Source organism: Oncorhynchus nerka, linkage group LG27 (assembly GCF_034236695.1).
Source record: "Oncorhynchus nerka isolate Pitt River linkage group LG27, Oner_Uvic_2.0, whole genome shotgun sequence".
NCBI classification, from domain to species: Eukaryota; Metazoa; Chordata; class Actinopteri; order Salmoniformes; family Salmonidae; genus Oncorhynchus; species Oncorhynchus nerka.
Window position 1 is genome coordinate 55,704,647 of NC_088422.1, and position 144,179 is coordinate 55,848,825.

Below are 144,179 nucleotides of genomic sequence, written 5' to 3' on the forward strand. Positions count from 1 at the left end.
GTTGGACCCCATCCTTGACACATCCTGCTGAGCACCAGACTTTCTCCTCTGGCACACAGCGGCGAGCTGCAGATCCCCTCCTGTTCCTCATGTCCATCCTCATGAAGTTATGCAGGACACAAGTAGCCTTCACACGCCTGGATTCCTCCAGGAGGCAGTCCCAGATGGCCCTGGTCACCCAACCTTGCAGTGCCCTACACGGTAACTGTAGCCAATCGTTTTGAAAGAATCTCCAGTTGCAAGGTATCTGTAGGAATATGGAAGATAGTGTCATTATTAGACTTTTACATCACCAGGTAATTGTGGATTACTAAAGTATAATATCCCTTATAACAAATCATGATAACATTGGATTGATAGATGCAGGTGCACACACATGCATGTGTCAATAACAAAATCATATCAAGGATAGCATCACAAATGAATACATAAATACCACTTGAAGCTTGATGATGAGTTGATCATTTGAATGAGCTGTGCAGTGCTAAGGCAAAACCAAAAATGTGCACCCCTTTGAGTCCCCAGGACTGAGAACCACTGCTCTTCATTGGGACCTCTTCATCTGTAGACAGGCTTTCATATCTCTCTTTATCTAAGGACAGAAAACCTCACAAGAAACAGACTTCATTATACTCAAATTACACGGCACTGAATATTATGTTACTATTATCTCAGTCCTCACCTCTAGGGACTGGAACTACGCACAAGTTCCTGCCCTATCCAGAATAGCCTACTCTCTCACTTTGACAGTTGGAGCTGCTAACATTATCCTTTCCCCCTCCTCTATGGCTGTTAGCTAGCTACCTACAAATGCATTTGGAGTTTGTTTTTTTACAGTGATAAATATATCAATATAACTAGCTAATATGAAGTTAGTTAGCTGGTGATATTTAACTACTTAGCCAGCTATCTATACAGTAGCCAACTAGCTAGCTCATTTAGCAGCTCATTTGAGTTAGCCTGCACTGTAGCTAGTTAGCTAATATCACATAATTTCTTTACATTTTCAAAATGTATATACTTACTTGAATAGGTTCTTCCAGCCATGTGGACAATTGTGAACAGGGCAGCAAAGTTTGTTTGTCACCAGAGTGTTTTAGAGCATATTACTATTTACCAATTTAATAACCAGGCCTAACGTAAACTCACCCCATTCCGTACAAATGTGCGTAACCGCAACATTCAAACGAGGCTACAAAGAAAACTAATGGGACTGTAGCGACTGTGTTGACTTCAAAATCGGGGGTGTGAACTAGGTTTCTATTCAAGCGTTGATCGACATGGTAATGGCTCTATAGTATTGGAGAAAAGTTGAAAAAATGGACCCTCCGTTACATCTTGACGTGTCGTCGTAACGTACAGCACGCATAAAGTAACTATTTCTGTCTTACAATCTCTCTCCACCAGGTGTAGCACTTCTCTCATCGTTTAAAAACAAGAAATGGACAGTGACGGGGGTAAGGGGGGATACCTAATCATTTTTTCGTCATCGTTGCATGCGATCATCATTCTCAAAGCCGCTGTTTACTTCTAAGATTACCTTAGCACCGCCCTAAAAACTTTGACACAAACCTTCAAAAATTCGACACAAACCTTCAAATAGGTATGTAATGACACATTATATAAACTCTTTATAGAGTTTATTTTAGAGGTCGATAAGGTGATAAGTTGGACAGATCGAGTGAAAAAAGCAATTTTCCCACACTACATCTGTCCTTCTCACTATCACACATTAGTTTAGCTTCCCCACCCGCCATTTTTAAAAAGACCCGAAGGGGCTCATTGCCTGCTTGAATTATGCAGAAACGGGCAGTGTTTAGGTCATGTAATTGATTTTGTTGGAAAGGGGAGAAATTGTGCTTTACAATGGTATTGACATTGTTGATCTGGAAGTATTACGTTTTTGGGACGCTAAAATAAGGGCAATTGTACGGACCAAGGCGATGTACGAGTGTCACATAGAATAGTCCAGAAGGCTATACTGGAAAACCTAACCTTTATCAAAATAAAAAGATGGCGGAGCCGCAAAAGTTCTTCTGTGCAAAGGTGTTTATTTACAAAGTGATTCCGGAACAAAAACAACAGTACTGCCATCAAACGTGTACCTTATGGGACAGCTAAAAACAATGCTACCCCATCCACAGCTCAATCCAAAATGCTTCTCCATGAACTGAAAGAGAGGCTCCTTTTGTAGGGCTAGCCCCTCCCCTCAGAACAATTAACACCAATTAATTAAGCAATTACCTCGTCAAACCTACATTTTCCATTAAATACAGAGGCGAACCTGACACCTCACCAGCTGTTAACTTAGCTCTACACAACTGATTCAAATGTTCAACTCATCATCAAACTTCAAGTGTTATTTATGTATTAATTTGTGATCTGGTAATGTAAAAGTCTAGTAGTGACATTATCTTCTATTGTTTGTCCTCATGTGTCTGTTTTTCAGCATAAAGTACTCTGTGGCCACGAGGTGAGACTACACACACACAGATTCCTGTTGAACACAGTCTCTTTAACTCTTTTATTTTCTCAATAACAGTCTCTCTCTCCTTCACTTCATCCCTCTCCTCCTTCTCCCTAAATCCTCTAGGTTATATCAGCTGTGTTGGTGAACCCCTCCCGCATCTGAACTGGCTGACACAGAAGGCACAGCATGGTCATAGGTGAGAGTATTATTAAAGAGATGCTTTACATTGAAATACAGATAGAGATTGGCATGACTTCTGCCGAAGTTGGCTCCCCTGCCTGTTCTGGCGGTGCTCGGCAGTCGTCGTCGCCGCCCTACTAGCCGCTACCGATCCCTTTTTCGTTTGTCTGTTGGTTTTGTCTTATTAGTTTCACATGTGTGTATTTTGGTTTAATTAGCTTCCCTATATGTAGTAGGTTGACCCGCCCTTGTTTTGTGCGAGATTGTATTTTTGTTACGTGTCTGCATGTTAGGTCGTGGTGTATTTGCTTTTCTTTACTTGACACCCTGTGGTTTTGGGTTGTCTAGTATAGTGTCCTGCGCCCTGTATTGTGTTGGGCTTATCATTTTGGTAAAGCACTTTACTCCGTTACTCTCTCTCTCTGCGTCTGATTCCTGCACCCACCTAGTCCCGAGTGACAGAGATGTAGTAGTCCCATAGTTAATGATCCAAGGTCAGTTTTGCATTTCACCTCCTGATGATTATGATGACTGACAATGTTAGAATAAAAAAAAACAAATCTTAATCATGCTCTCTCTCTATCAATCTGTCTCTCATCTGCAGGTATGTATTGTTGTGAAAGAGGACGCCAGTCCCATCATCGCCACCTCAACTGCTCTTAAGATAACCTTCGGGCCAACTGGGAGCCCAAGGCTGGTTAGGAGACACTGCTAGAGACACTATTTAATTGTGATGAACTGAGCGATTATTAGGGTAGCACTGTAATTCATTAATCACATGTCGTCTTCCCTGCTCCTCTATTTATCTCTTTCCTTTTCTGTCTTCTACACCTCTCTCCCCACCTCTTTCTTCCTTTTTAAAAAAAAATGCACACCATATGTGCATTGAAGTAGAGCTTGAACTTGTATTTATAATATTACAATTATAATATATATAATGCATGTATTATGTATTTATAACACCTGGATAATGAACTTTAAATAAAGCATTTCACATTCTCCACTGGTTGAAATTAAGTATGTCATTGAAATACTACACCTAAACCTATTAGATATGCATAGGAAGTGTAGTGTTTTACAGTTATTTTCTGTATATATGAATTACTTAAATCATGTTTCTAGTATATTGCATAGTTACAATGTGCAATCATTGATGGAGCAGGAGTGGTAAACACTGAAGTGTATAATTGTAATGCAGACACAGCATCATTCAAATAATGGAGTTTGATACACCTGGTATTGGATATGTGAGACATTCTTTTTCAGTCAGAGATTCATACCTGATTCGCACCTTTATTTGCCAAGGAAGAGTACATGATCAGTGAATATATTCAATGTACAGGCTACAATGTGGGGATCTCATGCATGGTGTTAGGATCTAATTTTCGGAGTAAATGACTCAACGGACACTAGAAAAGCTTAACCAAGTTTAATTCTACCCAAAGGATTGATACAGCTGGATTCAGATAACACATGTTTCCACCACCACAAGTATATATACTCCAATTTAGACACTCCTCATCTCCAATCCTTACGTATTTTATGGTCTTACAGGAAGACAAAGTGAGAGTAATAAACTGTTCTGTCTTAAGGTGACCTGACCTCAACCACCCTTGATGTCTATTCCAAAGCTCTCCACCCATATCACCTTTTGCACTCCTGTGACTTCCTCCCGTCCACCCAGCACATTCCAAAGCCATCTGTATCCTACAGATAACTTCTGATGTAACAACCATTCTCTATCGCCCCTCAGATACTATAGTATTACTTCTGGTCTATCATGTCTCTAGTATAGCAATGTTCAAAGTTTAACCCAGAATCCAACAGTGGTAATAACTACAGTACATGTACAGTTGAAGTCTGAAGTTTACATACACCTTAGCCAAATACATTTAAACTCAGTTTTTCACAATTCATGACACTTAATCCTAGTAAAAATTCCCTTTCTTAGGTTAGTTAGGATCACCACTTTATTTTAAGAATGTGAAATGTCAGAATAATAGTAGAGAGTGATTTATTTCAGCTTTTATTTCTTTCATCACATTCCAAGTGGATCAGAGGTTTACATACACTCAATTAGTATTTGGCAACATTGTCTTTCAATTATTTAACTTGGGTCAAATGTTTCGGGTAGCCTTCCACAAGCTTCCCACAATAAGTTGGGTGAATTTTGGCCCATTCCCCCTGACAGAGCTGGTGTACCTGAGTCAGGTTTGTAGGCCTCCTTGCTCTCACACGCTTTTTCAGTTCTGCCCACACATCTTCCATGGGATTGAGGTCAGGTCTTTGTGATGGCCACTCTAATACCTTGACTTTGTTGTCCTTAAGCCATTTTTCCACAACTTTGGAAGTATGCTTGGGGTCATTGTCCATTTAGAAGACCTATTTGCAACCAAGCTTTAACTTGGTGACGCTGGGTACCTCTGTGTCCCGCGGTATAAGATCACAACTTTGAAAGGAGGAACCACTGTAGTATTGGGGAAAGTACTGGAATGTGTTGTAGGGGTGTCCATGGAGCTGGAGATCAGCAATGTCCTGTGCGAGAGAGGCAGGTTGAGGTTTCCAGGGTTAGAGTAGTGCATAAGTTGTCATATGCTGAGGCAGTGAAGAAAGTAGAGGAAGATGGGTTAAGGGGGAGGAGTGGTGAGAGTAATAGAGACATACCAGTATAGAGGGATAGGCCAAAAAGTTATATAAGTGTCAGTAAGATTGGATTTTTAGCATTTGTAGCAATGGTTATCAATTGTACTGCAGGGATGGATCGGAAGTCTCAGAAAATTAAGGTTGGGGTGGCAGCTGCAGAGAGGTATTTGGGTGTGCGAGACTTGACATCAGAAGAGTTACAAGGTGATGGCATGAGGTAGAGTAAATACATTTAATTAGTGGAGTAGGGTGATGTTCATTTTATTTTACATAATTTTGAAATGAGTGAGTGTAGTGTTAGATGGTAAGGTATTTATTTTGTACATTTTTATTTTTCAAGCAAAGTATACAGTGGGGAGAACAAGTATTTGATACACTGCTGATTTTGCAGGTTTTCCCACTTACAAAGCCTGTAGAGGTCTGTATTCTTTTAATCATAGGTACACTTCAACTGTGAGAGAGACGGAATCTAAAACAAAAATCCAGAAAATCCCATTGTATGATTTTTAATTAATTAATTTGCATTGTATTGCATGACATAAGTATTTGATCACCTACCAACCAGTAGGAATTCCGGCTCTCACAGACCTGTTAGTTTTTCTTTAAGAAGCCCTCCTGTTCTCCACTCATTACCTGTATTAACTGCACCTGTTTGAAATTGTTACCTGTATAAAAGACACCTGTCCACACACTCAATCAAACAGACTCCAACCTCTCCACAATGGCCAAGACCAGAGAGCTGTGTAAGGACATCAGGGATACAATTGTAGACCTGCACAAGGCTGTGATGGGCTACAAGACCATAGGCAAGCAGCTTGGTGAGAAGGCAACAACTGTTGGTGCAATTATTAGAAAATGTAAGAAGTTCAAGATGACGGTCAATCACCCTCGCTCTGGGGCTCCATGCAAGATCTCACCTAGTGGGGCATCAATGATCATGAGGAAGGTGAGGGATCAGCCCAGAACTACACGGCAGGACCTGGTCAATGACCTGAAGAGAGCTGGGACCACAGTCTCAAAGAAAACCATTAGTAACACACTACGCCGTCATGGATTGGTTCTGCTCACACTGCCCTACCCTGTGCTCTGACCTCTTTCTCCCCTCTCTCTCCAGATGAAATCTCGCGTCTTGTGACGGCCGGCCGCCCAACAACCTGCCCGCTTGACCCTATTCCCTCCTCTCTTCTCCAGACCATTTCCGGAGACCTTCTCCCTTACCTCACCTCGCTCATCAACTCATCCCTGACCGCTGGCTACGTCCCTTCTGTCTTCAAGAGAGCGAGAGTTGCACCCCTTCTGAAAAAAACCTACACTCGATCCCTCCGATGTCAACAACTACAGACCAGTATCCCTTCTTTCTTTTCTCTCCAAAACTCTTGAACGTGCCGTCCTTGGCCAGCTCTCCCGCTATCTCTCTCAGAATGACCTTCTTGATCCAAATCAGTCAGGTTTCAAGACTAGTCATTCAACTGAGACTGCTCTTCTCTGTAAGGCCCTCCGCACTGCTAAAGCTAACTCTCTCTCCTCTGCTCTCATCCTTCTAGACCTATCGGCTGCCTTCGATACTGTGAACCATCAGATCCTCCTCTCCACCCTCTCCGAGTTGGGCATCTCCGGCGCGGCCCACGCTAAACCTGACAGGTCGCTCCTACCAGGTGGCGTGGCGAGAATCTGTCTCCTCACCACGCGCTCTCACCACTGGCGTCCCCAGGGCTCTGTTCTAGGCCCTCTCCTATTCTCGCTATACACCAAGTCACTTGGCTCTGTCATAACCTCACATGGTCTCTCCTATCATTGCTATGCAGACGATACACAATTAATCTTCTCCTTTCCCCCTTCTGATGACCAGGTGGCGAATCGCATCTCTGCATGTCTGGCAGACATATCAGTGTGGATGACGGATCACCACCTCAAGCTGAACCTCGGCAAGACGGAGCTGCTCTTCCTCCCGGGAAGGACTGCCCGTCCATGATCTCGCCATCACTGTTGACAACTCCATTGTGTCCTCCTCCCAGAGTGCTAAGAACCTTGGCGTGATCCTGGACAACACCCTGTCGTTCTCAACTAACATCAAGGCGGTGGCCCGTTCTTGTAGGTTCATGCTCTACAACATCCGCAGAGTACGACCCTGCCTCACACAGGAAGCGGCGCAGGTCCTAATCCAGGCACTTGTCATCTCCCGTCTGGATTACTGCAACTCGCTGTTGGCTGGGCTCCCTGCCTGTGCCATTAAACCCCTACAACTCATCCAGAACGCCGCAGCCCGTCTGGTGTTCAACCTTCCCAAGTTCTCTCACGTCACCCCGCTCCTCCGCTCTCTCCACTGGCTTCCAGTTGAAGCTCGCATCCGCTACAAGACCATGGTGCTTGCCTACGGAGCTGTGAGGGGAACGGCACCTCAGTACCTCCAGGCTCTGATCAGGCCCTACACCCAAACAAGGGCTCTGATCCACCTCTGGCCTGCTCGCCTCCCTACCACTGAGGAAGTACAGTTCCCGCGCAGCCCAGTCAAAACTGTTCGCTGCTCTGGCCCCCAATGGTGGAACAAACTCCCTCACGACGCCAGGACAGCGGAGTCAATCACCACCTTCCGGAGACACCTGAAACCCCACCTCTTTCAGGAATACCTAGGATAGGATAAAGTAATCCTTCTCACCCCCTTAAAAGATTTAGATGCACTATTGTAAAGTGGCTGTTCCACTGGATGTCTTAAGGTGAACGCACCAATTTGTAAGTCGCTCTGGATAAGAGCGTCTGCTAAATGACTTAAATGTAAATGTAAATGTATTAAAATCCTGCAGCGCACGCAAGGTCCCCCTCCTCAAGCCAGCACATGTCCAGGCCCGTCTGAAGTTTGCCAATGACCATCTGGATGATCCAGAGGAGGAATGGGAGAAGGTCATGTGGTCTGATGAGACAAAAATATTGCTTTTTCGTCTAAACTCCACTCGCTGTGTTTGGAGGAAGAAAAAGGATGAGTACAACCCCAAGATCACCATCCCAACCATGAAGCATGGAGGTGGAAACATCATTCTTTGGGGATGCTTTTCTGCAAAGGGGACAGGACGACTGCACCATATTGAGGGGAGGATAGATGGGGCCATGTATCGTGAGGTCTTGGCCAACAAACTCCTTCCCTCAGTAAGAGCATTGAAGATGGGTCGTGGCTGGGTCTTCCAGCAAGACAACGACCTGAAACACACAGCCAGGGCAACTAAGGAGTGGCTCCGTAAAAAGCATCTCAAGGTCCTGGAGTGGCCTAGCCAGTCTACAGACCTGAACCCAATAGAAAATCTTTGGAGGGAGCTGAAAGTCCGTATTGCCCAGCGACGAGTGGGCCAAAATCCCTGCTGCAGTGTGCAAACCTGGTCAAGAACTACAGGAAACGTATGATCTCTGTAATTGCAAACAAAAGTTTCTGTACCAAATATTAAGTTCTGCTTTTCTGATGTATCAAATACTTATGTCATGCAATACAATGCAAATCAATTACTTAAAAATCATACAATGTGATTTTCTGGATTTTTGTTTTAGATTCCGCCTCTCACAGTTGAAGTGTACCTATGATAAAAATTACAGACCTCTACATGCTTTGTAAAGCTGGAAAACCTGCAAAATCGGCAGTGTTTCAAATACTTGTTCTCCCCACTGTAAGGGAGTTGTACTCCAGTCTTAGTAGGTGGCGGTAATGCAACAAATTGGATGCCAACCGCCGTTATATTTCATAGAAGAAGAAGTACACAGGGCAATAAATTACGTGAGCCAGTGGCACTGACCCGCATTATAAGCGCGTTTAAATCATCCAATAATCGAGCGCGTTTCACGTTTGCACTTTCACAACCAATCACGGGTAAGCTTTGTGAAACTGACATTTTCAAATGAGAATTTGTCTGCACTGTGGCGGGTGTTCAGGCAGGGTAGCTGTCGTGCAGAAAAATAATCATTTTTTTTCTCCCCCATTGCCTTTCATTTCTCAAACGATTAGCTACATATTGCAGAGACGAGTGAGGTAAGATTGGCATTGCTTGAATTAACGTCCCTAGTTTTAGGTTTGTGTTTCATTATGCATTTTACTAGCCTGGTAAAGTCGAGCGGATAGTTTACGTTAGCTAACATAAGCTAGGTTATAACAGTAGCTGTGAAGTGTCGCAATGTTACAATACACAACTTGCGAGCTAGCACTACTGCTGCCTAACGTTAGTAGGTTACCTAAGTTAATTAGTTACATATCTAACGTAAGGTTAGTTAACAGCAGCACAGTAACCGTTGACTAAAGTTCTTTACGCCGGTGTTGTGCCGAAAATCTCCCCCCACCCCGTCAAACCCCCCCACTCTTTCGCGTTCTTCATTGCTGGGACTTGCTTGTTAGTTGAGATTTCTGCTGTTCACTCCGTTGTCCGTTTAGCCTACATTTCACTGATCTTAGAAAGCGTTTTTATCGGTTTGGCCAATTTGTTTCAAGTGTCTGTTGCGGTTCTAGCTTGTCTGGACCCCTCCGCGCAATCGGGGGCGCCCGGTGCGGCTGCCCATGTCGCCCGTACCTAAATCCAACACTGATTTTTGTATTAATCTATAAATAAATAAATCTCTGCCAAAATTCGTCATCTCTCCCATTTCTTTATTCGACTAGTATTTTTGAAAGTGTAAGGATAAAAATTCAGCTATAGTAGTTCTGAAATGTGTATTGCATGCCAACATTTTACTCCCTCTGTTTTAATATAAAACACACACATTAATTATTAATTAAGGTTGCCTATCCTGACGAAGATTGTTCTATAGAAAGTGTTTGACTGTGTGCCAGGAAATTAGAGGGGATAATTCTGGCACGGGGGGATTTTCGGCACAACACCAAGGTCCTCTACTCTGACAATCATTCCATTGATGAATTACTAGATACGACCTCTGTTTACTCTTATCTAGTCAGCATTGTAAATTAGGCTATTTTTATTAAGCAGGGCAAACCCGTTGGCAGTTTTTAGCAGGGCAAACCGGTTTTGGTGTTTTTAGCTATCAAAATTAATCAATCGTGCTGCACGTCTTGTAATCTCTTTTTGCTTCATCAAGTACAATGCCATTGGAAATTACTCTGAACATGCATTGCATTTGGAAAGTTTACAGACTCCTTGACTTTTTCAAAATGTTTACTTTACAGTCTTATCCTAAAATTGATTAAATTGTTTCCGCACTTCAGTCTAAACACACTATCCCATAATGACAAAGCAAAAACAGGTTCAGAAAATTTTGCAAATGTACTAAACTATTTTAAATGTAAATATTTAGACCCTTTACTCAACTTTGTTTTTACATTTCACAGCAACTACAGCCTCAAGTCTTCTTGGGTATAACACTACATTCTTGGCACACCTGTATTTGGGCAGTTTCTCCCATTCTTCTCTGCAGATACTTTCAACCTCTGTCAGGTTGAATGTGGAGCTTCGCTGCAAAACTAGTTTTCAGATCTCTCCAGAGATGTTTGATCAGGTTCAAGTCCGGCCTCTGGCTGGGCCACTCAATAACATTCTGAGACTTATCCCGAAGCCAAGACAACGCAGGAGTGGCTGCGTTCTTAGGGTCATTGTCCTGTTAAAAGATGAACCTTTGCCCCAGTCTGAGGTCCTGAGTGCTCTGGCGCAGGTTTTCATAAGGATCTCTTTACTTCGCTCCATTAATCTTTGCCTCTATCCTGACTAGTCTCGCAGTCCCTGTCGCAGAAAAGGATGCATTACAATTTCTCTCATTCACTTTTGCTTGTAAATGTCCACACTCACCGAAAATGACTTTCGGTAGCTTATAACTATGCATGTATTATGAGCTAGGTTTGCCGGTCTTTACATTTATCTAAGCTTGTTAACATTTAGCTAAGTGTGTGATTTTGTTATTTTCAAATTTTTTTTTTTTTTTTTTGCATTATGGTAATAAAAGGCCCTGTGGGCTTTTCCTTAGTGCCCCCTTGTGTGATATGCTGGTAATACTGTAAATCCTGGGATGTGAGAAGGATGGTATGGCAATGTGAAAATCTGCATACCACCCAAGCCTACATTAAAATGTAATATACAATGGCATTGTACTTAATCAGGTTACTGCTGAATGTCTCCAAAAATGTGATTTGACTTTGATATACCACAAATCATCAAAACGGGTTTGCCCTGCCTACAACTGTTGGCCAGTGTTCGAATCTGGTTTGTTTTTGTCAAACAACAAAATGCATGCAAACTAGTCTGATACGTCTTCATATTAGCTATGTCAGAGAAATTCATATTTCTGACAAACTATTCTAGCTAAGACCGTGCAATGAATATGTGCAAGTGTTTTCTCCTTTCCAACAGTATCAACTAGGTTATCATTTTGAAGTGAATCCACACAAATCATCATGGGAGACGACAGTGACTGGATGAAGTTACCAGTCGATCAGAAATGTGAACACAAGGTGACTCATCAGTTATTCTTCGGCATCTTCTGCTCCTTTATGGTCCCTTTTGTGATACAAGTTGAAGGTTGGATTTCAGTTGGTTGTGGGTAATGCACCATAAAAGCAAATTCAAAACATTAGCTCGGCTTTATAGTTAACGTTACTGTAGCACCGTTCCACTTTTAACCCCTTATTGTCCCTCCTTGCTGTCCCAGGTATGGAAGGCCAGGCTGAATGGGTATGAAGAGGCCCTGAAGCTCTTCCAGAGGATTGATGATGATACAAGTCCAGAATGGGCAAAGTACCAGGGAATCATCAAGAAGTTTGTGACGGACTCAAACTCAGTGGCCCAGCTCAAAGGACTGGAGGCTGTTCTAGCTTATGTAGAGAACGCACACGTGGCTTCTAGGTAAGGGGATGAAAAAATACGAAATATTGTGTAGGACTAGATTATTATGAATTAATCATACAGAAATATCACTTTAAACATCTCCAAAGCAATGGTGTATGGTGTGGGAAGCGCTGACTCGCTGCCCTTTTCTATTATCAAGACATCTGCTGGTTACTAACTGGTTTATCTGTCGACTAGAACTCATGACAAAAGAGGCTTCATGCATAGCCTTTATTTTTACCCAAAAGTCTAAGAGTAAAATGCCCCTTCTTGGGACCAATATTCTACTCTGAGATGTTTTGTGGGTATGGCCCAGGGAGTTTTTCCTGACCAACTATGGCTATGTCCTGGATTATTTCCTTCTGGTCAGGTAGAACTCCTGGATCCTAGTTCTTGCAAAATAGATTGACTATATTTGTTTTAACCTATCTATTGTTGCTCTACAGGACGGTGGGTGAGGTGTTGTCAGGTGTGGTGTGTAAGGTATTCAACCAGCCTAAGGCGCGGGCCAAAGAGCTGGCCTCAGACATCTGCCTCATGTACATAGAGATTGAAAAAGCCGACATTGTACAGGAGGAGCTCATCAAAGGATTAGAGAACAAGAACCCTAAAGTAGTCGTCGCTTGTGTGGAGACCATACGCAGGGCACTCTGGTGAGACACAGCACTGGAGCAGTAGAGAAGGAATGTGTTCTTATCCTGGATAAGCAGTAAATACTGGTACTTTTAAATACTGGTGATTGAGGAGACTTGACATTTTGGATCTTTTACCAAAGACTACACACGCCCAATTTTGGGATTAAGTCATGCTCATATTTTGCATGTACCACCTGCTTTGATTAAATGTAACGCAAAACAACAATGAAACTTCATTAATGTGCTTGTCTTCTTCCTTAGTGAATTTGGATCAAAGACTGTGACCCTAAAGCCCATAATTAAAGTGTTGCCAAAGCTCTTTGAGTCCAGAGAAAAGGCAGTCCGACATGAGGCCAAACTGCTGGCTGTGGAGGTCTACAGGTGGATCAGGGACTCACTACGACCTCCTCTTCAAAACATCAACTCTGTACAGGTGAGGGTTAAGGGTTGATCCAAACATGGTATTTAATCATTACCTGAATGTGAAGAGCGGCTCAGCGTTGTTGCTGTGCATTGGAAAGTCTTCCACGAAGATGTCTTTGAACAGTGTTTTGGACAGAATCTCCCAGGACCATTTTGCTATAGGACAGGGATTCCCAAACTCAGCCCTGGGGCCCCTCCTTGGGTGCATGTAATGTTTTTTTGCCCTAGCACTACACAGCTAATTCAAATAATCAAAGCTTGTTTGAGAGTTGGTTATTTGAATCCACTGTGTAGTGCTAGGGCAAAAAACTAAATGTGCACTGGGGGGGGCAGGTTGTTAAAATGCTGCTGTGTGTATATGTATGTAACCTGACCAAATTCACATAGAAATGTAGTTATAGATCTGCCATTCTCATTGAAAGCAAGTCTAAGAAACGGTAGATCTGTTCTGTGCACTTTCTGTTTCCCGTTCTTAAGTATAGTTTTTGATTCATACTTTCGGTATTTTATACCAGCTGAAAATACAATATTTTTGATTATAGAAAAGAGATTTCACAGCGGTTTAGATGGTACAATGATTCTCTACACAATGACTGCTTGTTTTGTCACAAACTGAAATTAGGTGAACTTAGTATTTTAGCAACCAGGAAATAGCGGTGTGATTGATGCGCATTGCACTTTAAAAAAAATAAAATGTTTTTGTCTTGGTTACTCACTATGCTGGGGAATTGACTGTGCAAGGCCCTTTTGCTTTTGTCAAACTTGATAATTCTTGTGGGTGGTGTCTTTATATTATATAAGAGCCCTTTTTTTGTAAACAAGCATACACCACAATGCCTGTGTATATGTAAGCCTATGTCTCTCTCCCCGCATGTCCCCAGTTGAAGGAGCTGGAGGAGGAGTGGGTGAAGGTGCCGTCGTCGGCCCCCAGACAAAGTCGTTTCCTACGCTCCCAGCAGGACCTGAGGACCAAGTTCGAGGAACAGCAGGCCGTGGCAGGGTCCGACGGAGACTGTGAGGACGTTGCAGACTCTGCTCCTCAGGTGGACCCCTATGAGCTTCAGGACCCAGTGGAGATACTCTCCAAACTGCCCAAAGACTTCTACGTGAAGATTGTAAGCACACACCTTACTGAGCATGGCCGTTAGTTGTGCGGATTCCAGATTCTCATATCGTCATACCGTCCTTCTCATCCTGGCATTTACGGTATTTTTGGTTTAGTACACATGGGTGCACCAATGCACACTAGAATATACACAGCAAAGTAATTTGCTATACAACACCTTCAAGTAAGCATTTTACATCACATCCAGCAGGTAAGAGATTTGAGGCTGCTATTTTCCATCTTTCATGAGTGCTAGGACTGGCTTTATTCATACGGCAGTGGATAACTTGACATAATTACCTCCTGAAGGTATGCTAGCCATTTACTTATATGAAGGTCATGTGGTGGCAACCAGCGCTGAACACGTTTTTATTTATTCGTTTTATTGGCAGCAGTCAACCCAGCCAGCCAAACTTTTCGCTCTTTCTCATTCGGCTGCATACCTATATAATCGTTATGCAACAGCATAATTGGTTCTAGTGGTACAGTCATGTCAGAGAATATACAACACTTTCCTCCAATTCATAATCCTCAGGACAATCCCATAGCATATGTTTGTATATGTCAAGTGAATTGAGGATACATGGGTCACAGTATGGGCTTTATGCCTGTTTTGCATTAAATAATTTTGCTGATTAAAAAATAATGGAAAGATCTGTTTTAGGCTAAGGCTCTAACATAACAATGTGGAGAAAGTCAAGGGGTTTGAATACTTTCTGAAGGCTGAGTGTGTATATAACAGAATGTCATCTGCATATACAGTGGCTCTTACTTTAGAAGTTTAGACTTTATGCCACAACCATTTTTGGTAGATTGTGGCAGATTGTGGTAAATTCTGTCATTGCACCACACTATCACAAGGGGGAGTTAGAAGGCTGATCTATCGGTAGTCTAAACTGGCACAAATGAACTGTCTTGGGTTTTCAGTCAGAGTTCCTCTTCTCTGGCACTAATATCCTGAGAGTACAATGGGGGCGTTACACTTGACATGGAATGACAGTCCAGCGAGGATTTGTCAGCATAGAACTGTGACTCATTTATAGGGATATGATACGAGAGGAACATTTTAATCAGTATAGGAGAAGCAATTATATTCTGATGTTGTGTTAAAGGATTTAGCAACTAAATGAATAATGTTGGGGATACATAGGGAATGGACTTGAGTGTATGCCATTCGTAGAATCCATCGCAACAGGGATAGCATAACACACAAACCATATCGATAAAATTATTTCCCAAACCAAATTTCTCCAAGTCCACAAGTACTGCCTGTCAAAAGCCTTCTCGGCTTCTAGAGACGGCACACTGTGTCCTGCTGTTTTGTTTTAATGTATTACATGCATTAATCAACTGACATTGTCAACTGCAAGGTGGCGTTTCATACATCCTGACTGGTCCATTTGAATCAACTTATCCAAACACTTTTCCATCTGTAATGCCAATACAAGATATCGGATGATAATTTGCACAATCTTTGATCTTTCCCTTTCTTTGCCAGTAGAGGGCTCCCGAGTGGCGCAGCGGTGTAAGACTATGCCTGGTTAGAATCCAGGCTGTATCAGAGCCGTCTGGTTGGCAGTCCCATAGGGCGACGCACAATTGGCACAGCGTTAGCCGCGGTAGGCCGTCATTGTAAATAATTTTCTCTTAACTGACTTTAAATAAATGGAGATTAATGCAGAGTGTGTGTATGCTCATGAAAATAATAATTGTCAATGGCCGTCTCCAATAATATCGTTCCTAAAATGCCCCAAAAATGTAGTAACACTTCAGGTGGAATGCCATTCGTCCCAAGTGACTTAACCTTCTTTTTTTTTTTTTTGCACCTTTCAGTGCTGACTCCAATTCTACGAATGAGAGAGCTCGGCTCAGATCCGCAGATTGCTTCTCATACAATACAGACAAATCAAGATTATGTAAAAACTGCTTGCATTTGTCTAGCTCCAACTGGATAGAAGATTTTTATAACTCCTTGTAAAAACACGGAAATGTTGCATTAATTTCCTGTGGAACAGAAAGTAAGCCTTTTGACAGGGATTGAATAGTCTATAGAAGTACAAGATTCACTTTGTTTAAATTAAGGCTAGAAGCCTGCTTGGCTTGCTGCCATTTAAAGTAATAGTTCTACCTCTATGCATGAGCTCAGCTCTCCTCTTTTTAAATCATTCAGTTCGTTTAACCACCTTCAAATCATTGACATTATTTGCATAATTCCTAGTTAGCCACCCATATAAGCCTTGGGTACTCAACAGAGTCCTTGATTATGATTTTTTTAAAGAATTCAACTATTTTGGCTTGAAATTCAGCCACGAACGATTCGTTTTGAGGAAGGGTTGTAATTAAAACGCAAATGTTTTATTCACAAAGCTCACATCCACTTGGGTAACTAGGGGATTATGATCTGAAAGAGTCGCAGGAAATATTTCTATTGGCGTGACGCACATACTTAGAGTACGCTTGAATAGAAAACTATCAATTCAACAGTATGATTTTGTGATATACAGGAAAAACATGCCCGCATTCTAAACTCGCCACTCATCAGCAATATTGAGATGTTCCGTCATTGCGTTCAACGCTAATGATGCTGATTGTTGGGCATGTGAAAACGTTTGCGTGAATCTATCAAGCTTGAGATTGAAAACTGCATTCATATCTACCCTTATGACCAATTCGCACTCAGTGTTAACAATTCTTTGGTAAGCCCAGGGAAAAAGCTGTCCTCAAACAGCAGGTGCATAGATACACATGCTACTTTCTTGTCCTATATAGACATGCAAATGTAAGCTAAGCGACCTGAAGTGTCCTTGCCAGTCTTTGTGTTAACTAAAGTTAAATTCCTTTTATTAAAAATAACTGCGCCTTTGGACTTAGAGGCTCCATTAGTCGAAGCAGCAACTTATACACCTTATCCTGTAAGTGAGTGATATCTTCTGCTCGCAAATGACATTCCTGGGTAAAGGCATTAAGTCTAAACATTTAGTTCTCTTAATTTTCACATTCAAACCAGACATTCAGGCATAGGAGACAGCTTAACCATTGTCAAAAACAAACCTGTCAATTACAGGTTGAACTAAGTGGTTCAAATTTGCCTTCGATAAGCAGTGACATGTAATCGAGAAGTACCCACCCACCGCCAGACACCCTCTCTGTTCTGAGAAATGTAACATCCACAAAACTTAGGTCTCCAGAACTCGGGCCTAAATCAAAGGCCATATAACCAAGCGAAATTACACTGGCTAGTGGTTTAGGGAAATGGATACACAATGAGGTGATAAACACTAATCACCCCAAAAGCTAGCAACATCAACCCCCTACTAATCACGGTTTAACTTCAACATGCCTCCATTTCAGTGTCGTTGAAACATTAGGTTACCCGGTTTGCTACAAATCCATGAGTTCAAACAGTGAACCATATTTTTTTAAAATCCGGTACTAAATTATGAAATCCAATAATCAACCGATTGAACCAGCCGCCAGTGAGCTAATATTAAGCCTTATCTCCAACCGTGAAAGAAGGCGTCCTACATAATTTTTGGGGGTGCTGGTACTAGAAGTTCTTGTCCAAAACAAAAGTTGTCGTCAAATAAACGTTTGCTTCATCTTTACCTCCCAGTTGCTCCCGTTTCATGGGGGGTGTAGACCTGTCGCTGGGCAGACTTTTCTGAAATTCCTACCCTCTTGCCGAGATGGAGAGCTGCTCATTGTTGAAAGTAAGTCACAGGGTGGCGGGATAGATCAGAAAAGAGGGTTTGCCCTGCAACGTATGTTTCTCCTGGCATTTTGGATGGGGGCATTCTTTCTTGCTTCACTCGCTCCTTGTAGAATAGCCTTGGTGTCTGAGAACCTTGACGACCATGGTCTGGGGGTTGTCCTTTGCATTTTGGTTGCTGATCCTGTGGGCCATTTCCATTTGGATCGAAGTAGTACAAAATGATGGAATCCATTTGGGAAGGATTTCTTGCGGGAAGGCAATTGCATCACCTCCCTCCCGGTCTGTAGCAATCCCCGTTACCATCACGTTATTATGTCTGTCTTGATCCTCAAGCGATGTCATTTTGTACCGCATCTTCTCAAGTTCCAAAGTGCAGAGGTTCACATCCCTTTTTAAGCCCCTTGCCTCGGTCTGAATGTGTTTCACCTTTTCTATTAGCGCTCAAACTGATCCCATGTGGGTGTAGCAACTTGTTCCCTCACTCCTTGAATTGCTGCACATGTACCCACTGCCTCCGTCTGGTCTTGTTCAGCTAATGCTATCATCAGTGGGAACTTCAGTTTTCTGGCGTATAGTTGCCATTTTGGTGTGCAAACCCATGTTTCTTGACCCTAGACTTTTCCACTGACATTTAAACTAGAAAGTATAAGAAGCTCAAGTAACCCTGAATTAAACGAGTACTTGTCGGCAGGAGCCTCAGTCTTTTGACCTTTGCGTTGGTAGGTCATGTGAGCTGGTGTACACGCTGTTTGTGGAGTCTTGAGTTGCTAGGGCAACGGGCCTGCTTGCTCTGATCGTAGAAAATGGCGGAGGAGCAGATGGGCTGACAGGCATAAAAAACACAAGGACATCAAGATGCAGAACTCATCCAAAGGGCTTTGACCTCTCAAACATGGCAGAAAGCCAACGCAATATGATGCCCATCTTATTAATTCAGCCACTTCGATAACTACCAAGTCAAACTTAGGTTGTTATTCTGCTTACCGCGCAGGGACATTTTTAACTGTTCTTGTTGCGTTTTGTAAACTCATCTAAAATGCTTAATGTAATTTGTGCTTGGCATAAGAATAATTTTGTGCTTGTTGCACTTTTCCACTCGAATAAGTATTTTCGGTGTAGCCAGTCTACTTTTCTCTGGTAAATGTTAAATTAACTTTAAGAAAAACATTAGGAAATGTAGCTGACTACATTCTTTCTATGATAAACAGATATGATGGCGACGCATTGTTTTTGAAAAAAGACCTTGTGTGCTCATTTTACGTGTCTGCCGGCCAAATAGTTGTACTTCCGTTGTCATCTGATGAAAATTCAGCTATTTTTTTCTGCCTAATGTGTTGTGCTAATATATTTTCTGTGAAGGGGAAACTGTAGTTGCATGTCCCTGATCACTATTGATGCAAAAAAGCACTTGGCTTTCAATGTAAAATGCGACCCCCTGGTCTATACATAGCTGGACTCACCTGCTCCTGCTTTCTCCCATTGTGCTATTTACAAACACACGCGATTGTAAGCTTCGTAATGTGACTGGTGAAGTGAACGCAATCTGCTTCATTTAACATATTGCAACATTTAACTGCAGGTATTTAAAGTAGGTACACAATATTACTTTTTAGTTATTTTCAAATAGTTTTGACTGTTGGAAAAACCATCCCGTGGCTATTTGACCAAATATTCCCAAGCCTCAATGGTCGTGTCCGGATTCCCATACTTGTGGCCTAAATAGTAGGGCAAAATGTTTGCCAGGATGTTGTATGCATTTTGGCTTTTCATCTAATATGAATTCACTCCATGCTCTTGAGGAACCAAATCTTCTTTTGACATCCGCTGATAATCCGCTGAAAGGACGGACTGTATCAATATGAATGACTAGCGGGACACGCAATAGCGCATTTAGTTGACACATTTGCAGTATGGGTGAGCCTAGTATGTTATTTGTTGCATACTGCATAAATGTTTACTAAACAGTACATTGTAAATAATGTAGTAGTGAGACAGATTGGTCTTTTATAATCAAATCTTACCTGCGCAAAGCTTACAAACTAAAGCTGTGGAGCTGATACTCAATTTGTCATTGTGTATTGGGCCTGTGACTGAGTCTCCCTCTGTCACTGTAGGAGGCAAAGAAGTGGCAGGAGAGGAAAGAGGCCCTGGAGGCCTTGGCGATGCTGGCTAAACACCCCAAACTGGATAATGGCGACTATGGCGATGTGGTTCGAGCACTCAAAAGGGTAGGCAACTCTGAGTGAGTGAAGTTGCAGTATGTATACAGTGCACTGACTACCCACTTAAACTCTCAATTGTTTGTCTATTTGTAGGTCATTGGTAAAGACACCAATGTCATTCTGGTGTCGCTCGCTGCAAAATGCCTGGCTGGATTGGCCTTCGGACTCAGGAAGAACTTTGGGACTTATGCAGGCAATGTAAGTTTTCCCTTTTAGACAGTTACTGAGAAACTAGAGATGCTTAAGATATTGCTTTACTGTGTAAGACTCTTCACCGGAAACGGTTTGCTAATCTCCAATTTTGACTGATTTTGTTATTTTAAAATGTTTATTTTCCTCAAGGTGGTGCCAACAATTTTGGACAAATTTAAGGAGAAGAAACCTGCTGTGGTCCAGTCCCTGCAAGAGGCCATCGACGCAGTCTTCCTGACGGTGAGTAGGCAGATTATTCCAACTGATTATCCTTTTGGTTCATAGCTTACTATGCACTAAATCGGTCAATGCTGTGTGTGCCTGTGTTATTGAAGGATCTGCACCAGTATCTCTTGGGCCATAGATCTCAACACAAAGTATAGTTGACTGTTAATGTGAAATCTGTTTATGTAGCTGGTCTCTCCGGTCCTTTGTGTAGGCCTTGTGCTAATCAACAGTAATTGTTTTCTTTCTATAGTTGTCATTTGAGAAGCAGATGTATGCTTGTCTAGATGGTCAATGCATGTGATTCTCTGTGGGCATGCACACCTATTTCATCATTTCCTTCACTTAGAATTTACTCTAGCTTTTTAATGTGGATCGATGTTTAATTAGTCAAATGTAATTAAGACTCCATTAGAGGAGCAAATCCCACCTTGATCTATGTTAATTGGTAAGAGTTAAGCTATTTGCTTTTTGCATGGGTCTGAAGTTTCCAAGATAACAGACAAGCCAGCATATCTTTCATATCACTTTACCCACATTGTTGAAGGGTAAAACAAAAAAAAGTGAAATAGAAAAACAGGGTAATGGTCTGATTGTTCTCTTCAGACCACTCTCCAGAACCTGAGCGAGGACATGCTGGCTGTGATGGACAACAAGAACCCGTCCATCAAGCAGCAGGCCTCTCTCTTCCTGACCAGGAGTATCAGTCTTTCTACCTCTTCCACCCTGCCCAAGAGCCTGCTCAAACCCCTCTGTGCTGCCCTGCTTAAGGTTGGTCTCACCCATCCTGTAGGTCTCTAACTGTACATGTCCACTGGGGGAAAATATTGTGTGAACATACAATGTTCAGAGTTAAACTTCACAAATGTTCACAAAATTAAGGTTATTGGTTGGTCGGGTGAAGTATTATACACCCCCAACATAGGGCTGGGCAATATGGCCAAAATATAATATGTATTTGATGTTTTTGAATAATACAAGTTCTAAATTTGGTCTGAGCTCGTGACCCTAGGGTGGCAACACATGCATTCAATGGTCTTTCTCCATTCTGATTGATTTATACCGTTTAATTCTACTTCAACCCAAAATAATTGATCAATTCCTACACTCATTTGAGAATTTCCACACTGCTATGTAGGGCTGCATGATATGGGTGAACAATCTAGGCCTTATTTTTAGCCAAACACTTCGGTGAACTGTTGGAATCATGGAAATAGAATGATTATTCTATAGTTAGAACATAGTATTGGGGACTTTGAATACAGTGTTTTGACATGCCAATGAAAAATGCCAGGGAGAAGTTATTGTAACGGTACGAACCTGTGTTTCCTAGGGGACCCTGTAATCTTTGGCTACATTGAATGTTTTCTCTTAGCTATTTCATGTAGCTCACATATTCATGCTTTGCCAAGTCCTCTTTGATTTTAGAAGATACTCTTGCACAAACATGCAGATTTAGGTCTACAGCATCGCTTAAGTTTAAAGCCTGTATAGCTAATAACAATTGCTCTGACTCAGCTAGCTAATAAACATACTAACTAGCGATTAGCATTAGCGGCCAACACAATTTAGGTCAAACTTGCTAAGAAAAGACATACTAGCAGTTTGCAAATGTAAGAAACTCTAACTAATAGTGTAATTACTGACTGCTAGTGGATTTATATTAAGAAGAAATGTGAAAAGCATTGTCAACAATGTTGCATGTTCTGCATTGACCATGCACACTGAACGCAAGTGTCATGTTTGCGGAACAACAAATGCACTCCTTGAGGGGTGGGGCTAGGTCTGTGTGGAAAGCGGCATGTTTAGAGTGAGCGGAGCGAGATGACTCAAGGAGCGATGTAAACTATAAAAATGGACGTTACACACGGCGTATCCCATTAACTTCTTGCGTCGAGCAATCCCGTATCCGGGAGTGTAATCATAGCCTCAAGTTCATTACCATAACGCAACGTTAACTATTCATGAAAATCGCAAATGAAATGAAATAAATATATTGGCTCACAAGCTTAGCCTTTTGTTAACAACACTGTCATCTCAGATTTTCAAAATATGCTTTTCAACCATAGCTACACAAGCATTTGTGTAAGAGTATTGATAGCTAGCATAGCATTAAGCCTAGCATTCAGCAGGCAACATTTTCACAAAAACAAGAAAAGCATTCAAATAAAATCATTTACCTTTGAAGAACTTGGGATGTTTTCAATGAGGAGACTCTCAGTTAGATAGCAAATGTTCAGTTTTTCCAAACAGATTATTTGTGTAGGAGAAATCGCTCCGTTTTGTTCATCACGTTTGGCTAAGAAAAAAAACTGAAAATGCAGTCATTACAACGCCAAACTTTTTTCCAAATTAGCTCCATAATATCGACAGAAACATGGCAAACGTTTAGAATCAATCCTCAAGGTGTTTTTCACATATCTATTCGATGATAAATCATTCGTGGCAGTTGGGTTTCTCCTCTGAAGCAAATGGAAAAATACACGCAGCTGGAGATTACGCAATAATTGCAACGGAGGACACCAAGCGGGCACCTGGTAAATGTAGTCTCTTATGGTCAATCTTCCAATGATATGCCTACAAATACGTCACAATGCTGCAGACACCTTGGGGAAACGACAAAGTGTAGGCTCATTCCTTGCGCATTCACAGCCATATAAGGAGACATTGGAATAATGAAATCAATTTGGTTTAAATAATGCAAAATAGTGTTGGAGAAGAAAGTAAAGGTGCAATATGTGCCGCGTAAGAAAGTTAACATTTCAGTTCCTTGCTCAGAACATGAGAACATATGAAAGCTGGTGGTTTCTTTTAACATGAGTCTTCAATATTCCCTAAATATTATATTTAGGTTGTAGGAATTATAGGACTATTTCTCTCTATACCATTTGTATTTCATTAACCTTTGCCTATTGGATGTTCTTGTAGGCACTTAAGTATTGCCAGTGTAACAGTATAGCTTCCGTCCCTCTCCTCGCTCCCACCTCTGCTTGAACCAAGAACACATTGACAACAGCCACCCTCGAAGCAGCGTTACCCATGCAGAGCAAGGGAAACAACCACTCCAAGTCTCAGAGCGAGTGACGTCACCGATTGAAATGCTATTAGTGTGCACCCCGCTTACTAGCTAGCCATTTCACATTGGTTGCAGGAGCCTAATCTCGGGAGTTGATAGGCTTGAAGTCATTAACAGTGCAATGCTTGACGCACAACGAAGAGCTGCTAGCAAAACACACGAAAGTGCTGTTTGAATGAATGCTTACGAGCTTGCTCCTGCCTACCACCGCTCAGTCAGACTGCTCTATCAAATCATAGACTTAGTTATAGCATAATAACACACAGAAATACGAGCCTTGGGTCAAGAAATTCTGGGAAATTAAGTGGCCCAAACTGTTACATATACACTGACTCTGCGTGCAATGAACGCAAGAGAAGTGACACAATTTCACCTGGTTAATATTGCCTGCTAACCTGGATTTATTTTAGCTAAATATGCAGGTTTAAAAATATGTACTTGTGTATTGATTTTAAGAAAGGCATTGATGTTTATGGTTAGGTACACATTGGAGCAACGACGGCCCTTTTTCCAAATACGCACCGTAGTAAGAGCTAGTAATAGTAATATCATCAATGTGTAGTTAACTAGTGATTATGATTGTTTTTTTATAAGATAAGTTCAATGCTAGCTAGCAACTTACAGTGGCTTCTTACTGCATTCGCGTAACAGGCAGTCTCCTCATTGAGTGCAATGAGAGGCAGGTGATTAGAGCCTTGGACTAGTTAACTGTAAGGTTGCAAGATTGAATCCCTGAGCTGACAAGGTAAAAAACTGTCATTCTGCCCCTGAACGAGGCAGTTGAACCACCGTTCCTTTTATTATTTTTTATTTTTATTTCACCTTTATTTAACCAGGTAGGCTAGTTGAGAACAGGTTCTCATTTGCAACTGCGACCTGGCCAAGATAAAGCATAGCAGTGTGAACAGACAACAGAGTTACACATGGAGTAAACAATTAACAAGTCAATAACACAGTAGAGAAAAAAGGGGAGTCTATATACAATGTGTGCAAAAGGCATGAGGAGGTAGGCGAATAATTACAATATTGCAGATTAACACTGGAGTGATAAATGATCAGATGATCATGTACAGGTAGAGATATTGGTGTGCAAAAGAGCAGAAAAGTAAATAAATAAAAACTGTAGGGATGAGGTAGGTGAAAATGGGTGGACTATTTACCAATAGATTATGTACAGCTGCAGCGATCGGTTAGCTGCTCAGATAGCTGATGTTTGAAGTTGGTGAGGGAGATAAGTCTCCAATTTCAGCGATTTTTGCAATTCGTTCCAGTCACAGGCAGCAGAGTACTGGAACGAAAGGCGGCCGAATGAGGTGTTGGCTTTAGGGATGCTCAATGAGATACACCTGCTGGAGCGCGTGCTACGGATGGGTGTTGCCATCGTGACCAGTGAGCTGAGATAAGGCGGAGCTTTGCCTAGCATGGCCTTGTAGATGACCTGGAGCCAGTGGGTCTGGCGACGAATATGTAGCGAGGGCCAGCCGACTAGAGCATACAAGTCGCAGTGGTGGGTAGTATAAGGTGCTTTAGTGACAAAACGGATGGCACTGTGATAAACTGCATCCAGTTTGCTGAGAAGAGTGTTGGAAGCAATTTTGTAGATGACATCGCCGAAGTCGAGGATCAGTAGGATAGTCAGTTTTACTAGGGTAAGCTTGGCAGCGTGAGTGAAGGAGGCTTTGTTGCGGAATAGAAAGCCGACTCTTGATTTGATTTTCGATTGGAGATGTTTGATATGGGTCTGGAAGGAGAGTTTGCAGTCTAGCCAGACACCTAGGTACTTATAGGTGTCCGCATATTCAAGGTCGGAACCATCCAGTGTGGTGATGCTAGTCGGGCAAGCGCGTGCAGGCAGCGATCGATTGAAAAGCATGCATTTGGTTTTACTAGCGTTTAAGAGCAGTTGGAGGCCACGGAAGGAGTGTTGTATGTCATTGAAGCTCGATTGGAGGTTAGATAGCACAGTGTCCAATGACGGGCCGAAAGTGTATAGAATGGTGTCGTCTGCGTAGAGGTGGATCAGGGAATCGCCCGCAGCAAGAGCAACATCATTGATATACACAGAGAAAAGAGTCGGCCCGAGAATTGAACCCTGTGGCACCCCCATAGAGACTGCCAGAGGACCGGACAACATGCCCTCCGATTTGACACACTGAACTCTGTCTGCAAAGTAATTGGTGAACCAGGCAAGGCAGTCATCCGAAAAACCGAGGCTACTGAGTCTGCCGATAAGAATGTGGTGATTGACCGAGTCGAAAGCCTTGGCAAGGTCGATGAAGACGGCCGCACAGTACTGTCTTTTATCGATGGCGGTTATGATGTCGTTTATTACCTTGAGTGTGGCTGGGGTGCACCCGTTTCCGGCTCGGAAACCAGATTGCATAGCGGAGAAGGTACGGTGGGATTCGAGATGGTCAGTGACCTGTTTGTTGACTTGGCTTTCGAAGACCTTCGATAGGCAGGGCAGAATGGATATAGGTCTGTAACAGTTTGGGTCCAGGGTGTCTCCCCCTTTGAAGAGGGGGATGACTGCGGCAGCTTTCCAATCCTTGGGGATCTCAGACGATATGAAAGAGAGGTTGAACAGGCTGGTAATAGGGGTTGCGACAATGGCGGCGGATAGTTTCAGAAATAGATGGTCCAGATTGTCAAGCCCGGCTGATTTATACGGGTCCAGGTTTTGCAGCTCTTTCAGAACATCTGCTATCTGGATTTGGGTAAAGGAGAACCTGGAGAGGCTTGGGCGAGGAGCTGCGGGGGGGCTGGAGCTGTTGGCCGAGGTAGGAGTAGCCAGGCGGAAGGCATGGCCAGCCGTTGAGAAATGCTTGTTGAAGTTTTCGATAATCATGGATTTGTCGGTGGTGACAGTGTTCCCTAGCCTCAGTGCAGTGGGCAGCTGGGAGGAGGTGCTCTTGTTCTCCATGGACTTCAGTGTACCAGAACTTTTTGGAGTTGGAGCTACAGGATGCAAACTTCTGCCTGAAGAAGCTGGCCTTAGCTTTCCTGACTGACTGCGTGTATTGGTTCCTGACTTCCCTGAACAGTTGCATATCGTGAGGCCGTCATAGAAAATAAGAATGTGTTAACTGACTTGCCTAGTTCAATTATTTTTTTGTTTTTATTTGCCTAATCGGTGTCCAAAAATACAGATTTCTGATTGTTATAACTTGAAATCGGCCCTAATTAATCGACCTCTAGTTTAAACCCAATTCCGGTATATTGTAAAATACGGTGTACTGCCCAGCCCTAACCCCACACTTATTTCTATAAATCCCCATTTGAATATGGCTCTGTCTTGATGTTTGACATATTGTGGGTTGTTTCTTCATGGCAGCAAGTGAATGACCCTGCTCCAGAGGTGAGAGATGCTGCGATCATGGCTCTAGGCACAGCCATGAAGGTGGCGGGAGAGAAAGCGCTTAACCCCTTCCTTGCAGACCTCGACAAACTCAAGGTTGACAAGGTGAGGTGTGTGTGTGTGTACATGCGTACAGTTGAAGTCTGAAGTTTACGTACACCTTAGCCAAATACATTTATACTCCGTTTTTCACAATTCCTGACATTTAATCCATGTAAAAAATACACTGTTTTAGGCCAGTCAGGATCACCACTTTATTTTAAGAATGTGAAATGTCAGAATAATAGTAGAGAGAATTATTTATTTCAGCGTTTATTTCTCTTCATCACATTCTCAGTGGGTCAGAAGTTTACATACACTCAATTAGTATTTGTTAGCATTGCCTTTAAATTGTTTATCTTCGGTCAAACATTTTGGGTAGCCTTCCACAAGCTTCCCACAATAAGTTGGGTGAATTTTGGCCCATTCCTCCTGACAGACCTGGTGTACCTGAGTCAGGTTTGTAGGCCTCCTTTAACTTCCTGACTTAAACAAGCAGGAATGCATGATCAATATATTCTGATTTGCACCCCAAAAATATAAAGCTTTGAATTAAATGACAAACTAGAATTTGCAGCTCGCACTGACTCAATCAATTAAAAGAAATTGTGTCCCAAGTGAATGGATGCAAAATAATCACTTCGGAGCCCTGCTTTTGGTCAACTTCAAATAAAATAGCTGTTGCAGTGTTTTCAGAGCCAGTTTGTGAAAATGTGTGTATTGTTTACATAAATCAGAGTTCTTTGTTTTAGATATGTCATTGTTATTGACCTTGGGGCCATCCTGTTGCTCAGATTGGTAATATCCAAGTGTGTTCTCTTAATGCTATTTTCCTCTCAAAGATTAAAGCGATTGCGTCCAATGTGGAGCTGGCAGGAGGAAAGAAGGGAGGAGGAGCGGAGAAAGGGAAACCTGGCACCAAGGCACAGTCTGAGGTCCCAGCCAAACCCGCAGGGCCCCCCAAAAATGCCCCTTTGTATAAGGTGAGCCGGCATGACCTGGCTCTTATTGTATGTTTCATGTCTCCGTAGTGGGTTTGCATGTCACGGTGGTCCTTGTCAGGTTTGTTGCACAAAATATTTGAAGGTGGCGTTTAGAAGGGTTGAATTGAACCTTAATCATTTGGACAATATAAACTACAGTAGAGGAGCTTGTTTTTCACTCTAACCAATAGAGCTTGAAAACCAATCAAATCCATGGGAAAGATGGGGGAGGGATTTACATTGAAGCGTTCTTGTGTGATCCACTAAACCAGTGACTACTTAGTACCCAGAGCCCCAGGGACAGTTTCTTTTTTGCTAAGCACAGAGCTTCAATATAAGGCTGTGGTCAAAACCATGGAAGGTGGGGGGAGTTTAATGTTGAAGCTGGACTTATGGACAACCTTCTGGTAATAGTAGTACAATGAATACAGTGTCGGATAATGTCATCCCTGTTGACTGGTCATCTATGCTGTTCTATTCCACAGCAGTGGCTCCTAAATGGTGGGTTGCAGCCAGTGTTTGGTCATTGCTCAAGGATGGATTGGTTTTCCTCTTTAAATTGCTCTCCATGTACTTTTTAAATGTTTCGCTAATGTGTTATTTCCTGTTTGTAAAAATACAATTGTCTGTTTATTCTAAAATCTAATTTGATGTGTTGTCTAGGATGTTGGCGTTGCTAAGAAAGGGAAGCCTGGATCAGAAGGTGGAGCCAAGAGTAAGAAGCCTGCTGAAACAAAAGAGATCGTGGAGACTGAGCTCTCAGTGAGTACTCACATCTTACTGATTTTGAAGTATCAAATAGTCCTCAATAAATTACTCAATATTAAATAGATACAAGTTGCAAATGACAGCACCCCCCCCCCCCCTATGGTGCACTAATATTTAGCTCTGGAACAGGGTGCCATTTGAAACTGGGCTCTAGTCAAAAGTACATATTGACTGTTCTTAGGTGGAGGTGTGTGATGAGCTGGCTGCAGCGGTGCTGCCTGCCTCCTGTGTAAAGATGCTGGACAGCTCCAACTGGAAGGAGAGGCTGGCCAGCATGGAGGAATTTTACCAGGTCAGCAGCATTTATGTTTTCAAGTTCTCTTTGTTTCTCCCTGTACTCTATTACAACATTTGTTCTTGCAGTGTAAGTCTCTTGAGTAGCCTTGCCCAGCTTTGGCTTGTGTGAGTAGTAATGGCTCATAGGAGCATATCTCCTGTTTCTGTATCGTGAGGCAGCTAGACGTAAGAGTACACCTCCTTGACAGGACCCTAATCTATCACCCCCAATCCATCTCCTAAATGCTGAGTGCCATGCAGACTAATCAGATCTAGGGTTGAATATTTGACAAATATTCCTTCTTGAGAATAAATCTTTCTCCTAGGTAACCCGGTATTTCCCACCCAGACTAGAAGTGGCATTCTAAAGCATATAAATATACAGAACAAACAATTTATCCCAGAAACCCTAGACCATTCCAATTTGCATACCTCCCCAACAGATCCACAGATGATGCAATCTCTATTGATCTCCACTCTGCCCTTTCCCAGCTGGATAAAAGGAACACCTATGCGAGAATGCTATTCTTTGACTACAGCTCAGCATTCAATACCATAGTGCCCTTAGCTCATCACTAAACTAAGGACCGTGGGACTAAGCACCTCCCTCTGCAAATGGATCCTGGACTCCCTAACGGGCTGCCCCTAGGTGGTGAGGGTAGGTAGCAACACATCCGCCACGCTCATCCTCAACACGGGTGCATGCTCAGTCCCCTCCTGTACTCCCTGTTCACTCATGACTGCGAGACTCCAATACCAAGTTTGCCGATGACATAACAGTGGTAGGCCTGCTCACCGACAACGATGAGACAGCCTATAGGGAGGAGGTCTGAGACCTGGCCGTGTGGTGCCAGGACAACCTCTTCCTCAACGTGATCAAGACTAAGGAGATTGTGAACAAGAAAAAGAGGAGCGAGCACACCCCCATTCTCATCGACAGGGCTGCAGTGAAGCAGGTTGAGATCTTCAAGTTCCTTGGCGTACACAACACCAACAAACTAACATGGTCTAAGCACACAAGACAGTCGTGAAGAGGGCATGACAAAGCCTATCCCCCCCATGAGACTGAAAAGATTTGGCATGGGTCCTCAGATCCTCAAAAGGTTCTACAGCTGCGCTATCAAGTGCATCCTGACTGGTTGTTTCACTGTCTGGTTTGGCAACTGCTCGTCCTCCGACACCAAGGCACTACAGAGGGTAGTACGTACGACCCAGTACATCACTGGAACAAAGCTTCCTGCCACCCAGGACCTCTACACCAAGTGGTGTCAGAAGAAGGCCCTAATAGACTCCAGCCACCCTAGTCATAGACTGTTCTCTCTGCTACTGCAAGGCAAGCGGTACCGGAGCAGCACGTCTAGGTCCAAGAGGCTTCTAAACGGCTTCTACCCCCACGTCAAAAGACTCCTGAACATCTAATCAAATGGCTACCTAGACTATTTGTATTGCCCCCCACCCCCCTATTTTACACTGCTGCTACTGTTATCAATGCATATTCACTTTAACTCTACCTACATGTACACTACCGTTCAAAAGTTTGCCAACACTTCTCAAATGTCCTTGATTTTGAAAATCATTTTGTCCATTAAAATAACATCAAATTGATCAGAAATACAGCTTAGACATTGTTAATGTTCTAATTGACTATTGTAGCTGGAAACTGCAGGTTTTTAAATGATTTTTAACTGTCACTCCTGTGTTCTAATGGCATGTTGTTAGCTAATCCAAGTTTATCATTTTAAAAGGCTAATTGATCATTAGGAAACCCTTTTGTAATTTGCCTTTCACAGAACAGCGCAAACTGGCTCTAACTAGAATAGAAAGAGGAATGGGAGGCCCATATGCACAACTGAGTAAGAGGACAAGTACATTAGTGTAGTAGTAGTGTATATAATACCTCAACTAACCGGTACCCCCTGTACAGTGGTTGGTCCTTTAAAAGTTGCAGCGTACTTCGGCTAAGCTTGCATGTTGCCGCAGAATTGTATTGCATGTTTTTTAAGTGTGATCCACTGGTACCAGTAATGCTAGTTTGACCACCCATAGGGCATCTTTTGAGAAGTATCTGATAGCCTTCAATAATGGCTGTACTAGAGGATGCGGGCACGTTGGAGACCGGGGTTCAATTCCCCAATGGGGAGGAAGGAGTAGGCTGTCCTTGAAAATAAATAAGAATTTGCTCTTAACTGACCATCACCACTTAACAGCACATTACTCAACACTTGAGACTCATGTTGCCTACAGTATATCGAAATATGAAATGACTCTCTGCCAATAATTAGAGGATTGGAGCATAATTTATTCCCATAGTAATTAGTTATAAATCATAACTAAATAAACGTTGGAATTTTGAAAGATTATTTTATTAATGAACGCATAAAGATGCCATTATTAGTTACATTGTTTTAGATTCGGTATTGAACCAGCATCTGTAGCAACAGCTTGAACTGCTATGCAGTGTCTTGTACAGCGCCTGGGTGGCGCAATGGTCTAACATGACCGGTCAGGAGTGGCCTACAGTAAGAGCAAAATATTCCTAAAAGAAATAATAACCTTACTGTAACAACAGTTTTAGTAAGTAATACTGAAGTCGCGCATAATTCAGTTTCTATTTAGGCATGTCACCCATTCATTGTCAGACACAGTAGGACCCAAGAGCGTAATCGGTGCTTTAACTCCCCCTTGCGCTGGTCTGGAGCAATGAAGTGGTGACCCAGGGTACCGTACTAAACCACAAAGTACCTCTAAGTACTGCAGCATAAGCTCACAACTTTTAGAGGAATCACTGTATATAGCCTCGCTATTGTTATTTTACTGCTGCTCTTTAATTATTTGTTTATTTTTTCTTAACTGCATTGTTTGATAAGGGCTTATAAGTAAGCATTTCACTAAGGTCTACACGTTGTATTCGGCGCATGTGACAAATAAAATGAACTGGCTATGCCATATTGCTGTGGGCTACACTGGTTAATTTAGCAGGCAAGATTTGCTTAGAACTCCGTGGCATTAATTTATGGTATAAAGAATACAATTGAACAAAGCCGAATAAAATAGAAAACGTCCTTTCTCCAAACGATTTGAGGGAGTGTGCACATCCGGCAATTCTGTGAGCAGGTTCTCCTATATGCTTAATTTAGTTATTTATGCAACTTTAGTTGTGATACAAATGTTGGGCTATATGTTTGGATTTTGAATCAATTCTAAGGCTGCATGAAAGGCATGTGCTTTGTTTCTTGCACATACTTCATCACTCTTTCACAATTTGAAAACACCTGATAATGCTGTGAATTTCCCAGTGGCATCCCCCTAGTGTGGCTGTAATGCCCCCTAAAAAATCATGCTGTTTGCTGCCATTGGCCATTCTGCCCTATCACGTGACGGGCATTTGATAATAATAATAATTATTATTGAGATACCTGTGAGAGCAATGACAGTGAGGCACTTCGGTAACACGCAGCCGGATGAAGGGAATTCTAATTTTACTAAGAAATAACCTATTTTTTGGGCAAGTTGTTGATTCTAAATGGCTGCTGGGTAATTTGATATGCGTTGAAATCTGTTAAGTAGGCATCGAAATGAGCGAATGCTAGCAGGCTCATGGAGTTGCAAATGAAATGGATAGGTCTAGCTCCTTGATCAAGATCTGACACATTTGCTACCTGTCGCTGCATCATCGGACTGAGCTTGTTGTCATTGCAGGCAATCTCAACACTGCGTTACAGGGAAGACATCTCCTCCCTCGTGTGGTACCCTTCCTCCAGGCTCATCCTGACATGACCCTCCAGCATGACAATGCCACCATGCACAGAACGAGCAGTATGGCTGATTTCCTGCAAGGCAGGAATGACAGTGGTCTGCCATGGCCAGCGGTGAGCCCAGATCTCCCATTGAGCACATCTGGGACCTGTTAGATTGGAGGTTGAGGGCTAGGGCCCCCCCCACAGAAATGTCTGGGAACTTGCAGGTGCCTTGGTGTATGAGTGGGGTAATATCTCACAGCAAGAACTGGCAAACCTGGTGCTGTCCATGAGGAGATGCACTGCAGTATTTAATGCAGCTTTTGGCCACACGAGACACTGACAGCTCATTTTGATTTTGACCCCCCCCCCTTTACATTATTCCATTTCTGTTAGTCTCATGTCCTTTAAACTTGTTCTGCTTGTCTCAGTTGTTGAATCTTGTTATGTTCCTACATATGTACACATGTTAAGCTTGCAGAAAATAAAGCAGTTGACAGTGAGGTCGTTTCTTTTTTTGCATATACAGTGGGGCAAAAAAGTATTTAGTCAGCCAACAATTGTGCAAGTTCTCCCACTTAAAAAGATGAGTGGCCTGTCATTTTCATCATAGGTACACTTCAACTATGACAGACAAAATGAGAGAAAAAAAATGGGGGTGGAAGTTATACTGATAACAAGTTCAAACAGGTGCCATTAATACAGGTAACGAGTGGAGGACAGAGAAGTTACACGTCTGTGAGAGCCAGAAATCTTGCTGGTTTGTAGGTGACCAAATACTTATTTTCCACCATAATTTGCAAATAAATTCATAAAAAATCCTACAATGTGATTGTTCTGGACTTTTTTTCTTCTCATTTTGTCTGTCATAGTTGAAGTGTATATATAATGAAAATTACAGAACTTGCACAATTGGTGGCTGACTAAATACTTTTTTGCCCCACTGTACATACACACATACAGGTGAAGTTGGCAGTTTACATATATGTATCGTGTTATGCCGGTGTTTCTTTTGGGAGGGAATGCGCTAACCTCAACTCTAGTAATCATATAATATGTAATCATCTTAACTCGTATAACAGTAATAGAAAACAGACTGCCTCAACAGCCCACAAATAAATTACATCATGCAACCCTCGCAGTTAACTAATTTGCCTCCATGTGCCCTTCGTTTGCACGAGAAGGCATGGTGATTGCTGCCGCTGACAGCACAAGCTTTTGGCAGAGCTTGTGGAGCTGGCTACTTGTGCGAGAAGGCAGAGCGGCTAGATCATGGTTGATGAATTTGACAGTGAATGTAATAGGAAAATACGTTTCTCGTCCAGAGGTGACTGAATTAATGTTCAGGATTATTGATAGTAGTTGTTGGAATAGTAATAAAGTATCATTTCAAAACATGAAAATAATGATCTTGAATCATAGTAATTTGATCATCTGTTAATGATGTTTCGGTCCTTCTCTTGCATTAGCAGTGTGGAAAGGGACAGGAAAGTGTGCGTCGGGAGTTTTTCTGTGAGAGTTTGGGGAAGTTGTACATGCAGGGAGAACTGATCTTAAATTGCATTTGTGGTCTTATGCTCCTATCTATTGGGTTGATTTTAGTTACTGCAGTTCATTTGTTTAAAAATAAATTGGATCATACTATCAAACTTTATATCCCTACGGTCACTGAATAAAGTGTATATACTTACTGAAATGGTAATTCCTCAAATGCTTAATATAACATATTTGCTAGTTCATTTAATCAATTAAACAATTAAATTTCTAATTATGTAAGGCTGGGCAGTGTATCTCGTTGTCATCGATCTCTAGAAACAAAAATAGTCCTAACCTACTTCCTCCTTATGCAGACATAAGCACATTTGACACCATAGAGGTGCGTAATGTTTACTTTCTATACGAGTATTTTTTTTCAGTTTTGTCCTTAGAACAAATTGTAGCGATACTATAAAAAGGATACATTTTTTTTGTGCCTTTTGGGCAAAATTGATTTCTAAGCATAATTCTCGTCAAAATTGGCTCTGAGAACCATTCGATTGATTTGCTTTGGGCTCGCACTTGTGTTCCAGTTTAGCCAACGCTCTATTGCCGTTTTTTTTCAGCCTTTGGTGAATTTGGACTCGTTCTATTGTCCAGCCTATAGAGTTGAAAGAAACACCACACACTTTACCCCTTTCTCAGTTTTTCAATACAGTGGATAAAAAAAAGGGTATGCCAGGTGTACTCTGCCTGAATGAGATTATGTCAACAAAGGGTATCGTGTTCTGCTGACACATGGTAGAACATATGTCCACAGGCAGAAAATGTACAATGTAATAATGTGCAGTGTAGCCCAAATATTGTTTGTGTTAACTTGACAGTAACACGTGCGGGGGCATTATTAAATGTTTTACTCGGTGAACGTTTATTTTTGCACACGTATCCTTGTGCACTTGCTTGATGTCTACTATAAAAAAGCAAAAATAGAATGCCTGTTTCATTCCGTTTTTTCCCCCCAAGTGCAATATTTAGATTGTGTGGTCACAAGCATTCCATTATAAAGGCTGTCACGGCTAACTTTCTAGGGAGTTTTTCCTAGCCACCGTGCTTCTTCACCTGCATTGCTTGCTGTTTGGGGTTTTAGGCTGGGTTTATGTACAGCACTTTGAAATATCAGCTGATGTACGAAGGGCTATATAAATAAATTTTATTTGAACTGCAATATTAGTGTATTTTTTGTTGTCATTTACAGTAAAGTCTAGGTAACAAATGACATTGGATTGCATTCTTTACATTTTGTAGCTACGAGTTAGGTCCTAATTTGTCCTGTATGAGAAATAAATATTCCAAACATACTTTTGGGATGCTATAGATCCCAAGTGAATACAACCAATTATCAAAACCTTAAGAAATTACGCTGATGCAACAGATCAGACTGTTTTAGCTTAAAATGTTGATAAACTATTTGGCTATTTCTTCAAATAAAGTGCGGCAATGCGGGCAAACACCATTCTCAAGGGACCGCCAATGCGCTTATGCATGTAATGCTTTGTCGTTTTTTGCCTTAATGCATACAAGCTGGGCATCATTCTCAAGTGATAGGCTAATATTGTCACACATCAGACTATTCTTTATTTTAATCTTTACATATACTAAATGTGTGAAATCAGTTTTCATTTAGAATGGACCATTATCATGCCGCTGTCTCTGGGCAGGGGGAGAAATGCATGTCATCTATGGACTTAAATAGTGAATGAACGCTTTTCCCGTAGTTCATTTTCATGCCGGCCAGATACGCTTTCGTCCTGTTGTAAAGAGGAGCAATGTGCTTAATATTAGGCAAGTTCAGAAATAAATGTGGTAGGCCTAGCCTATAGAAATTTGATAAGATCCTCTTAAATAGAAGCCAACAAAAATATTTTCTCACTCAATTGCATAGCGTATAGAAATGTTGCCTAACATTAGCTCTTGGGCTCTCATGAAGTGTTTTGATTATCGATAACATGTGTGTTGTCTGATTAGAGGGACAATGGAGTGCTGACGACCAGGCAAGTTTGGTAGGCTACTAATGACCATGAGAGCTTGGAGAGCCTAGTTAACGTGACTAAACAGTCATGTGGAATTTGACTGTAGTCAGGAGTCTTGACTGCCGGTGTGGTAGTAATACAGTCACTTTAACAGCCCTAGGTGGTACCTCCATTTGACTCATGCAGCGCGACACATCTCCTTCGTATAGAGTTGATCAGGCTGATTGTGGCCTGTGGCAGGTTGTGTCCCACTCCTCTTCAATGGCTGTGCGACGTTGCTGAATATTGGGAGGAACTGGAACACTCTGTCGATCCAGAGCATCCCAAGCATTTTCATTGGGTGACATGTCTGGTGTGTATGCAGGCCATTAAAGAACTGGGCCACTTTCATCTTCCAGTAATTGGGTACGGAGCCTTGCGACATGGGGCCATGCATTATCATGCTGAAACATGAGGTGATGGCGGCGGATGAATGGCACGACAATGGGCCCCAGGATCTCGTCACAGTATCTCTGTGCACTCAAATTGCCATCGATGTAATGCTGTTGTGTTCGTTGTCTGTAGCTTGACTGCCCATACCATAACCCCACCGCCACCATGGAGCACTCTTCACAATGTTGACATCTGCGAAAGTGTACGCCATACACATTGTCTGTGGTTGTGAGGCCAGTTGGAAGTACTGCCAAGTTCTTAAAACAACATTCAATTCTCTGGCTATGGCTCTGGTGGACATTCCTGCAGTCAGCATACCAATTGCACGCTCCCTCAACCTGAGACATCTGTAGCATTGTGTTGTGACAAAACTGCATGTTTTAGTGTCCTTTTGTCCCCAGCACAAGGTGCACCTGTGTAATGATCATGCTGTTTAATCAGCCGATACTGCGGTGGAAAGTGGCAGGGTTACAGCTCTGTTTGTCAGACCAGGAGATTTTCCGAAAATTGTCTCCTCACAAAAACTTCTGTAGCTTCGACTGGTTTGGCCTACCACAATAGGGGAGATTCTCACAAACACGATCGTGTACTGCGTTTTGCTCTACGACCCCCCACAAGTGTCATGGGACTTGTATGAAGGTAGTTTTATGCCAACAAAAACAAGGGGTTAAATGTGTAAAATAAATAATACTTGGGCCTAGGACAGATGAATAAATGGCAAAAAAGACACTAAGGAATATGGTTTTGAAGTCTGTCCTAGGCTCAATAAGTATATATATTTCTTTCCCCATTTCACTTTTTTTTTGCCATTTTTGAATGTGCTATTCATTCTGTTTCTATGGGCTACAGTAGTAGAGGCCAAATTCAATATTTTATTCCAAAACATTTTTGTGATTTGTAGAGGGGTCCTAAAATACAAAATCAAATCGCTAAATCATCCATGGTATGACCTTAAAACAATTCCATATGTCAGCTTAACTGCATCTGCAGTTTAAAGATGCACAATGCAGAAATCGCTCTGCCATTTCCTGGTTGCAAAAATTCATAGTTCACCTAATTTAAGTTTGTACAATGACTACACTATACTTGCTTGTTTTGTCAATCTAAACCGATGTGAAATATTGTATTTTCAGCTGTTTTGAAGCTGGTGTACAAAACTGAAAGTAAGACACATTTGTACTGAAATAGCACACAGGACACATCTACCCCCTCTTAGACTTGTTTTAAATGAGTGACAGATCTATAACTCACATCTATGAATTTGGTAGCATAAGTAATGCTGCAGCAAATGTAGACCTACCTGCCACAATAGTACATTTTTTGTTTGTCATGAGATGCATTGTGAATAATCATGCAAATAGAGAGAAGGTTATAGAAGCCAGCATAACATTTTAAGTTCCATTTCATGTCATGATGTTCATAATTCCCCATTTTTCCTGGGAAATGAGTAGGTTTGGCTGGGAGATCTCAGTAACCTGGTTCCCGCTATTTAAACTATAATTGGGTCCCCTTTTTGTTTTTACAGTATTTGCTATGACTCTGGATTGAACTCCTAACCTTCTAATATCAGGGCGGACACTACCTAGAAGGCCACTGAGTTGGTACAAGAACAGCCCTTAGCCGTGGTCTTAATGCTTAATTGAGAGCCACACCAGGCGTTACACATTCAAAGACATCCTTTATAAGTGAATGCTAACCCCTCTGTTCTGACTTCTCCCCTCCAGGTTGCGCAGCAGATGGACATCAGTGCGATGCCATGTCAGGCTCTGGTCTGCATGCTGGCCAAGAAACCTGGCTGGAAGGAGACTAACTTCCAGGTACCTAACAAACCTACCACACTCAACTGGGGGTTGTCCATAGACAGTAGATTTTTGCCTAAAGGTTTTGGATCTCTATAATCGTTTACCGTGCCTCTTGCCAATGCAAGATGATATTTAATGGTATAGTAATTGGCTAGTGATAAGACCCACTGCAGGCGATCAAAACGATCTATTTTATAGTAGATTCACAATATCAACTGTCCAAACATTGCAACAGGACGATTTCACCTCCATACTGGATTTAAAATTAGTTTGTTAATGTATGCTAAAACAGGCTACAAAATGTTCAGTCTTGTGACATGCTTCCAGGTTTTGCAGCTAAAGCTCCAGGTGGTGGCAGTGGTGGCCCAGAGGGGCAGGTTCTCCAAGACGTCTGCCTCTGTGGTGCTTGATGCCCTGGTGGAGAAGGTGGGAGACGTCAAGTGTGGAGGGAAGGCCAAGGATGCCCTAACTGCCATAGGAGAGGCCTGCTCTCTCTCCTGGATTGCTGAACAGGTAATAGACTGGATATACTGAACATGGCCAGGGTCATGTTCATTAGGGAACACAACAAACGTTTTAACTATAAAGGAAAATGAATGTATTGTCCATGTCTGTGAATGCCAAGTAGTTTAACTGGAACCAATGGCTTGCTTCAATGGGCTTTTGTTTTGGTCAGTGATTATATCCAGAAAGGATTGAAGGATTCTGGTGAACAAACTGTTACCTACTGATGCAGTTTGTTGATTGTTTTTTCTCTCACTGATATTAACTGACACCATTGATTTATTTTGAACCAAACTGCAGACAAATCCACTAACCCCTCTGACCACTCCAGGTTAGAGTTCGACCGTTTATGATTTTTTTTAAACACTGACACAGATTATTGGAGGACCAAAAAAGACAAAACCGAGCAGTCAGGACAATAAAAAAAATGTAATTATTTTTTTGTTTAAATATGTAATGATAATTACAAAAATGCTGATTGAACAATGAACACTTATTTTAACTAAATAATATCTTTCTGGTCTAAATAATTAAACCTGTTCAATTTTGTTTAAATAATGCAAAAAGTGTTGGAGAAGAAAAAGTGCAATATGTGCCATGTAAAAAAAAAGCCAACTTAAGTTCCTTGCTCAGAACACGGGAACATATGAAAGCTGGTGGTTCAGTATTCCTAGTTAAGAAGTTTTAGGTTGTAGTTTTATAGGACTATTTCTCTATACATTTGTATTTCATATACTTTTGACTATTTGGTGTTATTATAGGCACTTTAGTATTGCCAGCCTAATCTTGGGAGTTGATGGGCTTGAACTCATAAACAGAGCTTTGCATCAAGCATTGCTTAGAGCTGCTGGAAAACGCAGCAAGTTGCTGTTTGAATGAATGCTTTCCAGCCTGCTGCTGCTTACCACCGCTCAGACTGCTCTATCAAATCAGACTTAATTATAATAAACACACAGAAATTACAAGCCTTTTAATATGGTCAAATCCGGAATATGGTCAAATTTCGAAAACAAAACCTTTATTCTTTCAGTGAGATATGGAACCTTTACGTATTTTATCAAACGGGTGGCATCCCTAAGTGTAAATATTGCTGATACATTGCACAACCTTCAATGTTATGTCATAATTATGTGAAATTCTGGGTAATTACGGTCTTTGTTAGGAAGAAATGGTCTTCACACAGTTCGCAATGAGCCAGGCGGCCCAAACTGCTGCATATACCCCGACTCTTCTTGCACAGAATGCAAGACACAATTTCCCAAGTTAATATTGCCTGCTAACATGCATTCCTTAACTAAATATGCAGGTAAAAAATATATATATACTTCGGTGTATTGCTTTTAAGAAAGGCATTGTTTATGGTTAGGTACGATTGTGCTTTTTTCGAATGTGCTTTTGTTAAATCCTCACCTGTTTGGTGACGTTGAAGTAGGCTGTGATTCAATGATAAATTATCAGGCACCGCATTGATTATATGCAACGCAGGACAAGCTAGGTAACCTAGTAATATCAACCATGTTTAGTTAACTAGTGACTGTGGTGATTGTTTTTAATAAGTTAAGTTTAATGCTAGCTAGCAACTTACCTTGGCTCCTTGCAGCCACAAGCTGCACTTGTGTAACAGGTGGTCAGCCTGCCACGCAATTTCCTCGTGGATTGCAATGTAATCGGTGTCCAAAAAGTCTTATGAACTTGAAATCGGTCCTGCCGATTTAATCGCTCGACCTCTACTCCAGGTTGTGTCATTGGCCTTTGCCCAGAAGAACCCGAAAAACCAAGCTGAGACACTGAACTGGCTGGCCAATGCCATGAAGGAATTTGGCTTCACAGGGTAAGTTATCACCCAGGTCTTATATTCCATTGGAGTGTTGTCAGTGTTTTCGTGTCTCATTCATGGTATTGAATCAATCAAGCATGTCCTCTCCTTTTACAGAATCAATGTGAAAGCTTTTATCAACCATGTCAAGACTGCTTTGGGTGCCTCCAATCCTGTGAGTGATACTGCTGATTTCTGTTTGTTGAGTCTGTCTTGCTTTATTTGTCTGCTGCTATTTGGAAGCAGTCAGTCAGTTTGTGTGGATTATGTTTCAAAACATTTTTACTTTAACATTTCCTTAGATTTACATTTTTGGGTCCTCATTCCTTGATCTTATAGAGCTCTGGTAGATGGATTGGTTCACAATTAAGGTATTTAAAAACGGTGAAACAAATGACTGCCTTTTTAACTTGTGTCGCAGGCTATACGAGCAGCAGCCATCTCTCTGCTGGGGGTGATGTACCTGTACATGGGCGCCTCACTGCGTATGTTCTTTGAGGACGAGAAGGTAGCACTGCTTGCTCAAATCGACGCAGAGTTTGAGAAGGTAGTATTTTAGTTGACACATCTTCATAAATATCTCTAGCTTACTTGACACTTGGAGTACCTGGTATGTTTTATCTATCCTTAAATGTATCTACCAAATAATGTGCCTTTCTATCACATACTTTTGTTATTGTGAAATTGAATTATAACCTCTTAAATGCCTAAAATATTTTCACACTAAATATTATCAGTGCAAGAATGCCTACTTGTTTATTTTACTGTTTCCATATTGGCTCTGTGATTGATTCATCTTGGTTCTGCTGTGTCACAGATGCAGGGCCAGACTCCTCCTGCCCCCACTAGAGGTGCCATCAAAAGGACAGGGGGGCAGGAGGAGGGAGAAGAGGCCAAGGAAGAAGGGGTTGCAGGTGACATCATGGACCTCCTGCCTCGCACTGACATCAGGTTAGCACATCGATGTACTAGAGCAGTACTTCCAACCTTAACCTCGGCCAACCAGACCTTTTTTTGTTTTAGCCCTAAACTTGCACATCCAATTTCAATTAGCCAAGGGGTTGATCATTAGTAGACTAAATGAATCGGGTGTGCCAGTTTAAGGCTGCAACAAAAATGTGTAACATCTGGTGGTCCCTGATAAGAGGGTTGGGAAACACTGTACTATAGAATTTCTCTATCGTTGCAATAGCTGCTTCTGTGAGTGCGTGAGTAGCACCATTAATTTAACTGTATGGGTTAGCATCACACCAGACGCTAAAATTAGGTGGTGCACCTGAGCTTTTTTTTCTGTTAAGCAAACTTTAAAAAATTTTTATTAAAAAGCCCCAGGTAGAATGGTTCCAAGACTGTCAGAGGTATTGTCCTTCAGGCAGCCATTGTTTTAAGGTTAAAGTAATGTGGTGGCATTTATACCTTATTGCTTTCACAAATAGTTCTTAGATGAGAACTGAAAGAACTGGGTGCATTTCATCACGGTCAAAGAAATGGCTCTTCTGATATGTTCTCTTTCTCTGTAGTGATAAGATCACAGAGGACATGGTGTCCAAGGTGGGCGATAAGAACTGGACTATCCGTAAGGAGGGTTTGAATGAGGTGGCTGCAGTTCTCTCTGAGGCCAAGTTCATCAAGCCCAGCTTGGGAGACCTGCCCATCACACTGAAGGGACGCCTCAGTGACTCCAACAAGATCCTGGTGAGTGTTACATCCTGAGTGTTTCTCTAGATGGGAGTGTTTAAATGGGTTTACATTGCAGAGATGCGGGACCACAACCGTACCGTCGTTTAAGCCTACATGTGAATTAGTTTTGAGCAGTCGGACCACATGTAGTTTCCCTTCTATCTGATTCTCCAGGAGAATCTTGTTGCACAATGTGCTGTGACTTTACGTTGGTGAGTGCTGCGGATGATCATTGATCTCACATTATAAATTGCATGTCAGAAGTGTGTGGGGGGGGACTACTGCTGGGAGTGTCATTTCCATGTCTCCAGAATTGACATGAATTTAAAATATATAATCAGTGCTTCATCATTATTGCCTTGACCGGGATCATCATGTGACCAGTTAAATGATTCTGCGCGTGTGCGTCTTTCTGTTTCAGGTCCAGCAGACCCTGTCGATCATGCAGCAGATGGCCACTGCCATGGGCCCTGCCCTCAAACAGCATGTCAAGACCCTGGGCATACCAGTCATCACTGTGCTGGGGGATATTAAGGTACACACATGTCACAAACACCCCTTCTCTCTATCACAGACTGAAACGCGCACACAAGTATGGTCAAACCCACACTTCTCATTGTCTTTCCCCAGAACACAGTTCGTGCTGCGGCCATGGCCACCCTGAACTCCTGGGTGGCGCAGACTGGTATGAAGGAGTGGCTGGAAGGAGAAGAGCTGTCTGAAGAGCTGAAGAGGGAGAATCCTTTCCTCAGACAGGAGGTGAGTGTGGGGAAGGGGGTGGGTGTTATGGATAGGGTTTGTGATTTGAAGATTTTAGTACACATCATGTCACTATAACAGCTGTTACATTTGTTGCCCTGTATTTCTTATTTGCAGCAGGTAATTTCAAAGGGAATGGTCAGAGGCGCCCTCTAAAACAGTCTGTTAAAAAAATTGGCCAAACTCTTTAATTTTAAAGCTTGAGTGACACCTGATTCAATCTCCCGCTCCTTCCTTCCTTCCTCAGGTGCTTGGCTGGCTGGCAGTGCATCTGCCCACCATGCGCTCAGTGCCCTCCGATCTCATGCTGTGTGTGCCCCCCCTGTTCGGCTGCCTGGAGGACCGCAACGTTGACGTAAGGAAGCGAGCCCAGGATGTCCTGCCTGTCTTCATGATGCACCTGGGCTTCGACAAGATGAACAAGGCCACAGGCAAACTGAAGGTAGGGGACTAAGGAGAGCAACTTTGCATGTCTTGTTTTTATTCTACTGTATGTACAGTGCATTTGGAAAGTATTCAGACCTCTTCACTTACTTGAAATTGAATAAATTGCTTTTTACACACACTACCCCATAATGAGAAAGCGAAAACAAGTTTTTAGACATTATTGCAAATAAAATAAATACCTTATCGAAATGGAGATCAGGTGCATCCTGTTTCCATTGATCATCAATGTTTTTACATCTTGATTGGAGTCCACCTGTGGTGAATTCAATTGATTGGACATGATTTGGAAAGGCACACCTTTCTATATAGTGTCCCACAGTTGACAGTGCATGTCAGAGCAAAAACCAAGCCATTAGGTCGACGGAATTGTCTGTAGAGCTTCGAGACTGGATATTGTCATGGCACAGATCTGGGGGAGGGTAGCAAAAATGTCTGCAACATTGAATGTCCCCAAGAATACAGTGGCCTCCAGACATTTGGAACAACCAAGACTCTTCATAGAGCTGGCTGCCTGACCAAACTGAGCAATCAGGGGGAGAAGGGCCTTGTCAGGGAGGTGACCAAGAACCCGATGGTCACTGACAGAGCTCCAGAGTTCCTCTGTGGAGATGGGAGAACATTCCAGAATGACAAACGTCTCTGCAGCACTCCACCAACCAGGCCTTTATGATAGTGGCCAGACGGCAGCCACTCTTCAGTAAAAGGCACATGAGAGCCCGCTTGGCGTTTTCCAAAAGTCACCTAAAGACTCAGACCAATGGCAACGATCCTCTCGCCTGATGAAACCAAGATTGATCTCTTTGGCCTGAATGCCAAGAAACCTGACACCATCCCTATGGTGGTGGCAGCATTGTGCTGTTGGGATGTTTTTCAGCAGCAGGGACTGGTAGACGAGTCTGGATTGAGGGGAAATATGAAAGGAGCAACGTATGGAAGTCCTTGATGAAACCGTCCTCCAGAGCGCTCAGGACCTCAGACTGGGGCAAAGGTTCACCTTCCAACAGGACAACAACCCAAATCACACAGCCGCGAGAACATAGGAGTGGCTTCGGGAAATGTTTCTATCTCGATTTGCCGAGCCAAAGCCCGGACTTGTACCTGCTCGAACATCTGGAGAGACCTGAAAATAGCTGTGCAGTGACGCTCCACGTCCAACCTGACACAGCTTGAGAGGCTCTGTAGAGAAGAATGGGAGAAACTCCCCATATGCTACAAGTTTTTCCTCACCTGTGTCATACCCAAGAAGACTCGAGGCTGTAATCTCTGCCGAAAGTGCTTCAAACAATGTGATATTTCAGGTATCAGTAAAATAACCTGTTTTTGCTTTGTCATTATGGGGTATTGTGTGTAAATTGAAAGGGGGGGAATCATTTAAGCAATTTTAGAATAAGGCTGTAAATGTAAAAATATGGGAAACCATATTGCTTTCTGATGGCACTCTACGTGGATGTGCAATACTGACCATGGATTTTGGACAAATTCTTTGGGCTCTGGCATATTTTAAGTACATTCAGTTCTTCTCTCCATTGGTGTGATCTGCGTTATCACTTCCTGGTTAAGGAGATTGTCAGTACAGGGATACAAAGTATGGGATGTAATTTCCTGTCATGGTTTAGGTCCACTCAACCCCTTAGAAGGCAGTGTAAATGCCAATAAATACAGATATTGTGAGTAATCACCTTCAACTCAACCTATGGTGAATCATTTTCTATCCTATTGGGAGGGTTCTCTTCCAGGATGAAAATGCCCCCATCTACATGGCATGAGTGCTCACTGACTGGTTTGATGAGCACACAAATGATGTATACCATATGCCATGGCAGTCTCACCAGATCTTAACACAATTGTACATTCTGCAGCGGCACCTGAAACGGCGTAGGGCTGGGCAATATGCACACCATTAAGACAGCGCTGGAGAAAAAGGCTGACGTTTTAAGTGTTCCTATCCAATAGTTTTTTTTCTTTGTTTCTTTGCTTTTAACTTTTTCAAACTTATTTTGTACATAATGTTGCTGCTACCGACCGAAAATAACTTCTCGACATCAGAAGTGCGATCACTCAGCACGATCTGGCAGAATCCTCTTTTTCCTTTAACGAGCCTGATGTGAATGACAGTTCTTTCCCGGGAACAGGCCCAGATCCCTGTCATTTGTGCGAAGAGAAGGTGGAGAACAAGGGGCCGCACGGGATCAAATAAATCCCTACTGCCTTTCATTGCAGGTTTGCTAGCGGTATCTTTGGAAAATACATTTGATGACCCCCACGGAAGATTAAACTACCAACTGGTCATTTAAAACCGTAATATCTATGCTTCACTGAGTCATGGCTGAACGACGACACTATCAACATACAGCTGGATGGTTATATGATGCACCGGCATGATAGAACAGCGGCGTCTGGTAAGACGAAGGGCAGCGGAGTAGTTATTTTTCTATATAACAGCTTGTGCACAATATCTAAGCGTCTCGAGTTATTGCTCAGCTGAGGTAGTATCATCAGCTGTAGACCACATGATCTACCTAGTTTTCATCTGTACCAATTTTAATCGGAATGGCCCATTTTAATTAGGGCCGATTTCAGGTTTTCATAACAATTGGAAATCTGTATTTTTGGGCGCCGATTTTGCAGTTTGATTCATTTAACTAGGCAAGTCAGTTAAGAACACATTCTTATTTTCAATGACGGCCTAGGAACGGTGGGTTAACTGCCTCGTTCAGGGGCAGAACAGATTTTCACCTTGTCAGCTCGGGGGATCCAATCTTGCAACCTTACAGTTAACTAGTCCAACGCAATAACGACCTGCCTCTCGTTGCACTCCACAAGGAGACTGCCTGTTACGCAAATGCAGTAAGCCAAGGTAAGTTGCTAGCTAGTATTAAACTTATCTTATAAAAAAAACAATCAATCATAATCACTGGTTAACTACACATGGTTGATATCACTAGATATTATCTAGCGTGTCCTGTGTTGCATATAATCTGACTGAGCATACAGGCATACAAGTATCTAAGTATCTGACTGAGCGGTGTTAGGCAGAAGCAGGCACGTAAACATTCATTCAAACAGCACTTTCGGGCGTTTTGCCAGCAGCTCTTCGTTGTGCGCCAAGCATTGTGCTGTTTATGACTTCAAGCCTATCAACTCCCGAGATGAGGCTGGTGTTACCGAAGTGAAATGGCTAGCTAGTTAGCGCACGTTAATAGCATTTCAAACATCACTCGCTCTGAGCCTTCTAGTAGTTGCTCTGCATGGGTAACGCTGCTGTTGTCGTTGTGTTGCTGGTTCGATTTCCAGGGAGGAGCGAGGAGAGGGACGGAAGCTATACTGTTACACTGGCAATACTAAAGTGTATAAGAACATCCAATAGTCAAAGGTTAATGAAATACAAATGGTATAGAGAGAAATATAATTCCTATAATAAATACAACCTAAAACTTCTTACCTGGGAATATTGAAGACTCATGTTCAAATGAACCACCAGCTTTCATATGTCCTCATGTTCTGAGCAAGGAACTTAAACGTTAGCTTTTTTACATGGCACATATTGCACTTTTACTTTCTTCTCCAACACTTGTTTCTGCATTATTTAAACCAAATTGATTTCATTGTTTTATTTGAGGCTAAATTGATTTTATTGATGGATTATATTAAGTTAAAATTAGTGTTCATTCAGTATTGTTGTAATTGTCATTATTATAAATAAAAATCGTCCGCTTTTTAATCGGTATCAACTTTTTTTGGTCCTCCAATAATCGGTATCGGTGTTGAAAAATCCTAATCAGTCGACCTCTGTCTATTATACCACCATAGACTGAAGCAGGCACTAACACCGCACCCAATGAGCTGTATTCCACCATAAGCAAACAGTAACGCTCACCCAGAGCCGGCGCTCCTAGTGGCCGGCGACTTAAATGCAGGAACTCATCTGGTTTAACTAATTTCTATCAGCATGTTAAATGTGCAACCAGAGGGCAAAATAACTCTAGACCACCTTTACGCCACATACAGAGAAGCATACACCGCCCTCCATTTGGGTTAATCTGACAATTGTATGCTTCCGATTCCTGCTTACAAGCAAAAATTAAAGCAGGAAGCACTTGTGACTCGATCAATAAAAAAAAGTGGTCAGGTGAAGCAGATGCTAAGCTATAGGACTGTTTCGCTAGCACCGACTGGAATATGTTCCGGGATTCTTCCCATGCCATTGAGGAGTACATCACATCAGTCATTGGCTTCATCAATAAGTGCATCGATGACATCATCCCCACAGTGACCCGTAGGTACATACCCCAACCAGAAGCCACGGATTACAGGCAAAATCTGCACTGAGCTAAAGGGTAGAGCTGCCGCTTTCAAGGAGCGGGACTCTAACCCCGACGCTTATAAGAAATCCCGCTATGTCCTCCAACCCATCAAACAGGTAATGTGTCAATACAGGACTTACATGCTGACCAGACCGGACACGTCGCGTGTGCGAGCGTTTCAAAATAAATTTTGAAATCCATGTTATTCAATTATTGCACCCACACTGCTCGCGCGTGCCAACGAGCGTCAGCGATGCCAAGGGCTAAATTAGAACGTTTTATGTGTGGATTAATTGTCGGAGTAGAGGACCTTGTGCATTTCAGGTAAAATAACAACTCATTGTTTATATCCCAGGAAAAATTAGCTAGCAACAGCAAGCTAGCTAAATGGGACAAATTAGCTAGCATGTGCAAGCTAACTAGCTAAATTGCCATACATGTTTAATGCTTTTCGACCTGTCCCCAAGTTAATGTAATTGGTTCAGAGTTTGTTTTGATATTTTAACCTGCGTGTTGTGATCGCGTTTGGTGTAGGGGGAGAAAATAATTTTATGCACAATAGCTCACAATGGCGCACGAGCGCAGACGGTTTGGGTTCCGTGTAAGATGGAATCGTATTACACCGGCTCTGATGCTCGTCGGATGTGGCAGGGCTTGCAAACCATTAGACTACAAAGGGAAGCACAGCCGAGAGCTGCCTAGTGACACAAGCCTACCAGACGAGCTAAAGTAATTCTATGCTCGCTTCGAGACAAATAACACTGAAATGTGCATGAGGGCACCAGCTGTTCTGGAAGACTGTGATCACGCTCTCCACAGCTGACTTAAGACCTTCGAACAGGTCAACATTCACAAGGCTGCTGGGCCAGACTGATTACCAGGACGTGTACTGTGCGCATGGGCTGACCAAATGGCAAGTGTCTTCACTGACATTTTCAACCTCTCCCTATCCGGGTCTGTAATGCCAACATAGTTCCTGTGCCCAAGAACACGAAGGTAACCTGCCTAAATGCATTTAAAATATATTATTTTCACCTTTTTAACCAGGTAAGCGAGTTGAGAACAAGTTCTCATTTAAAAATCAAATCAAATGTATTTGTCACATACACATGGTTAGCAGATGTTAATGCGAGTGTAGCGAAATGCTTGTGCTTCTAGTTCCGACAATGCAGTAATAACCAACAAGTAATCCAGCGAACAATTCCAGAACTACTGTCTTATACACAGTGTAAGGGGATAAAGAATATGTACATAAAGATATATGAATGAGTGATGGTACAGAGCAGCATAGGCAAGGTACAGTAGATGGTATCGAGTACAGTATATACATATGAGATGAGTATGTAAACAAAGTGGCATAGTTAAAGTGGCTAGTGATACATGTATTACATAAGGATGCAGTAGATGATATAGAGTACAGTATATACGTATACATATGAGATTAATAATGTAGGGTATGTAAACATTATATTATGTAGCATTGTTTATAGTGGCTAGTGATATATTTTACATAATTTCCCATCAATTCCCATTATTAAAGTGGCTGGAGTTGAGTCAGTGTGTTGGTAGCAGCCACTCAATGTTAGTGGTGGCTGTTTAACAGTCTGATGGCCTTGAGATAGAAGCTGTTTTTCAGTCTCTCGGTCCCAGCTTTGATGCACCTGTACTGACCTCGCCTTCTGGATGATAGCGTGGTGAACAGGCAGTGGCTCGGGTGGTTGATGTCCTTGATGATCTTTATGGCCTTCCTGTAACATCGGGTGGTGTAGGTGTCCTGGAGGGCAGGTAGTTTGCCCCCGGTGATGTGTTGTGCAGACCTCACTACCCTCTGGAGAGCCTTACGGTTGTGGGCGGAGCAGTTTCCGTACCAGGCGGTGATACAGCCCGCCAGGATGCTCTCGATTGTGCATCTGTAGAAGTTTTTGAGTGCTTTTGGTGACAAGCCGAATTTCTTCAGCCTCCTGAGGTTGAAGAGGCGTTGCTGCGCCTTCTTCACGATGCTGTCTGTGTGGGTGGACCAATTCAGTTTGTCTGTGATGTGTACGCCGAGGAACTTAAAACTTACTACCCTCTCCACTACTGTTCCATCGTTGTGGATAGGGGGGTGTTCCCTCTGCTGTTTCCTGAAGTCCACAATCATCTCCTTAGTTTTGTTGACGTTGAGTGAGGTTATTTTCCTGACACCACACTCCGAGGGCCCTCACCTCCTCCCTGTAGGCCGTCTCGTCGTTGTTGGTAATCAAGCCTACCACTGTTGTCGTCCGCAAACTTGATGATTGAGTTGGAGGCGTGCGTGGCCACGCAGTCGTGGGTGAACAGGGAGTACAGGAGAGGGCTCAGAACGCACCCTTGTGGGGCCCCAGTGTTGAGGATCAGCGGGGTGGAGATGTTGTTGCCTACCCTCACCGGCGGCCCGTCAGGAAGTCCAGTACCCAGTTGCACAGGGCGGGGTCGAGACCCAGGGTCTCGAGCTTGATGACGAGCTTGGAGGGTACTATGGTGTTGAATGCCGAGCTGTAGTCGATGAACAGCATTCTCACATAGGTATTCCTCTTGTCCAGATGGGTTAGGGCAGTGTGGTTACAACTGTGACCTGGCCAAGATGAAGAAAAGCAGTTCGACACACATTGTTACACATGGAATAAACAGTCAATAATATGGTAGAAAAAGTATATATACAGCGTGTGCAAATGAGGTAAGATAAGGGAGGTAAGGCAGTAAATGGGCCATGGTGGTGAAGTAATTACAATATACCAATTAAACACTGGTGTGATAGATGTGCAGAAGATGAATGTGCAAGTAGAGATACTGGAGTGCAACGGAGCAAGATACATTAATATAGTATGGGGATGAGGTAGTTGGATGGGCTATGTGCAGTGATCTGTGAGCTGCTCTGACAGCTGGTGCTTAAAGCTAGTAAGGGAGATGGCTTCAGTGATAAAAATAAATATATATATAAATATAAATAAAATGCAGTTCGTTCTAGTCATTGGCAGCAGAAAACTGGAAGGAAAGGCGGAATTGGCTTTGGGGGTGACCAGTGAAATATACCTGCTGGAGCGCGTGCTACTTGTGGGTGCTGCTATGGTGACCAGTGAGCTGAGAAGGCGGTGCTTTACCTAGCAAGTACTTGTAGATGACCTGGAGCCAGTGGGTTTGGATACGAGTATGAAACGAGGGCCAGCCAATGAGAGCGTACAGGTCACAGTAGTGGGTAGTTTTGGGGGCTTTGTTGACAACACTTATCCCAGAAACCCTAGACCCACTCCAATTTGCATACCACCCAAACAAATCCACAGATGATGCAATCTCTATTTCACTCCACTTTCCCAGCTGTACAAAAGGAACACCTGTGTGAGTGTTATTCATTGACTGCAGTTCAGCGTTCTACGTCATAGTGCCCTCAAAGCTCATCACTAAGCTAAGTACCCTGGGACTAAACACCTCCCTCTGCTACTGGATCCTGGACTTCCTGACAGGCCGCCCCCCAGGTGTTAAGGGTAGGTAACCCATCCGCAACGCTCATCCTTATCACGGGCCCCTCAGATGCATGCTCAGTCCCGTTCTGTACTCCCTGTTCACCCGTGACTGCACGGACAGTCACGACTCCAACACCACCATGTTTGCCGATGACACAACAGTGGTAGGCCTGATCAATGAGGAAACCGCTTATTGGGAAGAGGTCAGACCTGGCTGTGTCAACATCAACTGTTCAGAGGAGACTGTGAATCAGGCCTTCATGGTCCAATTGCTCCAAACAAATTTCTACTAAAGGACACCAGTATGAAGAGGAGACTTGCTTGGGCCAAGAAACACGAGCAATGGACATTAGACCGGTGAACAGCTGTCCTTTGGTCTGAGTCCAAATGTGAGATTTTTGGTTCCAACTGCCGTGTCTTTGAGACTTAGTTAAGTGAACGGATGATCTCCGAACGTGTGGTTCCCACTGAAGCATGGCGGTGTGATGGTGTCGGTGCTTTGCTGGTGACATTGTTTGATTTATTTAGAATTCAAGACACACTTAACCAGCATGGCTACCACACCATTCTGTAGCAATACGCCATCCCATCTGGTTTGCGCTTAGTCCCACTATCATTTGTTTTGGACAATGAACCAACACACCTCCAGGTTGCTATTTTACCAAGGCGTGATGAAGTGCTGTATCAGATGACCTGGCCTCTACGATCACCTGACCTCAACACAATTGAGATGGTTTGGGATGAGTTGAGTGAAGGAAAAGCAGCCAACAAGTGCTCAGCATATGTGGGAACTCCTTCAAGACTGTTGGAAAAGCATTCCAGGTGAAGCTGGTTAAGAGAATGCCAAGCTTTCATCAATGCAAAAGGTGGCTACTTTGAAGAATCTCAAAATATATTTAACATTTCTTTTTTTCTTTGGTTACTACATGATTCAATGTGTTCGTAGTTTTGTTGTCTTCACTATTCTATAATGTCAAAAATAGTAAAAAATAAAGAAACCCTTGAATGATACTGTATATTCTGAATCGCATAAATTGATTAAAATCTAAATGAGCGATATGGCCTAAAAATCAGTCTTAAAACAGTGTTTGCCACCACCATCAACAAAACACCAAATTATGGAATTTCTCATGGAGATTGATACTTGTAGAATCTAAGCCAAGGCGCATTGAAGCTGTTCTGGTGGCTTGTGGTGGCACAACACCCTATCAAGACAGTGTTGGCGTTTCCTTTATTTTGGCAGTTACCTGTATCTTTGAATCCACTCCCAATATGCTTGCAAATAACGCTGTCTTGAAGTTAATTGATGATTGAATACATTTCTTGTCTAGCCTGCCTCTAAGGACCAAGTGGTTGCCATGCTGGACAAGGCCAGGGATGTGATGCCTGCTAAATCAGCTGGTCCTGCTAAAGCTGCCCCCACCAAGCCTGTATCCAGCGTCCACCCAGCCAAAGCCATTGCAGGTGGGTTCACATACAGCACTAAAGGAATTATATAATCCAGGGAAGGGCAAAAGGCGGACGGAATGAGGTTGTGGTGAATTACGTGATTGTTACTTTTCTTTATCCTGCCTTAGTGTTTCATTTTTGAAGTACTAATGTGGCCCTCGATCCTTGATGTTGGCCATCCCTGAGCAATAAGTAATTGATTAGCTTTCTTCAATCCAGACCTCAAATACAGCTAACACTAAAAGCAAAACAACTCAACTTGTACTGACCCATAGGCATCTCTAACAAAATTGCAATTTTTTTGTGCGATCAGCCTCTTCTTTAAATCCATGTTTCTCTCCCTCGCGTCCCCTTAGCTTTGAGCAAAACCCAGGCTCCCATTGAAGAATATGCAGTTGCCGACCCAAAGAAAGCCAAGCCAGGGGCACTACCGGCCAAAGGAAAGGTGAGTGAGTCAAAGCTGTTCTCGTGTTCAACATTTTACGAGCGTCACCAATATCCATATTTGTGTTACATGTACTGTACCTCATGTCTTGAGTTTGATCATGGTGCTAGAACATGCCAAAGTTGCACTTTAATTCTCCCTTGGATGATGGCCACCTAGGCTTGTTTTATATTGATCATAGAAGTATTAATAAACTATTTATTTTTGAAGAATCAGTCACTTAAGACTGTGGTCATCCAGAATGGAGGGTTTTCTTTACAATGTTTATTAGGGCACGGTGTAGCAAATCTAGCATTGGTTGTACTACAAGTTCAGGTACTCTCCGTTTTATCAGTTATGTTCCATTTCATGCCAAATGAACACGACCCTGGTGTTTTGTGTGGCTAGTGGAGGTCTCAGGAGTTGAACTCCACCCTAAACAGCAGCAGGAGCTCCAACGGGAGCATTAACACCAGTCTGGACAAGGAACCTAGTGCCAGTCAAGCTAAAGGCTCAGCCTGGGGGAGTACCTGTAAACAGCAGGTACCTCAGGCCTCTGCCTGAAAGGAAATGCACTAGAAAGGGTGCTCGTACTATCTGCTACTGTTGATGACATGCATGTTTCTTTTCGAACGGGGACATGGTTTTCTTTTTATGGCGCACACACACTGCCATTAACGGAATCGTTCACATAAATCTCCACCACGATCATCCCTCTTTCTCTAGGCACACAGTGTAAGAGGTAGACTCAACTGTGCTTATTTGGTGCGTTCTTGCCTATTAGTCAACTGTTCTCACGCCCCCAATTCCTTTAAGGGTCAGTTTCTAGGCCCCCATCGCTCTGCTTTGATGCTCCTTTGAACCTATATCCCCCACCTCTCTCCAGGCTGCTGCTGGGAAGAAGCCCTTGGTTAAGGGTAAAGAAGAGGAGGACAAGTCTGGTCCCATCTTCACCATGGTGCCCAACGGCAAGGATCTACGTGTCAAAGACGAGAAGAGCTTGAAGGTGTGTATGTCATAGGGCTGTCCCCGACCTCAAAAAAGATCTTGGTCGACCGAGAGTTGCCTGTTCTTTCAACCAATCGATTTGGTCAATTTTTTAAAACATTTTTCAGAGACACACCCTGTGTTTTTAATAATAAACTATATGTACTGAGCTTGTTTGAAATAATTAAGACACAAATGACTCGAGCCAAAGCGAGAAAATAATTTGCTCTGTCATTCACAGCCTGGTTAGCCAGGGCACCAAAACAGCAGAAGTTGATCACCACTATGCTGTTTACTTTCTGCATCTGTCATATCGCTGAGTGCCTTTAAATGAAAGTGAATGTTGTGCATTAATGATAATACACTGTACAAAAATATAAACGCAACATGTAAAGTCTTGGTTTCATGAGCTTATTTCTCGCATTCCATTGCCAAGATAATCCATCGACCTGACGGGTGTGGCATTTCAAGAAGCTGATTAAACACGATAATTTTACAGGTGCACCTTGTGCTTGTGCAATAAAAAGCCACTCTAAAATGTGCAGTTGTCACACAACATAATGTCACATATTTTAAGGGAATGTGCAATTGGCATGCTGACTGCAGGGATATCCAGTGGATTGAATGTTCATTTCTCTACATTACGCCGCCGCCTCCGTTTTAGACAACCGCAGGCCACTTGTATGGCGTTGTGTGGGCGAGCGGTTTGCTGATGTCACCATTGTGAACTGAGTGCCCTGTGGTAGGGTTTTGTTATGGGCAGGCATAAACTGTGATCAACTAACATCTAGGGCAATTTGAATGCGGAGATACCGTGACACGATCCAGAGCTACAGTGTGATGCCCTTTTTTTAAATCTTTTTTTTTCTTTTTCTTTTTTCGTGTCTAACCAGATGCATATCTATATTCCCAGTTGTGAAATCCATAGATTAGAGCCTAATGAATTAATTTGAATTGACGGATTTCCTTATGATCTTAACACTGTAGAATCTTAATGTTTGTTTATTTTTGTTCAGTATAGTAAACCATACAATTCTGAAAACACATTTATAAATCATATACTTATTAGATTTGCACCTTTGTTCTTACATAATATAACCATATACAATTTCATTAGCACATGTCTTGGTGTGCCATCCCTGCATCTTCTGCAAAGGATTATTCAGTTGGCTGAGACAGGCGCAACTCAGAATGGTGTCGTGTGCCTAAAATAAATATTTCCAATGCCTGTCAATTAAATTGGGTCAGTCCTAGTGTGTGCGCATCTATGGGCAAAAGTGCTTGGTGGTGAATATTCAGAAGTGTAGTTCACATTTTTGAGTAAACTATTTGAGTGAAATTTACCCCCTGTGTGTTGTAGACGCTAAAGTGGAACTTTGGGTCTCCTCGCGATGAGTATGTGGAGCAGCTCAAAGTTCAGATGGCTCCCTGTGTGGCCAAGTGGCTTCAGGAGGAACTCTTCCACCATGACTTCCAGCACCACATCAAGGCCATCAACTCCATGATAGAGGTGAGACCATATGCATACATAGACTTCTAGTACCAACTCTGAGCTTTCACCGCCATAACAGGTGAGCTACATACTGACCCAGATATAGTAGAATTTGTGAGTGATGAGTTCCACCCTTAGTCAGGTGGCTGGTAGCAGGGGCACAGGTGTCCCGTACTTCTGGGGACACCAATGTGCACATGGGCTGTCTGGCTCACCCCAACATACAAACACCACCACCAAAACACACAGACTTACTCCAGCATCATGATAAATCAATCAATGAGTGCAACTACATGCATTGTATGCTTGTAATATACCAGGGCACACTATGCATACAAAAGTATCTGGACACCCCTTCAAATGAGTGGATTTGGCTATTTCAGCCACACTCTTTGCTGACAGGTGTATAAAATCAAGCACACAGCCATACAATCTCCAAACGTTGGCAGTAGAATGGCCAATACTGAAGAGCTCAGTGAATAAGTCAGTTTGTCAAATTTCTTCCGCAAAGTGGTAGGCCACACAACGGCACCGCAGAGTGCCTAAGTGCATAAAATTGCCTGTCCAAACTACCTCTGGAAGCAACGTCAGCACCAGAACTGTTCCTCGGGAGCTCCATGAAATGGGCTTCCATGGCCAAGCAGCCGCACACAAGCCTAAGATCACCATGCGCAATGTCAAGTGTCGGCTGGAGTGGTGTATAGTTCGCCACTATTGTACTCTGGAGCAGTGGAAACACATTCTCTAGAGTGATGAATCACAATTCACCATCTGGCAGTCTGGACGAATCTGGTTTTGGCGGATGCCAGGAGAACGCTACCTGCCCGAATGAATAGTGGCAACTGTAAAGTTTGGTGGCGGAATAATGGTCTGTTTTTTTTTTTGTGTGGTTCGATCACCTTTGGGATGCGAACCACCTTTGGATGTGTCTGGCCTCACTAATGCTCTTGTGGCTGAATGTCCCCGCAGCAATGTTTCAACATATAGTGGAAGACCTTCCCAGAAGAGTGGAGGCTGTTATAGCAGCAAAGCGGGGACCAACTCCATGTTAATGCCTATGATTTTGGAATGGCATGTTCGACCAGCAGATGTCCACATACTTTTGGTCATGTGTATTTCAAATCAAACCAAATCAAATTTTATTTTTCACATACACATGGTTAGCAGATGTTAATGCGAGTGTAGCGAAATGCTTGTGCTTCTAGTTCCGACAATGCAGTAATAACCAACAAGTAATCTAGCTAACAATTCCAAAACTACTACCTTACAAGTGTAAGGGGATAAAGAATATGTACATAAAGATATATGAATGAAAACTCATATGTATACATATGAGATGAATAATGTAGACAACATAATAATAATAATGTAAACAACATTAGGTAGCATTGTTTATGAAAACTCTAATCTGGTGGTCCCAGCGCGCACGACCCACGTGGAGTTCCAGGTCTCCGGTAGCCTCTGGAACTGCCGATCTGCGGCCAACAAGGCAGAGTTCATCTCAGCCTATGCCTCCCTCCAGTCCCTCGACTTCTTGGCACTGACGGAAACATGGATCACCACAGATAACACTGCTACTCCTACTGCTCTCTCTTCGTCCGCCCACGTGTTCTCGCACACCCCGAGAGCTTCTGGTCAGCGGGGTGGTGGCACCGGGATCCTCATCTCTCCCAAGTGGTCATTCTCTCTTTCTCCCCTTACCCATCTGTCTATCGCCTCCTTTGAATTCCATGCTGTCACAGTTACCAGCCCTTTCAAGCTTAACATCCTTATCATTTATCGCCTCCAGGTTCCTCGGAGAGTTCATCAATGAGCTTGATGCCTTGATAAGCTCCTTTCCTGAGGACGGCTCACCTCTCACAGTTCTGGGCGACTTTAACCTCCCACGTCTTACCTTTGACTCATTCCTCTCTGCCTCCTTCTTTCCACTCCTCTCCTCTTTTGACCTCACCCTCTCACCTTCCCCTCTACTCACAAGGCAGGCAATACGCTCGACCTCATCTTTACTAGATGCTGTTCTTCCACTAACCTCACTGCAACTCCCCTCCAAGTCTCCGACCACTACCTTGTATCCTTTTCCTCTTGCTCTCATCCAACACTTCCCACACTGCCCCTACTCGGATGGTATCCCGCCGTCCCAATCTTCGCTCTCTCTCCCCCGCTACTCTCTCCTCTTCCATCCTATCATCTCTTCCCTCTGCTCAAACCTTCTCCAACCTATCTCCTGATTCTGCCTCTTCAACCCTCCTCTCCTCCCTTTCTGCATCCCTTGATTCTCTATGTCCCCTATCCTCCAGGCCGCTCGGTCCTCCCCTCCTGCTCCGTGGCTCGACGACTCATTGCGAGCTCACAGAACAGGGTATCCGGGCAGCCGAGCGGAAATGGAGGAAAACTTCGCCTCCCTGCGGACCTGGCATCCTTTCACTCCCTCCTCTCTACATTTTCCTCTTCTGTCTCTGCTGCTAAAGCCACTTTCTACCACTCTAAATTCCAAGCATCTGCCTCTAACCCTAGGAAGCTCTTTGCCACCTTCTCCTCCCTCCTGAATCCTCCTCCCCCCCCCCCCCTCCCTCTCTGCAGATGACTTCGTCAACCATTTTGAAAAGAAGGTCGACGCACATCCGATCCTCGTTTGCTAAGTCAAACGACACCGCTGGTTCTGCTCACACTGCCCTACCCTGTGCTCTGACCTCTTTCTCCCTCTCTCTCCAGATGAAATCTCAAATGCGTCTTGTGACAGCCGGCCGCCCAACAACCTGCCCGCTTGACCCTATTCCCTCCTCTCTTTGCTCCAGACCATTTCCGGAGACCTTCTCCCTTACCTCACCTCGCTCATCAACTCATCCCTGACCGCTGGCTACGTCCCTTCTGTCTTCAAGAGAGCGAGAGTTGCACCCCTTCTGAAAAAACCTACACTCGATCCCTCCGATGTCAACAACTACAGACCAGTATTCCTTCTTTCTTTTCTCTCCAAAACTCTCGAACGTGCCGTCCTTGGCCAGCTCTCCCGCTATCTCTCTCAGAATGACCTTCTTGATCCAAATCAGTCAGGTTTCAAGACTAGTCATTCAACTGAGACTGCTCTTCTCTGTATCACGGAGGCCCTCCACACTGCTAAAGCTAACTCTCTCTCCTCTGCTCTCATCCTTCTAGACCTATCGGCTGCCTTCGATACTGTGAACCATCAGATCCTCCTCTCCACCCTCTCCGAGTTGGGCATCTCCGGCGCGCCCACGCTTTGGATTGCGTCCTACCTGACAGGTCGCTCCTACCAGGTGGCGTGGCGAGAATCTGTCTCCTCACCACGCGCTCTCACCACTGGCATCCCCCAGGGCTCTGTTCTAGGCCCTCTCCTATTCTCGCTATACACCAAGTCACTTGGCTCTGTCATAACCTCACATGGTCTCTCCTATCATTGCTATGCAGACGACACACAATTAATCTTCTCCTTTTCCCCTTCTGATGACCAAGTGGCGAATCGCATCTCTGCATGTCTGGCAGACATATCAGTGTGGATGACGGATCACCACCTCAAGCTGAACCTTGGCAAGACGGAGCTGCTCTTCCTCCCGGGGAAGGACTGCCCATTCCATGATCTCGCCATCACGGTTGACAACTCCATTGTGTCCTCCTCCCAGAGCGCTAAGAACCTTGGCGTGATCCTGGACAACACCCTGTCGTTTGGTCAACTAACATCAAGGCGGTGGCCCGTTCTTGTAGGTTCATGCTCTACAACATCCGCAGAGTACGACCCTGCCTCACACAGGAAGCAGCGCAGGTCCTAATCCAGGCACTTGTCATCTCCCGTCTGGATTACTGCAACTCGCTGTTGGCTGGGCTCCCTGCCTGTGCCATTAAACCCCTACAACTCATCCAGAATGCCGCAGCCCGTCTGGTGTTCAACCTTCCCAAGTTCTCTCACGTCACCCCGCTCCTCCGCTCTCTCCACTGGCTTCCAGTTGAAGCTCGCATCCGCTACAAGACCATGGTGCTTGCCTACGGAGCTGTGAGGGGAACGGCACCTCAGTACCTCCAGGCTCTGATCAGGCCCTACACCCAAACAAGGGCACTGCGTTCATCCACCTCTGGCCTGCTCGCCTCCCTACCACTGAGGAAGTACAGTTCCCGCGCAGCCCAGTCAAAACTGTTCGCTGCTCTGACCCCCCAATGGTGGAACAAACTCCCTCACGACGCCAGGACAGCGGAGTCAATCACCACCTTCCGGAGACACCTGAAACCCCACCTCTTTCAGGAATACCTAGGATAGGATAAAGTAATCCTTCTCACCCCCCTTAAAAGATTTAGATGCACTATTGTAAAGTGGCTGTTCCACTGGATGTCTTAAGGTGAACGCACCAATTTGTAAGTCGCTCTGGATAAGAGCGTCTGCTAAATGACTTAAATGTAAATGAATGAGTGATGGTACAGAGCGGCATAGGCAAGATGGTATTGAGTACAGTATATACATATGAGATGAGTATGTAAACAAAGTGGCATAGTTAAAGTGGCTAGTGATACATGTATTACATAAAGATGCAGTAGATATAGAGTACAGTATATATGTATACATATGAGATGAATAATGTAGGGTATGTAAACAACATTAGGTAGCATTGTTTAAAGTGGCTAGTGATATATTTGACATAATTTCCCATTATAAAAGTGGCTGGAGTGTCTCGTCGTTGTTGGTAATCAAGCCTACCACTTGTGTCGTCCGCAAACCTGATGATTGAGTTGAAGGCGTGTGTGGCCACACAGTCGTGGGTGAACAGGGAGTACAGGAGAGTGCTCAGAACGCACCCTTGTGGGGCCCCAGTGTTGAGGATCAGCGGGGTGGAGATGTTGTTGCCTACCCTCACCACCTGAGGGTGGAAATGCCAGCGATATATTTAGCAATATAGTGTTTAAAAACAAATGTAGTGTAATGCCACTGCTTTTAACTAAAACATCGAAGGTGTCAAATGTATATGCCGGTCCAGCTTTGCATTTGTTTTGCTAGCTAAGGGGCTAGATGTCAAGATCATGCTTCTTGGTTACAGCTGAGTATCATCTGCATTTTAATGGATGAGAGCTTCCTAATGCCTGAGCTATGTTGATGTCAATTGAGAAGTGTGGTGCCTAGGATCAAGTCTTGGGGTACTTTTTGGGGGGATCAAGTTTAAGTTTAGAAGGTGTGGGAGATGAGGAAATGTTGGACGGGCAAGGAGGCATGGCTGAGTCAAATGGGAATCCTGACTTGAGGAAGGGGTGATTAACCTCATAGTCCGCCCAAACCCGTATGCGGTAGCGTAACTACAGCCTCAAGCTCATTACCATAACGCAACGTTAGCGATTTCTAAAAATCGCAAATGAAATGAAATAAATATGCCTGTTCTCAAGCTTATCCTTTTCTTAACAATCCTGTCGTCTCAGATTTTCAAAATATGCTTTAGAACCAGAGAAAATCACTAATTTGTGTAAGAGTGGTGATAGCTAGCTTAGCGTTAGCATTTAGCACGCAACATATTCACAAAAACCAGCCAAGGAATCAAATAAAATAATTTACCTTTGAAGAACTTCAGATGTTTCAATGAGGAGACTCTCAGTTACATAGCAGATGTCCAGTTTTTCCTGAAAGATTCTTGTGTAGGACACATCGTTCCCTTTTGTTACTATGCATTTGGCTACCGAAACTAACCGAAAATTCAGTCACCTACATGTCGAACTTTTTTCCGAATTAACTCCATAATATCGACTGAAACATGGAAAACGTTGTTTGAATCAATCCTGAAGGTGGTTTGTCATATTTCTCTCCATTGAAAGCACCGTCCTTGTAGCCTGGTTTGTTCTGAGATTTGAATGGAAAAATACCAGGACCTGACTTTTGCGCACCAATTGCCACGCAGACACCAAGCGGGACACTTGGCAATTGTAGTCTCTTATGGTCAATCTTCCAATGATATGCCTACAAATACGTCACAATGCTGCAGAGACCTTGGGGAAACAAGAGAAAGAGTCCGTTCATTCCTGTCGCATTCACAGCCATATAAGGCGATCATGGAAAACGTAGCCTCAGAAATCCTGTGCATTTCCTGGTCGGTCATACATCTTGGTTTTGCCCGAAGCATTTGTTCTAAGGGACTCACAGTGAAAATCTTTGCATTTCTGGAAACGTAAGACTGTCTTCTTTCCAAAACTATCAATTCCAAGCATATTCGAGCATCTTTTCGTGACAAAATATTGCGCTTAAAACGGGCACGTCTTTTTATCCAAAAATGAAATACTGCCCCTAGAGTCTTAAGAGGTTAAAGAGCTCAGCCATGTGCTTCTTGTCAGTAACAACTACATCAACATTAAGGGACATGGGCAGCTGTGAGAGGATAGTTTATTCTCCATGTCCTTAAAATAACTCACTTTGGCCTTCCGGGTAGCCTGAGTGCACTTATTTCTCATTTGCCTGAACGAGAGCCAGTCAGTTTGAGTATGCGTGTGCCGAGCCTTTCGCCAAATGCAATTCTTGAGGTGGAGTTACTCTGCAAGATCATGGTCGAACCAGGGGCTGAACCAGTTTTTAATTCAAATTTTCTTTATTGGGGCATGTTAAAAATATCACTGAAGACTTCAAAGAAAGGTCCAAGATTTTTCGACAGAGGGGTTCAAGCTGATTCTATACCAATTTAGAGGCCAGGTGATGAAGGAAGGCTTGGTCATTACATTTCTTTTAGCAAGCTTTTGACCAATCAGGACAGGTCATTTCACTGAGCAGCCATTAAGAACACAGGCTGTAAACAGCGATCACGCAGCTCATTATAGAAAACATGACTGATACGCATCAGGGTTATTTGTAAGGATAACATCATGGAGAGTAACCTTTTCTGGGTGTTTGGAGTCGTACCTTGTGGGATTGGTAATAATCTGAGAGATTTAGGACTTGGTCAGGTGGTTTAAGCATGTCCCAGTTTTGGTCACCAAGCAGGACAAATTCTGACTTAGTGTAAGGGGTCAGGAGAGAGTTTAGGGCAATGACCAACACATCTGGATTGGAGCTGTGAACCCACATGAAGTGGGATGTTCGCTAAAAAAGACTGGTACCCAGACTAGACATTGAATCCCCTCCTGGATCAAGATCCCTGTTGCCGACATTATGTTAAAAAATATATATATATATATATATATATTTATATTTATATATTTATATTTATTTGTCTTCTAAATAGCGCCCCTTGTGTCCACTTGCGGTAATACCATATTCCCAGGTATTTTACAGAAATGTTATGAAAATCTGGATACTGCCCAACCCTAATGCACAGTAGAAATGTGCTATTACATTTATGGTAGTAGGTAGCTTATGCAACAGTCATGTTGACACCTTACTCTGCTTGTCTTAATCAGAGTAAAGTCGATCTAAATTAGAATATGCAGATTAAAACACCTGGTTTTCTGAGCACTCTTTCGTAATATTAGGACATATACCTTAAACGGCATTCCAGCTGTGTATTTGATCTGCACGTATGCTAGCACCAGCCAAGTGAGCCTCCCTCTTTAGCACAAGTGCAGTTAGTTCGGAACAACTGAATGTATGCGTCTTAGAAGTAGTTTTCACAATCTTTATGTCCAAACTCCGAATCAGACATTGGGGTAGAACGTTTATTTTGATTTGGTTATTTTCTGCATTCATCAGTGTGCCATCAGGTAGCCTGATTTCAGTGTGTCCATGTAAGTACGATGATTAGGGTAATTCTTCTTCTTGCAAAGCATGTAAACTTTTTAATCAAATTATTCTTAATTTAACTATCCACAATCACATTTTGTGCTTGTAACCATACTCGATGTGTATGAGGTGAGATGGACACCTCTGGCAATAAAAGCAGAATCCCATAGCTAGCCCGTTTCAAATTTTTTTTAACCCAATTTCGTCATCCAATTGGTAGCTAGTCTTGTCTTATCGCTGCGACCCCCGTACGAATTCGGGAGAGGTGATGGTCAAGAGCCGTGCGTCCTACGAAACCCAACCAAGCCACACTGTTTCTGGACACAATGCCCGTAAACCAGCCGTACTAATGTGTCGTAGGAAACACCGTACACCTGGCAACTGTGTCAGCGTGCACTGCGCCCGGCCTGCTACAGGAATCGCTAGTGCGCAATGGGACAAGGACATCCCTGCCGGCCAAATCCTCCCCATAACCCGGACGACGCTGGGCCAATTGTGCACCGCCCCATGGGTCCCCCGGTTGCGGCTGCTGCGACAGAGCCTGGACTCGAACCCAGAATCTCTAATGGCAGGGCCTTAGACTACTGTGCCACTCGGGAGGCATAGCTAACCCTTCTAATACTAAAATCTGCCATTTAGCAGGACATTTTTATCCAAAGTGACTTACAGTAGTGAGAGCATACCTTTCATACTGGTCCCCTGTGGAATCTAACTCACCACCCTTGTACAAGTGCCATGCTTTACCAACTGAGCCGCACATGATTTCCATAGTACTTGATGAATAGTAGGAAATAACCAGTATAAACTTCATGGTGACCCTACCTTCATTTTTGAAGCCATCCTACATGTATGAATGAATAAAGTTAACCCTCTACCTTTTCTCTCTCCTCTCACCATCCCTTGGGCAGTGTCTGGAGGAAGAACACGAGGCAACGGTGGCCTGCCTAGACCTGGTCCTGAAGTGGTACACGCTGCGCTTCTTTGACACAAACACCAGTGTGCTGATGAAGGCCATGGAGTACCTGAAGCTCCTTTTCCTCAGCCTCAGCAAGCACAACTACCACCTCAGTGAACAGGAGGCCAACTCCTTCATCCCCTACCTCGTCCTCAAGGTCCGTCACTGGGTTATCAAGGCTACATCCCAAATTACACCCAATACCTATATAGTTCACTACTTTTACCAGAGCCCTATGGGCCCTGGTCAAAAGTAATGCGCTACAAGGCGAATAGGGTGGAGTTTGAGACTCAACCTGTGTTTCACTGATAACTTTTTCACGCTGAGCGGTACTGTGCTGGCCTGTGTATAGATCTGTTATATACTATAAGGGGTTGTTTATTCGCTACCAACATATGTAATTAGCTGTGGTGGGGTAAATTGCACTCTATCGTGGCGCTGGTTACAGTGGCACAGGCGTCTCGTCCCGCACTTCGCTGGGTACACCATGTGCACAGGGGCCATCTGACTCACCCTCGCCACCACCACAAAAAATATTTCAAGTTAATCAACTCTAATCTGACAAGTATTCCTACAATTGGGCGGCACACAATTGGCCCAGTGTCGTCCGGGTTTGGCCGGTGTAGACTGTCATTGTAAATAAGAATTTGTTCTTAACTGACTTGCCTAGTTAAATAGGAGAGGGGGAAACAGTCACAGATTGCAGTTGAACTGCCCTGACTGGTCTTCATCTCTAACCCTCTTGAGTGTTTACTTATTTGTTTGCTCTGTTGCCCCCCTCTCCTTCAGGTGGGGGAGTCTAAAGATGTGGTTAGGAAGGACGTGCGAGCCATCATGGGCATGCTGTGTAAGGTCTACCCTGCCAGCAGGATGTTCCCTTTTCTCATGGAGGGAACCAAATCCAAGAACTCCAAACAGAGAGCCGGTGAGAAGACATAATACTCTGGGCATCGAATGAGAGCATCATTACCCCTTGTATTAGAATGTTTCTCTAGCTTTATCTGTATTTTGGTCTTGTAAGTCTTTCTAAAATGTATTAAGACACACTGGGTTAATCTGGCTTAAACCACTGGTTTAAACCTTACGGAACTTCTTTGAGCATGCACTGTTTTATTTCCGGTTACCAGTTGTGATTGAATATCTTTAGTACCTTGCTCATCATTCCGCATGCTTTCATGACCTAATTGATTGCGTCGATAACAACTGGCCTGGTGGCTCACTGTGGGGAGGGTGGCTAATGGCTGCAGAATATTTTTGCAGCTTGAATCTCAAATGAGTTTTTTTTTAAACTTTCTGATCTATACTGAACAAAAATAAATGCAATATGCAACAATTTCAAATATTTTAGTGAGTTACAATTCATATTGCAGGCGAAAACCTGAGGAAAATCCAATCAGGAAATGCCTCTTATTTTGAAACCTCTCTGTTCCAATGCATGCCTATCCATTTAAAGGAATATCAACCAGATTCCTTTTTTATGGCTTCCCTAAGGTGTCAACAGTCTTTAGACATAGTTTCAGGCTTTTATTTTGAATAATGAGCGTGAAAGATCACATTGCGTAAGTGGGGGGGCTCAGAGTGAGTTTTGCGCTACAGAGTAAAGCGGCCATTGTTTCTCCCGGTGTTACTGAAAAACCTACACACCCAGTTGATGAAATATATATTTGATAATATATCATATAAAAACAACCTGAGGATTGATTATAAAAAACGTTTGACATGTTTCTGTGGACATTATGGATATTATTTGGAATTCCCATCTGCGTTGTCGTGACCGCTCTTTCCTGTGGATTTCTGAACATAACGTGACAAACAAAAGGAGGTATTTTGGGTATAAAAATAATCTTTATGGAACAAATGGAACATTTGTCGTGTAACTGGGAGTCTCGTGAGTGAAAACACAATTTGATTGCTTTTCTGATTTTCGTGACCTAGCTACTTAATGCTTAGTGTACATAATGTTATGCCATGCTATCCATACATTTATACAAACGCTTGGATTGCTTTCGCTGTAAAGCATCATTTCAAAATCTGAGACGACAGGTGGATTAATTATGGACGTGGTACCGAGGTGGGAACCACAATCAGCGGAAATGTTCAAGAGCGCCACCTATAGAGGTTGATAAACCTCAAACTTTCATTAAAATTGACATACAATATACTGAATTAAAGCTACACTCGTTGTGAATCTATCCACCAAGTCAGATTTGTAAAATGCTTTTCGGCGAAAGCATGAGAAGCTATTATCTGATACCATGCACCCTCAAAATACTGCAACGTCACCTAACACGACAGATTTTGCGTTAGCTGTCGCAAACCAAAACGCTGAAATAAAATATAAAACATTCATTACCTTTGACGAGCTTCTTTCTTGGCACTCCTAGATGTCCCATAAACATCATTTAGGGTCTTTTTTCGATTAAATCGGTCCATATATAGCCTAGATATCGATCTAAGAATACTGTGTGATAAACGGAAAAAATAGCGTTTCATAACGTAACGTCATTTTTTTTAATTCAAAAAGTCGACGATAAACTTTCACAAAACACTTCGAAATACTTTTGTAATGCAACTTTAGGTATTAGTACACGTTAATAAGCGATAAAATTAATCAGGAGGCGATGTAAAATCTTTAGCTGTCCATGTAGAAAAACATGTCTGAAAAGAGGTCAACCAAACATCCGGTCGGAGACAGCAGGGAAGGAGTTCCCTTGTTTGGGTTAGACCAAGAATCAATTGCGAATCAAATTACATGACTCTAGACACCCTGTGGAAGCTGTAGGCAATGTAAACTCGGCTCTATTTAATTCGGTTCACTTTGAACAATTGCTTGAAGTCGCGGAAGGATATATTTTTCCATTTTCAGTGAACAGATTTCCCTGCACTTTTCGATGAAACGCCCGTTCTGTTATAGCCACAGCCGTGATTTAAACAGTTTTAGAAACGTCTGAGTGTTTTCTATCCACACATACTAATCATATGCATATACTATATTCCTGGCATGAATAGCAGGGCGCTGCAATGTTGCGCGATTTTTAACAAAAAGCTGCGAAAATTCGCAACATCCTTAACAGGTTTTAACAAAAGGCTAAGCTGTGTTTTGCAATATTGCGCTTGTGATTTCATGAATATTAATATTTTTTTGAAATATTATTTGACTGGCGCTATGCTATTCAGCGGTTGCTGACAAATGTTCCCTTTAACGGGATGGGTAGCGTCAAGAAGTTAACCCACTTCCTAGGCCATCATTGAAAATAAGAATTTGTTCTTAACTGACTTGCTTAGTTAAAGGTCAAATAAAAAAATATAAGGAAATCAGTCTATTGAAATAATAAAATCATTAGGACCTAATCTATTGATTTCTCATGACTGGAAATAATTATGCATCTGGTCACAGTATTAAAAAAAAAAAGGGCTTACAATTAGAGGTCGACCGATTATGATTTTTCAATACCGATTAATCGGCCAATTTTTTAATATTTAAAAAATATATATATTTATTTTTACAATGACAATTACAACAATACTGAATTAACACTTATTTTAACTTAATATAATACATCAATAAAATCAATTTATCCTCAAGTAGATAATGAAACGTGTTCAATTTGGTTTCAATAATACAAAAACAAAGTGTTGGAGAAGAATGTAAAAGTGCGATATGTGCCATGTAAGAAAGCTAACGTTTCAGTTCCTTGTTCAGAACATGAGAACATATGAAAGCTGGTGCTTCCTTTGAACATGAGTTCAATATTCCCAGGTAAGAAGTTTTAGGTTGTATTTATTATAGGAATTATATTTCTCTCTCTACCATTTGTATTTCATTAACCTTTAACTATTGGATGTTCTTATAGACACTTTAGTATTGCCAGTGTAACAGTATAGCTTCCGTCCCTCTCCTCGCTCCTCCCTGGGCTCGAACCAGCAACACAATGACAACAGCCACCACATTGAAACAGCGTTACCCATGCAGAGCAAGGGAAACAACCACGGCAAGGCTGAGAGCGTTGTTTGAAACGCTATTAGCGCGCGCTAACTAGCCAGCCATTTCACTTCGGTCACACCAGCCTCATCTCCGGAGTTGATAGGTTTGAAGTCATAAACAGCGCAATGCTTGACGCACAACGAAGAGCTGCTGGCAAAACGCCCGAAAGTGCTGTTTGAATGAATGTTTACGCGCCTGCTTCTGCCTATCACCGCTCAGTCAGATGCTTGTATGCTCAGTCTGATTATATGCAACACAGGACACGCTAGATAATATCTAGTAATAACTACACATGGTTGATGATAACTAGTTATTATGATTGTTTTTTATAAGTTTAATGCTAGCTAGTAACTTACCTTGGCTTACTGCATTTGCGTAACAGGCAGTCCTTGTGGAGTGCAACGAGAGAAAGGCAGGTCGTTATTGCGTTGGACTAGTTAACTGTAAGGTTGCAAGAATGGATCCCCCGAGCTGACAAGGTGAAAATATGTCTTTCTGCCCCTGAACGAGGCAGTTAACCCACAGTTCCTAGGCCATCATAGAAAATATGAATGTGTTCTTAACTGACTTGCCTAGTTAAATATTATATATTACTAAAAATAGTATATTACTCGCTAATGTTCAGTCTCTGCACAATAAAGTAGATGAGCTCAGGGCGAGGATCTCCTTCCAGAGAGACATCAGGGATTGTAACATACTCTTTCACTGAAACATGGCTCTCTCAGGATATACTGTCCACATCCATACAGCCAGCTGAGTTCTCAGTACATTGCGCAGAAAGGTAAAATAAACTCTCCAGGAAGAAGAAAGGCAGTGGTGTATGTTTAATGATTAACTAATCATGGTGTGATTGTGATAACATACAGCAACTCAAGTCCTTTTGTTCACCCGACCTAGAATACCTCACAATGAAATGTAATACCTCCCAAGAGAATTATCTTCGGTTATAGTCAGCCGTGTGTATTCCCTCAAGCCGATACCACGACGGCCCTCAAGGAACTACACTGTACTTTGTGCAAACTGGAAACCACATAACCCGAGGCTGCATTTATTGTAGCTGGGGATTTTAAACTAAGCAAATTTGCAGAAAGCGCTATCGCTTTCTACCAACATTTTGACTGTAGTACTTGCTCCGAGTTGAACTACAAGGCCCTCCTCTGCTCTTCCTTTGGCAAGTCAGATCATGACTCTATTTTGCTGCTGTCATTCTAAAGGCAGAAACTCAAAAAGGAAGTACTCGTGCTAAGGTTTATTAAATGCTGGCTTGACCAATTGGAATCCGTGCTTCCTTTGATCACTTGGACTGGGTTATCTTCCGAGTGTCCTCTGAGAATAACATTGACGTTTACACGGACATGGTGATTGAGTATATCAGGAAGTGTTGGTGGTGATGTTCCCACTGTGGCTAACACCTACCCAACCAGAAAATGTGGATAGATGGCAGGATTTGCGCAAAATTGACAGCGTGAACCACCGCTTTTTTCCATGGCAAGGTGACTGGGAATATGGTTCAATAGTGTGTTTTTCCCTCAAGGCAATCACAGGCAGAATGTCAGTACAGAGACAGTGGAGTCGCAATTCAGCGGCTCAGACACGAGACGGACTACAAAGGGAAAACAAGCCACGTCGCGGACACCGTTTTGCTCCCGGACAAGCTGAACACCTTCCTCCGTTTTAAGGATATCACTGCCACCAACGTGGCCCGTTTTCTGTGGTTCTTTGTGGCTGACGTGAATAAGACCTCACAAGGCTGCCGGCCCAGACTGCATCCCTAGCCGCGTCCTCAGAGCATGGACAGACCAGCTGGCTGGAGTATTCACGGATATATTCAATCTCTCCCTATCCAAGTCTGCTGTCCCCACTTGCTTCAAGATGTTAACCATTGTTCCCTAGACCCACTTCAGTTTGCATACCGCCCCAATAGATCCACAGACGATGCAATCGCCATCGCACTGCACACTGCCTGATCCCAATCTGGACAAGAGGAATACCTATCGAAGATTGCTGTTCATTGACTACAGCGCAGTCTTCAACACCATTCATACACTCCAAGCTTATTAAGCTCGGGGCCCTGGGTGCTGAACCCTGCCCTGTGCAACTGGGTCCTGAACTTCTCGACGGGGCCGCCCCCAAGTAGTGAAGGTAGGAAATAGCAGCACCAATTCACTGATCCTCAACACGGGCCCCACAAGGGTGTGTGCTCAGCCCCCTCCTTTACTCCCCGTTCACCCATGACTTCATGGCCATGCACGCCTCCAACTTGCTTGCTAACATTGTGTATGATCTGTGTAGTAATATTCTAATCAGAAACCCATTTGCATTGCTAATTACAGCCTAATGTTAGCTGGCTAACATTGAACCTAGTTTGTTAGCTTTAGCTACCTCCCAGATTCATACTACAGCTATGACTGTTTGTATTGGTAGTATATGAGTTGGGATTATGCCGGTTTATTATTTACATGTCTAAACAAGACTCCACTTTGGCCGGATTATTACATGACCCATCAAATTAGCCACGTGTGTCAGGTGATTACAACCTATTATATTTCATGAACATGTGTACATGTCTAGACAATAATGACCCATCCACTTAGCTAGATGTGGTTCTAGCATTTCCATGCCATCACCCATCAGTTTAGACAAGTGTGTTGGTAAGCGTCATCTAATAATTATAAATATTTATGTAACCACTTGACTGTACCGTTGACATCTTCTGTATCCTGTGTATTTGACAACCTTGGTATAGCAAATTCAAGGAGACTTGCTTTCATTCAGCTACAGGAGCATTAGTGAGGTTGGGCAATTAGGCCTGGCTCGCAGTTGTCGTTGTGATTCATCCCAAAGCTGTTCGATGGGGTTGAGGTCAGAGCTCTGTGCAGGCCAGTGAAGTTCTTCCACACCGATCTCGACAAACCATTTCTGTAAGTACCTTGCTTTGCATTGTGGCACTGTCATGCTGAAACAGGGAAGGGCCTTCACCAAACTGTTGGCACAAAGTTGGAAAGAAACAGAATCGTCTAGAATGTCATTGCATGCGGTAGCTTTAAGATTTCCCTTCACTGCAACTAAGGGGCCTAGGCTGAACCATGAAAAACAGGCACAGACATTCCTTCTCCACCGAACTTTACAGTTGGCACTATGCATTCGAAGGTAGCGATTTCTCTGGCATCCACCAACCCCAGAGTTGTTTGTCGGACTGCCAGATGGTGATTCATCACTCCAGAGTGAGCACTTCCACTGCTCCAGAGTCCAATGGTGGCTAGCTTTACACCACTCCAGCCGACGAAGATTGTGATTTTAGGCTTGTGCGGCTGCTTGGCCATGGAAACCAATTTCATGAAGCTCCTGACAAACAGTTTTTGTGCTGAAGTTGGTTCCAGAGGCAGATTGGAACTCAGTAGTCAGTGTTGCAACTGAGGACAGACTATCTAAGTGCTTCAGCACTCGGTGGTCCCGTTCTGTGAGCTTGTGTGGCCTACTACTTCGCGACTGAGCCGTTGTTGCTCCTAGATGTTTCCACTCCACAAAAACCACTATCGATGATGATCTGCTGCTGGGAAAACATATGGGTATTGTGGATAAGGAGTTAACTGTTTAACCAAACAGAGGGTGTTCTTTAATGGAAGCCTCCAACATAATGTAGGTAGAATCAGGAATTCTCCAGGGCTGCTGTCTAGGCCCATTGAAGTAATCTTCACTAGCAATTTGCCGCTGGCTTTGAGCAAAGCAAGTGTCTAGTTATGCGGATGACTCAACACAATGCACTTCAGCTACTACAGCGACTGAAATGACTGCAACACTTAACTATTGTATTTTGGACAAATTCGACAAACCCTAAATCTTGTAATACATCATTTGGAAATTGAGCAAGTTGAGATGACTGTCATGGTCAAAACCTATGGATTCAACAGTAGCTAAGATGGGGTTACTCATCAGGTAGGGACTTAGGAAAATTGCAATTGTCTCAGAATAGGGCAGCACGGCTGGCCCTTGGATGTACACAGAGAGCAAGCATTTATAATATGCATGGCAATCTCTCCTGGTTCAGTGGAGGAGAGATTGACTTCATTACTAGTATTTGTGAGGTATTGAAATGTCGAATGCACTGAGCTGTCTGTTTTAAACGACTAGCACACAGCTCAGACTCTCATGCATACCCCACAAGACATGTCACCAGAGCTTTCTTCACAGTCCCTGTCCAACAGACAATGGGAGGCACACCGTTCTACATAGAGCCATGACTGCATGGAACGCTATTCCACATCTGGTAACTGATGCAAGCAGTATAATCAGATTTTAAAAACCGGATAAAAATGCACGTTATGGAACAGCGGGGACTGAAGCAACACAGACACACATACACATAGATTGTGTTGTAGATATGTGGTAGTGGAGTAGGGGCCTGATGACAAACACTTTGTTGTGAAATGTGTTTTTTATTTTATTGTATAACTGCTTTAATTTTTCCTACCCTCAGGAAGGCAGCAGCTAATTGATATCTATAATAAATACAAAAACACTTACAGTTGACCGGTGCAACTCTAGTTGGGCTGAAATTTGACCAAGTGACTTGTTGGAAAGGTGTCCTATGAAGGTTGAAAGTCATTGAAAATAAGAATTTGTTCTTAACTGACTTGCCTGGTTAAATAAAGGTAAAATAAATAAAGGTGCCACGTTGAAAGTCACTGAGCTTTTCAGCAAGGCCATTCTACTTCCGCTGTTTTCTATGGAGATTGCATGGTTGTGCTCAATTTTATTCACCTGTGAGCAACAGGTGTGGCTGAAATAGACAAATCCACTAATTTGAAGGGTTGTCCACGTACTTGTGTATGCTTTGGGGGTGTATGATATTTGTGAGTCAAGTTTCTCACTCAACATTATACATTCAACTATCAGTAATCATTGCAGTGTTCACAATGTAGAAGTGTTTAGAAACATTCTGTTCTTATTTACAGTAAGTGACTCCAAAAATGACAATTTGTCTTGTGTACAAAATCTGAAACGCAACCAAAACAAACAGCAAATGCATCCAAAAAGTTTTTCACAAGCTTGATGTCGTCTTTGTGTGCTAGGAATATGGGACCAAATACTATACCTTTGACTACTTTAATACACACATTTGTCTTAATACTTGTGCTCCCAAAGAATGGGGGGACTGGTATCAGAAGTCCACTAACTTCGTATTAATTTGTATCATTTCACGGTTCACGGTACAGTACGTATTGTGATTTTGGGGTCACGGTTCAGTTACAGTACAGCGGGAAAAGGACATGCCAACAGTTACTCTAGTTAATTTCTGTTTTATTTGGCTAAAAACACTAAATTAAAAAGCATCCTATTTGTGGCCTAATAAGTCCAGTTTCTGTGACGACATTCACAATGTTCCTGGCATTGTCTGTTGTGACAGATAATGTTGGGCCTTCTAAGTAGAAATCATAACATTTGGATCCATTCCAAAGCGGACCTTGGGCTTTCCTCTTCGAACAAATATGCATTTTTCAATGTAGAGACCCATTCCAAATGACCCAGAGGACAACCATTTCCATATACATATGGTCGGATCAGAGTGAGGGAAAAAGCAGTCCATTTGTATGCTATTTTTTTATTGATAATTTTTTTGTTGGTATTTTACCCTTTTTTCTCCCCAATTTTGTGATATCCAATTGCAATCCAAAAACAATCTGGTCATCACTCTGGAGAGGCAAAGCTCAAGTCATGTGTCCTTTGAAACATGACCTGGCAAACCGCGCTCCTTAACACACGCCCGCTTAACCAGGAAGCCAGCCACCAATGTGTCGGAGGAAACACTGTTCAACTAACGACCGGAGTCAGCCTGTAAAGCACCCGGCCTCACGAGGCAATGGTATACAATCAGCGTAGACGTAGCCTATAGGCCTAGTGTCTTATTTTTATATATATTGTGTTGATTCGGGTTCAGTGCGGGCCGACGTCCCTGTACTGACTAGATCGGTATGAATACTGTACGTGTACAGGCATATTTCAAATCCAAAATGTTAGAGTATAGACAAAAATGTGTCACTGCCCCAATAATTATGCAGGGCACCGTATATTACACACAGTACCAGTCAAAAGTTTGGACACCTACTCAATCAAGGGTTTTTCTTTATTTTTACTATTTTCTATAATATGAAAACATAAACTATAAAATAACACATGAAATCATGTAGTAACCAATAGTGGTAAACCCAAAATATATTTATGATTCTTCAAAGTAGCTACCCTTTGCCTTGACAGCTTTGCACACTCTTGGAATTCTCTCAAACCAGCTTCATGAGGAATGCTTTTCCAACAGTCTTGAAGGAGTTTCCACATATGCTGAGCACTTGGCTGCTTTTTGTTAACTGCGGTCCAACTCATCCCAAACCATTTCAATTGGGTTGAGGCAGGGTGATTGTGGAGGTCAGGTCATCTGATGCAGCACTCATCACTCTTGGTAAAATAGCCTTTACATAGCCTGGAGGTGTCTGTTGGGCCATTGTCCTGTTGAAAAACAAATGATAGTCCCAATAAGCGCAAACCAGATGGTATGGTGTGTCGCTGCAGAATGCTGTGGTAGCCATGCTGGTTAAGTGTGCCTTGAATTCTAAATAAGTCACTGTCACCAACAAAGCACCATCTCACCACCTCCGCATGCGTGGTTCCCCTGTGAAGCATGGGGTGATCGTCTGTTCACCTACTCTGTCTCACAAAGACACAGCGGTTGTAACCAAAACTCTCCTTTGGACTCGTCAGAACAAAGGACAGATTTCCATTGCTTGTGTTTCTTGGCCCAAGCAAGTCTCTTCTTATTATTGTTGTCTTTTAGTAGTGGTTTCTTTGCAGCAATTTGACCATGAAGGCCTGATTCACACAGGTTCCTCTGAACTGTCGATGTCTGTTATTTGAACTCTGAATAATTTATTTGTGCTGCTATTTCTGAGGCTGGTAACTCCGGGTTTTTCTTTCCTGCGGCGGTCCTCATGAGAGCCAGTTTCATCATAGAGCATGATGGTTATTTCAACTGCACTTGCAGAAACTTTCAAAGTCCTTGAAACGTTCCGCATTGAATGACCTTGTCTTAAAGTAATGATGGACTGTTTGCTCTTTGCTTATTTGAGCTCTTCTGGCCAAAACATGGACTTGGTCTTTAACCAAATAGGGATATATTCTGTATACCACCCCTACTTTGTCACAACACAACTGATTGGCTCAAATGCATTAAGAACTAAATAAATTACCCAAATTAACTTAAGAAGTTAATATGCATTGTTATGATTTAAAATGCAAACATTTTATACAGTTTCTGACTTAACTATACAAGTAACTCAAATGCTACTCAGTTTGCTGCAAGGACTTAACAAATAGTTTCGTTGGTGGAGTTTAAACACTTGATCGATGTATGTGATTGTCTTTACGACTGTTAGCCAAGACTCATGTTTTTAACTTATGTAATTGTTGTACTGTTTTGTTTAATGTTAGTGTATGTAAGTTTTGTCTAAAACGTTGTTCCTTCTGCTCCTATTGGACCAGGTCTCTCTTGGAAAATGTTCTCAATGAGAAAAACCTGTATTTTTAAAAAGGCACACTTGTTAATTGACATTTATTCCAGGTGACTACATCATGCAGCTGGTTGAGAGAATGCCAGTAGTGTGCAACGCTGTCATCAAGGCAAAGGGTGGCTACTACTAAAGAATCTCAAATATATAAAATATTTGGTTACAACATGATTCCATCTGTTATTTCAGTGTTGATGTCTTTACTATTCTATGATGTAGAAAACAGTAAAAAAAAAAAAAAAAAAAACTTGCATGAGTAGGTGTCAACTTTTCACTGGTACTGTACATTAAAATGTTTAATATGCACTGTTAAGATTTACTTCGTCATGTATGCGTTATTTGAGGACCAGCAGTAGGACTTTCTTTTCCCCAAAAAGTTTGTCAGGAGTGGGAATCAAACCCATACTTGATGTATCTAAATATTTACGATGCATGGTAAAATATATGTATTTACACTTTGTATAATCATTCTACGTCCTTTTCTGTAAAATTACTCTTCTGTGATTGTAACTGGAAGAATTTGGCAATTTGTTAAGGATGCAAAGACTTGCCTTGAATTTTGTTAAGGATGCATGCAAATACATTTTGTCCAGCCCTCATTTTCAGACCTGTGTAAACAAGCGAAACTTTGAATATGGAGGTTTAGCCATCTCTGTTGCGCAAGTGGGTGTACATTAAGGATTGGTTGGTGCACTATTTCTCCCCAGAAATGTGCATGTGTGACTCGTAGTAGCAAGGCTGCTACTTGTTTTCCTATGGGAAAAGCTCACAGTTGCTGCCTTACAAAAGGTATAAGCAGAGGGTTTACCCAGAGTTTGAAACTAGGGTCTCACCTTGATTTCAGTAAGTTGTTTCCATTTCTGCTATTGTCTTATTTAGTAGACCTATGTTAATTGATCAGTTATTGTTATGTTCTCTTGCTATAGCTGTATGTCATCAGTAAGCTGCTAATAGGCTTGGGTGGTATCCAGATTGGCATACCCTCTTACAGATGTCTTACTGGGATACTAGCACTGAACACAATGGGGGTGCTGTTTTCCAAGCTAACAAGTGCATGTAGAATGCTAACGACCGCGTTGTGAACATTTTATACAGCCAGCAAGGCTATTGATCCTGGAAGGGATTCTCTGCTGTCACCAAGCGAATGCTTCATTTTTGGAAGAAGCTAACCACTTAGCTAGATAGCTAACTAGCTACTAAATTAGTGTCCTGTATACTCTCTGGGGGGACACCCATGTGACTCAGTCTTAAACAGGGATTTTTTTTGTCATACTATTAAAAATGACTTTAAATGCCTTAACCTACCCCAGGACTACATACCACAATGTTCATATTCAAAGGAAATGTTGGCTCATTTTATTACAAAGATGGTGTTCTCTATCAATCTAACTCCCTGGAATTGTCTCTCCCGTCCTCAGAGTGCTTGGAGGAGCTGGGTTGTCTCATTGAATTTTACGGCATGTCTGTCTGCCAGCCGACTGCAGCCAAGTCCCTGAAAGAGATTGCTGTACACATTGGAGACCGAGACACGTCCGTCCGCAACACAGCCCTCAATACCGTGGTGACGGTCTACAACGTCTGCGGCGAGCAAGTCTACAAACTCATCGGCCATGTAGGTTTCACTCTGCAGTCTCACTCTTAAACTACACCCACATTACGAGTTAATCTATGGATGTGAGACAACACAAACATACACATTGTCACTTCCAGCAACAGATCACGTCTATAAACGGCATAAGAGTTGCGCTAGTTCTGTATGTACACGGGCCATCTGACCCGCCATCCGATAGACTTGTCATGTTCGTGCAATGGTGTTAAAGATAAGGCCCGCGGCCACAAGTCGTTTCAATGCAGCATGTTGGTGGTTTGAGTAAAATAAATAAACATATGTAGGTTCATTATTTCTACATGGTCTATTTTCTGTCCTGCTTGCTAACGATCACCAAAATGAAAGCTAGACAGTCAGGGAGCATACAATTCCAAGAACGATGGAGAGAGGATTATTTTTGCCAACTTGACGGTGAGGAAATGTAAGCAATTTTGAGATCCTTGCTTTGAAAATAACAGCACTCCTCCAGCCTGACTTAACTGTCTCTCCCTTGTATGTGCTAACAAATACATGCCAACATTGTTAACGCTGTCCATTTTATGTTCTTGTGTTCATATTTTGTATTCCGATGAAACTGCTTGCTATTCAAATTATGGGTGTGAATGTCCAAATGAAATCGGCACCCTTAACGTGAAGAAAATTCCCTAATGGAAAAATAATATACAGTTGAAGTCGGAAGTTTACATACACTGAGGTTGAAGTCATTAACTTGTTTTTGAACCACTCCACAAATTTCTGGTTAAAAAACTATAGTTTTGGCAAGTCAAACTCAAGAAATGCTGCTCTTTGCTTGACATCATGGGAAAACCAAAAGAAATCAGCCAATACCTCAGAAAAATAATTGTAGACCAAGTCTGGTTCATCCTTGGGAGCAATTTCCAAAAGCCTGAAGGTACCACGTTCATCTGTACAAACAATAGTACGCAGGTATAAACACCATAGGACCACGTAGCCATCATAACGCTCAGGATGGAAACGCGTTCCGTCTCCTTGAGATGAACTTACTTTGGTGCAAAAAGTGCAAATCAATCCCAGAACAACAGCAAAGGACCTTGTGAAGATGCTGGAGGAAACAGGTACAAAAGTATCTATATCCACAGTAAAATGAGTCCTATATCCACATAACCTGAAAGGCCGCTCAGCAAGGAAGAAGCCACTGCTCCAAAACCGCCATAAAAAAGCCAGACTACGGTTTGCAACTGCATATGGGGACAAAGATCGGACTTTTGGGGGAAAGGTCCTCTGGTCTGATGAAACAAAAATTCAACTTTGTCCATAATGACCATCATGTTTGGAGGAAAAAGGGGGAGGCTTGCAAGCCGAAGAACATCATCCCAACCGCGAAGCACGGGGGTGGCAGCATCATGTTGTGGGGGTGCTTTGCTGCAGGAGGGACTGGTGCACTTCACAAAATAGATGGCATCATGAGGAAGGAAAATTATGTGGATATATTGAAGCAACATCTCAAGATATCAGTCAGGAAGTTAAAGCTTGGTTGCAAATGGGTCTTCCAAATGGACAATGACCCCAAGTATACTTCAAAGTTGTGGCAAAATGGCTTAAGGGCAACAAAGTTGAGGTATTAGTGGCCATCACAAAGCCCTAACCTCAATCCCATAAACTTTGTGGGCAGAACTGAAAAACCTGACTCAGTTAAACCAGCTCTGTCAGGAGGAATGGGCCAAAAATTCACCCAACTTATTTTGGGAAGCTTGTGGATGGCTACCCAAAACGTCCTAAGTCAAACAATTTAAAGGCAATGCTACCAAATACTAATTGAGTGTATGTAAACTTCTGACCCACTGGGAATGTGATGAAAGAAATAAAAGCTGAAATAAATAATCTTTTTTAGATTTCATATTCTTAAAATAAAGTGGTGATCCTAACTGAATTGTTACATGGATTAAATGTCAGGAATTGTGAAAAACTTAAATGTATTTGGCTAAGGTGTATGTAAACTTCTGACTTCAACTGTGTGCATATATAAGAAAATTCTGTTAAAATCAGTGCAACTGGGCTTGCCTGTGCTTTCTCTTCTGTGTGAGTTCGGTCTGTTGTATGTAAAATATCTTATCCTATTCATTGATGATAAGCCTTCCTTTACTGAAGTCATTCCAAGCCAAGAAATTGTTAATACAGCATTCAATTGCGAGACAGCTTTTGATTGTTTATTTAAATGAGCCTAGTGCAGGCTTCTGCCTGGTGGCTAACCTGCCTACACATTGCCCTTGCCCTCACTATGAAAGATGCAAGTGTTCTGTGTTGGAAGTACTAATAATTTTTCTCTTGTTCCAAAAATACTGATTCTTAGTTGATTCCCAGCAGATGTTTTCTTTATACTAAATGTGTTAAGTCACAGTAGTTAACTAACTTTAAAGTACTTTCTTAGGAGAGAGTGGTCTGTGCGCAAGCAGCTCGATTATTTGATTGACAATTCTGGTTGCCTAGTGATGTACGTTACTGTCGCTTCTGAAGCGGGACTTTGTCATCATTTAAAAAGCTGCAGTGTACCCTTGCAGACAAACATGCCGTAGCCAAGACACTTTCAAGGGCATATGACTGCGGTAGATTTAATTGCCTAGCCCTGGTGGTCATATATGAAATGGGACCATTCTGCATTGTGAATTGACATGGAATTTTATGGCGGTTTAAACCTCACGCAAAGTTGTCCATTTGTCACATCTCTAATTCAAATTATGTGCTTACAAGTGTTGGTGTCATATCCTAAGTGTTTCTGGGGATCGGTTGATGTAGGGCTCTGCACAGAGTTGTGATTTGTCAATGTTTCTGCGCAGTCCAACTGCTGTGTAGCCATTGTCGATCAGTCCGACTGCGCTTTGTCCTCTTTAGCTGTCGGAGAAGGACATGAGCATGTTGGAGGAGAGGATCAAACGCTCAGCGAAGAAGACCCTAGCCTCCACAGCCCCTACCCCCAAACAGGGGGAAGAGAAGGCTCTGCCCACTCACCCAAATGCCAGCCTTCCACAGAAGCCCTCCAACAGAGCGCAACCCCCTATAAAACTCAGGTATGCAACTTTCCCCTCAATCTGTACCGAGAATACATTACTTGTATCTCGAGCTGTATTCTCTTCACCCACCTTTTCACTTATATTTTCTACTACCTTATTTGACTGTGTTCCTTTGACATTGAAATATTTTCACAAAAAGATTAAAGCTTTGTGGGTTCATTTAAGTAATACTGGCACAGACGTGATTTCAAATGTTTAGCTTTTTTTGTCTGCCCTTATGTTCTCCTCCCCCTTCCAGTCAGATCCGTCTGAATGCTCTGGTCCAGTCCCAGCAGGCTGAGCCCTCCCATGTTTGCCCTGTTGGGGAGTTCCATCTGGACCTGGATCTGCTGGAGCAGCTGGAGAGTGACCAAACGTCTGTTGTGCTGCCTGATCTGGTTAAACACAAACTAGGGGACTTGCTAGACCCTGTTATTATCCCAGAGCCCAAGTAAGAGTTTACTACACACCCCTTTGTCAGTGAGCTGCCTGACCTGGTGAATCAAACAGTTACACTATATATATACAAAAGTATGTGGACAGTATGTGACCTTTAAATGTGTGGATAAGGCTTTCAGCCTGTGTCCAACCTCACTAATGCTCCTGTGGCTGAATGTAAGCAAGTCCCAGCAGAAATGTTCCAACATCTAGTGGAAAGCCTTCCCAGAAGAGTGAAGGCTATTATAGCAGCAAAGAGGGGACCAACTCCATATTAATGCCCATGATTTTGGAATGAGATGTTAAATGAGCAGGTGTCTACATACTTTTGATAATGTAGTATTGGTAATGTATCTCATAACCCAGGTCTGAGTTGACAAACGCTGCAACTCAGCAAGCAACTCTTGCCCAACTAAGTTACATACGCTCTCACCCACTACATGTCAGAGCCCAAGCACTGCACTACACTTGTCGTCCTGTGCCTCTGACGGTGTCCTTCCTCCACAGGCTTCGCCCAGTTCCCACCCACTTTGATGAGCTGCACGCAGGTCCCTCCTCCACCATCAACCTGGTTATCTCCCAGGTGGCCTCTGGTGATATTAACACTAGCATGAAGGCCCTTGCACAGGTACACACACAATCTTTCTGCTACAAATCCAAAGGTTTAGTTTATTTGTGTACACAGATGTGCTATTGTGTGTGTGCGCGTGCGCCTGGATGCGGCTATACACACATGAATGCACCCACATGCTCACCCATATCTCTTCTTTCTCTCACCCTCATTTACAGTTGTATTTCCATTACCTTCTCTCCTCTCCTCCTGTAGATAGACGAGGTGCTTCGTCAGGAAAGCATTGCGGAGGTGATGGTTGGTCACACAGATCAGTTCCTCATCGCTACCTCCCTCCAGCTCCGTCTGGCCCACAGCACACACATGGCTGACACACGCCTTCCCAGGGAGGACATCTTCAAACTCTACAGCTGTGCCATTGGAAACATGCTTACAGTGAGTATGGGACGAAAGGTGTGTGTGTCTTAGGGCTGTCATAAAATAAATACATGAATTGTGTTAATAGCATGATTTGCTGTAATTGAGAAATTTTAAATTGAGATTGTTCATATTTGGCCCTAATTGAAGCCGTTTCAATGAACCTTTCTGGCATTCCGCTAGCGACCCACCTCGACAACATCTGGTGAAATTGCAGAGCACCAAATTCAAATGACAGAAATATAAATATTTAACATTCATGAAAATACAGGTGTCATGCATCACAGAAAAAAAGCTTAACTTCTTGTTAATCCAGCCTCTGTCAGATTTCAAAAGGGCTTTACTGCGAAAGCACACCGTGCGATTATCTGAGTACAGCGTCCCACGTACAATACCATGAAAAACATATTTCAACTAGGCAGGTACGCCACGAAAGTCAGAAATAGCGATAAAATAAATGCCTTACCTTTTTGAAAATCTTCTGTTGGCACTCAAAGGTCACAGCTACATCACAAATGGTCCTTTTGTTTGATAAAGTCCTTTATATCCCCAAAAACTCAGTTTAGCTGGCGCACTTCATTCAACAATCCACCGGTTTCCCTCCATCAAAATGAATCCCAAACGTTACCAATAAACTTCTCCGAATAAGTCAAACAACGTTTATAATCAAACCTCAGGTACCCTAATATGTAAATAAATGGTAGCATGTAAGATGGAAAATCGTTGTCTTTAACGGTGTTAAAGACAGTGTTTTCTATCCAAATCTACCAATTATATGCATATCCTAGCTTCTGGGCCTGAGAAACAGGCAGTTTACTTTGGGCATCCTTTTCAACCAAATGTCAAAATACTGCCCCCTAGCCCAAAGGGGTTAAACAAATATTTAATTGAGTTGTAGGTACAATATACTTTTGTATATATAGCGTATGTGGAAACCTCTTCAAATGGGTGGATTTGGCTATTTCAGCCACACTTGTTGGTGTTTAATAGCATGGCTGTGTGCGCTATCTCCATAGACAAACTTTGGCAGTAGAATGGCTTTACTGAAGCGCTCAGTGACTCAACATGGCATCGCCATTAGATGCCACCATTCCATCAAGTCAGTTCATAAAATTTCTGCCCTGCTAGAGCGGAACCAGTCAATTAAGTGCTGTTATTGTGAAGTGGAAACGTCTAGGAGCAACAACTGCTCAGCCGCAAAGTGGTAGGCCACACAAGCTCACAGAACGGGACTGCCATGTGCTGAAGAGCGTAGGGCATTAAATCTGTCCTCAGTTGCAACACGTCTGCACAAGAACTGTTCGTCGACAGCTGCATACAAGCCTAAGATCACCATGGGCAATGCCAAGCGTCGGCTGGCGTGTTGTAAAGCTTGCCGCCATTGGACTGTGGAGCAGTGGAAACGCGTTCTCTGGAGTGATGAATCACGCTATCACCATCTGGCAATCCAATGGATGACTCTGGGTTTGGCGGATGCCATGACAACGCTACGGCAGCGTACCCTAGTGGTTAGAGCGTTGGACTAGTAACCGGAAGGTTGCAAGTTCAAACCCCCTAGCTGACAAGGAGAAAATCTGTCGTTCTGCCCCTGAACAGGCAGTTAACCCACTGTTCCTAGGCCGTCATTGAAAATAAGAATTTGACTGGCCTACTTAAATAAAGGTAAAATTTAAAAAAGAAACCTGCCTGACTGCATCGTACCAAATATAAAGTTTGGTGGACGAATAATTGTCTGGGGCTATTTTTACATGGTTCGGGCTAGGCCCCTTAATTCCAGTGAAGGGAAATCCTAATGTTACAACATACATTCTAGATTCTGTGCTTCCAACTTTGTGGCAACAGTTTGGGGAAGGCCCTTCCCTGTTTCAGCATGAAAATGCACCCATGCACAAAGTGAGGGCCATATAGAAATGGTTTGTCAGGGCCTCCTGAGTGGTGCAGAGGTCTTAGGCAGTGCATGAGGCATCACTACACTACACATCCAGGTACGATCATGGGCTGTGGCGCAGCCGGCTGCGACCAGGAGACCCATGAGGCAGAGCACAATTGGCTCACCGTCGTTAGAGTAGGGTTTGGCTGGCATCGTACTCTAGCGACTCCTGTGGCGGGCCGGGCACTTGCCAGTTTTACTGCGTTTCCTCTGACACATTGATGCGTCTGGCTCCCGGGTTAAGCGAGCTGTGTCAAGAAGCAGTGCGGCTTGGCAGGGTCTTGTTTCGGGCGACGCGTGGCTCTCGACCTTCACTTCTGTATGGGAGTTGCAGCGATGGGACAAGAATATAACTACCAATTTGGATGTCACGAAAACAGTAAGATAATTATGTCACTCATTGTGGGATAACTTGACTGACCTGCAGAGCCCTAACCTCAACCCCATCGAACAGCTTTGGAATGACTTACAAAGCTGACTGCGAGCCAGGTCTAATCGCCCAACTTCAGTCCCCGACCTCAATAAAGCTCTCGTGGCTGAATGGAAGCAAGTCCCCACAGCAATGTTCTAACATCTAGTGGAAAGCCTTCCCAGAAGAGTGGCGGCTGTTATAGCTACAAAGGGGGGACCAACTCCAAATGAATGTCCATGCTTTTTGGAATGAGATGTTCGAGCAGGTGTCCACATATCCTTGGTAATGTATTTTTATTATAGTGGAAGAAAACAGAATAAACTGTATTCTAAGACATCTCAGCCAGGTCTGATAGAAAATGTAATACAGATATTATAGGTTATCCATTTTCTTCAACTTGTACTAATTACAAGCTGTACTCCAATTGGAAGCATTTGCCTAAAAGGTTGGAGTTAGAGGAGGCCTCCGTCGGGGTAGGGGAGCTCTGATTTTGCACATGGGGGGGGGGGGGGGGGGGGGGATTAGTGATTTACTGAAGCCTTGCATCACTACAAGGGTCCTGGCTGCTCCCACTTATCCAGCCTTCACACGTCCACATCAGTTAGGCACACCCCATGTTTGCTTGCTATCCTGCTGTGCATTGACCTAAGATAAAAACTGAAGAGCACACTGAGTTGGAGCACTAATAACATTTATTTAATGTACTGCTTTGACTGTGTAGTGTTGTGCACTGCAAAAGCTGCAATTACTCTTACTGGGATGCTGTGTATAAGACTAACTGGAATTATACTTTTTTTGAGTATAAACATTAATGCAAGGATCAGTTCTGATTTGTTCAATGTCATTGCTGTAATTGCTTACAAATTACCAGGAAAAAAGGGCACGTCTATTGTATCTTTTTTAAGGCCGTGACTGGGAATAGAGTTTACGCTCACGCCCCTCTGGAAACCTATTTTGTTTCTTTACTCACCCCCTTCTGAACCATAATACTGAACCATAATAATGTAGCCTGTGTCTCTACCTCATATTTCTGAACGGCTGAAATAAAAACCCTATGACGATTTGAACAAGCTTTCCAATGTATACAGTGGGGAGAACAAGTATTTGATACATTGCCGATCTTGCAGGTTTTTCTACTTACAAAGCATGTAGATGTCTGTAATTTGTATCATAGGTACACTTCAACTGTGAGAGACGGAATCTAAAACAAAAAATCAAAAAATCACGTTGAATGATTTTTAAGTAATTAATTTGCATTTTATTGCATGACATAAGTATTTGATACATCAGAAAAGCAGAACTTAATATTTGGTACAGAAAGCTTTGTTTGCAATTACAGGGATCATACATTTCCTGTAGTTCTTGACCAGGTTTGCACACACTGCAGCAGGGATTTTGGCCCACTCCTCCATACAGACCTTCTCCAGATCCTTCAGGTTTTGGGGCTGTCGCTGGGCAATACGGACTTTCAGCTCCCTCCAAAGATTTTCTATTGGGTTCAGGTCTGGAGACTGGCTTGTCCACTCCAGGACCTTGGTGCTTCTTACAGAGCCACTCCTTAATTGCCCTGGCTGTGTGTTTCGGGTCGTTGTCATGCTGGAAGACCCAGCCACGACCCATCTTCAATGCTCTTACTGAGGGAAGGAGGTTGTTGGCCAAGATCTCGTGATACATGTCCCCATCCATCCTCCCCTCAATACTGTGCAGTCGTCCTGTCCCCTTTGCAGAAAAGCATCCCCAAAGAATTATGTTTCCACCTCCATGCTTCATGGTTGGGATGATGTTCTTGGGGTTGTACTCATCCTTCTTCCTCCAAACACTGCGAGTGGAGTTTAGACCAAAAAGCTCTATTTTTGTCTCATCAGACCACATGACCTTCTCCCATTCCACCTCTGGATCATCCAGATGGTCATTGGCCAACTTCAGACGGGCCTGGACATGCGCTGGCTTGAGCAGGGGGACCTTGTGTGCGCTGCAGGATTTTAATCCATGACGGCGTAGTGTGTTACTAATGGTTTTCTTTGAGACTGTGGTCCCAGCTCTCTTCAGGTCATTGACCAGGTCCTGCCGTGTAGTTCTGGGCTGATCCCTCACCTTCCTCATGATCATTGATGCCCCACGAGGTGAGATCTTGCATGGAGCCCCAGACCGAGGGTGATTGACCGTCATCTTGAACTTCTTCCATTTTCTAATAATTGCACCAACAGTTCTCACCAAGTTGCTTGCCTAATGTCCTGTAGCCCATCCCAGCCTTGTGCAGGTCGACAATTTTATCCCTGATGTCCTTACAAGGCTATATGGTCTTGGCCATTGTGGAGAGGTTGGAGTCTGTTTGATTGTGTGTGGACAGGTGTCTTTTATACAGGTAACGAGTTCAAACAGGTGCAGTTAATACAGGTAATGAGTGGAGAACAGGAGGGATTCTCAAAGAAAAACTAAGGTCTGTGAAGGCTGGAATTCTTACTGGTTGGTAGGTGATCAAATACTTATGTCATGCAAATTCATTTCTTAAAACATACACTGATTTTCTGGATTTTTGTTTTAGATACCGTCTCACAGTTGAAGTGTACCTATGATAAAAAATTACAGGCCTCTACATGCTTTGTAAGTAGGAAACACTGCCGATTTTGCAGGTTATCAAATACTTGTTCCCCCCACTGTAGATGGCTAGATCAATTATATTATGAAGGCTATACAACCTGTCTGTAATGGATATTGCAGTTGCACAAGCAGGATCTTCACTTCGCATTGCATTGGAGCAAAAACAGCCAGTGTTTTGTGTGGTGTAGGCTAATTGTTAGTTGCTGCTATATCGTAGCCACTAGCCAGAGATCCTGAAAAATGAACACGCCTAGTGCTTAGCCAATGGTTGCAATGATGATAAAAAGACATTACACTTAATGTCTGTCTCTCTTCTTTTAGATCCTTCCTAGATGGCTGCATGTAACTCCCCACTTGAGTTCTGCGTTGTGGCAAAAAAAAAAAAACTGTTTTAACCCCCCACAGGCCCAACTAACTGCTATTTCACTTCTCAATGAGTAGGCTACCTAGCTGTTTCACCTCTGGGCAGTCAAACATGTATCCGGAACAATAAGCAGTCTGATAATGGGCGAGTTCGTTTTGCATAGCCTTGTGCACTATTATTCACTAGGTCATTTGTCAACTACTGCTTTAGACTGTGTACTATTTGATTATCTCCATAGTATGCTGCCATATCGTAGTGAGTTGCTGAAAAGAGAACGAGCCAATGCTCTCAAATGATGAGAAAGTAACATTACATTGCTATTTTGACTGCTTGTTTGATATGCTTGCCTAAATATCTGCATAGAACTCAGCAGCTAAGAAGACTGCCTGTGTCGTGCTTATGTTTGCAATAATCAGGGGTTAAAGTTCTCAGTCACTGCGATGGCTTTCCGTCATGGATTCAGGTGGTTGTTTTTGAGACCAGTGTAGATCCGCAATGAAAATCTCAAGGGTGGGGGCTGGTTTGAGGCATGTTCTACGAATTGTATTCCCAACGCCGACAGCAATGTGTAGCCTACTGAAGCTGATGGCAAAGTCATTCAAAGCTTATGCAACTTTCCAGTTCCATTGTTGCAATGTTATTAAAACAAAATTAGACAACCCTATAGTAGAATAGTTAACCTACATACCTAGTCGGCTTGTGTTTTTCATTCAAGTTGCGAGAGCCATAGGTAGGGAAACATTTATTCTGAAAAGCAGTCAGGGGAAGTGATTCTTAATGAAATCGTGAGAACTTAAAAGCTGTTTTGGATTTTGTTAGTGGGGGGTCAGTTTTCCATTGCCGACTTATTTACTCCAATTGTGCGAGTGGCATTGTTTTACAAATTCAGTTAGAACTGGAGTTTCAAGCATGGTTTAGACTTAGATATTGTAGTTAAGTGAGCAGTAGTTATGCAATTAATATCACAAACATGGTTGTAGCTATTTAATTAAATCATTTCCCATTCCTGTTTTTATTTTTTATTTTTGTTCATATTTAAGATTCGGTCTATCATATAGACTTATGTGATAGATTGTAGTTGAATAAATTGTGCTTTGTTCAGCCACACAAATGAATACACTGCATTTTAAGATGATTGAGAGTAAGACGAAAACAACATATTTGCACATTATTTCCATCATGGTCTACTTATAATAATAGTGTACATTATACCATCTCTCCCTAGTTGTTTGGTGTGGCGCGGCTGGCAAGGGAAGCCTCCATGGGGGTGCTTAAGGACCTTGTCCAGGGTCTGGTGACAGTTCTGCTGGACCCCCGGATAGAGGAGAGCCAGGAGGGACAGCAGCTCATCCGCTCTGTTAACATGCTGCTGAGACGACTCTTCAAGGCCTCAGACCAGACCAACATACTCAGGTGTGTGTCGGGAGGAGAATTCTACTGGTTTTGAAATTAAAATAGTGAAACATTAAATGTTTCCTTTTTTTAGATAACTATACTAAATATATTAACGTCACCAAATAACTGATTAAAACACTGTTTTGCAGTGAAGCTCTATAGTAGCCTCAACAGCACCCTCTAGGGTAGCACCATGGTGTAGCCGCAGGACAACTTGTCTGTCCTCTGGGTACATTGACTTCAATACAAAACCTAGGCAGCTCATGGTTCTCACCCCCTTCCATCAACTTAGTGATTCTATAATGACTTCCGTGAAAAACTTAGGACAAGCAGCAGCACTTATCTAATGCAGCTAATTTGTCCGACTCAACAACCTGACTCAGAAATTATATTTGTTAGCTATCAAACACTGCAACTTCCAGGTCAAGATAAGCTTCTGGTTTTATTAATTTGTTATTACCAGGGCCGGCCGGTGTAACTGCTTGCTGTACACTACTGCATGATTGTACACATGGATTGGATTGTGGGTTTACTAACGCGGTTTAATTCTAGTTTGTTGACTAAGATTAATATGGTGACAATGTAGGCTGGTTAGCCACTATGGTATGAAAGCTTGGCATGGATTGGTTTTTGTGCTTGCTCACAGACTGTTGTGTTGTGCACTGAAGACCAAGGGAAAAGGTGAGAAGAGGAAAGCGCATAGATGCAAGATGTAAAGTGATGCTGTATTTGGCTGCTATGGAAGTGAACTGTGTGTGCGGGTGATCACAGGTGTATTCATTCCGCCGATTCAGTTGTTAAACGGAAGGAATCAAAAACATGGAGGGACCGACCTGAATTTATCCAATAGAAAGTGTATTTGCAACTGTTGGGAATAATGATTACACCGCAGATCAGCTAGATGCAGGCTTGTGTGCAAGGCGGTATTGCATGTGTCACTGTCAGCCACCTTAACTACTTACATTTCTCTCGACCTGTGCACCTACGTTATAACACATCCAATGTGCTGTAATAGAAATAAGGCCATGGTCCCCCCCTGTGTGGTTTACTGCACACTGGATAAAACGGACCTGTAACAATCAAATTGTATTAGTGTATTCACTTGTAGGATGCAGAATTGAAGAAGACTGATCAGATGGTCTTCTGGCAGTTACTGTTATGTTTATTAATGTGCTGTCACCTCTTTCTCTCCAGTGCTCTTCTGGTGCTACTGCAGGACAGCCTCCTGTCCTCTGCTGGCTCCCCCAAATTCTCTGAACTCATCATGAAGGTAGAACTGTGTGTGTTCCAATTTGTGAAAAACATACAGTTGAAGTCGGAAGTTTACATGCACCTTAACCAAATACATTTAAGCCGAGTAAAAAGTCCCTGTCTTAGGTCAGTTAGGGTCACCACTTTGTTTTAAGAATGTGAAATGTCAGAATAATCGTAGAGAATTATTTATTTCAGCTTTACTTTCATCACATTCCCAGTGGGTCAGAAGTTTACCTACACAATTAGTTTTTGGTAGCATTGCCTTTAAATTGTTTGACTTTGGTCGAACGTTTCGGGCGGCCTTCCACAAGCTTCCCACAATAAGTTGGGTGAATTTTGGCCCATTCCTCCAGACAGAGCTGGTGTAACTGAGTCAGGTTTGTAGGCCTCCTTGCTCCTTGCTTTTTCAGTTCTGCCCACACATTTTCTATAGGATTGAGGTCAGGGCTTTGTGATTGCCACTCCAATACCTTGACTTTGTTGTCCTTAAGCCATTTTGCCACAACTTTGGAAGTATGCTTGGTCATTGTCCCAGGGCCAACTGCACCAGCATATGGTCTCACAAGGGGTCTGAGGATCTCATCTCGGTACCTAATGGCAGTCAGGCTACCTCTGGCGAGCACATGGAGGGCTGTGCGGCCCCCCCAAAGAAATGCCACCCCACACCATGACTGACCCACCGCCAAACCGGTCATGCTGGAGGATGTTGCAGGCAGCAGAACGTTTTCCACGGGGTCTCCAGACTGTCACCTGTGCTCAGTATGAACCTGCTTTTATCTGTGAAGAGCACAGGGCGCCAGTGGCGAATTTGCCACTCTTGTTGTTCTCTGGCAAATGCCAAACGTCCTGCATGGTGTTGGGCTGTAAGCACAACCCCCACCTGTGGACGTCGGGCCCTCATACCACCCTCATGGAGTCTGTTTCTGACCGTTTGAGCAGACACATGCACATTTGTGGCCTGCTGGAGGTCATTTTGCAGGGCTCTGGCAGTGCTCCTCCTGCTCCTCCTTGCACAAAGGCGGAGGTAGCGGTCCTGCTGCTGGGTTGTTGCCCTCCTACTTCCTCCTCCACGTCTCCTGATGTACTGGCCTGTCTCCTGGTAGCGCCTCCATGCTCTGGACACTACGCTGACAGACACAGCAAACCTTCTTGCCACAGCTCGCATTGATGTGCCATCCTGGATGAGCTGCACTACCTGAGCCACTTGTGTGGGTTGTAGACTCCGTCTCATGCTACCACTAGAGTGAAAGCACCGCCAGCATTCAAAAGTGACCAAAACATCAGCCAGGAAGCATAGGAACTGAGAAGTGGTTTGTGGTCCCCACCTGCATAACCACTCCTTTATTGGGGGTGTCTTGCTAATTGCCTATAATTTCCACCTGTTTGCACAACAGCATGTGAAATTTATTGTCAATCAGTCTTGCTTCCTAAGTGGACAGTTTGATTTCACAGAAGTGTGATTGACTTGGAGTTACATTGTGTTGTTTGTGTTCCCTTTTATTTTTTTGAGCAGTGTAGATACTTTTGTACCTGTTTCCCCCAGCATCTTCACAAGGTCCTTTGCTGTTCTGGGATTGATTTGCACTTTAAGCACCAAAGTACATTCATCTCTAGGAGACAGAACGCATCTCCTTCCTGAGCGGTATGACGGCTGTGTGGTCCCATGGTGTTAATACTTGCGTACTATTGTTTGTACAGATGAACGTGGTACCTTCAGGCGTTTAGAAATTGCTCCCTAGGATGAACCAGACTTGTGGAGGTCTACAATTATTTTTGAGGTCTTGGCTGATTTCTTTTGGTTTTCCTATGATGTCAAGCAAAGAGGCACTGAGTTTGAAGGTAGGCCTTGAAATACACCTCCAATTGACTCAAATGATGTCAATTAGCCTATTAGAAGCTTCTGAAGACGTGACAATTTTCTGGAATTTTCCAAGCTCTTTAAAGGCACAGTCAACTAAGTGTATGTAAACTTCTGACCCGCTGGAATTGTGATGCAGTGAAATAAACAATTGTTGGAAAAGTTACTTGTGTCATGAACAAAGTAGATGTCCTAACTGACTTGCCAAAACTATACTTTAACAAGTAATTTGTGGAGTGGTTGAAATACGAGTTTTAATAATCCAACGTATGTAATCTTCCAACTTCAACTGTACCTATTTGTCAACTTTATATTGCTTCCTTTTTCTCCACTGTCCTGTCTATTTATTTATTTTGTATTATTATTTTAGTTGTCATGTGGACTAGTCCATTGAAATGCCTTTCTTGCTCTTTCCCAACAATGTGGTAATCACATTTCAGTACTTTTATAAAAAATTGTCTGGTAGAACAAAAACACACAAGACATAACAAGAACACAAAGTAAGCTAAATACAGGGTCAGTGCAAATACAATATTTTCAATGTGCAGGCATACTGGAGTGGTAGATATGTATAGGTGTAAAGTGACTAGGCATCAGGGTATACACTGTACAAAACATTATGAACACCTGCTCTTTCCTTGACATCGACTGACAATGTGAATCCAGGTGAAAGCTATGATCCCTTATTGATGTCACCTGTTAGATCTACTTCAATCAGTGAAGATTAAGGGAAGGAGACAGGTTTAAGAAGGATTTTTAACCCTTGAGACAGTTGAGCCATGGATTGCGTGTGCCATTCAGAGGGTGAATGGGCAAGACAAAATATTTAAGTACCTTTTGAATGGGGTGTGGTAGTAGGTGCCAGGTGCACTGGTTTGTATTTATTATGCCAAGGTAGCAGCTACTCTTCCTGGGGTCCTACAATATTAAGGTACTTACACATTTTGTTGTAAACATAATACTTTCATAACAGAATTCACAGCACACTAAGTGTGCGCCCTCAGGCCCGTGCTCCACTACCACATATCTACAACACAAAATCGATGTCTGTGGCGCAGCGGCCTAAGGCACTGCATCTCAGCGCAAGAGGCGCACTACAGTCCCTGGTTTGAATCCAGGCTGTTTCACATCTGACCGTGATTGGGAGTCACACATGGCAGCGCAGAATTGGCCCAGCGTCTTCTGGGGTAGGCCGTCATTGTAAATAAGAATTTGTTCTTAACTGACTTGCCTAGTTAAATGAAGGTTTGTATATTCACTAAGCAAAAAAAGAAACGGCTCTTTTTCAGGACCCTGTCTTTCAAAGATAATTCGTAAAAATCCAAATAACTTCACAGATCTTCATTGTAAGGGGTTTCCGATGCTTGTTCAATGAACCATAAACAATTAATGAACATGCACCTGTGGAACGGCCGTTAAGACACTAACAGCTTAGACAGTAGGCAATTAAGTCAGTTATGAAAACTTAGGACACCAAAGAGGCCTTTCTACTGACTGGAAAAAAAACAAAAGAAAGATGCCCAGGATCTATCTTTGTGAACATGCCTTAGGCATGCTGCAAGGAGCAAGAGAACTGCATAGGTGGCCAGGGCAATACAATTGCAATGTCCGTAGTGTGAGACTCCTAAGACAGCGCTACAGGGAAACAGGATGGACAGCTGATCATCCTCGCAGTGGCAGACCACGTAACACCTGCACAGGATCGGTACATCCGAACATCACACCTGCGGGACAGGTGCAGGATTGCTACAACAACTGCCCGAGTTAAACCAGGAACGCACAATCCCTCCATCAGTGCTCACAGTCCACAATAGGCTGGACTGAGGGCTTGTAGGCCTGTTGTAAAGGCAGGTCCTCACCAGACAACACCGGTAACATCGCGTATGGGCACAAACCCGCCATCGCTGGACCAGACAGGACTGGCAAAAAGTGCTCTTCATTGACGAGTCGCATTTTTATCTCACCGGGGTGGTCGGATTTGCGTTTATCGTCGAAGGAATGAGCGTTACACCAAGGCCTGTACTCTGGAGCGGGATCGATTTGGAGGTGGAGGGTCCGTCATAGTCTGGGGCATTGCATTGTGTCACGGCATCATCGGACTGAGCTTGTTGTCATTGGCTCATCCTGACATGACCCTCCAGCATGACAATGCCACCAGCCATACTGCTCGTTCTGTGTGTGATTTCCTGCAAGACAGGAATGTCAGTGTTCTGCCATGGCCAGCGAAGAGCCCCGATCTCAATCCCATTGAGCATGTCTGGGACCTGTTGGATCGGTGGGTGAGGGCTAGGGCCCCCCCCCCAGAAATGATCGGGAACTTGCAAGTGCTTTGGTGGAAGAGTGGGGTAACATCTCACAGCAAGAACTGGCAAATAGGGTGCAGTCCATGAGAAGGAGATGCACTGCAGTACTTAGTATCTGATGTGGCCACCAGCTGTACTGACTGTTACTTTTGATTTTGACCCCCTCCCCTCCCCATTATTCCATTTCTGTTAGTTACATATCTTGTTCAATCTTGTTATGGTCATACAAATATTTACACATGTTAATTTTGCTGAAAATAAATGCAGTTGACAGTGAGGATGTTTTTTTTGCTGAGTTTATATATTTTAGTGCGTATGCACTTATGTTTGTTGCTTCACAGTCTCCGCTTTTCCATAAGGTTTATTTTTACATCTGTTTCTACTGCTTGCATCAGTTATCTGATGTGGAATAGAGTTTCATGTAGTCATGGCTCTATGTCGTACTGTGTACCTCCCATAGTCTGTTCTGGACTTGGACTGTGAAAAGAGCTCTGGTGGCATGTCTTGTGGGCTCTGCATGGGTGTCTGAGCTGTGTGCTAGTCATTTAAACACACAGCTCGGTGCTTTTTAAGTGTTTAAATACCTCACAAATATAACTAGTGATCAAGTCAATCTCTCCACTTTTAGCCAGGAGAGATTGACATGTATATTATTGTTAGCTTTCTGTGTACATCCAAGGGCCAGCTCTGCTATCCTGTTCTAAGCCAATTGCAATTTTCCTAAGCCTCTCTTTGTGGCACCTGACCACATGACTGAACAGTAGTCAAGGTGCCACAAAACTAGGGCCTGTAGGACCTGCCTTGTTAGTACTGTTAAGATAGAGCAGCAGTTTATTATGGACAGACTTTTCGCCATCTTAGTTACTGTTGTATCAATGTTTTGACCGTTTACAATCCAGGGTTACTCCAAGCAAGCAGTTTATTCACCTCAACGTGCTCATTTTCCACATTATTCATTACAATATTTAGTTTATGTGTAGGGTTTTGTGAATGATTTGTCCCAAATACAATGCCTTTTAGTTTTGGAAATATTTAGGACTAACTTATTCCTTGCCACACATTCTGAAACTAAGTGCAGATCTATCTAGTGTTGCAGTCATTTCAGTAGCTGACTCGTATAGTGTTTGGTCATCTGCATACATGGTCACAATGGCTTTACTCAAAGCCAGTGGCATGTCGTTAATAAAGATTGAAAAAAGTAATCTTCCTGGATTGTTGGAGAGGCTTATTAAAGAACACCCTCTGTTTTAAACGACAATATAACAGGCTGACTACACCGCTCGTGTCGCAAAATAAATGGAGTAATCTGTATTCAATTATTGCACCCACACTGCTCGCGTGTGCCAACGAGCGTCTGCGTTGCCAAGGGCTAAAATAGTCAGTTCTATTTGTGACTCAGATCGCGCTGCAAGTCCAGCCTCTCCCATCTCCTCATTGGTTTAAAGAAGTAGATACCCACGGGCTATCTCCTCATTGGTTATACCCATGTTGGTGACTGAAAGACGAACGAGGTCAGTGGCGGTAATGCACCTAATTTATGAAAGTTGCCAGTCGCAATATAAAGTCTGGAGAAAAAAGGTCTGGAAGGAGGAGAGATGACTAGAAACTATTTGGTTGACCTTTTTATGTGTGGATTAATTGGTGAAGTCGAGGACCTTGTGCATTTCAGGTAAAATAACAACTCATTGTTTATATCCCAGGACAAATTAGCTAGCGCTAGCAAGTGCAAACTAGCTAACTAAATTGCCATAAATGTTTAATGCTTTTCGACCTGTCCCCAAATGAATGTAATTGGTTGTTTGTTTTGATATTTTAAACTGCGTGTCGTGATCGCGTTTGGTGTGGGGGGACAAAATAAATGTATGTACGATGGCGCACGCTCGCAGCCGGTTTGGTTTTTCCAGCAGCAGACGGTTCTGGATAATGTCAAAAGCTGCACTGAAGTCTAACAAAACAGCCCCCACAATCTTTTTATTAATTTCTCTCAACCAATCAGTCATTTGTGTAAGTGCTCTGCTTGTTGATTGTCCATCCCAATAAGCATGATGAAAGTCTGTCAACTTGTTTACTGTAAAATAGCATTGTATCTGGTCAAACAAACACAATTTTTCCCATAACTTTACCAAGGGTTAGTAACAATCTGATTGGTCGGCTATTTGAGCTAGTAAAGGGGTTTTACTATTAGGTAGCGTAGTGACTTGTGCTTTGTGTTTAAATCCCCGTGGATTTAAGTTTTTTGTCGTTTTCTTAATGGGTGCATTCTTATTAGTAACTTTTTTGCTAGGTATTGTCTAAGTGAGTTTCAGTGATGATCAGAATATCAGTCATCTATTACTATTGATTTCATGAACCTTGTTTCTTAAGCTACATGTGTTCACGCGGGCTATTTTGAGAACTTTTCTTGGATGCTTGCTTGTTTTCATTGCTTTACTGGGAAGCTTAGCAGAAGTAGATATTCTCATGTTATTTATGTTAGTGGAAGGTGACTTGCCCTTCCTACTAGGGCACATGACTGTAGATGCATGATTGCTCCATACAATAGCTGTAGGATCAGCAGAGGCATTTAGGGAAGTTAGAGGGACATAAATTAGGTTACTTACATCGTCTACCAATGCCCCTGGTATAATACATTTGCTAAATCATTGATGACTCAGCGACACAATGGTAAGGATTAATGCAGCCTTAATGCTGTGAAAGGATCCAGGAACCCAAATGATTTGGGTGGATCCCATCCTTCTAAAATTTGTTTTGTTTCCTAAATGTATTGAAATTGTCAGCAAAAGTTGCACCCATTTGAGCTGCAATTGTCACAGCCAATTGTGAAGAGAATCCTGCTAAAGCGTTCAATTCCAAGATATAGGACAAACAGCTCTCAGGTTTGAGTGTCAAGAATTGCAATGCAGCTGGGTTTTATCACGCTTAACGATTTCCATGTATCAAGAATGGTCCACCCACCCAAAAGACGTCCAGCCAACTTAACTGTGGGAAGCTTTGTCGTCAACATGGCCCAGCATCCTTGTGGAATGCTTTCGACCCCTTGCAGAGTCCATGCCATGACAAATTGAGGCTTTTCTGAGGGCAAACGGGAGGGGTTGCGCAAAGCTAAATTCAATATTCTGAAGGTGTTCTTAATGTTTTGTATACTCTGTGTATGTTCGAGTAGCAGCAGCATAGATTGTGTGTAAGCAAATTACGTGTTTTCTTTTGCTATTTAGCAGTCTTATGACTTGGGTATAGAAGCTGTTCAGGGGTCTGTTGGTGTTAGACTTGATTCTCCAGTACCGCTTGCTGTGCGGAATTTGGGAGAACAGGCTGGCTGGAGTCTAACAATTTTCTGGGCCTTCCTTTCACACTGCCTGAGAGGTCCTGGATGGCAGGGAGCTCAGTCTCAGTGATGTGCTTGTGTGTCTGCACCACCAAGTACATCACTGAGTTCGAGCTCCATGCCATCAAGGACCTGTGTATGATTTTGTGTATGTAATCTAAACCCCTCTCTCTCTGTGTGTAGTGTCTATGGCGTATGATCAAGTTCCTACCAGACACCATAAGCAGTCTTACTCTGGACAAGATCCTGCTGGATGTGCACAACTTCATGAAGCTCTTCCCCAAAGACCGCCTGCGGAAGCTCAAGACTGACATGCCCCACCGCACGCTCCAAACTCTGCTACACACACTCTGCCGCCTGGCAGGGCCCACGGTTGGCACACACACTATTAGATTCCCCTTTACATCCTCATACTTTTGTGTTTATAAAGTGTATGTGGGTTCGTCTATTTCAGCCACACTTGTTGCTTAAAGGTGTATAAAATCTAGCACACAGCCATGCAATCTCCATAGACAACAATTGGCAGCAGAATGGCCTTACTGAAGAGCTCAGTGACTTTCAATGTGGCACCGTCATAGAATGCCACCTTTCCAACAAATCAGTTCATCAAATTTCTGCCCAGCTAGAGCTGCCCTGGTCAACTAAGTGCTGCTGTTGTGAAGTGGAAACGTCTAGGTGCAACAACGGCTCAACCGCAAAGTGGGGGTCCACACAAGCTCACAGAACAGGGACGCTGTAGTGGTAAAAATCGTCTGTCCTTGGTTGCAACACTCACTACAGAGTTCCAAACTCCCTCTGGGAAAAAGGTTCGCATAAGAATTGTTTGTTGGGAGCTTCATGAAATGGGTTTCCATGGCCAAGCAGCCGCACACAGCCAAGCGCCGGCTGGAGTGGTGTGAAGGTCACCACCACTGGTCTGTGGCGCAGTGAAAACACATTCTCTGGCGTGATAGATAGTGAAGCACGATTCAATCTGGCAGTCTGACAAACTATAAAGTTTGATGGAGGAATAATGGTCTGCGTTTTTTTTTCATGGTTCGGGCTAGGCCCCTTAGTTCCAGTGAAGGGAAATCTTAAAGCTACAGCACATTGACAGTCTAGACGAGTCTGCGTCCAACTTTGTGGCAACAGTTTGGGGAAGGCACTTTCCTGTTTCAGCATGAGAATGCCCCTGTGCACAAAGCAAGGTCCATACAGAAATGGTTTGTCAAGATCGGTGTCAGAATTTGACTTCCCAGAAGAGTAGAGGCTGTTATAGCAGCAAAGGGGGGACCAACTCTATATTAAAGCCCATGATTTTAGAATGATATGTTCGAGCACATACTTTTGGACATGTACAGTAATTTGCTTATTTAAACACCATTGGATTCTCCTTCTGGATCCTCATAATTTGCTTATTTAAGTTTCTGTGCCTTACACCCTAACCGCAATTTAATGTGTACATGTTATTCATTGCATGTACATTGCTTGCGCGTGTCAGCAACCACCTGTTGCAAAACACAGAAATATATCTTGGTGCTATTTGAGACACTCGGAGCACTGCAAGTCCTGCCTGTCCCATCTACTCATTGGTGTTCATGTGGATGCTTGGAAGATGAACGAGGAGATTAATCAAAGATGACTAACTAGGTTTCCCCTTATGTGGCTTAATTGTTTGTTTTTGTATGACAGTCAAAATTCTACCATGGACCAAATGCATTTCAGGTAAAATAACACCACAATGTTTCTCCCAGGACACAAACTAGCTATAAATGTCCATTTTAATGTTTCATGCGTGTTTCCACCTGCCCCCAAATTAATATAATTGATTCACAGATATTTTAATCTGTCATTATCGTAGATGGACAAAATAAACATAAACGTGATGGTGCACATGCAGACAGTTTACTCAGGTTGTTGGCCTTCGTGATTGCCCAATTATGTTGTGATTACATGCGCGATACCTTTACAAAAATTTGATTTCAACATTTATCCCAATAGTTTTGATGTTTGTTTGTGTTGAATGTTTGTCTTTTCCATGAACAGATCCTGGATCACCTGTCACTGATTGAGGACAAGAGTGAGTCTGAGTTGGAGGCTCATCTGAAGAGGGTTGTCAAGACAGACACAGAGACTGCACACATGGTACACTCCTACACATCTAGTTTGTTCACGGGCTCTCTTTCCCTCATGACAGATGGTTTTACATATCCATCAAGGATACTCTGAATGCTGCTTGTTCCTGAGTATATAGCCTCATATCTTCTATTTGTCGTCTCTTAAAAGGTTCCCAAATCAAAGGATGCAGAGGTGTTGGGGGAGATCTTCAAAAAGATCTCTTCCAAGGAGAACAGCAAAGAGGTGAGGTTCAGATTCCCATGTAATTACTGTCAGACAATGTAACCCAATGGCAAACGTTATCTACAAAATATCAATATCAAGAACGTTATCTACAAAATATAGGCCTTAGGTTAGGGATGATTGGGTTGGCCTCAGCCGTGTGTGTGTGTGAGAGAGAGCGGGACTTCCTACACAGTGTGATTGGTCTGTGTTTTTCTATCCTCTGCCATAGTGTTTCCCTGACAGCATGACTCTCTTTAATTGTGTATGTAGGGTGTGTCTAAGCTGTGGGAGTTTAAGCAGAGACACCCTGAGGTGGACCTTGCCTCCCACCTGAAGAAGCTCCCACAGACATTTCAGACCTTTGTAGAGCATAGCCTGAACACACTCTGCACAGAGAGAGGAGACAAGGCCAGGACACCATACCCCACCACAGGTACACACAACAGAGAGGGTAGGCATAGAGGATATAGCCCCTCACCACAGGTCCACACACATGCTTCTCAACACAACCTGTTCTAACCTATTATTTATCCTCATTAGGTGTGGGTCTGGACCCTACTCCTGGCAGAGACGAGCTCAGACCCTCAGTCTACCAGGAGCGACTCAAGATACTCCGACAGCTGCATGGCCTGGAGAACAACAACAAGGTACAGTATTTGCAAGAATGGATGCAAATTCCGGTAAATTTTGCTGCTGACTAACCGACCCCCATTAACCTGTAAATTCTTTAGTGTAATATGGGGAGAGGGGGGGTTCTAAACTGCATATGGAATTATTTTAAGATGGTTGTACTATGGATCATTTAGCAATTTGAGTTTTGAATTGTAAGACCCCTTTAGGTATAAAAAAAAAAACATTTGATGGAATATTGGTTTCAGCCTTTACTACTTAAAGCCCATAGAAATAATTTGAATAACACATTTGTAAATCTAGGATATATATATTTTTTAAACTCAGAAATGTATATTTTTACACATTTGACCCCCTTTTTTGGGTAGTCGTACTTAAAACCTTATTCTTTTTTTTCCGGTTATCGGTTACATTCATACTAGTCCCGTGACACTTGTAGGAGTTGTAGATTAAAACTGAGAACACCATGTTTGTGAGAATCTCCCCTTTCCAAATTGGTCATAAGTTTTTAGCTCAAACCGTTCAGACGCGACAGAAGTTTTTGCAATAAGACTTTTGCAAGAAGAATTTTTCGGGGTGTGTCATGGTCTGACAAACACCGCTCTATAGCTCGGTCACTTTTCACCGCGGATACACTTACGGATTTTGATGGTTTTTTATTTTATTCAATCAACTCTAGTGGGTTAACAACCAAATAGTAAAGTTACATGACCCTCAGAAAATACAAATGCGTGCGTACAAGGCACTGCCATTTTTTCATTAAGAGCTGAAACTTGACAAAATCAATATCAGTCAAGAAGCTATTATTGAACATTCAACTACTCAAATGAAATGGCCAATGTAAAACATTTTAAATTGCTCGCTTACAGTAGTAGGTTATCCCATAGAACTTTAGCCTATTGGCAAATTGTACATAATCAGCTTTTCCAACTAGAAAAAATATTGAATGTAACGGGGTTTGAGTTGTTATTTTCAGTGACCATGTTGTCTGTCTGATACCCCACCGTATTGCCTTTGCACTGATATGCCGACTAGAGGGTGCTCCCCCGTGGTTCCATTTTAATTTTAACCATGCCAAATAAGCTACTCAGGTTATAAAACAGTGCAATTTGCTTGATATTACGAGTTGAGAAATAAATATAGTAACAATGGAACGGAATCCCACTTTTTTTAATGTTTTCACACTAGATTGCATTTAGAAATGTTGCACAAGGACCAGGCTTAAAGGAATGCATTTTGCTCCACGCAGCAAGCAGTTGAGGAGCTGCGAGCTCTCGCTGCCGACAGGTGATGTTCCAGTTAAATAATGCTCTGTAAGCATTTTCCCACTAAATGGATTTGTTGCAGATAAAAATCAGTGATGTTAGTGCACACAATGTACTTTTTTACTTGAGTTTTCAAGTACAGACTAAAAAAATTGACGTTCAATGCATTTCTAATCGCATTTTCAACTCTACCGATTTAAAACATAAATTAACGTTTAAAGAAAAAAGAAAAAAATGTTATAAACTGTTGCGTTAAATAGCACGTGCCTACTCTGGTCTTGGCACCTGTGTTCTACCCAACGGGTAGTGTGGGTGTGCTGTGCGGATTGGCTAGTCAACATGAGATTATGGATAAGAGTGAGAATTTTATTTGTCAAGCATCGATCATGTCACCAAAATAAGACCCTCGATTTATTGGAAAGCAGCATCAAGCTCATCACTGAACTTTCACCACCCTGTGAAATGTATTTAATCCTTAGCTTAATTTTAACTGCATGGTTTTCTGAGTTGTAGTGGGTGGACCACACACCATATCATCGTGTGACTCCAAATGTACCTCGATATGGTTATTTTATCAATATTTGCACATAAAGGCATTTCCACTGCCTTTTCCCGCATAATACATTTTACTGACACACAGACCCCACCATGACGAACAAGTACTGTCTTTTTTTTATATATTTTTTTATACAAACTTCCTGTTTCCGCCCCATCTGTGATTTTATTAAAATTGTATGTACAATATCACTTCACTCACATGAACTGTGGATGGAAATGTGGTTACTAAAACATTTTCTGTTCTAGTAGTTTGTTGCTGTTATTGTAAATAGTGAGTGGATTTCTCTCCTATTCCCCCTCTCGTGTAGCCTCAGCAGAGGGAGGGTGAGGATGAGCGCACCGCTCTTCTCTCCAAGCCCCCCGTGGCCCCCTCTATGGATGTGCTCCAGAGCAAGATGTCCCAGATCCTCCACAACCGCCAATCACAAGACCAGCGTCGCCCACAGAGCCCCACCCGGCCCGCTGACTCCGGCTCCACAGGCAACCTAGCTGACCTCATGAAGAGACTCCAGAAGATCAAGGGCAACCAACAATAAACTAGCCTGAGTGCCAGTCTGTTTCTGCTCTTGCCAACTCCTTATGAAATTGTCATGCCAAACATCACATATTAACAAAGGGGTGTACATTTGGTTTTGATATTTCATATTTACAAATCATGTAACATTTAGTAATCATAATTATTTATTTTAAATGACAATGACAAAAGAGTTCAATAAGGGTGCAATCGTCAAAAGACGTCTGCTCTCTTAAGGGATGCTGGTGGCGTAAAGGACATGCACAAATGGAGTGTTTGAGAGGTGTATGCAATCCGTCATTGCCAATGAAGGTGAGGTGTGTGGTGAATGTTTGTATGGATTATGTTTTGTGTTTTATAAATAAATTTTGACAAATATCTTGAATTGTTCTTCATGTTCAAGGCTGAAAAAGGTAGGGGTGAAGGTCCAACCGATTGACCGGTTACATTTTTTACTCCTTGTAGTAGCAAGAGATCTTACCTTTTCAGCTGTATTTGACCACATTCTTATAGTTCTTTAATCCCTATCAGTGGGCAATTCCAAAATTATTATGTGCGAAGGAATAATTATATTAATGTATACATTTTTGTTGTGAAAGGATCAACTTGGGCGATGGACAAATGATCAGCCTTTACGCAATAGTGGGGTTTGTGTATCAGTCAAGGTTTTGCTATACAGTAAGTACATTTTGGTGGTGTGCCCCTGCCCAGTAGTGATGGGAAGTTCGGCTTGTTTTACTGACTCGGATCTTTGACTCGTTCAGTCAAAAGAACAAGTCTTTAGACTCATTTAATTAGAGTCCATATTGCGCAATGAACTGAACTTTAAATAATGTTCAAGCCTCTCCTTCACCAGAAGGGGCTTATTGGAGCAGCCGTTTGTGACACTTGTAAAACATGCTTTAAGACGTTTTGCTTGGCATGTAAATAAGGTCTAGTGGCTGCAACCGGACCAGATTGTACACTGAAAAATATAAATGCAATGTGAAGTGTTGGTTTCATGAGCTGAAATAAAAGATCCTAGAAATGTTCCATATGCACTAAAAGCTTATTTCTTAGTTTTTGTGGATAAATGTTTACATCCCAGTTCTCCTTTGCCATGATAATCCATCCACCTGACAGAAGTGGCATATCAATAAACTGATTAAACGGCATGATCATTACAGATACACCTTGTGCTGGGGACAAAATGCCACTAAACTGCAGTTTTGTCACAACACAATGCCACACATGTTCCAAGTTGAGAGACCGTGCAATTGGCATACTGACTGCAGGAATGGCAACCAGGGCCCTGTTTCAGAAAGTGGGTTTAGTGAAAACTCAGCTGACTCAGAGTTGAAGGGAACTCTGGGTTTTTGGTTTCGCAAAACCAGTTCAGCTTAACTCTGAGTCGGTTACTATGGCAACATATTCCGTGAAGCTAACCTGCTCGCTGGTAGGTTTTCAGCTAACGCAGAGTTTCTCCTCTTTAGCTAAAGGCTGCAGACTGAAGGTGTCAGACATGGCGTGTCCTTTTCTTGAAGAGCCAGTTGATATTCAAGCACGAAATCACCGTCAGGAGAGGGATCAGACCCTACTTTGATGTTTTATTCCCTGATTATCTGTTTGAGCGTTTCTGTTTTTCTGCACAATCGATCATTCATCTGAACAATATTCTCAGCCCTCATAACGTTCATATGACACATCGTGGACATGCTCTCAGTTCGGGAACAAATTCGTTGTTGCACTTTTTTGGCCAGCGGGAGTTTATATAACATCGGTGACTCTAAGCATATTTCCAAGGCAACCGTCTGTTGGGCTGTCAGAAAAGTGACTCTTCCACTGAAACATTTACTGTACATTTTTGTGGTGTTCCCAAGTCACAGACAGACCCACAAAAATTCCAGGTATCAGCCTAAGCAATCATTTGTTTAGTATGAAGCTTTGCGACTTGAAGCACTAATCAGTTAATTGTATATATTTTAGGGTTTCCAGGTGTGATTGGCTGCATAGATGGCACTCATACTCCTGTCACAGCTCCTTCAGTAAATGGAGATTGTGAATAGGAAGTCTTTCCACTGCATTGATGTGCAGGTAGGCCTAAATAGTAGCCTTTAGCATTCCAAATGAAAGATACTAAACAATACAGCTAATTACTGTTCTGCACTGAAGATCTGTGTGATGTGATGCAGTCCACATCAGCAACATGGAAGCAATGTGGCCTGGGTCTGCATGACTCGCAAGTTTTTCGTGAGTGTACAGAGAGCTAGATTTGCCTGTGGTGAGTTTAAATAGCTATCCTATTATCAATTTTGTTTCCTGCTATTGCAACTGAAACGTTACACTATCATAGTTTGATGGTTACCTGCTCAGTGACCGGGTACCCCTGCCAGCCCTATTTGCTGAGCCCGGACCGCAGCAACATAACTTGGCTCACTGCAGGACACAAGCCAGGGTAGCGATGACCATTGGGATGCTCAAAGCTCGGTTCCAGTCCCTTCGTAGGTTCAAGGTCACCCCAGAAAGGGCATGTGTCATTGATATGTGTGGTTCTCCACAACATTCCCACAATTGGAGAACAATGTTCTATTCAACCAGTGAACGATCCTGACCACACCGCTGACGCACGAGATGGAAGAGCAGTCAGAGACAATATGCTACCGTCATTTCTGATTGACCCATCACCTCCCCAGTGTCAAATAGACTGCATTGCTTTTTAGGAAGTCTTCCTCATTTCCTGCAAGTACACACAGTACAGTAGTTAATATTTATGTTCAAAAAAAGTAAAATCATCCACCTGTGGGCACCTCACCCACCTTTTTAACTGCTGTTCCAGCAGTTCTATTTTTATCTTTTGCATCTGCAGCCTTGTGGTCAATTTCTAAATATCATTTTGCAATGTATTTATCCAAGTATACCTTGTACAGCTGTTTCACATGGAACTATAGAAACACAGTGCGAGGTCTACTTAGTTTCATTAAGTCATGGGCCGATGCTGAACAACATCCTACTGAGGTAAGTTGTGCTGTGGAGGTGGATGGACCCTCTTCCTGATTGTAATTTCCAGCATTGCTCTGTTAGAAAAAGGTGCAAGTTTTATTATGGTACAACACTATCAACTGTTAGATGTTTTAAGGTTTAAACCTCAATAGGACTCTATCTTCCCTCTGTGGCAGCTGACAAGGTGTCTTCATCCTCCTGTAATGAAAATTAACCATTTGTGTTCTACTCTAACCCATTATGAAAAATCTGGAGTATTAAGTGTACTTACAACTGCATGGAGGTCTGTTATGGCAGGTTCCACCAGACAGATTACACCATCAGTAACTGGTAGATGAAGATTAGACCGTTAAATTTATAACTTTACCCAGAAAGTGCCCCACCTAATTTGAATTATTTTTTTTACAAGTGTGAAGGCCTCCTTTTTTAAATATATAACTGAGTCACCTTCAAGTAATGTCTGAAGGACAACCTAAGAATCTGAAAAAGTAATGGCAGTCAATTACAAAGAATTGTACCGCGACAAGAAAATCAGTGCGCTAAATTGTGTCAAAGATGGATGGGTGGGCGTCACTGAGGTAACACTGGCAAAATGATAAATGTCCATATACAGTGGCTTGAGAAAGTATTTGCCCCCTTGGCATTTTAACCTATTTTGTTCCCTTACAACCTGGAATTAAAAGTGATTTTTGAGGGGGTTTATAATTTGATTTACACAACATGCCTACCACTTTGAAGATGCAAAATATGTTTTTTTTTTTGTGAAACAAACATGAAAGGCAAAGAACTTGAGCGTGCACAACTATTCACCTCCCCAACGTCTATACTTTGTACAGCCACCTTTTGCAGCAATTACAGCTGCAAGTCTCTTGGGGTATGTCTCTAAGCTTGGCACATCTAGCCACTGGGATTTTTGCCTATTCTTCAAGGTGAAACTGCTCCAGCTTCTTCAAGTTGGATGGGTTCCGCTGTTGTACAGCAATCTAAGTCATACCACATTCTCAGTTGGATTAAGGTCTGGGCTTTGACAAGGCCATTCCAAGACATTTAAATGTTTCCTCTTAAACCACTCAAGTGTTGCTTTAGCAGTATGTTTAGGGTCATTGTCCTACTGGAAGGCGAACCTCCGTCCCAGTCTAAAATCTCTGGAAGACAAACTGGTTTCCCTCAATTTTCCTGTATTTAGCGCCATCCTTCAATTCTGACCAGTTTCCCAGTCCCTGCTGATGAAAAACATCCCCACAAAACATCCCCACAGCCACCACCATGCTTCACTGTGGGATGATGTTCTCGGGGTGTTGGGTTTACGCCAGACATAGCGTTTTCCTTGATGGCCAAAATGCTCAATTTTAGTCTCATCTGACCAGAGCTCCTTCTTCCATATGTTTGGGAAGTCTCCCATGTGCCTTTTGGTAAATACAAAACGTGTTGGCTTATTTTTTCTTTGAAGCAATGGCCTTTTTCTGGCCACTCATGCGCTTCCTCCAGAGATGCCTTCAGCAATAGTTCGCCCACTGTTTTGACTGAGGGCCATCTCTTCAGCCTCTGTGAGTGGGGGTGGACCCCCCCCACCACCACCTGTTTTTCAGCCCTCAGCCTTTCTTCTATTGGCTATAATGGAGGTCAAATTTGATATCCAGTAAACACACATTTCTAGACTTGTATGTATAAATGCATTTACAGGTTACTTTCAAATATACAATATTAAATACTGGCGGTGTTGGGATGGCTGACAATTTTACTTTTTGTGCTTGTGAAATTTTCTAAGCACAAAAAGGGACATTTTTCTAAGTGCTTAAATATATCACATGTTGAATGTAACCATGGAATGCTGTTTAATTAGGTAGGGTAGGCTAAACAACATCACCATTGCTTGTAATGAAATCCTACCTTACCTGTTTGAAGTATATTTCATCTTCAGTTGCTGCATAGTACATTTTGTGCCTGTAGGTCGCACCTGCATAAATATTAAAACGCTCATACACATACATGTTGAATAAGTGGAACACTCAAACTTGTCTTCTTTTTTTCAATTAATACTCACGCATTGACTCGGTCAGCAAGTTAATGCCACGCCAGCTCACATTTTTTTGCTGCTGGCACAGTATTGCTTTTTTTCTTAACCTGTTGAACCTATGGGGGCGCTGTGTCATTATTGGATAAAAAGACGTGCCCGTTTTAAGCGCAAAATTTTGTCACGAAAAGATGCTCGACTATGCATGGAATTGACAGCCTTGGAAAGACACAACTCTGACGTCTCCAAAACTGCAAAGATATTATCTGTGAGTGCCCCAGAACTAATGCAACAGGCGAAACCAAGATGAAGTTTCATACAGGAAATGCCCCAGATTCTGAAGGCGCTGTGTTCCAATGTCTCCTTATATGGCTGTGAATGTGCCAGGAATGAGCCCGTGCTTTCTGTCTATTCCCCGAGGTGTCTGCAGCATTGTGACGTGTTTGTAGGCATATCATTGGAAGATTGACCATAAGAGACTACATTTAGCTGGTGTCCCGCCCGGTGTCCTGTGTGCGTAATCTGTAGGTCCATGCGCGTTCCATTTCTTCAGAACAGAAAGTAAAATGCCACGATGGATTTTATCGTCGATAGATATGTGAAAAACACCTTGAGGATTGATTCTAAACATCGGTTTGCCATGTTTCTGTCGATATTATGGAGTTAATTTGGAAAAAAGTTCGCGTTTTAATGACTTTTTTTTTTCCTTACCCAAACGCAATGAACAAAACGGAGCGATTAGTCGACACAAATAATATTTTTTGTAAAAACGGAACATTTGCTATCTAACAGAGTCTCCTCATTGAAAACATCTGAAGTTCTTCAAACGTAAATGATTTTATTTGAATGCTTTTATGGTTTTTGTGGAAAATGTTGCATGCTGAATGCTAATGCTAAATGGTACGTTAGCCATCATTGCTGTTACACAAATGCTTGTTTTGCAATGGTTGAGAAGCATATTTTGAAAATCTGAGATGACAGTGTTGTTAACAAAAGGCTAAGCTTTAGAGCAAATAGATTAATTTCATTTAATTTGCGATTTTCATGAATAGTTAACGTTGCGTTATGGTAATGAGCTTGAGGCTGTAGTCACGATACCGGATCCGGGATGGCTCGACGCAAGAAGTTAAATATATACTCATATTCTGCATACACATTCTTTAATATTTCTAACTGCACTGGGGAGGAGTAGTAGGTTCGAGCCCTTTTTTTCTCCTGTTGCCATGATGAATCATGTTATCTGCGTTCCATTGAGGGCTTTTATCTCCTCATTTACATTTACATTTAAGTCATTTAGCAGACGCTCTTATCCAGAGCGACTTACAAACTCATGCACGTGCTTCTAAAACTTTGGTTTTAGAAGTGGGGGGGTCATTATTTTTCTTGTTTATTTTCAGTCGGATAAACGCTCCAAACAGCCTACCTAAAAGCTTGGAGGCGTCCGCGTGTTACTAAAGCACACCATTGCCTCATTTTTGTATCACATCCCAATGATAAAACTGGGGGGGAAAAAATGCTACTTCAGAATGTGGGGGTGGACATGGGACATGTGAAAGTTGTGCCACTGGTTTCTATTAATCTCCTTTAGTAGTAGTCGGTGTCTTAGTCTTCTTCTTCTGTGGACTTTATATGTCGGTTGGCAACCAACTTTAAGGTGCATTACCACCACCAACAGGACTGGAGTGTGGACCTCAGTACATCTTTCAATCACCCTCGTAATGATCCTAAAAACCAATGAGGAGATGGGAGAGGCAGGACTTGCAGCGTGTCATGCGTCAAAAATAGAAGCAATTTGTATTTTAACGCCTGGCTAGTCAGATTCTTGTTGATGTACGAGCAGTTCAGATTAAATGATTGAATAACATGTCCGTGTACATTTATTTTGCAGCGCGAGTGGTGTGGTCAGCTTGTTAGGTGAGAGAGTCTAACATAGCAGGCGTAAAAAAAACGCCTGAGCAGTGTTTTTCTGTTCCTGACCATAGAAAAAAGCTGCCTGGAGGTTTTATTCTGCACTGTTCAACCACTCCAGTAAATGTGGAGGAGGAGTTAAGATGGAGTGTTGCCTTGACGTCCAAAAGCCTCAGTCGGGTCACAGGCTCTCTTTCAATTTCCCCTGAGAACCGGATACATCTGGTTAAGATTGACCCCCCTGAAGGTGGGTGAGAGATGACAGGGTTCTGGGTGATAGCTGTTTTTGATCTGGTTATATAATAAGTTCAGAGTTTTGGATGGGATTGACTAGTGCATGTTGGAGTGAACTTCAAAAGTGTGTACGTTACTGTAGGGCTTCTCTACAACTTTCTGTGTATAATGAAAATATGTGATGCAGAAAACCCCTGTTGCCAGGTGAATTTCCTCCATCGCGATGTCTCTCTAAGGCCCTTCTGCTAGCTTGCTAGCCCCGGCCTGCTGGCTGTCTGCATCGCCGTGTCTCCAGCCAGCCAGCCTAACTACTCACTGGACTCCTATGACCACTCGGCTACACATGCCTCTCCCTAATGTCAATATGCCTTGTCCATTGCTGTTCTGGTTAGTGATTGTCTTATTTCACTGTAGAGCCTCTAGCCCTGCTCAATATGGCTTAGCCAACCGGTTAGTTCCACCTCCCTCACATGCAGTGACATCAGCTGGTTGAAATGTTCCTAGAGATATATCTCTCTCATCACACAATGCCTAGGTTTTCCTCCAATGTATTCACATCCTGACATACCTTTGTCTGTACATTATGCATTGAATCTATTCTATTGCGCCCAGTAACCTGCTCCTTTTACTCTTTGTGCCGAACGTACTAGACGACCAGTTCTTATAGCCTTTAGCCATAGCCCTTATCCTACTTCTCCTCTGTTCCTCTGGTGATGTAGAGGTTAATCCAGGCCCTGCAGTGCATAGCTCCACTCCTATTCCCCGGATGCTCTCATTTGTTGATTTCTGTAACCAAAAAAGCCTTGGTTTCATGCATGTTAACATTAGAAGCCTCCCTAAGTTTGTTTTATTCACTGTTTAACACACTCTGCCAACCCGGACGTCCTCGCCGTGTCTGAATTCTGGCTTAGGAAGACAACCAAAAACCCTGACATTTCCATCCCTAACTATAAGATTTTCTGACAAGATAGAACTGCCAAAGTGGGCGGAGTTGCAGAGTTCTGTCTTACTATCCAGATCTGTACCCAAAAATTTGAGCTTCTACTTTTAAAAATCCACCTTTCCAGAAACAAGTCTCTCACTGTTGCCGCTTGCTATAGACCTCCCTCTGCCCCCAGCTGTGCCCGTGAATTGATTTCCCCCATCTATCTTCAGAGCTCATGCTGCTAGGTGCCCTAAACTGGGACATGCTTAACACCCCAGTCATCCTACAATCTAAGCTTGATGCCTTCAATCTCACACAAATGATCAATGAACCTACCAGGTACAAGCCGAAATCCGTAAACACGGGCACCCTCATAGATATCATCCTAATCAACTTGCCCTCCAAATACACCTCTGCTGTTTTCAATCAGGATCTCAGCGATCACTGCCTCATTGCCTGCGTGCTTAATGGGTCTGCTGTCAAATGACCACCCCTCATTACTGTCAAACGCTCCCTAAAACACTTCAGCAAGCAGGCCTTTCTAATCAACCTGGTTCGGGTATCCTGGAAGGATATTGACCTCATCCCGCCAGTAGAGGATGCCTGGTTGCTCTTTAAAAGTGCTTTCCTCACCATTTAAACAAGCATGCCCCATTCAAAAATGTAGAACTAATAACAGATATAGCCCTTGGTACACCCCAGACTTGACTGCCCTTGACCAGCACAAAAACATCCTGTGGCGTTCTGCATTAGCATCGAATAGCCCCCGCGATATGCAACTTTTCAGTGAAGTCGGGAACCAATACACAGTCAGTTAGGAAAGCTAAGGCTAGCTTTTTCAAACAGAAATTTGCTTCCTGCAGCACTAATTCCAAAACGTTTTGGGACACTGTAAAGTCCATGGAGAATAAAAGCACCTCCTCCCAGCTGCCCACTTCACTGAGGCTAGGAAACACTGTCACCACCTATTAATCTATGACAATTTCAATAAGCATTTTTCTACAGCTTGCTATGCTTTCCACCTGGCTACCCCCACCGGGCCAACAGCCCTGCACCTCCTGCAGCAACTTGCCCAAGCTCCCCCCTTCACCCAAATCCAGACAGCTGATGTTCTGAGAGGTGCTGCAAAATCTGGATCCTAAAAATCAGCTGGGCTAGACAATCTGGACCCTCTCGTTCTAAATTATCCGCCAAAATTGTTGCAACCCCTATTACTAGCCTGCACAACCTCTCATATCGTCTGAGATCCCCAAAGATTGGAAAGCTGCCGCGGTCATCCCCCTCTTCAAAGGGGGAGACACTCTAGACCAAAACGGTTAGACCTATATCCGCCCTGCCTTTCTAAGGTCTTTGAAAGGCAAGTTAACTTCTTGCGTCGAGCCATCCCGGATCCGGGATCGTGACTACAGCCTCAAGACCATTACCATAACGCAACGTTAACTATTCATGAAAATCGCAAATGAAATGAAATCAATATGCTAGCTCTCAAGCTTAGCCTTTTGTTAACAACACTGTCATCTCAGATTTTCAAAATATGCTTCTCAACCATAGCAAAACAAGCATTTGTGTAACAGTATTGATAGCATAGCATTTAGCGTTAGCATTCAGCAGGCAACATTTTCACAAAAACCATAAAAGCATTCAAATAAAATCATTTACCTTTGAAGAACTTCGGATGTTTTCAATGAGGAGACTCTCAGTTAGATGGCAAATGTTCAGTTTTTCCTGAAAGATTATTTGTTTAGGAGAAATCGCTCCGTTTTGTTCATCACGTTTAGCTACGAAAAAAACCTGTATCCAGGAGTATAATTCTATTCGCAAGCTCATTAGCATAACACAACGTTAACTATTCATGAAAATCGCAAATGAAATGAAATCAACATGCTAGCTCTCAAGCTTAGCCTTTTGTTAACTTCTTCGAGATAGGGGGCGCTCTTTTAATTTTTGGATAAAAAACGTTCCCGTTTTAAACAAGATATTTTGTCACGAAAAGATGCTCGACTATGCATGTAATTGACAGCTTTGGAAAGAAAAAACTCTGATGTTTCCAAAACTGCAAAGATATTATCTGTGAGTGCCCCAGAACTAATGCTACAGGCGAAACCAAGAAGAAGTTTCATACAGGAAATGCCCCAGATTCTGAAGGCGCTGTGTTCCAATGTCTCCTTATATGGCTGTGAATGCGCCAGGAATGAGCCTGCCCTTTCTGTCGTTTCTCCAAGGTGTCTGCAGCATTGTGACGTATTTGTAGCCATATCATTGGAAGATTGACCATAAGAGACTACATTTACCAGGTGTCCGCCCGGTGTCCTGTGTCAAAATTATTGCGTAATCTCTAGGTCCATGCGCGTTCCATTTCTTCAGAAGAGAAAGTCAACTGCCACAAAGGATTTATCATCGATAGATATGTGAAAAACATCTTGAGGATTGATTCTAAACATCGTTTGCCATGTTTCTGTCGATATTATGGAGTTAACTTCTTGCGTCGAGCCATCCCGGATCTGGGATCGTGACTACAGCCTCTACAGTGACTACAGTCATTACCATAACGCAACGCTAACTATTCATGAAAATCGCAAATGAAATAAAATCAATATGCTAGCTCTCAAGCTTAGCCTTTTGTTAACACTGTCATCTCAGATTTTCAAAATATGCTTCTCAACCATTGCAAAACAAGCATTTGTGTAACAGTATTGATGGCTAACGTAGCATTTAGCGTAGCATTTAGCGTTAGCATTCAGCAGGCAACATTTACACAAAAAAACAGAAAATCATTCAAATAAAATCATTTACCTTTGAAGAACTTCAGATGTTTTCAATGAGGAGACTCTCAGATAGCAAATGTTCAGTTTTTCCTGAAAGATTATTTGTTTAGGACAAATTGCTCCGTTTTCTGCGTCACGTTTAGCTACGAAAAAAACCCTGTATCCAGGATTGTGTAAATCTATCAGCAAGCTCATTAGCATAACACAACATTAACTATTCATGAAAATCGCAAATGAAATGAAATTAATCTATTTGCTCTCAAGCTTAGCCTTTTGTTAACAACATTGTCATCTCAGATTTTCAAAATATGCTTTTGAACCATAGCTAAACAAGCATTTCTGTAAGAGTATTGATAGCCTAGCATTGCATTAAGCCTAGCATTCAGCATGCAACATTTTCCACAAAAAAACATAAAAGCATTCAAATAAAATCATTTACCTTTGAAGAACTTCAGATGTTTTCAATGAGGAGACTGTTAGATAGCAAATGTTCCGTTTTTACTAAAAATATTATTTGTGTCGACTAATCGCTCCGTTTTGTTCATCGCGTTTGGGTAAGGGAAAAAAAAAAGTCATTAAAACGCGAACTTTTTTCCAAATTAACCTGTTGACGGGGTAGGGTTCCCTTTTGGGAACGACCCCTCCCACGTTCAGCTGGAACGGTGGCGCATGGAATGCAAAAATATTCTTCTAAATATTTAACCTCCACACATTAACAAGTCCAATAGCTCAAATGAAAGATAAACACCTTGTTCATCCAGCCAGCAAGTGTCTAAAATGTTTTACGGCGAAAACATAGCACATATTTATGTCAAACCACCACCAAAGACACAGCTAATTTGAATAGCCAAGTTGAACAAAATATGCAATCAACAAACGCAGGATTCAAAGAAAAATAATTCACTAACCTTTTGAAAATCTTCATCAGATGACAGTAATAGGACATGTTACACAGTACATTTGTTTTTTTCAATAATATGCTATTTATATCCATAAATCTCTGTTTACAATGACGCAATGTTCAAAAAATGCTACTCAAATGTCCGGAGAAATGATGATAGCTCCGGCAGATAACGTCAGATAACAAACAATACACATCATAAACTTTGACTAAATATACATGTTCTACATATAGATAGAAAGATACACTTCTTCTTAATGCAACCGCTGTGTTACATGTATTTTTAACGTTACAGAATTCGTTCACTAGGCTATAATATGAGACGGCGCTCAGAAATTAGCATTATGTCTCTTCTATGTTGAAGTCCACAGAAACCCAAAATTACCACATAAATATTCCCTTACCTTTGATGTTCTTCGATCAGAAGACGTGGAAGGAGTCATACTTACCAAAAACTGCGTTTGGTTATCAAACGCGACAAATTCCGGTTGAAATGCAGCCAAAATTCTAGTGGATGCGCATCAAAACTTCAAAATTACATATTATATGTCGACTAAACTGGTCAAACTAAGTGCAGAATCAAGCTTTACCATGTTATAAACGTGCAAAACAATTCTTAGCTCGAACAGACACACCGACATCGTTTGGTCAATCCTGGAAGAAAGAGAGCTCTGGAGCCGACGCGCGCATGAAAGTACATGTATTTTCACGTGACCCGAAGGTTTCAGCCCGCCAAAAGTCGTCGAGGGGGCGCGCGATTCTCACAATGACAGGCCCCACTGAAAGGAGACATCGCGCTGAAGAGATAGAAACTGTTCCCAGATCCGTAGCTGGTTGGGAAGGGTGGGGGCGATGACGTCAAAGTTGGCCCAACTTTTCTGATGACAAGAGAGAGTTTGGGAGAATGGCTGCCCTGAGAGTTCTGCTTTACATATAGGCATAATTTGAACGGTTTTAGAAGCTTTAGAGTGTTTTCTATTCAATAATAATAATTATTATATGCATATATTAGCAATTTTGGACAGATTTTTTTTCTGTTTACTATGGGCATGCAATTCCTCCAAAGGGGGCAGTAGTCAGCCCTATCTTTAACAGGTTTTAACAACACTGTTATCTCAGATTTTCAAAATATGCTTCTCAACCATAGCAAAACAAGCATTTGTGTAACAGTATTGATAGCTAGCGTAGCATTTAGCGTTAGCATTCAGCAGGCAACATTTTCACAAAAACCAGAAAAGCATTCAAATAAAATCATTTACCTTTGAAGAACTTCGGATGTTTTCAATGAGGAGACTCTCAGATAGCAAATGTTCAGTTTTTCCTGAAAGATTATTTGTTTAGGCGAAATCGCTCCGTTTTCTGCGTCACGTTTGGCTACCAAAAAAAAACAAAAATTCAGTCATCAAAACGCCGAACTTTTCTCCAAATTAACTCCATAATATCGACTGAAACATGGTAAACGTTGTTTAGAATCAATCTTCAAGGTGTTTTTCACATATCTCTGCGTGCAGCTTGGAGATTACGCAGCAATTTCGACAAAGGACACCAGGCGGACACCTGGTAAATGTAGTCTCTTATGGCCAATCTTCCAATGATATGCCTACAAATACGTCACAATGCTGCAGAAACCTTGGGCAAATGGCAGAACGTGTAGGCTCATTCAGGGCGCATTCACAGCCATATAAGGAGACAATGGAAAACAGAGCATCAAAAATTCTGCTCATTTCCTGTTTGAAGTTTCATCTTGGTTTTGCCTGTAGCATCAGTTCTGTGGCACTCACAGATAATATATTTGCAGTTTTGGAAACGTCAGAGTGTTTTCTTTCCAAAGCTGTCAATTATATGCATAGTCGAGCATCTTTTTGTGACAAAATATTGCGCTTAAAACGGGCACGTTTTTTAATCAAATAATGAAATAGCGCCCCCATAGCTTCAAGAGGATAATTATTAACAAACAGATCACCGACCATATCGAATCCCACCGTACCTTCTCCACTATGCAATTTTGGTTTCCGAGCTGGTTATGGGTGCACCTCAGCCACGCTCAAGGTCCTAAACGGTATCATAACCGCCAACGATAAAATACAGTACTGTGCAGCCGTCTTCATCGACCTGGCCAAGGCTTTCGACTCTGGCAATCACTGCATTCTTATCGGCTGACTCAATAGCCTTGGTTTCTCAAATGACTGCCTCGCCTGGTTCACCAGCTACTTCTCAGACAGAGTTCAGTATGAAAAATCGGAGGGCCTGTTGTCCGGTCCTCTGGCAGTCTCTATGGGGGTGCCACAGGGTTAAATTCTCAGGCCGACTGTTTTCTCTGCATATTTCGATGATGTCGCTCTTGTGGCTGGTGATTCTCTGATCCACCTCTAGGCAGTGACACCATTCTGTATACATCTGGCCCTTCTTTGCACAGTGTTAACCCTTTTCATGCTTGAGTTCCAATTTCTCTATCAGTCGCCCCAGCTTGATTTTTTTTTTAATGCACGTGATGTAGGAACAATCTCTTCATTCCAGAATGTGATGGTTACGCAACCGTACATTTAATCTGCGCTGCCTTCAAACCAAGGCACGCAGCCTGTTTTTATTTATAGGCTGTTTTCAATTTGTAAATTTCAAATGATTTTCTAACAAGTTTTTTATTATCTAATAACATTTTGAAATGAGGTGTGATCCGCCTTATTCATTCACATTAAACTAGTCATTTTTACTTTTGCGGACCAATTAATTTTTTTTGACATTTCTGACCCGGACAAAATTCCCAAACACTTCCCAATTGTTAGTGCAGTTCAAGTCTGCAGACATTTGCTCATCTCCCGTCCTGCACACACGTGTTCACATTTTCCGTCTGTTGCCTGCATCAGTCATAGTTGTTTTCGTTACCAATAATAACTTTGGAGATGTGTGCGTTTCTATCAAAGTAAGTGCCTTATTACGTTAAAATACTTTCTGCATGTCGTGTTATCGTTTCTACTGTAGCATAACATTGTTGTGTATATTCCTTATAACTCCAGACACGAGAGGTAATGCTACTCATTTCATAACCTTTATGGTGTTATACCCAATGCTTAGGTAGCTAGTTACATTCTTCTATTAGCTCTGGAAAACGATGCTAATTGCGTCAGAGAAGTATTAGCATGTGTTGTATTTTGAAGCTACCCTGGCCTTATGACTCCCAAGTGGCACAGCGTCTCAGTGCTAAAGACGTCACTACAGACACCCATGTTCAAATCCAGACTGTTTCTATCAAAGTAAGTGCCTTATTACGTTATAGTTTCTGTATGTCGTGTTATGCCGTTTCTACTGTAGCTCACTGTGTGTATGGAGCATAATATATTTGTGTATATTCCTTATAACCGCGGACACGCAAGGTAACGTTCCTAATTCGCTAACCGTTATGGTGTTATATTAAAATGTGCGTATGTAGCTAGTTACATTATTCTATTAGCTCTGTAAAACAATGCTAGTTGCGTCAGAAGTATTGGCTTGTTACATTTTGAAGCTACCCTGGATTTTTTTTTAAATATCTTCTTATACCACTTGGTTGTTTTCTGAGTGCATTCCACAAAGCTGTTTATCATGTCCGCCTTATCCACTGCCCCCATTTTGAGGTTATAGTCAAGCACACAATCTGGTTTGATTTTTCTCTCTCCCGTCAGGTGGTCCACCTTCCCTGTGGCCGACATAGTTGCTGTATGGACAGCGGAGAGGACATGGATGTCTCATTTGTCATGCCACTTTACTTCCAGCTGTTAACATTTCTTATTTTGTATAATGGGTAATTTAGGATGGCACTAGCATTGTTCATGAAATGCAGTCTTGGGAAAAGAGGGTGACAAAGAAGGGAGTTGCAAACACAGGATCTGTGCTCCAGTATTCTCCTAGGGAGTTCTTCTTTACTATCCCCATGAGAAAGACTGTCACCAGGAAGGTATACATGGTTGTCCCCCTTCTCCTGTAGCTCCAAGGCATAGTGATTGGTCTCTGCTATGTCTCCCACCACCTCCTGTCAGAAAGAACTTGAAGCACTCTGCCTCAGATGGAAATGGCAAGGGGCGTTGCACTCCAGACTGGGACTCATCAAGGCAAACAGCAGGGCCAGGAGGGGTGAAATGGCTGGCAGCCTCCCAGCAACCACATAACTCCTGTATTCCTTCCATTGTCAGTCTGCATCCATCACCAGCATCTGGGACTTTGTCAGTGGTCAAGGGGTCCTCAGATTCAGGGTTCTCAATGGCTGGGGGGCAGCTCCTCACTGTCAGAATCATTGTCATAATTTTTTTAAATCTCCAGAATGTGCGCACTTGTGAGTTGTCTCCTTTTGAAAGACATTGCTAATGCTACAGCTTAGTTCACTAGCTCCATACATAAACAAAATTGAATGGCTCAGAGTGGGAGTGAGAGGTTACGTGATTGACTGCCTGCCATTTGTATCAATAAATCACTATCAGAAAATGTTTTGTGGTAATTATTGATATTTACTGTATTCTCATGTTTTTCAATTTCCGGTAATAAATCATGCATTCCGATTATTGCATAGATTGTAATGGGGACATTGTGTGTAAAATACTTTTTTTAAGGTTGTACTGATTATGATGAGCTAAGCTAATTACAGCTGTGTGTGGAGCCATGTTTGTTGACATACAATGCATTCTGGGTTTCACGTAACAGTCTGTCGGACCAAAGATGCTATAACAAAATGTGGTGAGTAAGGGTTCACTAATTCTTTTGAGAACTTCAGGAAGTGAATGGTGGGATGTGAACGATGGTAGACGACACACCCCTTCAACATGCATACTATAAAAAGACCAAACATCTTGTCTTCTCTTGTTATCTTTGGTTTTTGTAAGGGAAAAAAGCATGGCTGCGCACTGAAACTAATCATGTCGGATTACTTTCGATTTCTAGAAAGTGTTTTTCTCAATTATTTTGATCAACGGTGAGCTCACCCTTGATGTGATTAATTATACATAGTAATTGCTATTAGCTAATTAATATTGTAGTTTGTCAGCCGATAGTTAGAAAATATGAGCGCTTGTGTTGTGTCAATCTTACCCCAGTTAACGCTACATTTTCCGGTTAGGATGATTGTGTTCGATACTTGTAGAAAAGGCCCATGGAGTTGGTGGAATAATCCTTTAATTCATTGCCATTTACTCATCTGGGCCAGGGGCGCTTTAATTAGGTCAGGTGGAAATGTCCGACAGATCTCAACTCCATAAAAGGAGGAAATTGCCATCGCCTGATCTCACTGCTTTCTCTTCCTTAACTCCATCTGATCCAGAAGTTCTGCGCGTCCATGAATCCACACTACTCAGTAAATATACCCCTTTATGGTTAAAGGAATTCCTGCCTCAGTCTCATCCATTCCTCTGACACGTGACCACCTGTTCACATTCACTGTCAGTCATCCTACCTGTCCAGCTACCCACACAGATTCCACTAATCTTTCAATGGTCGTTCGAGCCGGATGATGACTGAACCAATGACAGGTGAAAAGGAAATGGAGGCGGAGAGGGAAGAATTGTCTCCACTGGAAGGAAGAAGAGAGGAGGAGAGAGCAGCTGAGGGAAAGGTCTTGGAACAAAGGAAATATCCAGGAGCTAAGCCTAAAGCAACAAAGGCTTCATCCTCAACCACCAGCAGCACCAGAAGAACCAGGCAAGCACCTGGTTATCTTAAGGATTATGTGGTCGAGTTTCCGACATCAAAGGGCAAGCCCACCAGAGCTCAAAGTGTTGATGGATCAACTATACGTTTCAGTCATCAACCATCCCCTCTGAGCCAAGGACCGGAAACTGCTTTGGAGCAGGAAAGTGGTCTACATGAAGAACCTATGGAGGAGTTAACTCACACTGCACAGGTCGACCAGCTTCCAGAGGCAGGCTCCGCTCACCCCTTAACTAATGGGAAATCATCGAAGCACTCTAGACGGAGTGGGAGTTCGACCAGTGGATACCCCTTTGGAAGTGGCCATGGCAGCCGCCACTCACTAGCCCTCAGCGATTCACAGACCGCTGTCCTACAAGAGAGGATGAAACTATTAGCTTTGGAGGAAATTGAGCGTCAGATTGAGGAGGAACGACAGGCTGACGAACGATGTCACCAATTGGATGTGCAGGCCCGTAGAGCTCTACAGGAAAGGGAATTCATTGCCAAGGACCTGGCACAGCAGCGACGGCACCGTCAAGCCAGAAGGGAATTGGACGAGGCACGGATGGTCTCATCCTTCCTGGAGAGGAACGAACAGGGAGTTGACGTGACCACCCCTCCACATGGACCTGACCTGTCTGCCTTTCTTTCCCAATCTGCCCCTCTGGTACAGCATGGCACACAGTCTCCGGGTGGCTCCGGGGTCAACAGCCAACACGGAGCATGCGAGACAGGCCGCTCCGCCAACGCCCTCTATGCCAGTGACACAAGTTACCATTCCTCCATCTGGATAAGGCATCACTCCTTCGCCTTTCTGCCAATTACCAACCAAGGCAAATGGTTCCTTTCATCCAGGGCCAGGCCAGTCCTCAAACAACAGGTCGGAGGGCTCTCGCCCTATTCCGGCTGCCACAAATGGAGGGTCTGGGACATTAGGGGACCGACCCAATGAGGCCACAGTGGGCTCATCAGAAGTCCCGGGTTTGTCCTGCAACCAGAAGAGGGAGCCAACATTATGAAACTTCTAGTAGCCTCAGCCTATGGAATTCCCAGACCCAAACTGCCATACTTTGAAAACGGAAAGGAGAGTGAATTTGACCTTTTGGAAATGGCATTGGAGAGCCTACTGGGTATTCACAGTCATCTGTCAGAACGCTACAAATACCAAGTACTAATGGATCATTTGCGGTTTCCCAGTGCATACAGGCTGGCCCAATCCTTTATGCACTCCGCAACACCATACACTGCTGCTCTCCAGGCCCTGAAGGCGAGATATGGTGAGCCACGTCAGCTAGTCCAGAATGAACTAAACAACATCCTGAACACGGCTCCAATTAAAATGGGAGACCATGCTGCCTTCCAAAAATTCTCCCTGGCTGTCCAATCCCTGACCTCGATGCTCCAATCCGTTGAAGGAGAAGACGGGAACGAGCTGAAATGTGGCTCCCACGTGTACAGGCTTCTTAGCAAACTTCCAGTGTACCTCAGAGACAGTTTCATTGTTTGAATAAGGGCATCCTGAAAGAGGGCTCGAGAAGCACCTACGCTCTCAGAGACCTGGCCGAATGGTTGGAGGTGAAGGCAAAGGCGAAGAGCATCGCTCACCAGGCCACAATCTCAGCCATAGCCACCGGGGGAAGGAAGGAGTTTGAACGCCAGGAGGGACAGAAAAGGCCAAATCCCACTACCATGTACTTAAATAGTGAGGCCGGGGAGGAACCCGGGAAGAATACCCCTCTCAAGAGCAAGAACATCAAATTCCAGCCTTACTGCCCATATTGCAATAGTAAGGGGCACTTCCTTGGCTCATGCCCCAGAGTAAAAAAGCTCACTCAAACTCAATTGAAGGCCTGGATCACTTCAGGCGAGCGATGCTTCAAGTGTGCCCGTAGCCATAAGGTGGAGACCTGCACATTGAGGAAACCCTGCAACCGCTGTAAAGAAATCCATCTCACCGTGTTGCATGATCTAATTCCCCAAGCACAGAAGGAGCAGAGTATGCTCATGGTAGGCGCTGCAAAGGAGCTGTACCTCGACCAGCAGAACCGGTCTCCAAGGGTCATGTTGAAGGTGGTCAAGGTCACTCTGCAAAGTGAAGGGAGAAGCATTGATACATTCGCTGTTCTAGATGATGGGTCAGAAAGAACAATCATTCTCACGGCGGCCACCCGTCAGCTTAACCTGGAAGGGAGCCCCGAGACCCTTAATCTCAGAACGGTGCGACATGATGTTATCCAAATGAAAGGCTCTGCTGTAACCTTTAGCATTTCACCTTCAGGAAACAGGGACGTGGCCTATAACATCACCAATGCCTTCACGGCAGATGGCTTGAATCTCGCAGAGCACTCCTGCCCGGTAAGTGTTCTACAGAAACAATATCCTCATCTACGAGGATTGCCTCTTCCTAACCTGGCCAGAGTAGCGCCACTTATCCTGATTGGGTCAGACCACCCACATCTCGTCACCCCGACTGAGCCTATACGAGCTGGACCAGAAGGAGGGCCCATTGCTGTCCATACCTCCTTGGGTCGGGCTGTGCAAGGTGCATCCCATCTACTTCTCTCCACCCAAGCTGTACAGTCACAGCAAGTCCTCTTCACCAGAAGCAATCCAGATGCAGCCACTGACCTCCTTCGGAATGTTGAGATGCTCTGGAAGATGGACACCTTCTCCAACCGGAAGCTACAGGAGGTCACTCGCTCGAAACTGGACTCCTATGCATTAAACCTCCTGGAGAAGAGCACCACCACCACTGAAATGGATGGCGTTCGCAGGTATGCAACCCCACTGCTACGGGTGCCCAACCATCCTCCTCTGGCAACCACGACAAGGGCTGTACTCCCACTACTGCGTGGAACGGAGCGACGCCTGGTGAAGAATCCTGAACTTGCAGAAGTTCATAACAGAGAGATTCATAACCTTGTGAAGGCAGGCTACGTCACTGAAGTGACAGCTCATGAAGAGGGAAACGCACTTTGTGAATCCTGGTATCTCCCTCACCATGTTATCCAGCAACATGGTGGGAAGTATAGACGTGTCTTCAACTGTTCATTCCAAGCTGTTGGTCAAAGCCTGAATGACTGTCTACTCCCCGGACCAACCTTAGGTCCTTCCTTGCTCGGTGTCCTTCTCCGGTTCCGGCAGCACTCTACAGCCATCAGTGGAGACATCAAAGCAATGTTTCATCAGATTTGTTTACTGCCTTCCGACACCACACTGCTCCGGTTCATATGGCGAGATATGGAACGAGATGCAGAGCCCACAATCTATGAATGGCAGGTACTCCCATTTGGCACCACCTGCAGTCCTTGCTGTGCCATATACGCTCTGCAGAGACACGCACGGGAGCATCCAGACAGTGACCCAGAAGTATTGGATTCAGTGGATAATGCCTTCTATGTGGATAACTGCTTACAGAGCATCCCATCCACGGCTGACGCGAAAGCACTCCTTGATAAAGTACGGAATCTCCTGTCCAAAGGGGGATTTGAGGTCCGACAGTGGGCTAGTAACAGAGCGGAGGTTATCCAGCACCTCCCGCCACAAGCTAGGTCCAGTAGCAGTGAACTATGGCTAACGCAGTCTGGTGCTAACCCAGAAGAGCCCACTCTAGGACTGAGGTGGAGCTGCATACCGGATACCCTGGGGTATAAGCACCGCTCATCCCCGAGTACCGAAACCCCCACTCTGCGCACCATCTATCGGACCCTGGCCAGTCAATAAGATCCCCTTGGGTATATCCTGCCATACACAACACGGGCCAAAGTCTTAGTCCAGGACCTGTGGCAGACCAAGAGGGACTGGGATGAACCAATCCACCCGGCTGACCTAGTGGAACGATGGATCTGTTGGGAAACAGAGTTAACGGAGCTCTCTGATGTCCAAATGCCAAGATGTTATGTACCATCCTGTGCTGACCAACTGGGATCATGCCTGGAACTGCATGTGTTCTGTGACGCTTCGGAGCGAGCTTATAGGGCTGTTTCCTATCTTAGAGTGGAGGATAAGGCAGGCCACACCCATGTCTCCTTTATCATGGCCAGGTCCAGGGTCGCACCCAAGAAGCCTAGGCTTGGAACTCAGTGCTGCCCTTTCCGGAGCCCAGTTGGCCTCTACCTTGCGAGCCGAGCTCACCTTGCCAATCCAACGGGTCACCTACTGGAGTGATTCGACCACTGTATTGACCTGGCTCAAGTCGGAGTCCTGCAGGTATAAGGTGTTTGTCAGAACTCACATTGCGGAAATCCAAGACCTAACAGAAGTCCAGGACTGGAGGTATGTTGATAGCATAAACAATCCTGCTGATGACGTTACTCGCGGTAAAACCCTTCAGGAACTGGCTCAACCCCATCGCTGGAGCTTGGGACCACCATTCTTGTCCCAACCAGAGAACGAGTGGCCAACAGCCCCCAGGCGTGCGGCCCCTCCGCAACCAACTGAAGCTCATGAGTTAAGTCCGCCCAATGCTACAGCATCTCTACGGAACCAACAACGGCTCTCCCTGACCTAACACAATCCCAAACACTGCCGGATCTGATCGCCGCCACAAACCAGACCTCCGATGGGGTGGCTTCTATACCCACCTCCCTCGCGGCAGAGATACTACTCCTCCAGCAAGCACAAGCGGTTAGCTTCCCTGAGGAGTTAAAAGCTCTGAAAGCCGGTAGGGAAGTGGCTAAGGACAGCCGTCTTCTCTCTCTTGCCCCAGAATATGATCCAATCCTTGGAGTGATCAGAGTCGGAGGGAGACTGCGCCAAGCAGAGGTTTTGGACCCCGATGCTATCCACCCAATTATCCTTGACTCTAGACAGCCTCTTACCAGGCTCCTCATCAAGAGTTATGATGAGAGGCTTCTCCACCCAGGGCCAGAGAGGGTCTATGGGGAGATGAGGCGGAAGTACTGGACAATTGGAGGACGAGGAGCCATTCGTAAGCACCAATATGCCTGCGTAGAATGTCAGAGATGGCGGGCCGGAGCCACAGTGCCCAAAATGGCAGATTTACCCCCTGCTCGCTTGCGCCTCCTTAAACCATCCTTCTGGTCAACAGGAGTAGATTGCTTTGGCCCCTTGATGATCAAGCTAGGTTGTCGTGTGGAAAAGCGCGGGGGCATTCTATTCAAGTGTTTGACAACCAGATGTGTCCACTTGGACCTACTGGAGAGTTTGGATACTGAAGCCTTACTCATGGCCCTACGGCGGTTTATCTCCCGACGGGGGAAACCCTACGAGATCCTGGCTGACAGAGGTACGAACTTCAAGGCAGGAGAAGCCAGGTTGGAGGAAGCCTTGCAAGCCATGGAACCCAGCCTCCAGGATCAGCTGATGGACCAACGGAGGCTCCGGGGTCAAGGAGCACGCGTAAATATCTGAACATTGCATCCAAAAATAAACTGGTCACATTCTGGACATAACTTTGTAAGAACTGTGTTTTGTGTAAATAGTTTCTGAAAAAAGTGTGGCCCGTGTGATATTATGTTTGAAAGGGTTAATAAATCTCCAAACGAGCTTCGATGCCATACAACTCTCCTTCCGTGGCCTCCAACGGCTTTTAAATGCAAGTAAAACTAAAACGGTTCTGACCTAGAATATGTGGACAACTACAAATACCTAGGTGTCTGGTTAGACTGTAAACTCTCCTTCCAGACTCACATTAAGCCAATCCAAAATTAAATCCAGAATCGGCTTCCTATTTCGCTACATGCTGCTAAACATACCCTTGTAAAACTGACTATCCTACCGATCCTTGACTTCGGTGATGTCATTTACAAAATAGCCTCCATCACTCTACTCAGCAAACTGGATGTAGTCTATCACAGTGCCATCCGTTTTGTCAACAAAGCCCCATATACTACCCACCACTGCGACCTGTATGCTCTCGTTGGCTGAAACAAAAACAAAAAGCTTCATATGTAAAATAATGTGACAGGTGAAATGAAGTGCGCAATCTATTTGATCTCCTAATGTACTTACAAAGAATCTACAGATACTAAAATGTATACCCCGTTATAAGGTATAAACGCTGCCCAAGCCTATTGTAGATGCATGGCCAGGGGAAGGTGTTTTAAGTTGGCTGTCCTTCCACGTCACACCCCACCCTACTCAGGAGCAGTGGTGTAAAAATACTTAAAAGTACTACTTAAGTTGTTTTTGGGGTATCTGTGCTTTTATTATTTATATTTTTCACATCCAAAAGTACTCGTTACATTATAAATGCTAAAACGGACAGGAAATGGTCTAATTCACACACTCATCAGGAGAACATCCCTGGTCATCCCTACTGCCTCTGATCTGGCGGACTCACTAAACACATGCTTTGTTTGTAAATTATGTCTGGAGCGTACCCCTGGCTATTATGTCTGGAGCGTACCCCTGGCTATCAGTAAATAAAAAATATTCCCATTTGTCCCATGTGTCTTGCTTAATATAAAGAATTTGAAATGATGTATATATATATCTATATATTTTTTTAATTTTACCCCTTTTTCTCCCCAATTTCGTGGTATCCAATTGTTGTAGTAGCTACTATCTTGTCTCATCGCTACAACTCCCGTACGGGCTCGGGAGAGACTAAGGTTGAAAGTCATGCGTCCTCCGATACACAACCCAACCAAGCCGCACTGCTTCTTAACACAGTGCGCATCCAACCCGGAAGCCAGCCGCACCAATGCGCCGGAGGAAACACCGTGCACCTGGCCACCTTGGCTAGCGCACTGAGCCCAGCCCGCCACAGGAGTCGCTGGTGCGTGATGAGACAAGGACACCCCTACCGACCAAGCCCTCCCTAACCCGGGCGACGCTAGGCCAATTGTGCGTCGCCCCACGGACCTCCCGGTCGCGGCCGGTTACGACAGAGCCTGGGCGCGAACCCAGGGACTCTGATGGCACAGCTGGCGCTGCAGTACAGCGCCCTTAACCACTGCGCCACCCGGGAGGCCCAAATGATGTATATTTTAGCTATTACATTTACCTTTCATACTTAAGTATATTTAAAACCAAATACTTTTAGACTTCAACACAAGTAGGATTTTACTTGAGTCATTTTCTATTAAGGTATGTACTTTTATTCAAGTATGACAATTGGGTACTTTTTCCACTACTGCCCAGGAGGGATGCTGGGACGCTGGCCCTCAGCGCCACTTTCTCCTTCCTCGTCACAACCCTACTCAGTAGCTTTCCTGGTGGCTTTTGTTCCACCCCAGCAATACCAGAAAAAGCAACCCCTAACCCCAATGTGACACAAACGTGTGTATAGGTGGCAGGGAAGTCAGGCGCAGGAGAATAAATTCTGTAAATGGAGTAAATTAATAAAACAAAACAACTCCAAAACCATAAATACAATCTCTGACAAAGACGGGGTGAAATACACAACATGGGGTGAATGGGATTGAAACCAGGTGTGTAGAAAGACCAGAAGTCGTGACAGTACACCCCCCTTGGGGACGACCCGGAGGGCGAGGCGCAGGGTGATCCGGATGGAGATGGTGGAATTCTCGCAGCATGGAAGGATCTAACACGTCCTCCACCGGAACCCAGCATCTCTCCTCCGGACCGTGCTCCCCCCAGTCCACGAGGTACTGAAGGCCCCTCGCCCGACGTCTCGAATCCAAAATGGTTTGAACGGAGTACGCCGGGACCCCCTCGATGTGGGGGGGTGGAGGAACATCTCGCACTTCAGCCTTCTGGAGCGGACCAGCCATCACAGGCCTGAGGAGAGACACATGGAACAAGGGATTAATATGGTAATTAGTGGGTAGCTGTAACCTATAACATACCTCGTTCACTCTCCTCAGGACTTTAAATGGACCCAGCTTCCGGCAGGGCATGCAGAGGGGCAGGTTTCGGGTCGAGAGCCAGACCCTGTTCCCCTGGTGCGAACACCGGGGCCTCACTGTGGTGACGGTCTGCGCCAACTTTCTGGTACAATATGGCGCATTGAAGGTGGACGTGGGCGGCCTCACGGGTTTCCTCCGCACGCCAGAACCAGTTGTCCACCGCAGGAGCCTCGGTCTGACTCTGATGCCATGGAGCCAGAACCGGCTGATACCCTAATACACATTGAAAGGGAGAAAAGTTAGTGGAGGAGTAGTGTAGTGAGTTCGGGGCCATCTCTGCCCAGTCCACGAATTTCGCCCACTCCTCCGGCCGGTCCTGGCAATAAGACCGCAGAATCCTAACCACATCCTGGTTAACTCTCTCCACCTGCCCCATTACTCTTGGGGTGAAAACCTGAGGTAAGGCTGACCGAGACCCCCAGACGTTCCATGAATGCCTTTCAGACCCTTGACGTGAACTGGGGACCACGATCAGACACTATATCCTCAGGCACCCCATAGTGCCGGAAGACGTGTGTAAACCGAGCCTCCGCAGTTTGTAAGGCCGTAGGGATACCAGGCAAAGGGAGGAGCGACAGGACTTAGAAAAACAATCCACAACGACCAGGATCGTAGTGTTACCCTGTGAAGGTGGAAGCTAAGAAATCCACCGACAGGTGTGACCATGGCCGTTGTGGAACGGGTAAGGGTTGTAACTTACCTCTGGGCAGATGTCTAGGAGCCTTGCTCTGGGTGCACACTGACCAGGAGGAAACAAAAATCCTCACATCCTTAGCTAAAGTGGGCAACCAGTACCTCCCATCAAGACAGCTCACCGTCCGACCTATCCCAGGATGACCAGAGGAGGGTGACGTGTGGGCCCAATAGATCAGTCGGTCGCGGACAGCAGACGGAACGTACAGACGCCCAGCTGGACACGGGGAGAGGGCTCAGCACGTGACGCCCGCTCAATGTCCGCGTCCACCTCCCACACTACCGGCGCCACCAAACAAGAGGCGGGGAGTATGGGAGTGGGATCCATGGACCACTCCTCTGTGTTATACAGCCGGGACAGTGCGTCTGCCTTCACGTTCTGGGAGCCTGGTCTGCAAGAGAGGGTAAACACAAAACGGGTGAAAAACATGGCCCACCTTGCCTGGCGAGGATTCAGTCTCCTCGCCTCCAGGATGTACTCCAGATTGCGATGGTCAGTCCAGATGAGAAAAGGGTGTTTAGCCCCCTCACGCCAATGTCTCCACGCCTTCAAGGCCCTGACGACAGCCAAGGAGTTTCGTTGCGCTGGGCTGAGCTTCTTCGAAAAGAAGGCACAGCGGCGGAGCTTCAGTGGCGTACCTGAGCGCTGAGAAAGCATTACTCCTATCCCAGCTTCGGATGCGTCCACCTCCACTATGAACGGCAAAGAGGGATCCGGATGAACCAACACAAGAACCGAGGTAAACAGAGCCTTCAGGTTCCTAAAAGCCCTGTTCACCTCAGCTGACCACTGCAAGCGCACCGGGCCCCCCTTTAGCAGTGAGGTAATGGGAGCAGTAACCGGAACAAAACCCTGGATAACTTTCCGGTAGTAGTTGGCAAACCCTAAGAATCGCTGCACCTCTTTTACCGTGGTGGGAGTCGGCCAATTACTCACGGCTGCAATGCAATCACGCTACATCTCCACCCCTGAAGTGGAAATCCGATGCCCCAGGAAGGAGACGGACTGTTGGAAGAACAAGCCAACTGTTAGCTTGTTAGCACAGGCCCCCTAACTGTCTGAATCGCCGTGTCCCCAGCTAGCCCAACCACTCACTGGACCCATATCTCTTTTCGATTTTCAATTCGATTATACCTTCCGGTAACCTGCCTCACCCAATGTGATACGTAATCGCTATTATTATTTTTTAGAACACATTCAAGAACCTCCAGAAGCTAACCAGCTACAAGCTATTTAGTCATTGTTAGCCACTGCTAGCGGCTTTACCTTCTGCACAGCCAGCCATTTTATTTAGCCTGGATAACTGTCTCTCCACAACAACGCCAGATTCCTGCCATAATCCCTGGACCACTACTTCTGATCTTCACAGCTAGCTTGCACGCAGTACCGAAGCTATCCCTGAGGCCCACTTCCCAGCCTACTCAGCTGTTCACCCGAACCACACTCCTACACGGCTAGAGCCCAATACTCCACCGGATCCTAGCTGATGCCTGCTGGACACTGTGATCACTTGGCTACATAGCTGATGCCTGCTGGACTGTCCATTAATCACAGTACTCCATTCTGTTTGTTTATGTTTTTATCTGTCTGCCCTAGCCGCGCTCAGGCTCTGTGTGTAGATAATCCAACCCTCTCTGCCTAGTCAAAGCCATTTTACCTGCTGTTGTTGTGCTAGCTGATTAGCTGTTGTCTCACCTGCTGTTTTAGCTAGCTCTCCCAATCAACACCTGCGATTACTGTATGCCTCACTGTATGTCTCTCTCAAATGTCAATATGCCTTGTATACTGTTGTTCAGGTTAGTTATCATTGTTTTATTTTACAATGGAGCCCCTAGTTCCACTCTTCATACCTCTGATACCTCCTTTGTCCCACCTCCCACACATGCGGTGACCTCGCCCATTACAACCAGCATGTCCAGAGATACAACATCTCTTATCATCACCCAGTGCCTGGGCTTACCTCCGCTGTACCCGCACCCCATCATACCCCTGTCTGCGCATTATGCCCTGAAAATATTCTACCATGCCCAGAAATCTGCTCCTTTTATTCTTTGTCCCCAACGCTCTAGGCGACCAGATTTGATAGCCTTTAGCCGCACCCTCATCCTACTCCTCCTCTGTTCCGCGGGTGATGTGGAGGTAAACCCAGGCCCTGCATGTCCCCAGGCACCCTCATTCGTTGACTTCTGTGATCGAAAAAGCCTTGGTTTCATGCATGTCAACATCAGAAGATCCTCCCTAAGTTTGTTTTACTCACTGCTTTAGCACACTCTGCTAACCCTGATGTCCTTGCCGTGTCTGAATCCTGGCTTAGGAAGGCCACCAAAAATTCTGAGATTTCCATACCAAACTAACATTTTCCGTCAAGATAGAATTGCCAAATGGGGAGGAATTGCAGTCTACTGCAGAGATAGCCTGCAAAGTAATGTCATACTTTCCAGGTCCATACCCAAACAGTTCGAACTACTAATTTTAAAAATGACTCTTTCCAGAACAAAGTCTCTCACTGTTGTCGCCTGCTACCGACCCCCCTCAGCTCCCAGCTGTGCCCTGGACACCATTTGTGAATTGATCGCCCCCCATCTAGCTTCAGCGTTTGTTCTGTTAGGTGACCTAAACTGGGATATGCTTAACACCCCGGCAGTCCTGCAATCTAAGCTAGATGCCCTCAATCTCACACAAATCATCAAGGAACCCACCAGGTACAACCCTAAATCTGTAAACAAGGGCACCCTCATAGACGTCATCCTGACCAACTTGCCCTCCAAATACACCTCCGCTGTCTTCAACCAGGATCTCAGCGATCACTGCCTCATTGCCTGTATCCGCTACGGATCCGCAGTCAAACGACCACCCCTCATCACTGTCAAACGCTCCCTAAAACACTTCTGCGAGCAGGCCTTTCTAATCGACCTGCCCCGGGTATCCTGGAAGGATATTGACCTCATCCCGTTAGTTGAGGATGCCTGGTCATTCTTTTAAAAGTAACTTCCTCACCATTTTTGATAAGCATGCTCCGTTCAAAAAATGCAGAACTAAGAACAGATATAGCCCTTGGTTCCCTCCAGACTTGACTGCCCTCGACCAGCACAAAAACATCCTGTGGCGGACTGCAATAGCATCGAATAGTCCCCGCGATATGCAACTGTTCAGGGAAGTCAGGAACCAATACACGCCGTCAGTCAGGAAAGCCAAGGCCAGCTTCTTCAGGCTGAAATTTGCATCCTGTAGCTCTAACTCCAAAAAGTTCTGGGACACTGTAAAGTCCATGGAGAACAAGAGCACCTCCTCCCAGCTGCCCACTGCACTGAGGCTAGGTAACACGGTCACCACCGATAAATCCATGATTATCGAAAACTTCAACAAGCATTTCTCAACGGCTGGCCATGCCTTCCTCCTGGCTACTCCAACCTCGGCCAACAGCCCCCCCGCAGCTACTCGCCCAAGCCTCTCCAGGTTCTCCTTTACCCAAATCCAGATTGATGTTCTGAAAGAGCTGCAAAACCTGGACCCGTACAAATCAGCTGGGCTTGACAATCTGGACGCTCTATTTCTGAAACTATCCGCCGCCATTGTCGCAACCCCTATTACCAGCCTGTTCAACCTCTCTTTCATATCGTCTGAGATCCCCAAGGATTGGAAAGCTGCCGCAGTCATCCCCCTCTTCAAAGGGGGAGACACCCTGGACCCAAACTGTTACAGACCTATATTCATCCTGCCCTGCCTATCTAAGGTCTTCGAAAGCCAAGTCAACAAACAGGTCACTGACCATCTCGAATCCCACCGTACCTTCTCCTCTGTGCAATCTGGTTTCTGAGCCGGTCACGGGTGCACCTCAGTCACGCTAAAGGTACTAAACGATATCATAACCGCCATTGATAAAAGACAGTACTGTGCAGCTGTCTTCATCGACCTGGCCAAGGCTTTCGACTCTGTCAATCACCATATTCTTATCGGCAGACTCAGTAGCCTCGGTTTTTCTATTGACTGCCTTGCCTGGTTCACCAACTACTTTGCAGACAAAGTTCAGTGTGTCAAATCGGAGGGCATGTTGTCCGGACCTCTGGTAGTCTCTATGGGGGTGCCACAGGGTTCAATTCTTGGGCCGACTCTTTTCTCTGTATATATCAATGCTGTTGCTGCGCGCGATTCCCTGATCCACTTCTACGCAGACGACACCATTCTGTATACTTCCGGCCCTTCCTTGGACACTGTGCTACTCTAACCTCCAAACGAGCTTCAACGCCATACAACACTCCTTCCGTGGCCTCCAACTGCTCTTAAACGCTAGTAAAACCAAATGCATGCTTTTCAACCGTTTGCTGCCTGCACCCGCATGTCCGACTAGCATCACCACCCTGGATGATTCCGACCTAGAATATGTGGACATCTATAAGTACCTAGGTGTCTGGCTAGACTGTAAACTCTCCTTCCAGACTCATGTCAAACATCTCCAATCTAAAATCAAATCTAGAGTCTGCTTTCTGGTCCACAACAAAGCCTCCTTCACTCACGCCACCAAACGTACCCTAGTAAAACTGACTATCCTACCGATCCTCGACTTCGGCTATGTCTTCTACAAAATATCTTCCAATACTCTACTCAGCAAACTTCTCACCCCCCCCCCCTCCCTCCCCCCCCTTAAAAGACCTAGATGCACTATTGTAAAGTGGCTGTTCCACTGGATGTCATAAGGTGAAAGCACCAATTTGTAAGTCGCTCTGGATAAGAGCGTCTGCTAAATGACTTAAATGTAAATGTAAATGTAAACTGGATGCAGTTTATCACAGTGCCATCCGTTTTGTTACTAAAGCACCTTATACCATCCAGCACTGCGACCTGTATGCTCTAGTCGGCTGGCCCTCGCTACATATTCGTCGCCAGACCCACTGGCTCCAGGTAATCTACAAGTCCATGCTAGGTAAAACTCCGCCTTATCTCAGTTCACTGGTCACGATGGCAACACCCACCCGTAGCACGCGCTCCAGCAGGTGTATCTCACTGATCATCCCTAAAGCCAACACCTCATTTGGCCGCCTTTTGTTCCAGTTCTCTGCTGCCTGTGACTGGAACGAATTGCAAAAATCGCTGAAGTTGGAGGCTTATCTCCCTCACCAACTTCAAACATCTGCTATCTGAGCAACTAACCAATCGCTGCAGCTGTACATAGTCTATCGGTAAATAGCCCACCCAATTTACCTACCTCATCTCCATACTGTTTATATTTATTTACTTTTCTGCTCTTTTGCACACCAGTATCTCTACCTGTACATGACCATCTGATCATTTATCACTCCAGTGTTAATCTGCAAAATTGTAATTATTATCCTACCTCCTCATGCCTTTTGCACACAATGTATATAGACTCTTTTTTTTTTCTTCTACTGTGTTATTGACTTGTTAATTGTTTACTCCATGTGTAACTCTGTGTTGTCTGTTCACACTGCTATGCTTTATCTTGGCCAGGTCGTTGTTGTAAATGAGAACTTGTTCTCGACTAGCCTACCTGGTTAAATAAAGGTGAAATAAAAAATAAAATAAAAATGTCTCAGCCTTGACATACAGGTCATGCTCCAACAGGCGACCAAGCACTTTGCGCACCAGGGACACATGCTCGGTGCGTGTAGCGGAGTATATCAGAATGTCGTTGATATACACCACTACACCCTGCCCGTGCAGGTCTCTGAAAATCTTGTCCACAAATGATTGGAAGACTGATGGAGCATTCATCAACCCATACGGCATGACTAGGTACTCATAATGCCCTGAGGTGGTACTAATGAGACCTTGATAATCAATGCACGGGCGCAAACCTCCATCCTTCTTCACAAAAAAGAAACTTGAGGAGACTGGAGAAATGGAGGGTTAAATGTACCCCTGACGCAGGGATTCGGAGACATATGTCTCCATAGCCACCGTCTCCGCTTGCGACAGGGGATGGGGTGGTAATTGAGTTGCCATCTTTTTACAGAAGACGAGAGCCAAATCGTCATATTCTAAGGGGATGCGCACGGTGGAGACCTGATCTGGACTTTCCACCGTAGTAGCACCAACGGAAACCCCTAAACACCTACCTGAACACTCTCGCGACCACCCCGTGAGAGCCCTCTGTGGCCACGAAACAGTAGGGTTATGACAAGCTAACCAGAGTAGGCCCAGCATCACAGAATACGCAGGAAAATCAATAAGAAAAAGACTAATATTTTCCCTGTGACCCCCCCTGCGTTACCATATTCAAAGTAGCTGTGGCCTCCCTGATAAACCCTGACCCTAATGGTCGACTAAGGCATATTTACAGGAAAAATGGGAATCCCTAAACTATAAGCTAATCCTTTATTAATGAAATTCCCAGCCGCGCCTGAATCTACTAGCGCCTTATGCTGGGAATGCGGTAACAGAGACAAACATATGTGCAACAGAGGGCTCTGGATGAGAATGGTGCCTACACACCTGGGGTGACGCCAGAGTGCCCTGCCTGTCGCCTCGATACCCAGAGGAACCAGCCCGGCACCAACCAGCAGTGTGACCTCTGTGGCCACATACGGTGCACGAGCGGGAACCCCTCCGTTCTCCCTGTGCACTGCACCTCCCAGCTCCATAGGTATCGGAGAGGGTGTGCGGGAGGATGGAATAACCAGACCCCGATCTGGACGTCCGCGAGTAGCCAGCAGGTTGTCCAGCCGGATGGACAGGGCCACCAGCTGGTCGAAGGTGAGGGTGGTGTCTCACGTAGACTACAGTAGTAATGGTCGATTAAGGCCCGGTTGCTCCATCCAGCTCCGGCAGCCAGGGTCCTAAACTCCAGTGCAAACTCATGGGCGCTCCTCTTCTCCTGCCTCAGATGGTAGAGGCGCTCACCCGCTGCTCTGCCCTCCGGTGGGTGGTCGAATACTATCCGGAAACAGCAGGTGAACTCCTCAAAATTGCCCAACGCTGCATCTCCCCCTCCACACACAGCGCTGGCCCACTCCAGGACTTTCCCAGCAAGGCATGAGACGAGCTCCAATGGAGCTCCGATGGAGCTGGGTGGACCGTGGCCAGGTACAGGCTTAGTTGGAGAAGGAAACCCTGGCAGCCGGAAGCATCTCCGTCGTATCCCTGTGGCATGGATAGCTGGATCTTGTTAGGTTCAGGTGGGAAAGTGGCGTTCACGGGAGACCCCGGTTGTGCTGGTGGAGGTGCTGGGAAAACTCTGTGTCTCCCAGCGGTCCATATTCTGGACATCGCAATCCATGGCGACGCTCAGTTTGGAAATCATCGCCGTATGTTCCATGACGCGCTCCTCCACCTCCATGGTAGGGGTACCTTCTCCTGCTGACTTCATTGGTGGGCAGAGATTCTGTCACAAACGTGTGTGTGTGTATAGCTGGCAGGGAAGTCAGGTGCAGGAGAATAAACTCGGTAAATGGAGTAATTTAATAAAACAACTCCAAACCCGTCGCGCACCAAATACAAACAACACGAAACTGAAACAAGAAACACTCTGACAAAGACATGATGGGAAACAGAGGGTTAAATACACGACAGGTAATGAATGGGATTGAAACCAGGTGTGTAGGAAGACAAGACAAAACCAATGAAAAATGGATCAATGATGGCTGGAAGACCGATGGCATTGACTGCTGAGCACCACCCGAACAAGGAGAGGCATCGACTTCGGTAGAAGTTGTGACACAATGAGCCTTTTCATTAAATAATACTGCTCCTGTAAGGTATTATTTTCGTAACTGATATATCGCACTGGCTTCCTAAAGGTTTTTTCATATTCAGAGATTCAGATTTTAATAATCGCATATACAGGGTTGCAGGTTTGATTGCATGTTATGGTGAAAATGTTAGGCTTTGAGCTCCAACAAGCAGGACTCGTGAAATAAAATAATGAAAATGGTAATAAAACAATAGAAATAGCACTATATACATAATAGTAACTGTGGCAGTGATGAATAAAAACATTTCAATAGGGGTGGATGCAGAGAAGACTGTTGAGGGGGTGTGTTGGAATGTCCATAGGGGGAGCAGCAGCATGATCATTAGGTGAAATAACCAAAAAGTAATAATATACATATTAACAACTGCAACAGTGATGAATGTGGGGGCAGAGTAAAGTCCATAGGGGAAGAAGAAGGTCCATAGGGGGAGTAACAGGTAAGGTAAGTGAGAGTTGAGGGTGGGGGGGAGTAGCATGGGGAGGGGGATCAGGTAGCTAACTAGTGGTGGCGATTCAGCAGCCTCATGGTCTGAGGGTAGAAATGATATACGTTTTTGCCATGATGCTCCTATACTGCCGGGGTCTGAGTGATATTGGTGATATTTATTACCCCTCTATGGGAAGAGGCTCTCACCAACACGTACATGTTAGTTGTTTTGCCACAGGCCTCACAAGACTTGTCTGAAGGTCCCCCAGTACCAGTTGAAATCGAAATATATGTATATGGAGACTGTTTATTGCCAAAAATAAGGGGTTGAATACATGTAAAAAATAAAAAGAATGCTTCCTTCATCATTCATATAACTCTCAGATATAGGACAGACACTTCAGAACAAACTTCCTTTTGATGCTATTTTGGGACTATTTGTTGTTCCATGTAGTGAATCAGTTATTCAGTTATGCATTTGTATGGGCTAATAGCGGTAAGGCCAAAACACATTTTTCATCAAATACATTTTTTACATATCCTTTTTGATACTTCAAGTGGTTTTAAAATTCTAAATCAAATAGCATCCAAAAATCTGGCAAGCCGCATACGTCACACCTCTGCATAAAGCTGTTGATCCGTCCCTAGTTGAATAATCACCATCCTATATCTAAACTTCATGTGCATGTTAAAGTTCTGGAGAACCTGGTGAATTCCCGGCTGAAAGACTTTCTCTAAAATAATTGTGTTCTATCCCCAAACCAGTTGATATTTAAAGCTGTCGATATCCAAAAAGCTGACATTTAAGTTGGGTTTTTAATTCAGGAATAAATAGTGTTTCTCTGTCAGTCAGGAAAGACCTTGTCCAAGGGATAAAAAAAAATCATCTGTGCTTGATTATGGCGACATTGTTTACATGCCAGCGCCCTTACAGCCAGGGCCCTTAAGATACTTAACACTGTATATCACGGGGCGCATAGATTTTTAACAAATGCAAGACCACTCACTCAACATTGTGATCTATACGACATGGCGAGGTGCCCCTCCCTTCCTACAAGAAGGCTAAAACATTGATACATCTTGGCGTACAATGCAGTGCTTGGACTATTGCCTACTTTTCTGTGCTCCTCACTTATACAGTATATCCTTGGTCTTGAAACAAGCTGCAAAATACTTTAAAACTGGAGGAGAGGGTATCCCTTGAGTTTAAAGCTCTGATAGAGGGAAATGTTGACCATTGTGATTGTTTTTAATGTATTGTGTTGTGTTGTGTTTAATGCACACACTGACTGCCACCTGCTGACCTCTTGCCAGATCACCCTCGAAAAAGAGGTTTATAACACCAAAGGTATTTTCCTGGTTAAATAAAAAAAACACACACACACACCACCACCAACACTCCCGTGCATGCACAAACACTTACATGCACACACACACACACACACACACACACACACACACACACACACACACACACACACACACACACACACACACACACCACAATATTGGATGTGTGGAAATGCCTTTAGTGATGTTGTATTGAATAGTGGAGAGCCGTGGTAGTACTCAGAGCTGTATTAATCTTCCCTGTTCTCCTCTGCCATGCTCTAGAGTACAGTCATGATGGATGACCTTCTATTCCTTGTTTGTCACACTCACACACCATCACCACCACGTTGGTTGCCCATTAATAACTTATCCTTATAAATGGACCTAGTCGAGAACCAGGCTTCCCTAATATGAGAAAGCCTAGGGAAATTCATGGCAGAAATATAGCAAAATAGGGGTGGAGACCCAGTGTTAATCTTTTTACAGTCTTTGGTGAGAATGACCGGGAAATCGCTGATTAAAACCACATCAAAGTATGTTGTTGTATGTCTAAGAAAAAAAGGTACTACAACCAAAAAGGTTTCTTCAGCTGTCCCCATAGGAGAACCCTTTTTGGTTCAAGGTAGAACCCTCTCCACAGAAATATTGACCATTGTCATTGTTTTTAATTTATTGTATTATGTTCTTGTGTTTAATGTACACTCTGACTGCTTCCTGCTGACCTCTTGCCAGATCCCCCTCGAAAAAGAGGTTTATAACCCCAAGGGTCTTTTCCTGATTAAATAAGGGTTCTCCTATGGGGACAACTTCAGAACTCCTTTGGAGTGTGGAGCACACTTCAGGCAAAACATAATTACGTTTTTCCTCCAGGTTTTCTGCAATGTTGAAAACTAGCATACGGAACAACTCTGCAAAGTGTGTCTTTCCTGGTCTGAAAACAGTGACAAACATAATACATAGCACCAACGGGAATGTGGGGGAGGGTTCTTGAAATGTAACATCCAATCAAAATATTTCTGCTGGGAGCCAGCGGACCATTCAAACCAATTTTGCAATACAAAATTATCCAGACCTCCAAGGGATGTGACAACGATGTGATTTTGGAGGTATGGCAATGAGAGACTAGGACCAGTCGAATCCAGTAATGGAAACTTGCCCAACCTTATCCCCTAATCTCCCGCACAACATATTTTCTACGGATCAATCTTAGTTTGAACGCCTATGAGGTAAAGTAATGCTGAATGTTATTGAGGGGTGGGGTGGAGGGTGGTAGTGTTAGGTATCAGATTCATTTGTCCAAAAACATTTTTAAGCAAATCCTTATTGTGTGGGGTGTTGAGGCAGGGTAGGTCGGGGTGGGGGGACATTAGTTATTATCTTTGAAGGGTGTTGCGTCTGTGATTTATTCCGTGCTGCAGTAGAGATTGCGCAAGAGCATTATAACGTCATTATTGCTTGAAGTGTGACCCAATTTCTTTCTTCATCCTCCCTTTCATTCTCCTCCTCTTCTGTTGTCACCCAAATCCAGATGAAGTGTAGCTGAGCATATGGTGCTTTATCTGACTTTTCATCACAGGTTATCTAATCAGACTCAGCCACCTGCCTGTCACAGCCGCTCTGTCTGAGAGTGGGAAGGAATCAACAGACTGGAGGAGGGAGAGAGAGAGGGAGAGAAAAGTAAAATACAGAAGGGAGAATGGGAGTCGGGAGGGAGACAGGAGTAAGGGAAGTGAGAGAGAAGATGAAAAGGGAGGTCAAGGAATGGAGACAATTGTGAGACAAAAGGATAGGGAAGGGAGGAAGATGAGAGGAAAAAGATAGAGGGGATAGAGAGGGAGATCGGAAGAGAAGGAGACATGAAAGAGATGGTAGTGGGATGGGAGAGACAGGAGAAGCAAGGGAGGAGGGAGAACAGAGGAGAGGGAGATGGGAAGAGAAGGAGACAGTGAGATGACAGTGAGAAAGACCGTAGTGAGATGGCAGACAGGGAGGGTGATATGGGAAACTGGAGTCAGAAGGGAGACAGGCAGCGCTACTAGTTCCCCTTTGGGAACTCACCCCACCCCCCCTGAGCTGTAATGTGGCGCAGGGAACGCAAGAAATAATCCTAAAAATATTTAACCTCCACAGAATCGCTTGAAAAATGGCTCAAATGAAAGATAAAGAAGTTATTTATCTACCCAGCAAGTCAGATTTCTAAAATGTTTTACGGCGAAAACATAGCACATATTTATGTCCAACCACCACTGCATACATACCTCATTAGCTTAGCCAAGTAGGAAAAAATATGCAATCAACAAACGCAGGATTAAAAGAAAAATCATTTCACTAACCTTTTGAAATCTTCATCAGATGACAGTAATATAACATGTTACACAGTACATTCATTTTTTTTTCAATAATATGCAATATATATCCATAAATCTCTGTTTACAATTATGCATCGTTCAAAAAATGCTACTGCAATGTCAGGAGAAATAAATAGCTCCGGCAGATAACGTCAGCTAACAAGGAATACACATCATAAACTTTGACTAAATATGCATGTTTTACATATGTATGGCAAGATAAACTGCAATTGCTATGTTACAATTATTTTTAACGTTACATTTGGCGTTCACTAGGCTATAATAGAGAGTCGGCGCTCTCATTTAGCATACTGACTCCTCTATCATGGAGTCTACAGAAACCCAAAATGAAGACGTAAATATTCCCTTACCATGGCTGTTCTTGCTTCAGAAGACGTGGAAGGGTTAATACTCACCAAGTTAGCGTTCAGTTTTCAAGTCTGTGTCTTTCCGTTCTCAAACTAGACACTTTTCGGTCGAAATGTATGCAAATTTCAAGTGGATGCGCACCAAAACGTCGAAAGTATACATTATATTTCGAGTAAACTTGTCAAACTATGTTTATAATTAAGCATTAGCATGTTATAAAGGTCTACAGCAATCGTGAGGGCGAACAGAGAAGCACACGTTGTTCAGTCCGTCCTGAGAGAAAGAGAGAGAAATTTCCCAGCTCCCATTGGTGAAACTTTTTTTTTGCGTCACCGGGACGTTTGGGCACGCTGAACGTCTCGTGGGCGCGCGATTCTCACAGTTACATGCCTCATCGAAAGCAGGCTTCACGCTGAAGACGTAGAAACTGTTTCCATGGTTATAGCTGTTTGGGAAGTGTGTATACGATGACGTCAAAGTGATGGCAACTTTTCCCATTACAAGAGAGACTTTGGGAGAATGCATGCCCTGAGACTTCTGCTTTACATAGAGACAAAATTTAAACGGTTTTATAAGCTTTAGAGTGTTTCCTATTCGATAATAATTTTTATATGCATATATTAGCAACTTTTGACAAAAATGTATCATGGTTTATATGGGTGCCGAATTCCTCCAGAAGGGGCAGTATTCAGGGCTAGCCCCAACAGGTTAAAGTGGGATCGTTCTTTGTGGGAAGAGCATGCATCGGACATCATAGAGGAATCACTTGACTTTTGGCTGGCAGCCAACACACACGCATCTAAGACACACAGGGTCGCACTCTGACAATCAGAGAGGGGGCAGAATACTGTGAGCTGACTGCACAGAGGTGCCATGGAAGAAGGTTCTCCATGGGGGACCAGTGTGTGTGTTGAGGGGAAGGGGGTATCCAAGCTCCATTAGCCAGGTATAGACATTGAGTTATCAGATTTTCCCATCCCTCTATTTTGGTGCACCTCTCAAACAGCTACAAATATTTACGCATTCACATAGCAAATCTACTCTTGAGCTGGGCTCGGGAATGGAATAACTATTGAACAACTGAGCTTCAAATCAAATTGTATTTGTCACATACACATGGTTAGTAGATGTTATAAATATATGGATGGGCCATGACCGACCGGCATAGACAAGATGCAATAGATGGTATAAAATACAGTATATACATCTGGGATGAGTAGTGCAAGACATGTAAACATCAGTATTGTGCATCTGTAGAAGTGTGTCAGGGTTTTAGGTGACAAGCCAAATTTCTTCAGCTTCCTGAGGTTGAAGAGGTGCTGTTTCTGGCTTCTTCACCACACTGTCTGTGTGGGTGAACCATTACTTTAAACACACTATGTTTGTCTATTGTTGTGACTTTGATGACCAATTTATGCAGAAATCCAGGTAATTCCAAAGGGTTCACATACTTTGTCTTGCCACTGTACGTATCATTTAGCTATTTGATTTTAAGTTTTAGGACCCTTTTAGGAATAAAAAAAATGCATAAAGAACTGATTTGATGAAATATTGATTTTGGCCTTTACTACTAAAGCCCATAGAAACGCATTGAATAACACATGCAAAAATGGCTAAAAGGACAGTAAATATACAGTATATATTTAACCCCTTTTTTGGGGTAGGCTCAAAACTACCTTTATACCTCCTTTTGTTTAAAAAAAACTGTACTAGTTACCTTCAAACAAGTCCCGTGACACTTGTGTGGGTCGTAGAGAAAAACAGAGAACATCGTGTTCATGAGAGTCTCCCCTTCGTGAGAGTGGTGATGATAGTTTGTAGGTCAAACCATTCGGACGCTACAGACGTTTACATGAGAAGACGGATTTTCGTGATGACTCATGGTCTGACAAACATCACTCTAGCTCTGCCGCCTTTAACCACAGAGTGAAACAGGTACACAACACAGACAAAAAAGCTATGAATGAATGACTTTAGTCCAAGCAGGGAGTGAAATAGATGTACAGTACCAGTCAAAAGTTTGGATGTGTCTACTCATTCCAGAATACATCAAAACTATGAAATAACACATATGGAATCATATAGTAATCAAAAAAGTGTTAAACAAATCAGAATGTTTTACATGGGAGATTCTTCAAAGTAGCCACCCTTTGCCTTTGACAGCTTTGCACACTCTTGGCATTCTCTCAACCAGCTTAGCCTGGAATGCTTTTCCAACAGTCTTGAATGAGTTCCCACATATGTTGAGCATTTGTCTGCTTTTTCTTCACTCTACGGTCCAACTCTTCCCAAAACATCTCAATTAGGTTGGGTGTTTGTGGAGGCCAGGTCATCTGATGCTGCACTCCACCACGCTCCTTGGTGTCAGGACGTTGTTATCGTTAATGTGATGACATGCTATTCATCAAATAATTAACTATGTTTATAATTACGTGATTAAATTAATTTTTACATTTACATTTAAGTCATTTAGCAGACGCTCTTATCCAGAGCGACTTACAAATTGGTGCGTTCACCTTAAGACATCCAGTGGAACAGCCACTTTACAATAGTGCATCTAAATCTTTTAAGGGGGGGGAGGGTGAGAAGGATTACTTTATCCTATCCTAGGTATTCCTGAAAGAGGTGGGGTTTCAGGTGTCTCCGGAAGGTGGTGATTGACTCCGCTGTCCTGGCGTCGTGAGGGAGTTTGTTCCACCATTGGGGGGCCAGAGCAGCGAACAGTTTTGACTGGGCTGCGCGGGAACTGTACTTCCTCAGTGGTAGGGAGGCGAGCAGGCCAGAGGTGGATGAACGCAGTGCCCTTGTTTGGGTGTAGGGCCTGATCAGAGCCTGGAGGTACTGAGGTGCCGTTCCCCTCACAGCTCCGTAGGCAAGCACCATGGTCTTGTAGCGGATGCGAGCTTCAACTGGAAGCCAGTGGAGAGAGCGGAGGAGCGGGGTGACGTGAGAGAACTTGGGAAGGTTGAACACCAGACGGGCTGCGGCGTTCTGGATGAGTTGTAGGGGTTGTAAGTGCCTGGATTAGGACCTGCGCCGCTTCCTGTGTGAGGCAGGGTCGTACTCTGCGGATGTTGTAGAGCATGAACCTACAAGAACGGGCCACCGCCATGATGTTAGTTGAGAATGACAGGGTGTTGTCCAGGATCACGCCAAGGTTCTTAGCGCTCTGGGAGGAGGACACAATGGAGTTGTCAACCGTG

The 144,179-nt window shown here is 43.5% G+C and overlaps 1 protein-coding gene and 2 non-coding genes across 4 annotated transcripts; all 3 read left to right on the plus strand.

Moving 5' to 3' along the window:
- The first annotated feature begins 9,189 nt into the window (after window positions 1-9,189).
- On the plus strand, window positions 9,190-103,917 carry LOC115112027 (cytoskeleton-associated protein 5-like). Of its 2 annotated transcripts, none has more exons than XM_029638672.2 (43): window positions 9,190-9,302; window positions 11,620-11,720; window positions 11,918-12,111; window positions 12,540-12,746; window positions 12,990-13,161; window positions 14,033-14,266; window positions 20,083-20,196; window positions 20,284-20,388; window positions 20,533-20,622; window positions 21,214-21,378; window positions 27,018-27,146; window positions 27,923-28,063; window positions 28,727-28,825; window positions 29,013-29,123; window positions 38,507-38,599; window positions 38,912-39,097; window positions 40,825-40,919; window positions 41,022-41,079; window positions 41,326-41,451; window positions 41,722-41,855; window positions 42,425-42,599; window positions 43,006-43,119; window positions 43,215-43,343; window positions 43,591-43,785; window positions 52,905-53,037; window positions 53,379-53,467; window positions 54,333-54,452; window positions 55,794-55,943; window positions 64,524-64,727; window positions 65,360-65,495; window positions 77,530-77,723; window positions 80,571-80,746; window positions 80,988-81,179; window positions 81,674-81,794; window positions 81,993-82,172; window positions 88,687-88,874; window positions 90,051-90,126; window positions 97,780-97,968; window positions 99,622-99,720; window positions 99,862-99,936; window positions 100,189-100,369; window positions 100,459-100,565; window positions 102,680-103,917. In XM_029638672.2, the coding sequence occupies exons 2-43, from the start codon at window positions 11,664-11,666 to the stop codon at window positions 102,905-102,907; spliced, it is 5,961 nt and encodes a 1,986-aa protein (XP_029494532.2). In that variant the 5' UTR covers window positions 9,190-9,302; window positions 11,620-11,663; the 3' UTR covers window positions 102,908-103,917. The 2 variants fall into 2 exon arrangements, with proteins under 2 accessions (XP_029494532.2, XP_029494533.2); XM_029638673.2 differs by having other exon boundaries at window positions 100,189-100,351.
- Window positions 56,037-56,141, plus strand: LOC115112594 (small nucleolar RNA SNORD67). The gene has a single exon (XR_003860968.1). It is a non-coding gene; the product is annotated as a small nucleolar RNA SNORD67 (small nucleolar RNA).
- LOC115112596 (small nucleolar RNA SNORD67) lies at window positions 64,977-65,084 on the plus strand. The gene has a single exon (XR_003860969.1). It is a non-coding gene; the product is annotated as a small nucleolar RNA SNORD67 (small nucleolar RNA).
- Window positions 103,918-144,179: the final 40,262 nt, after the last annotated feature.

What these genes read in the sequence shown, in the direction of transcription:
- LOC115112027 (XM_029638672.2), top strand. Translation starts at nt 11,664, where the DNA reads ATGGGAGACGACAGTGACTGGATGAAGTTACCAGTCGATCAGAAATGT. An exon ending in CTTTGGGTGCCTCCAATCCT is followed by an intron (nt 41,080 to 41,325) that starts GTGAGTGATACT and finishes CTTGTGTCGCAG; the next exon opens with GCTATACGAGCAGCAGCCAT. An exon ending in TCTACAAACTCATCGGCCAT is followed by an intron (nt 77,724 to 80,570) that starts GTAGGTTTCACT and finishes TGTCCTCTTTAG; the next exon opens with CTGTCGGAGAAGGACATGAG.